Here is a 144,179-nt window from a genome sequence, read left to right on the forward strand (position 1 = left end):
CTCTGGCCCCATAATCCTTTGACCTTCAGAGATATGGAATCCCAGATACTTGACAGTTGGCAAACACAACTGAGCCTTCTTCCTGGACACCTTGTATCCTGCCTTCCAGAGAATATGTAGTAGATCGTGCGTTGCTTGCTGACATTTTTCTTTTGTAACTGCTGCTATCAACAAGTCATCTACATATTGTAACAATACACATTCTCCTGGGATAGACTCGAAATCCAGTAGATCTTGACTTAGAGCTGAACCAAATAGGGTAGGTGAATTTTTAAACCCTTGGGGCAGTCTTGTCCAAGTCATTTGGCGTTTTGAGCCCGTTACAGCGTTCTCCCATTGGAAAGCGAAAATACATTGGCTTTCTGCGGCAATTCGGAGGCAAAAGAAGGCATCTTTGAGATCTAAGACTGTGAAGTAAGTAGCCCCGCCCGGAATTAAAGCAAGCAGGTTATATGGATTGGGTACAACTGGATGTATGCTAACAACCGCATCATTGACTGCTCTTAAGTCCTGTACAGGTCGATACTCATCTGTACCGGGCTTTTGAACAGGCAGCAATGGGGTGTTCCAGGGGGAAGTACAGAATTTTAGGATACCATACCGTATGAACTTATCCAGATAGGATTGGATGTTCTTCTTAGCCTTCTGCGGAATGTGATATTGTCTTAGGCTCACTGGATAAACCCCATGTTTCAGTTCAATTTTTATTGGTGGAATATTGCGGGCCAGTCCTGGTGGGTTGTTCTCTGCCCAAACTCCTGGTATGTTAAACAATGTCTCATCACTCCTAGGGTTTTGGCTAGTCAACACTGTATAAAGTCGCCACTCTTCTTCCTTTGGTACGGATAAAGTCATAATACCTGAAGGTCCATTAAACTTTAAGGATGTTGTTCCATTTGGTAGGAACGTAATCTGCGCTTGTAATTTTGATAGCATATCACGTCCCAGCAATTGGACTGGACATTCAGGCATATAAAGGAATTGGTGTTTTACTACGTGGCCTCCCAATGTACAGAGTCGACTTTTAAGAACCGGTTTTTCAGCACTTCTTCCAGTTGCTCCTATCACAGTAATAGTCCTTCCAGATGGAGGAGCAACTAGATTAGTCACCACTGAATGTTCAGCACCAGTGTCGATCATGAACGCACTCCTTTTCCCCCCTATTGATACATCGACCATAGGCTCCGCTCGACCAAGGGGGATGGAGCCCGGTCGGTATCAATAGTCCTCCATGACAGTGTCAGCCAATCCTACAAAGTCCCTACCTTCTCTATCGCGGGACCTTTGCGCTGCTGGAATATACCTGTCTTCCCTAACACTTCCTCTGTTCCCATTACTCCCTCTATAACCATTACTCCCTCCGGGGCCTCCTCTACCTCTCGCTCTACCTCTAAAGTTTCCGTAGCCTGCCCTGGGTTGGTCTCTCTCGTACTGCTCTCTTTGCGGACATTCGTTCCTCCAATGCCCTTCTTCCTTGCAATACGCGCATTGATCCCTACTCAAAGGCTCCCTACTCCATCTATTATTGCCTCTATCTGGGCCCCGTTTATCTACGCCTGCGATCGCTACCGCTAGCATATCAGCCTTTTTACGCATCTTGCGCTCTTCCTCTTTCTTACTTTCTGTATCCCTGTTCATATAGACCTTATTTGCTACCTCCATTAGTTGGGTGATGGACATACCTGCAAACCCTTCTAACTTTTGTAGCTTGCGCTTAATATCTCCGTATGCTTGGCTGACAAAGGCGGAGTTAACCATTCGGGAATTGTCTGCGTCTTCCGGATTAAAGGGGGTATACAAGCGGTATGCCTCCAATAATCGGTCATAAAAGACACTGGGCGCTTCATCGCTTTTCTGGATCACCTCAACTGTCTTCGACATGTTAATGGCTTTCTTTCCTCCGGCTTTCATGCCAGCAATTATAGCGTCTCTATAGGCTCTGAGTTGAACCATATCAGCACCATTTACGTTCCAATCGGGATCGGTGTTGGGATAGTGTGTCGCGGCCCATGCTGCTGGATTGGCTTGGTTCAAAGCACGGGCTCTATCCTCTAATGCTTTAATGGCTGCTTGATTTATTCTTGTCCTTTCCTCATTGTTAAATAAAGTCATTAGTAACTGCTGGCAATCAGCCCATGTCGGATTATGCGTCTGTACTATTGAGGTGAACAGATCAGTCATAGCTTGTGGTTTCTCAGTATACGAGGAATTATGGGTCTTCCAGTTTAAAAGATCGGTTGTGGTAAATGGGACATATACGAAGACTGGGTCAGCGTGTGCCATTTGACCTGCGGCATCGATATAAGCTGACCCGGGATTCAGACGAAGAGGCATCTGATAGTGCTTTAATTGTTGGGCACCAGTCAACTGTCGGGTTTGGATGGGGCTACATAGAGAGGCGTCAGTCATGGGTTCCGGTCGGGGAGAGATAGGGTATGGGGATGTGGGAGGTCGGTTTTGGGAAAAGGTCGTAAATAAAACACTTCGAGCCGAGCTAGATGAAGCTTGACCGGAAGTCTGAAGTGGCGCCAAATCAGGATATTCGTTTCTAATGGGGGTGGATTCTGGTTCCGGAAGGGGAGATTTAGTACGAGGGGGGGTGGATCCTGTACTGGAGGAGGAAGCGGAAGTGGATGAGGGTAATGAGGGGAGGGGTGCAGGACTTCCTGCGTTTGCGTCACTTCTTCTTAACGGAAAGTAAGGGGGCGGCAAAGGGATCTCGGACTCAGGGGGCGTGTCCAAAATGGGCCTAACACCAGTCCTAGTGGACGAGCAAGTCCTAGCTACCATGAGGCGACACTGCTCCTCGTGGCATGTCTGGAGCCATTTTGGCGAGTCATTTACGGCCTGTCTCCAACAGTCAATATAAGGAAACTGGCCGTAAAGTTCAGGCCTACCCGATACAGCCACGTGTAAGCGCTGTACCAGAGTTGGATCCAAACTGCCACGTGGCGGCCATGCCGCAACCAAAGTAGGCCACTCCCTAGTACACAAAGTGACCAAACGTACAGGAGACATCTTTACCCCAAAATCACAAACTTTGAATCCCTTTTTTAAAATTCTTAACCATACATCCTAAGGGATCCGGAATCGTTGACTGCGACGCACCCATACTTAACAATGGAACGTCGTCGACAACGAATACTATACACGCGTACTATTCAACAGTCACACCCGTTTCCTCTGGCAACAGCACCACGTGGTACGGTTACCAAGTGAAACGTACACAATAACAATAAACACTCAGGGAATTCCCGTACACACACAGCTGTTACACCAGTCACTATATAATCAATATTATGCCCTTTGGCGTAACTATACAGTCACCCACGCTATAATTCTCTATATACGAATTACCCGTCTATAACACACCCCAGTAACATCGTCTTTTACAAATAGCGGTTACAGTACGGTTAGCATAGGTCAAAGCACAAGTTAAGGTCACAATACAATTATTAGTGGTTATGGTGTTAAACATGCAATGGACGACAATGATTAGTACTTATTATATAATGTCAGTAAATATACAGGGTTATGGTACCGTGCACTATAATACAGCAACACACTATTAACACTCTCGCTAGACGGCTGAGCTCGCGCTATCTAACAAGATATACACTTTACTAAAACAATCGTTAACACATTTACAATTCCCAACTAAACTATTGGCCAGTACCTTGAATGGACTACCTAAAACTATATACACCCGTTTTGGTTAGCCACACTGCCCAATCACCACATATATAGCGAGCTAGAGAACCGAATTTACACAGGCGCCTCTTAGTCGCACTATCAAAAGTCTAGTGGGTTCCAAATTTACACGCCTTCCCACTTAGCCCAGATAGGATGAGAACTAGCGAACCGAATTTACACAGGCGCCGCTTAGTCTCCCGGTCCCTCCGACCTAGCGAACGTAATATACACCCTAGAACGCTAGTCTAGACAAGACACCGGTGTCCGGCTAGGGCTATTTACACCAGGACCCCGCCTGACTAACCAAATCAAACGGTCTGACTAAAGAGCGTTCGATCGAGCGGTGCGCCTTCGCTCCTTCCCTCCGACAGAGGGGGCAGATACACAGATTCAAAACCCCTTTGGGCCTACCGCACAATCGGTATACCCCTAGTGGGTCCTGCCGTCTAAAACAGCAGTTGTCTTACCTCCTCGTTCCTGAACCTGAGTTCACACTCATCGACGGGGACACCCCAGCACTTCTCACGTAGAGGCCGATGATCTCCTGGACAACAGACCAGTGGCGCCGAGACGAAGGGAGGTCCACGCAGAAGTTCAGGGGTGCAGCCGTAGAGAACGTGGGCAAAGATAGACCGTCTCACGCCTCTGCCTCTCAGCTACCGTTGAACGATGAGCTTCCCGGCCAATGCACCAAATGATACCGGAGAAACTGACGGAAGCCAAGCACAGAGAGATGGACACAGGTTTCTTCAGGAAGGAAGAGATTCTTTATTGGATCACCGATCGGGACTCAGAGGGACTAGCGTCACCAAAATACAGCAAAGTCTGAGTACTGAATACATAGAGTACATTCCTTATATAGCACTGTAGCTCCTCCCACAATTAACTACACCCACACATACCCTTAACCTATTTAATAAATAGAGTCTAAACTCATCCATCCGGTCTAACCACGTGGCTCATCTGATACAAAGGAGAGGGACGCGTAATTCCAGTTCTTACATTCCTGCACCTGGTCAGTACAGTGATAACAGTATCTTAGCTACGTGTAATTAACTAACTGATACTACAAACACATATACATACATATGCCTTGTGGCAATCTTAGCCTGCTAAACTTGTATTTTACTGGAATTACATCACAGTAATACGTATTGACGTCATCAGTGGGTGGCACTGGGAACCCCGCGATTTTCAATCAGCCTTACATTTGCGGTAGTCGAGTGTATACTCTCAATAACACACACACTGTCACTTGCACTCTCTCACTAACACACACACTGTCACTTGCACACTCACTAACACACACACACTGTCATTTGCACACTCTCACTAACACAGAGTCATTTGCACACTCTCACTAACACACAGTGTCACTTGCACACTCTCACTAACACACACACTGTCATTCAAACACAAACTCACACCACTTTACATTGTCACACTTTATTTACACACAGAAATACAGCAATTTAGCACACACACACACCAATTTACAACCACGCACACAATAAACAATCCCCCTGAGCCTACCTGGGTGCTTTGAAGACCAAACTAGGTCCAGGCTGCAGGAAGTTGTTCTTTCTGCTGGGGGAGCAGGAGAGCCGTGTACTGTGAGCACAGGCTGCTTCCTGTTCCCCTCAGAGTGGTTCTGATGTTTACAGGCAGGGGGCAACTGGGATACCAGGTAATTTCCCGGCTTCCTCTGCCTGCAGGAAGCAGAGTGCTGTGCTCGGATGCTGGGGTTACAGCATACCCGTTCCCTGAGCAGGCAAACGGCGGAGGGAGCCCAGCAGGTGAGTGGCTGCGATAGGCGGGGTGGCTAAGGAGCCGCTCGCTCAGCACACCAGCCGGGCAGCCCACTGGGAAACCTCCCAGAGGGTGCCCCCTGCAGGTCGGCGCTGTGAAGATTTTTCGCACAGGGTGCCTAAAGGCCTAAGGCCGGCCCTGCACACAGCACCCTCTCACACACAGCACACAAACAGCACCCTCACAAACACACACACACAGCACCCTCACTCACACAGCACACTAACAAGACCCTAACAAACACACACACAGCACACAAACAGCACCGTCACACACACATCACACTAACAGCACCCTCACACACAGCACCCTTACACACACAACACCCTCAAACCACCCTCACACAGCACACACACACACACACACACACACACACACAGCAGTGTATGTATGTGTGTGTATATATATATATATATATATATACGTGGCGTGTGTTTGTGCTTTAGGGTGCACACCCTAATGCAAAAGGCTGCGCACGCCTATGGTGTAGAGGATACAGTGTGTGTAAAGTGGGTGTGGTGCTTGTGTAAAGTGGATGCAATATGTGTGTATGTAGTAAATGCAGTGCACGTGTGTAGTGAATGCACTGTGTGTGTCTGTAAAGTGGATGCAGTGTGTATATAGGTGGGGTAGGATAGGGGCTGCATTCTGTGCGCAAAAATATATATTTTTTTATTATTTATTATTAATTTATTAATTTGGCTTCCTAAGCCTCTTAGCTGTGGTCAAGGAAGGGGGACATTACACTCCCTGGTGGTCAGTTGGAATTGTGCAGGTGCCTGTATAGTGATGAGGAGGCTCCTCTCTCCAACTCTCACGAGCCCAGTCTGCATATCGAACTGAGCGTTGCCAGCAATTCTCTGATGGCCGGGGGTTCGCAAGAGTCTAGAGAGTGGAGCTGCTGGAAGTTGAAGATTGCATGTTAATGGCCCTCTCTTCACTACACAGGCACCCGGTGCCCCGCAGTGGCATGTAATCGCTATATATATGCGCATATCGAAAATGAGGAGCCCCCCCCCAGGACAGCCACTTCCATGACAACCGTCATGACTGCCAAGCTCTGAATGGAATTATTTTTCTGTTATGAAATTCAACCACATAAAGGACATAATAGATCACGGAAAACATGTTAACTAAGTAAAGCATTCAGCAAAACTGATAATGTTGTCAAGAAACATTAGCAAACTTATAGAAAACAATTCAATGACAAGTAAGCACTGTTACAACAAAATAACTTAACAAGCGGGCAGTCCTGGCTTCGGGATCCTGTGACACAGTCCTGATTATTTTATTTTCCGGCTGTTCCACATCTGGGGACACCAAGGAACTGTCCCGTGGCAGCACATCACTGGACATGATCTGGGTGCCTTGAAAAACTTTGACCTGCAATATAGTTAGTGAGTGCTGTGAGATCGTATCTCACTACCCCCTGCTTGTTGGATCATGTGCGGTGACTAAGAGAGAGTTTGGGGGAAGAATGTGCTGCTTGGTGCATAGCTTTCCTGCTCTTAGTAACAGTAAACACCAAGGAATGCATGGAAACACGACCACCCCGCCTTACATGATTCAGGAGAATAAAATTACACCTTACATATAAGTTTGTCTGTGATTGTGTTTATGAATGTGTGTGTTATTGACGTGTGTTTTATTGTATATTTGTGTGTGTGTTTTTTAAGTTGTTTCTGTGTGCACAGGTGTGTCCATGGAGGTCTGGTAGTGTGTGTTGTATCTGTGCTAGTGAGTGTTTATAAATGTCTGCTAATGTGGGTGTATGCTATTGTGCTAGTGTTTGCTGCTGTATGCTTGTGTCTGTTATGTATGCAAACATATGTTTGTATATTGCTGTTATTAGGGTGGTATGAGTGTGTGCCTACTTATGTTTATGTGTATATACATGTGGATAGTTAAATGTGTGTAATTGGATAATTATGCATATATATGTGGCAATTTAAATCTTTATAAACGGCTACATAAATATGAGTCTCTAATCATGTACGTGTTAGTGTGGATGAGGGGAGTCACACAAAATTGTCTCGTCCCAGCCCTGCATATAGTAAGGAATGCAATGTATAAGTACAACACATACATCATCTACTTAAACAAGGGAAATTTCCTTTCTACATATCTTTCTATCCCAATCCACTGTCCAGTTAGCCTTGGTGGGGTATTGTTGGTCAGACAATGGAGTAGCCAGCTGCTGCTAAACAAATTTAAAATTAATTCCCCCCATTGTCAAGCTGTTGGATTGTAAAAAATTAATACTATAATAAGGAGGGAACTGCCAGTGTCCCCTCCCTTATCTCTCCATCTATACTTGGTGATTTACAAATAACTTCTGAGGAGGAGGCACCTGACAGTGGTCCTGACGTACATCCCCATCATAAAATGCTCACAGACATCTGCCCTTAGCGGTGTAATGGGTGTCACGATATTAAAGGGAGGAGGGTCCTGCCAGTGTCCTGTCACCCTCACTGAACCCCCTATACAAAACCCACCAGCAATGCCTCTGCCACCTGCCTCCATAATAATAATGTTTGTAGTGTTATCTAGAATAGGCATGTTATCACTATTTTCATCACTTTACGTTCATACTCTTCGCATTTATCTGCCTTCTGTACTATATTATGTTCCCCCCTCATTGTCTTCTCTTTCTCATTCTGTTTCCTTTTCTATCAGTCACCTGCCATGCATTCTCTAACATATCAATCTTGTCCTAAGATTTTATGGCAACTAGATTTAAATACTCTGCTCCCTAATTGCACATTTTACGCTATGTCATCTATTCTCACTGCGGACGTGTATAATAAAAATATATTAAAGGGACACTATAGTCACCCAGACCACATCAGCTCAATGAAACTGTTATGTTTAAATTTGGGGTTAATCCAGCCTCTAGTGGCTGTCTTCCGGACAGCCACTAGAGGCGCATCTGCGACGCTGGAGGCACATTTCACCTCCATCGCACAGGGTGTCCATAGGAAAGCATTGAGAAATGCATGCGCATTCGGCTCCGCTGACATCAGTGGGGGAGGAGAGGTCACCAGCACTGAGGGAGCCCGGCGCTTGAATAAGGTTTTAACCCCTTCAGCACCACGGGAGGGGGACCCTGAGGGTGGGGGCCCTATGGTGTCAGGAAAACCGCTTTGTTTTCCTGACACTTTAGTGATCCTTTAAGTAGAGTGAACATTAAACGGTGACCTCACAGTGCTTATAATAAAAAGCATATTAATTTAAATTGGCATTAAAAGTGTGAAATATTAATAATGCAGTTTATTGTGGACTATAATTAACTAAAAATGCACAATGCACTGCAAAAAAAACACCCAGAAAGAATGTAGTTTGGTCTGACTGACACGACTTCCTCCGACCGGCTACCAAAGGGTTGATGTGGCTGTCAAAGGGTTAAAAACGCCTCTGACATCATCGCGAGGGGGAACCTAATGCACATGAGATGCACATCCGTTTTTCATCAACACGATGAGGAGAATTTCAATCCAAAAGCCTATTTTGTTATAGTAAAACCTAGTAAAATAGGACTTCAGTATCCACAGGGGGACTTTGTATGCCTAAACGAATAGTAGCAACACTATGTACACATGTATACAAGTAGTGTTAGTAGTGAACACTATGTATAGATGTATGCAAGTATTTCAGGCATTTGTTTCGGCCTTGTTAGGCCTCTTCAGTGAGATATAAAAAGCCTGTAGAGCTTGCAGAGGATTTGGAGGCCAGCCTATTTCCGAGAGACTATAGGCCCTCTGTTGTGACTGGTCTCCCATCAGTAGAGGTTTAAAATGGTTGGAATATTTGTGTAGCAGGACATTAGTTGGGATGGTTTCTGTGTAATAATGTTTATACATTTCCCTTCCTGTCTCTATGCTTTGACATCTTGTTCTAGGAGAGGGCTCCAAGGGCATGCCAAACTGGCTGCCCTGTCACTCCAATCAAATATTTCATATAGTCCACAGTCCTTTGTCCTTGCCTACAAACCCAACCCCACTCTTTTGTAAACATTGTACTCTACTTATACTGTGTTTTTACTCAATTAACCAACTGTGGTGTCCTTTCAAAAAAACGTGTCTCTTGTTTGGATATGAGGTTGAGAGAATGATCTATCACTCCATCCAGTGCTTAGCTGACGGTTGTGCTGCACTATTAAAGTAACTTATGCAACTAGTAAACGCGGGTGAAACCTGATAGTGTAATATTGTATAGCCAAGGGTGTATTATAAATAATTATAAATATACTTGTGTGGAGCTTTCAACTAGCTCTCATGAATCAACGTATGACAATACAATCCTTGCCGAGGATATATGAAGGGTGAGCAATCAGGCCTACTGTATAGGTGTTGGTGTCGCATGTGTTTATTGTGGTTCTATATCTTCATGCTTTGAATTTGGTGAAAAAAAACAGGCTGTTATCACCTACCCTATCAAGCATTCTGTACCATAAAGATTTTTTTGGACTATATATATCTATATCAATTACCTATACAGTTGATTTTCAATTTGGCATTTCCACTGTCAATCACTAGGCACAACTTTGATGGTAGTCCTCATCACTGGGGTCGGAAGACAGAACCTTTATGTAGGTCCCTGATTGCTCTTATGTTTCAGTCACTCTGTGCCCGTTATAGGTGCAGGGTGTGTATTTGTTTGTTGTTAATTTTTTTTTTTTTTTTTTCTTGTATTATTGTTTTTCCAGCAAGTTGTTGTCCCATTGTTCCAGGGACACTTCCAGACCAGTTCAAACTGGCTTCCCTGATACTCGTTTCATTACCCTATGTGGTTCTTAGCCCTGGCTGTTGTTTGTCTCCATTCTTCCTGGTAATTACAGGACTCCATTCACACTATTTCTAAGCTTTGTAGTGTAATTGGTTAGTATCCCAAGTCCATACTGTTATTGGTTGGCTTAGGATATGTAGTGTAATTGGTTAGTATCCCAAGTCCATACTGTTATTGGTTGGCTTAGGCTATGTAGTGTGATTGGTTAGTATCCCAAGTCCATACTGTTATGGCTTAGGCTATGTAGTGTAATTGGTTACTATCCCAAGTCCATACTGTTATTGGTTGGCTTAGGGTATGTAGTGTAATTGGTTACTATCCCAAGTCCATACTGCCATTGGGTACCACTGTAACCCGATTGTATGCAAATGACTCACTGTGGGTATAAATACCTCTGCACATCTGAAATTAAGTGCGTTCTTGTCCCCAGCACTATGTGTCATCTAGTGACTGTGAGAACCTTCAGCAACCTGTTCTTGTTTTTCTGTGTACTGTATACTATTTATCTTGGGTTTTAGGGTAACCAAGTCTCAGGGTTTGCTGCCTCCTGAGTAAGCTTTTTGTTTCCATTAAATCACATATTGGCTGGTACATACTGCACAATGATTTGTATTTGCTTTTTGCGTTTAAGCTAGTTATACACAGATTTACATTGGGCAAATTTCTGATAGGTGTATATTTGTTGTGTTATATACATGTACATGGATAATATATAGCACCCTACTTCACTTTCACTTGTTTTTACTATTTACGTTTGTGAGCTTGAGCACCACTTGGTGGTGTAGATTAGTAGTTTTTTTTCACATTTTATTTGTTTTTAAGTATTTTCTTAAGTAGTTATCTTTAAACACATTGTGTGTTTCAGGTTTTATTATTTTGAATAGCATCAGGAAACAATAATTGTGTGTTTCAATCATTTTTATGGTTTCAATATATATATGCTATCTTTTTGTTGTTTTTTTTAAACATGTTGACCTTGGGGTTTAGCTTTTTTTGTTTTGCAACCCAGATTGCTGTTATTTTCTTTGACCCAGATTTCTCTTTTATACAATCTGTCCAATGTCACTTGCTTGGAACTTGGACTAACCTTCTGTTGACCTGGACTCGATGGAAACCATGTGACACGTCCTGCTCTGTTCTGTGAAGATGTCTGGCAATGGCTTCTGGTATCCAGTACTCTTGTTACAATTCTTGTTTAGTTTTTCTTGGTTTTTGGTTTTCTATTCTATGTCTGGTTTTCTTTATGCTGGGATTTCTGGGTTCATTCCTGTAATCCATCCCTGGGATTCCCAGTCTCCAGGTTTCATTTAAATGTTTGTTCTATTTGTCACACCCGTTTGTTTCCATCTTTCATTATGTTTCAGTGTTCCTGCAGGCAGCTGCTCACTGCTTCTGTCCTATCTTGCAGGTAAGTGCTATATATGTGTTCTGAATCTGTGGTTGTTTTAGCATACATTAGGCAGTGTAGGACCTGCCAGATATGGGGTACATTGGCGTTGTTGGCAGGCTTATGCAATGTATGATCATATAATGTGACTAAATCCCCATGATTTCCATATATAGTACTTAGTTATGTCTCCTCTTGTTTTGCCTATTATATCTTGTCTTGTTTTAGTTTGTGTGCCCAGTCCATGTTCAGTCCTGTCCAGTCATGCCCATGTTATGTTCATGTTTTCCTCATGTCTTGTGTATATGTTCTGGGTTTAGCTTACTATCCTTCTCTGGTTCTGGGTTCTATTAGTTTTGTCTTGATCCATGTTTGGTGCCTATCTCTAGTCTTGCCTGGTTTCTAGTACTGGATACAATCTTGCTGCAGAGCCTCCCTATTCAGCTCCTGGGAGGTCTGCTAATTTTCTTGCTCCTAGTTCCTGGTATCCGCTTAAGCTGAATCAGGGTCTTGGTATGTGGCTGAACAAACGCTGGTGCTCAACACCAGGGGGCGTGCGGTTGTCCTGCACCAGACCCTGCTAATCCACCTCCACACTGTGACTCCTACTCTGAACATCAGGCATACTGGGTCCCTGTCCTGCTCCGCCGCCTGGACACTGTGTCTGGGCAATCCCACATTAATGAACTCAACACATTGTATAACTCGTGCTGCCGATTTGTGCTACAATGTAATTACAGGACCCACCATTGTGACATGCTAAAATAACTAAACTGGCTGTCACTGGAATCCAGACGCACCCATCATCTTTCCAGCCTTGTGTTTAAGAGCTTTTCTGGGAAACTCCCATCCTACCTGAGCACAATGCTTTCCCCGGCTATTCCCACTTCCTATAACCTCTGATCTAGTACCAACACTTTACTTAGTCTACCTCAATACAAAAAGAAAGCAGCCCAATCCTCTTTCTCCTACAGAGCACCGCAATTGTGGAACGACCTCCCGCACACTTTCAAATCTTCCCTAAGCCTAAAGTCCTTTAAGAGATCCCTCTCTACATACCTCAAAACAGAATGTACCTGTCATGGTTGATTATATATTTCCTACCTGTTCTATGTTAAATCTTGTATTTATTGTGTATTAATATTGTTTTTGTATTTTATTGTACCCTAATTGTAACAATGGAATGATTTGTGGACCCAGGACATACTTGAAAACAAGAGAAATCTCAATGTATCTTTCCTGGTAAAATATTTTATAAATAAATAAATACACACACACACTGCATTCACTATACATACACCACACACACTGCATTCACTATACATACACCTCACACACTACATTCACTATACACACACCACACACTGCATTCACTATACACACACTACACAAACACACACACTCTGCATTTATTATATATACACTACACAAACACTCACCGCATTCACTATACACACTACACAAACACACTCTGCATTCATTATATACACACTACACAAACACACACTGCATCCACTACACACATACATTACACACACACACTGCATCCACTACACAAACACACACTACATTCACTAATCAAATACTCTTACTGCATCCACTACACACACATATATTCTTGAAAACATAAATTCTGACTGGCATGTATATTTTGTGCATACCTAAAAAACAGATTTGCAAAAAAATAAATAATAAACATGTTCAGTTAACAGTAGATTTGAGTAGAAATAGTTTATTTTTTCGAAATGGTAAGTGTACAGAATATCGGTAAGTTATCGGCTATCGGCCTGAAAGTTCACAGGTTATCGGTATCGACTCTAAAAAATCAATATCGGTCGATCCCTAGTAGTAGGGCATAGGTGCAGTGGTGTGTGTGAGTGGTTGGTGCAGTGTGTGTCTCTGTGTGTGACAGTTTATGTCGGGTGCAGTGTGTGTGTGGGGGGGGGCAGTTTGTGAGTGGTGCAGTGTGTGTGTGAAGGTTGCAGTGTATCTGAGGGCAGCAGTGTGTGAGGGGGCAGTGTATGTGTGGGACAGTGAGTGTGTGTGTAAGGGAGCAGTGTATGTGTGTATGGGGGCAGTGTGTGTGTATGTGGGGGCAATGTGTGCGTGTGGCAGCAGTGTGTGTGGGACAGTGTGTATGTATGTGTAGGGTGTGGGGGGGCAATGTATGTAGGGGTCAGTGTGCAAATGTGTGGTGAGGAAGATAGGGAAGCTTGTTTATAATAATTTTCTTTTTTTAATTTAATAAAAATAAATTTAACAATAAATAAATCTTACCTTTACTGAGGGAGGAGGGGGGACATTTCTCGATCCCTGGTGGTCCGTGGGGAATCCCTGGTGGTTGCAGTGGTGAGAGTGAACTCTAGCCCGCAGTTCCAGGGCTAGAGTTCACTCTCGCGAGATCCGTAACGTTGCCATGGTAACCGCGGCAACGCTCCTTGCTTGCGAGAGAAGGACCCAGTGGAGCTGCAAGCTGAGCTCCCGGGTCCTCCCTCCCTCCCCTGCCAGCTTCCAGCACGGTGCCTGCAGACTGGGGAGGGAGATCTCTGATCTCCCCTCCAGTCCGTGAAAACACATTGCAGGACTGGCGCACGGATAGCGCTAGCCCTGCATTGGCCGGCAGGGGAGAGCCCCAGATCCACCAGTGGTGTGACAGGATTAAGGGGGGTTTATGTGACACAGTGAGTGTGGCAGAGTGTGACGGGATTAGAGGCATTAATGTGACAGAATAAGTGTGTCAGGGTTGGGGGGAGAGTGTGACAGAGTGAGAGAAGGTGAGTGTGACAGAATTAGGGGGGTTAATTTGACATGGTGAGTGTGGCAGAGCGAGGGCCTGTGCGAGTGTGACAGGATTAGGAGTGGTTAATGTGAGTGTGGATACGTGAAGGGGCTAAAAGTGTGGGGGTGGTGACAATGTGTGGGGAGGCTGACAGTGTGTGCAAGTAATAATAATAATTCACGATTTTTATAGCACTTTTATCCCTGTGAGACTCAAAGTACTTTACAAATATACAAACATAAAATTATTGGTGTGAGAGAGGGGGGATGAAACTGTGAGGGAGGGGTGTAATACTGTGGTGGTGGTGGTGGTGGTATACTTGGAGGTGGGGATACAATGAGGGAGGGGGTAATAGAGGGAGGAGATAATGACAGGGAGGGGGTAAAATTGTGAGGGGTGATACTAGGAGGGGAGTAAAAATGTGAGGGGCGATACTAGGAGCAGGGGCGTATTAGCCGCGAGGCAAACAAGGCATTTGCTTTGGGCGGCATTTTCCAGGGGGCGGCAAGAAACGCCGCCCCCAAATGCCCAGGGCAAATGCCTTGTTAGCCTTGCGGCTAACTGACATGCCGTCTGGGCGGGCGGTCTGCTGGGCGGCGCTGGCGGGCGGCTGGCGAGGGAGCACTTCCTCTGAGCTGTCTGCTCAGCTCCCTCGCGCGCCGCAGTGAGGCTGGGAGCCGGAATATGACGTCATATTCCGGCTCCGCCTCCCAGCCTCACTCTGCGGCGCGCGAGGGAGCTGAGCAGACAGCTCAGAGGAAGTGCTCCCTTGCCAGCCGCCCGCCAGCGCCGCCCAGCAGCCACTGGACCACCAGGGAGAAATAGGAACCTCCCCCCCCCCCCCCCCCCCAGCATTCCCAAAGGTAAGGAGGCTGGGGGGGTTAAATTTAAAAAAAAAAGTGTTAAATATGTGAGTGAGTGAGTATGTGTGTATGTCTGTTAGTGTGCGTGTGTGTGTGAATGTCTGTGTGTGTCTGTTAGTGTGTGTGTGTGAATGTCTGTGTGTGTGTCTGTTAGTGTGCGTGTCTGTTTGTGTGTCTGTTAGTGTGTGTGTGTGTGTATGTCTGTTAGTGCATGTGTGTATGTCTGCTAGTGTGTGTGTGTGTATGTCTGCTAGTGTGTGTGTGTGTATGTCTGTTAGTGTGTGTGTGTTTGTGTGTGAATGTCTGTTAGTGTGTGTGTGAATGTCTGTTAGTGTGTCTGTGTATGTCAGTGTGTGTGTATGTCTGTTAGTGTGTGTGTGTGTGTGTGAATGTCTGTTAGTGTGTCTGTTTATGTCTGTTAGTGTGTGTGTGTGTGTGTGTATATGTCTGTTAGTGTGTGTGTGTGTATGTATGTCTGTTAGTGTGTGTGTGTGTGTGTGTGTGTGTGTATGTATGTCTGTTAGTGTGTATGTCTGTTAGTGTGTGTGTATGTATGTCTGTTAGTGTGTGTCTGTTAGTGCGTGTGTGTGTCTGTTAGTGTGAGTGTGTGTGTCTGTTAGTGTGTGTGTTAGTGAGTGTGAGTGTGTCTGTAAGTGTGTGTGTGTGTGTGTGTTTCTGTTAGCGAGTGTGTGTTTCTGTTAGCTAGTGTATGCGTATCTGTCAGTGAATGTGTGTGTGTGTGTGTATTTAGAAGGCGGGGCGGGGAAAAGGTGGGGGTGGTGCAGGCGGGGGGAAGGGTTGGATGGGGATGGCGCGGGTGTGAGTGTGTGTGTCTGTTAGTGTGTGTCTGTTAGTGAGTGTGAGTGTGTGTGTCTGTTAGTGTGAGTGTGAGTGTGTGTGTGTGTATGTTAGTGTGTGTGTGTGTGTGTGTGTCTGTTAGTTAGTGAGTGTGTGTGTGTCTGTTAGTGTGTGTGTGTCTGTTAGTGTGTTTGCCTGTGTGTTTGTGTGTGTGAATGTCTGTGTGTGTCTGTTAGTGTGTGTGTGTGTGTGTGTGAATGTCTGTGTGTGTGTCTGTTAGTGTGTGTGTCTGTTAGTGTGTGTGTCTGTCTGTTAGTGTGTGTGTATGTCTGCTAGTGTGTGTGTGTATGTCTGTTAGTGTGTGTGTGTGTGTGTTTGTGTGTGAATGTCTGTTAGTGTGTGTGTGAATGTCTGTTAGTGTGTCTGTGTATGCCAGTGTGTGTGTGTGTGTGTATGTATGTTAGTGTGTGTGTGTGAATGTCTGTTAGTGTGTCTGTTTATGTCTGTTAGTGTGTGTGTGTGTGTATGTCTGTTAGTGTGTGTGTGTGTGTCTGTTAGTGCGTGTCTGTTAGTGTGTGTGTGTGTGTGTATGTATGTCTGTTAGTGTGTGTGTGTGTATGTATGTATGTCTGTTAGTGTGTGTGTATGTATGTCTGTTAGTGTGTGTCTGTTAGTGCGTGTGTGTCTGTTAGTGTGAGTGTGTGTGTCTGTTAGTGTGTGTGTTAGTGAGTGTGAGTGTGTCTGTAAGTGTGTGTGTGTGTGTGTTTCTGTTAGCGAGTGTGTGTTTCTGTTAGCTAGTGTATGCGTATCTGTCAGTGAATGTGTGTGTGTGTGTATTTAGAAGGCGGGGCAGGGAAAAGGTGGGGGTGGTGCAGGCGGGGGAAGGGTTGGATGGGGATGGCGCGGGTGTGAGTGTGTGTGTCTGTTAGTGAGTGTGTGTCTGTTAGTGAGTGTGAGTGTGTGTGTCTGTTAGTGTGAGTGTAGGGGCATACTGGCAGGCAGGGGGGTAATACTGAAAGAGAGGAGGGTAATAATATTATGGAGCTGGCATACTGGGAGGTAGTTGGTAATAGTGTGAGGGGGGATACTGGGAGGGAGGGGGTGATATTGTGAGGGAGAAGAACATTGGGAGGGAGGGGAGGATACTGGGAGGGAGGGGGATGAAGGTGTGAGGGTGCTGGGACACTGGGAGGGAGGGGTTGATAGTGTGAGGGGGATACTGGGAGGTGATAGTGTGATGGAGGAGAACACTGGGAGGGAAGGGGTGATAGTGTGAAAGGGGGGATACTGGGAGGTAGGTGATACTGTGAAAGAGGGGGTACTGGGAGGGGGTGAAGGTGTGAGGGAGGGAGGGGGTTGAGAAATATCTTGTTTCTCTCCCTGGTGGTCCGGTGTTCAGGATATCTGGTCTGCAGCTCCGCAGTGTGCAGAGCTGCAGACCATATATCTTGCAAGACCTGGTCAGAGCGTTGCCGTGACAACTTTCAGCTGTCAAATTTGATGAGTCCTTTTATTAGGAAATAGGTGCCCATAACGCCATAGTGAGTCAGAACCCAGTGGCCTTTACCAGTTTTCTTGTTTACTTGTCTAATAGTGCTTCCCATGGTAAAAAGTATGTAACTCTTTATGCCAAGACATGTTTATTCAGCTTGTTTTTTAAAATTATAAAATGAGGAAGTTTACTACTACTGTCATTTGTTTCCCTGATGAAGCTCTGTTTTTTTTATATCTTATATTGTACTGTACTTTGCCTCAATAAAAATGTGATTGTCAAAAAAAAATAAAAATATGTGCTCAATAAATGAAAATAAATCACCTCATCCAATATATGTAATGTAAAGGTTTACATATTCCAATAATTATCAGATTCCAATAAGCCTTTAACACCGGTAATTTAATTGCTCGGGATTGTTAAATGGCTTATTTGAGCAGATAAACTTTAGCATAAAGTGACTGGCTTTAATAAAATTTTAGCCTAAATTAGGTAAAACTAGTGTAACTAACCAAAAAGTCAAAAGTGGTCTTAGTTTAAAAAACAAAAACAAAACAGGAACATCATAAAAATTGTCAATTTATCAATGTGCAGTAGGACAAATAAAAAGGCAAACATTTCTGCCACCTATCATAGCCTTATCAGGTTGGACTATATATATATATATCATAAGAAATACGTGAATAGGCCCCTTGCCACATAATCTCTGAAAAATCCTGCTCAGATAATTTAACCAGCACTATATATAGCTATATATTTTCTGTCTTATCAAACGGATAATCTTCTACTATCATTAGTCTTAAATTACAAACTGTATTTCATGATATTTATGGCTCCATATTCTGTTTATTGCAGATTCTGTAATGCTAAAAATAAACGTTACCTTTATATACCCTTCCAACGGGTTTCTAATTTTAGCTCTGAGTTCAATAAATTGCTTTCTTACATGAATTGTGTTGTTTTAATCCCTTAACGACGAGGCAACTGTCCAAGTTCTGAGCCAGAACAAAACCCAGAATTTGTGCTGTGTTTGCTCCACTGTAATTTAAGGGTTTCTCTTTAAGTGTCTCTTGAACGGGATTTCTTTTAATATCCTGTATGTATACCTAACACAACATTAAGGACCTGATTTAATATTTTTGGATTAGCTCTTGATTTTTTTTTTTAGCAATTTTGGATACTTTTTAAATTATTTAATATTTGTAAAAAATATTTTATAAATGATATTTTAATAATTTGAAAAAATAGTGTAAAAAGTTTAGCCAAATATATTGAATTATTTGAAAAGTGTGGAAAAAATTAAAAAAACTAAGTAAAATGGGGGGTGAGACGCATTTTTTCCCCCCACATTTTTGCTTATAACAATTTTTACATGTCGAGTGTAACTAAAGAAAAATAACTCAAAATAGTTTAATGTTTTAGTCCTAATTTTTGGTAGTATATGCTAACCCTATACCAACAAACAGAGCACGAGAGAATACTGAAAACAGACAACAACTCAAATAACTTGCCCTTCTGTGGGTCACCGCTATGTTCACTCTATATCATCCCTACACCTAACCATTTACTTACACTAACTCTTTGTGAATCATAATTTATTTACATGAAAGGAATAGACAATGATGTACATGTAACACGAAAACAGAAATGAAAAGGGTGCGCCTAACTTACATAAAAATAATATTATGCATAAATAAAATAATAATAAAATAATAGTCCAAAGTCCTACAATAAGTCCGAAGTGGTAAGTTCCACAAAGTATGGAGGATGCTTGAGGATGATGTCAGTCTTTACGCCTATGCACTTGTAGTTCGGTGATGATATGTGAAGATAAAAGCAGGAAAACAAAAATCCCAATGGTACAGTATGTCAGCAAGGTGAAAGGGGATAAAATAGTGATAATGAAAATTACTCACAATTTTCAGAGCTAAAATCCAGCTCTGATATTATATGCGTGAAGTGGAATGATCCCCACTCAAGGATATATAGGGTGACGCTGGTCAGCAAGTAGTGCAGGTGAAAAGTCCAGCGATGATCCGGCTCGGCCGATAATAAGAGAAAATAAAATATAGTGCTCTCTGTATGGCAGATAAAAATGCTAGAAGAAAATAAAAATATACTCACAGTATATAGAGCAGGCTGAACTGCTCGGTGTAAGCGTATGGGTGGTATAATCCCCACCTATGGATTCTTTGCGCTATTGCGTGGGTTTATAAATTATAAGTAAGGTCAGGTTAAAAAAGGTAAAAAAAAAAAAAAAAAGGATATTTAAAGGAATATGGCAAACAAGATATTTTGGTGCCAAAAATTCCTTTATTACAAATATAAAATATAAAATATAAAATGTATAATATCTAGACGCGTTTCGCCTAAAGAGGCTTCTTCAAGTAGATAATAGCATGTGTCCACATGCGAAATAGTTTATAACACTTTGATTAGGTGAAGCAAAATCAAAGATACACAGTGCCAGGATATGTTGCAACAATCATCATCTCTATAAGTAACAGTAAAAACATTGTACAAAAAATTCTCCCTATCTAAGTCTGTAACCAATTGCCCAATGCAAGGGGTGTAAGGGGCACAAGCACTCCCCTTTATCACGGAGCACTATCAGGTTTATAAAGGACATTTCAGGATTGTTGGTCTCAAAACTCAGTGGAGTCAGTAGTGAGAATCAAGTGGGTCCAGATTACCAAATATGTAGAAGTACATCACATTGCGCTAAAAAAAACAGCCCTTCAGTGAAGCGCAACTCCTCCATTTTGTGGAACCATAAAGACGGAGGTGGTGGGGTAAGCTGCTTCCAAAAAAGATGGTAACTCCTTTATCTATGTTCAGGATTAGTTAGTGATTTTTTTTGTAGGCAGAGAGGTGTGGTGCAACAACATTGGGGCAAGTTGTAGTCAAGGTAAATAGGCAGTAAACCTTTTGATGAGTGTATGGATCTAACCCCAGAAAGGGCATATAAGGGTTACTCCCACCATATGTGTGTGAAAGGTAGCATACATCTGCACCGCAGCTACAACATCTATCATCAGGTGAGAGGTTCATGGATAATAAAGCTTGGGAGGTTCTATACCACAATGTGAGCAACTTCTATGCTGACTCTTGAACCTTACTAAATGTAGCACAGTGCTGTACTAGGTCACAGATCTTCTGCCACCGTAATACGATTACACTAATTCTAATCATATACCTACCCCAATCTTCATGGTTCACTATTCCTAAGCCTAAAACAGCACTAACCCTAAACCAGCATTAACCTTCCCCTTCCCCTAACAAATTCCTTCTACTTATATCAGTACTGATATCAGCATGTAGATTTCCTAGATAAAACATTAGAGAGCAGTCTGTGACAGCCATCTACTAGCTGTGTGCAGCATAAGAGGGAGATCTCTCTGTAATGCTGAACATGCATTCCCTGCTAACCACATTGTGGTCAGGATAGGGGCCTCTAAATATAGCCCCATCTGAAAGAGGTGAACCACAGGTATTAACTGATATATGGGTCTCCCTGGTGTGAGCCAGGATTTAACCCAAGCTTATACCAATTTGTGGCAAATTTGAGTGCTGCATTCAGCTCATCTGTCAGTCTGGGGTCACTAAATATGGCCCCAGCTATAGTATTAATTGATACCTGGACTCCCTGGTGTTAACAAAACCAAAATGTTAGGATGTTTCATTGTGCTCTAACATCGTTAAAAACTGTGCTTTGTAGGCCGTAATGACACAAATTGCCTCTACATAATTGATTCTAGTCATCTTCTTAGAATATTGTCTCAAAACCTGACATGGCTAATTGGTTGATTCCCAAGCGGTTGTGATTCTGAAACTCACACAATGCATTGCTAGCCTTACAACAGCTGTTGGGGGGAGGGTTACTTTTTGACCATCACCACATGTAGAATCATAATGCTCTTTATAGTCAGGAAAACATAACAGGGTGCCGTATTCAAAGTACCAATATTATTTTCCTTTTAGAGTGCTTCCATAAAGCATGTGATGTTATGTGCAAAAATAATGTTCATTATTGGGCTTTACAGTAGTATAAAGATAATTGTATATGTCACATAAAAAGCAGAATATACAGAAGTGAAATTACTCTGATGGTGGAAAGGCATAAGAGATATCATATATTTTAATAGTATCTGGCATTATATTTAACCTATTTGACTTATCCAAACCAACACATGGTGGAATTATCATACTATCAGAAAGATAAATATACATAATATGCTTGGAAATATGTGTTAAATATATGTGTTAGCATTGTTACCTTTTTTTAATGAAACCTTTGATAACTGTGACTTTGGGGTTAATCGTACATTCTAACTTAATTAAGTTTTTAGTATATATATATATATATATATATATATATATATATATATATATATATATATATATATATATATAGTTAATACATTGTTAAACACAAATACACACACCAGGCAAGCTATAAGACTTGCTTTTACCACAGAAGTATCACTTTAACAGTGCTCTCACTACTACAAGGGATTCTGGGTAGGCATATGCAAATGAGCTCAACAAAGAACCACATTTTTGCCTCATAATTCCACTTTATATATGGATGCCTTGCCTACACAGAATCCCTTACAGTAGTGAGAGCACTGTTAAAGGGACACTATAGTCACCCAGACCACTTCAGCTCAATGAAGTGATCTGGGTGCCATGTCCCTCAGGTTTTAACCCTTCAGAGAAACTATTAGCAGGGTTAATCCAACCTCTAGTGGCTGTCTTCCTGACAGCCACTAGAGGCGCTTCTGCGACACTGGATGCGAAATTCGTATCCAGCGTGCAGAACGTCTATAGAAAAGCATTGAGAAATGCTTTCCTATGGACTGTTAGAATGCACTCGCGGCTCTTCCCGCGCAAGTGCATTCCGCTCCACTCGGGAGCTGACGTTGGTGGGGGAGGAGAGGTCACCAGCGCTGAGGGAGTCTGGCGCTGGATTAAGGTAAGCTGCTGAAGGGGGTTTAACCCCTTCAGCGCCATGGGAGGGGGTCCCTGAGGGTAAGGGTCAACCAAGGAGGACATAGTGTCAGGAAAACGGGTTTGTTTTCCTGACACTATAGTGATCCTTTAAAGTGAGATTTATGTGGTAAAAGCAAGTCTTACGGCTTTCCTGGTGTGTGTAATTTGTGTTTAACATTGCATGAACTATCCACTTATTTCAGGTGGAAGCGGTTTTCATCCACACTTTTTCCCCACCACAACTTTTTTGGTATATATATATATATATATATTTCTGTAACAAAAATGTTGGCATAGCCTGGCATGGGATGCAGAAGTCTCCTGCTTCTCTGATCATTGAGAACACAAAAGCATGTGCTTGGAATCATGCAAAACAATGTCTGTCATTCATGAATGCACAGGTTTTAATGCATATCATCTAAAAGTGCAGCATAGCAAGAATGTATTTTTACCTGCCTCTGATGCACACTTCTCCCTAGCAGTTGCTAGGTAAAGCAGAAATGTCACTTGTAAATAGCAAACAAAAATAAAGTACTATTTATTTTTTGAAAAAATAAATAACGCTGGTTTTTACTTTTTAATGTACATGCTTTCCTGGGCAAATTGAAGGAACGCCCAATTGCGCATGCATTTGAACGGCATTTATTTCTTTGTAGGGTCATCATAGGCAGAGCCGTCTTTAATATTGATTGGACCCTGGGCAAACATTTGCTTGGACCCTGGCCCCCCCACCTCTCGGGCATGCAATCACAACCTCAACTCCAACTAAGCGGCAGAACTAATGTATAGAGTGCCCTGCTGCAAGAATATTTTACAGGCCTTCCCTGTATCGCAAGAGGGAAGAAAAGAGAAATCCCCATCTTTCATATAAGTCAAGCGATGCTATGACAGCTGGGGATCTACAATCCTTACAGGGTTGTATTTTTGAGCTGTGTTTGTGCATTTGAAGGTAAGCATGTTTTTGTATAGAGTGTATGTGTGCATGTAGGGGTGTATTTGTATGTGCTGTTACCATTGGAATGCAGGGGGGGGGTGTTTGTCTATAGTCTTGGCTTTTAAATGCAGGCATGCTTTTGTCTGTAGAGTTGATGTTTTAATATAATTTTAGCTTTTTAATACAAGGGGTGTGTTTGCATGTATTGTTTGCATTTGAATGCATTGGTGTGTTTGGATGTAGTGTTGTCTGTTAAATGCATATGTACATTTGTGTGTAGTATTGATGTTTCAGCAAAGGGGTTTGTTTATATGTAATGTTTGTGTTTGCATGGGTGTGTTTCCATGTTCTGTTTGATTTCTGGCATGTATGTACATACATATTAACACATATAAACATACACATTAATACGCAGATACACACATAAACACCTTGACACATACTGGCATATACACACACATACACAGATACACACCCTTTGGCACACAGATACATGCACTTTGATACACACATCAACATACACACACTGGCACAGCCTCGACACATATGTACACACACTCAGATACACACATACACAGAGGTACACATGTAGGAGTGTATTTGTGTGTATTTGTGTGCAGTGTTGCCCTCTAGCAGCTTCTGGATAGCAACTCCCAACACCCTTGGCCAATATAATGTCTCAACTCTGTTCTTACATAGTTAAAATAAATATTTGTCAATGTTTTATTTATTTATATTTTATAGGGAACTGTCAGGTTCTTCTAGGATTTGTCACCAAGATACAAAAAAGGCTTCAGGCCCAATGAGTGTTACCACCCCTTGGGTCTTCTACCTTTAGGAGTGCAGCGCTATGTTTTGTGTAAGAACACAGTAAAAAGGATTTGTAACATGTAGTTATCCCCAGTGTGTTTCATTACAAACACCCACACATGGGTGTTTGGAATGTCTGCTGAATAAAAACAAAACATATTTAGCCCCCCTCCTGTCTCCTTACCTTTTGGGTACAATGGGGTGGCTTCCCTGGTGTCCAGTGGAAGCTTGCTGGCCCAGGCTGATAGGAGTCTGCCATCAGCTGCCCCAGTCCCTCTCCCCCACAATGCTTGCGTCCTCCATGTGGTGTGTGCCTCCTCCCTAGTGGCACTGAGAAGGAAGTGATCTGTTCTTACTGGGAGGAAGCGATCTGACCTCACTTCCTCCCAGCATGCTCGGGGAACAAAGAGACTCACAGGGCAGTGTGTGCGGGGGCTAGCTGTGAGTATCTTGTCAGCCACCCCCCACAGGGGCCATGTCCAGAGCAGAATTAAAGGGCCGGGGCCCCTGATTACCTCAGGTGCTGCAGGGGGTCCATGGGGCAGCTGCTTTAGGCCCCCCAGGAGTAACTGGACCCGGGGCAGCTGCCCCTTTTGCCCCTCCTTAAAGACGGCCCTGATCATAGGAGAGCAAAATCTCCCCCAAAAAAGGAGTGGTGTGAAGTTTTAGTTTACTTACATTCATTGCATTATACAAGTGTAATATAATAGTGGTCCTGAATTTTAAATGCAAAATTCAGTGAATCTGTAAAAGACAGCATACAATTTTTTTTTAAGTGTATTCCAGAAATGTTTTTTGTGTATCCTGAAATCTTCCTGAATACGATCATTTCAAAGTGTTTCTCAGCAAAACTTCTCTTGACAGCATCACAATGTACTAAAAAATATATAAAACCCAAGATGAAAATCAATCAGAATTGTTTCACGCTATGAAACCCCACACTGCTAAGAAAGTCAGAGAAAAAGTTAGGTAGAGCCTAACTTGTGCATTTTGAACTTTGGATAAGGCATTCTTTCTGAGCATTTTTTGTTAAAAAAAAATTTAGTTGGTACAAGTTATATCTGTAGTCTCAAATTCAAGATATTTAAACTAAATATAAAAATTGTTAGACTTGATGAAACTTGATAAGGGGACAATGAAGAGTTACTATTTTTGACAATTTCCCAGTAGTGCCTACACAGGAAATGAGTAATCAAAATTATTAGGAGATCTATACTTTACTGACTTCAGGCACAGCTGCAAAGCCACCCCAAGATGCTCTTTTCACAGTCAATTCTCAAGAGTAATTATCATCTTCATTCTTTGTCCAATTAAATCAAGCATTCCCCTTTTTCCAGAATACTCATTATTTGTGTAGAACAAATCTAATTGTATCAGCATACGAGAGGAGAATCTGAAATGACAGGACTATGTATGTTGAAGGGTACAAAATGTTAAAAAGGTTAAGTTTTTTTATTATCTTTCGTTCAAATCAAGCAAGGTTGTATTATCAACTAGACAGAATGTCGTGTTATTGAAAGAAATGAATCTAGTCATAAAAGCATTTGATATCCAGTTCTTCACCAGACACTTCTCATAAAAAAACAAAATGACAAGCTTCAGACTTTTTCTTCCAATCCCTTCTCCACAATATTGTATTGTCCCCTAGCCCCCCAAATGCCTCTTGGCCCCCCATTTTACCTTTTTTTTATTTTTTTAAATTCTTTATATATTCCAGTGCAAGACATCACAAGCAATACATGTACAGTAATACAGAAAATGTAAATAGCCAGCGAGTATACCGAGACCATTACATGTAATAACAGCAAGAGGAGTGAACTCGCATGAACTTCCAGGTCTCCCTGTCAAGTACCACTATAAGCATGCCTATCTCCCGCACACCACGTATGTCAGAAACTCCATAGGAGCTTGGATGTTCCGCCTGGTATTTTTCAGTAGTATATAAAAACAGTAATCAGATAACCGATGAATAAGCACGGCCGCACCTCCATCGCAAAATTGAGGAAAAGAGCAGCTCGACAGAGTTTAGCACATCAGCGTACTGCCTTTCCTATAACATTAGTGTCCCACAAAAAACAGTTCCATTGGGGGGCGGAGCCTAGCAGCCAAGCCGAACGGTCGCACATCAGACGAGCTCCTCTCAGAAAATACTCAAAATAAGCTACAAACCTGCACTGAGCCCTAAAATTGCCTGCCTTTCAGCATCAGAGACAAGGGCTCACCACGAAAGCAAAATTCAACCTAGACCACGGCGGAATCCAGCGACGATAACCCGGGGATCGACCTGAGGCCTACAAGCGGCCTACTTAGCCGGCACGGGGGAGGCGGCCGATCCCTCTGCGGACTGCAGCCAACCTAGTTGGAGGTCTCCCGAACACTCTCTCCCCCCCCCCCCTGCCGGAGAGGGATATCCCGGCACATAGCTCACAATTCAGGTGCACGGCACCAATCCAGGCGTACCTGCATCGCCGGTCCGGCACTAAACAACATGGCGGACGCCACGTGCCAGACAGGACACGGTCCCCCACTGCTGCCACTCTCCGAACGGCTGGACCGCCTGCTAACCGACTTCTGGGCCAAGCTCTCAGCCACCAGGAGTGCTCCAGCGGAGAAACCAGCGGCAACAACCCCTCAGGTTACCATGCTGCAACACACGGTCCCAGGAAGGAGCCAACCTATGACTTGGAAGGCTGGGAGGAGAAGGCGGGAGACCCGACACAAGCCTAAGTGAGTCAGCAACAGACCACTGGCGGTGAGTCAAACTAAACAGCGACAAACCCTGGGAATGCCCACCCAAACCCCCCCTTCCCACAAGGAGACCACTATCTTTCCTGGGAGAAAACAACATGACCGAGGCTCCCTGACTTCCAGACACAACCCAGCCCGAAACCTCTACTCGTGCAGGGACACGAGGGGGAACCTCTCTATAGCCAACGCAAGCATCACAGACCCTACCACAGACAACAAACACACGACATGCCCACTACAAGGCAGGAGATCTGTACTGCTGTGCTCTCGGACTGCATCCCGGAGGAAAGATGGAGGGGCTCTGAGAGGGGGGATCCCTGCCAGCGACAGAACCAGGCACCGGCGCTGCGGAGGATAGGGATAGGTTAAACCGCACAGCCTGGACGGAACGTCACTTAAACTGGACTTGACCTGAGCCCAACTCAATGTATACACCCAACTTATGCCTGCACCTGAGCTAGCCATCCTACTAGCAAGCAACGCATTTTAAGCCTGTTTAGCAACACATTTAATATTGAATGTCTGCATAACATGTTCACTTTTCACTCTCACCTAAGCGTACAAGACACAACTACATACACCTGCATATTTTAAAAAATTGTGCACGTTACTCATATGCCTCAAATGTAAAACGAGATAAATGCCTGAGGACTGCCTTTGGGGTACCTCAAGCCTGCCTGTATTTTCTCTTTCGCACAACAAAAATAAAGAATTAATAAAAAAACAGTTCCATTGTGTGCGGCTTAGCCGTAAAAAATAAAAACTAAGAGATAGGAGATGAGAGAAAGAGGAGAGGTAGTGCCCCGAGAAGTCGAGGCCTTAGAGAAAAGGATAAAAAGAGGGGGGGGGGTACCCGAGGAGTGAAGCCCCGCAAAGAAGCCTCATGGGGGGCTCAATGCCCGCGCACCACTATCTCATACAGGGGTGAGTAGTTCTTCACCCCTTAGGTCGCATCGAGGCCGCCCTGAGCCCCACCTAACAGAGGTCCCCTAGTGACGTCTGGTTGCCTCAAACAGTCCCGTCCGTCTTAATCGCTTACAGTGCTATCTATCCAGGGGAGCCAAATTTTTTCAAATTTCTCAGTGGAATCCCTTACCTGAGCTGTCAATTTATCCATCAGAAAGGTGTCCTTTATCTTTTGTACCACCTTCGCTATTGTAGGGGCCTCCCCCTGTAGCCATACCTGCGCCAGCGCTCTCCTGGCTGACAAATTTATCTTTTGGATAAGGGCCTGTTCCATTTTCGTCCAACCATCCATGGATCTGGATAGTAGAAACACCCATGGGTCTAGCCTCACCTCCCTACCTAAAATTTCCCTCTGCAAGGAAGCTACTCTTTTCCAATAACCCTGTGCCTCCGGGCACTCCCACCACATGTGGATATACGTGCCTTTTTGGCCGCACCCTCTCCAGCAGAGGTCCGTTGGGTTTTTACCCATCCGGTGTAGCGTCACCGGGGTGGTATACCACCTGAATAATGTCTTATAGGATTGTTCCTGCAGCGAGACGCACACCGAAGACTTTGCCGCGGCCTCCCATATCTCTTGCCATTCTATTCCTTCCAATACCTCGTTGAGATCTGCCTCCCACCTATTTGTGTATGTGATGTCGCCCCATTCTAGTGTGCGTGTGCTCAAGTGGGAATACAAGCACGAGATCAGGCCATTAGGGAATTGTTCTCTCTTTGACATTTCTTCGAAGAACGTTAATTGCGTTGTTGCGGCCGCCTTGATCCTGGGACACCGGGCAAAATCTCTGAGCTGTAAGTACCGGAAGTAATCAAAGGGACGCAAAGGAGCCCTGCTCTGCAGCGTATCAAATGTGAGGAAAGTGCCGTTTTCAAAAAGGTTGCACAGTCGGTGCAATCCCGAGTTTTCCATACCCTTGAAATCTCGGGGGCACATGCCCGGCAGGAACGCTTTATTTCGTAAAAATGGGGTCATGGGTGACGGTACAGAAGTCAGGCTATATTTAAGTGCTGCAGCATCCCAAACCTTGAGGGAGGTATTAATTGCTGTGCATTCCACTCGAACTATTGGTCTATGTTCCTTAGGAATCCACATAAGGAATTGTGGAATATCTGGGCCCATCATAGTGGATTCCAGATCCACCCACCTCCTCTCCCCTGAGGGGGAGTGCCACAGTGCGATCTGAGTCAATTGCGCCGCCACATAATAAAAATACAGGTTGGGGAGACCAAGGCCTCCTCTATCCTTTGCCCTATACAGGACGTTACGGGAAATCCTCTGCCTTTTATTCTGCCAGATAAACCTTCCTATAGCCTGTTGAAGCGGACCTAAAGCGGATTTACTCAAGTGGACCGGGAGAGCCTGGAACAAAAAAAGTATCCTAGGCAGCACATTCATTTTCACTGAATGCAATCTTCCGATCCACGAGATCGGCTTGTCTACCCATTTCTCCATGTCAGTCATCAACTGTCTAATCAATGGGACATAGTTTTGCCGATGGAGCTGAGAGGGGTCCGCTGTCAACCAAATGCCCAGGTACTTAATCTGATCCTTCTCTATCCGCAGGCGATAGGTCCTCCCTGTATACGCCGCGTCTTCATCCGTCATACCTAAGGGGATCGCGCTTGATTTATGCAGGTTAACTTTATATCCCGCCACCTCTCCGTATGCCGTCAGAATCCTAGTCAGTGCCTCCATGGAGGCCTCCGGGTCCGTTAACGTCAACAAGACATCATCTGCAAAACCCGAGACAACATATTTCTCATCTCCTACCGAGATGCCCTTAACATCAGGTGCTTCTCGTATGGCTTGCATGAGGGGTTCCAGCGATAGTACGAATAGCAACGGTGAAAGAGGGCAGCCTTGCCTCGTACCATTACTCAGGTGGAACGGCTCGACTCGCGCTCCCGAAATTTGAATCTGTGCCCTAACGTTGGAATACATAGCTTGAACAGTTGTAATAAACGGGGCCGGCACGCCAAAGTGTCGTAACACCTCAAATAAATAATCCCCTTAGTGTGACACATAATCCCATTATGCATACAGTTTAAAATATACTTTTACACAACTTTCCTAACTCTAAAACCATACATCACATTCACATAAAAATACATATCCAGAATCAATCCATTCAGGGGAACAACATATTAAAAAATGGCATGGATCAGACCAGGGGTTCAAAAGTTAGTAAAGTATCTTTTAAAACCCCTAGCTTTCCAGCTCAGACTGTTTTTTACAGTTCCTTCTCTGTGCTGGAGAAGTAATCTAATTATCTCCAGCACAGAGACAGACTCCATTAACCACATGGTTACAGAAAGACATAAAACACTTTAAAATACAGAAAGTTACTTTTTAACCATAACACACAGACATTTCACATATCCCCAGATAGCTGGGATCTGAGCGCACAAAACTACCGAATAGCGCGCAGATCCTATTCACACAGTACAATTGCCATGGAGCTAAAGTCTTTCCCATAGTCTTTCATTATATGAATAGGCTCCATGGTATAGCTATCTGGGGTATCACATTCCCATAAAGTCTGGTCCATAGTCCAAAGGCAAGAGGCAGGCAAGCAGCCCCCTCCAAGGACACGTGGCGAGGTCGGTTTCGCCACACTTCTCCCCTTTTCCAAATAGACTAACAGGGTATCTGACCTCCTGCCGGTCAGTGCCCTGGTTAGTCCAGCAGCCCACCCACAAAACAGAAACAGCAGTACAGCCCACCCACAATAAACGGTTACTACACCTGGGTAAGGGAGAATCTGGTCCATGTCCAGGTGCCTTACCACGGCTGTGTGGGGGACTGGTAGGCTGCCTTGGTGGGTTGCTGAGGGGGCAGAGACCAGCGGTACTCTGTCCTGGTGCCCGCACTACCACGGGAGTAGTCTGGTTGGAGCCTGGTTGCTGGAGACTGACTGTCTCCCCTTTAGGTGCATAGCTCGGCTGCCGGAGGGAGAGACCGAATGTCTCCCCTTTGGATACACCGCTCTGTGGCTGGGGGACAGGACCGGCCGTCCCTACCCCTTGTGCTGTAAGTGCAGAGACTACGGTCCCATCTGCACAGTTGTGGGGCTTAACATCTCCCCTTGGTGGGTTAGGCTGCCGTTGGAGAGAGGGTGTAACAAGCTCCTCTCTCTGGACGGTGAACTGCCGCTGGGGAGAGGGGTTAGCAGGCTCCTCTCCCTGCCACTCTCTCTGCTGGTGGAAAGGGAGAACAGCTGTCTCCCCTTTCATTCTCTTGTCCTGCTGCTGGGGTGCGAGACTGACTGTCTCTGCTCCCTGCAGGACACACTGCCGCTGGGGAGGATGGATGACATCATCAGCTCCCTGGGGTACACACTGCCGCTGGGGAGGAAGGACGGCACCATCAGCTCCCTGGGGTACACACTGCCGCTTGGGAGGAAGGACGGCACCTTCTGCTCCCTGGGTTACACACTGCCGCTGGGGAGGAAGAACGACACCTTCGGCTCCCTGGGTTACACACTGCCGCTGGGGAGGACGGACGACACCATCAGCTCCCTGGGTTACACACTGCCGCTGGGGAGGAAGGACTGCACCTTCTGCTCCCTGGGACACACACTGCCGCTGGGGAGGACGGACGACACCATCAGCTCCCTGGGGTACACACTGACACTGGGGAGGAAGGACTACACCTTCTGCTCCCTGGGGTACACACTGCCGCTGGGGAGGAAGGACTACACCTTCTGCTCCCTGGGGTACACACTGCCGCTGGGGAGGAAGGACTACACCTTCTGCTCCCTGGGGTACACACTGCCGCTGGGGAGGAAGGACTACACCTTCTGCTCCCTGGGGTACACACTGCCGCTGGGGAGGAAGGACTACACCTTCTGCTCCCTGGGGGACACACTGCCGCTGGGGAGGAAGGACTGCACCTTCTGCTCCCTGGGACACACACTGCCGCTGGGGAGGAAGGACTGCACCTTCTGCTCCCTGGGACACACACTGCTGCTGGGGAGGACGGACGACACCATCAGCTCCCTGGGGTACACACTGCCGCTGGGGAGGAAGGACTGTACCTTCTGCTCCCTGGGACACACACTGCCGCTGGGGAGGAAGGACGGTACCTTCTGCTCCCTGGGGTACACACTGCCGCTGGGGAGGACGGACGACACCATCAGCTCCCTGGGGTACACACTGCCGCTGGGGAGGAAGGACGATACCTTCTGCTCCCTGGGACACACATTGCCGCTGGGGAGGACGGACGACACCATCAGCTCCCTGGGGTACACACTGCCGCTGGGGAGGAAGGGCTGCGCCTTCAGCTCCCTGGGACTTACTCTGCCGCTGGGGAGGAAGGACGACACCTTCAGCTCCCTGGGATTCCTTTTTGGCCAAATCTACTAGGGATTGCAGGTACTCTCCTACTAGTTTCCTGGCGAGCTGCACGGCTCTCTCCGGGGGGTTGGGTCCATAGCCAGACAGCACCTCATTGACCTCTCTGTCCAACTCCTCCTGAGTGTAGTCATATGCCATGCTTGCTCTGCTGAAGTTGATTCTTTTGTAGATAGGGTCGCTGTACGGGTACTAGCGTTGCCCTCAATTTGTAATCCACGGAAATGTTGTTTCCTGTAGCTGTCCTTCTGGCTGTAGGAACAATCCCGCCGCTTGCCACCAATTGTAAAGGACCGTTTCAGCATAAAAGGGGAAAAATCTGTTTAGGCGATAATCCCCTTTTTGAGAGACAGGCACAGCTACTGCAGAACACCAAACTCCCGAACTGGATACAAGATAACACTCCGAACTGGAACAGAAGAGGATAAAACCCAGTTTAGGCGATATCCCCCTTTCCAGATGCACAGGCAGCTACTGCAAACACCACTCTCCCGACTGGAGACACACGAACACTGGATCCGAGAAACCTTTTAAATTCTCCCAAGCATATGAATGCTGTAGACCATTGAATAGGAACCATACGAATAGGCTTGTACTCCTAGCAGTCAACTGGAACAGCATGCAATAAATCCTTCCACCCAATAATGAGACGACACATCACTTTGAGGGTAAAACAGGAACTCAGGACTGGCTCATCCAGCCTGGCTTTTATTTCCAACTCACACATACAGGCCACACCCAGGGGGAGGCATAAAAGAACCAATGACATAGATGTTACCTCCCACACATCCCCTCCCCTTAGTGTGACACATAATCCCATTATGCATACAGTTTAAAATATACTTTTACACAACTTTCCTAACTCTAAAACCATACATCACATTCACATAAAAATACATATCCAGAATCAATCCATTCAGGGGAACAACATATTAAAAAATGGCATGGATCAGACCAGGGGTTCAAAAGTTAGTAAAGTATCTTTTAAAACCCCTAGCTTTCCAGCTCAGACTGTTTTTTACAGTTCCTTCTCTGTGCTGGAGAAGTAATCTAATTATCTCCAGCACAGAGACAGACTCCATTAACCACATGGTTACAGAAAGACATAAAACACTTTAAAATACAGAAAGTTACTTTTTAACCATAACACACAGACATTTCACATATCCCCAGATAGCTGGGATCTGAGCGCACAAAACTACCGAATAGCGCGCAGATCCTATTCACACAGTACAATTGCCATGGAGCTAAAGTCTTTCCCATAGTCTTTCATTATATGAATAGGCTCCATGGTATAGCTATCTGGGGTATCACATTCCCATAAAGTCTGGTCCATAGTCCAAAGGCAAGAGGCAGGCAAGCAGCCCCCTCCAAGGACACGTGGCGAGGTCGGTTTCGCCACACTTCTCCCCTTTTCCAAATAGACTAACAGGGTATCTGACCTCCTGCCGGTCAGTGCCCTGGTTAGTCCAGCAGCCCACCCACAAAACAGAAACAGCAGTACAGCCCACCCACAATAAACGGTTACTACACCTGGGTAAGGGAGAATCTGGTCCATGTCCAGGTGCCTTACCACGGCTGTGTGGGGGACTGGTAGGCTGCCTTGGTGGGTTGCTGAGGGGGCAGAGACCAGCGGTACTCTGTCCTGGTGCCCGCACTGCCACGGGAGTAGTCTGGTTGGAGCCTGGTTGCTGGAGACTGACTGTCTCCCCTTTAGGTGCATAGCTCGGCTGCCGGAGGGAGAGACCGAATGTCTCCCCTTTGGATACACCGCTCTGTGGCTGGGGGACAGGACCGGCCGTCCCTACCCCTTGTGCTGTAAGTGCAGAGACTACGGTCCCATCTGCACAGTTGTGGGGCTTAACATCTCCCCTTGGTGGGTTAGGCTGCCGTTGGAGAGAGGGTGTAACAAGCTCCTCTCTCTGGACGGTGAACTGCCGCTGGGGAGAGGGGTTAGCAGGCTCCTCTCCCTGCCACTCTCTCTGCTGGTGGAAAGGGAGAACAGCTGTCTCCCCTTTCATTCTCTTGTCCTGCTGCTGGGGTGCGAGACTGACTGTCTCTGCTCCCTGCAGGACACACTGCCGCTGGGGAGGATGGATGACATCATCAGCTCCCTGGGGTACACACTGCCGCTGGGGAGGAAGGACGGCACCATCAGCTCCCTGGGGTACACACTGCCGCTTGGGAGGAAGGACGGCACCTTCTGCTCCCTGGGTTACACACTGCCGCTGGGGAGGAAGAACGACACCTTCGGCTCCCTGGGTTACACACTGCCGCTGGGGAGGACGGACGACACCATCAGCTCCCTGGGTTACACACTGCCGCTGGGGAGGAAGGACTGCACCTTCTGCTCCCTGGGACACACACTGCCGCTGGGGAGGACGGACGACACCATCAGCTCCCTGGGGTACACACTGACACTGGGGAGGAAGGACTACACCTTCTGCTCCCTGGGGTACACACTGCCGCTGGGGAGGAAGGACTACACCTTCTGCTCCCTGGGGTACACACTGCCGCTGGGGAGGAAGGACTACACCTTCTGCTCCCTGGGGTACACACTGCCGCTGGGGAGGAAGGACTACACCTTCTGCTCCCTGGGGTACACACTGCCGCTGGGGAGGAAGGACTACACCTTCTGCTCCCTGGGGGACACACTGCCGCTGGGGAGGAAGGACTGCACCTTCTGCTCCCTGGGACACACACTGCCGCTGGGGAGGAAGGACTGCACCTTCTGCTCCCTGGGACACACACTGCTGCTGGGGAGGACGGACGACACCATCAGCTCCCTGGGGTACACACTGCCGCTGGGGAGGAAGGACTGTACCTTCTGCTCCCTGGGACACACACTGCCGCTGGGGAGGAAGGACGGTACCTTCTGCTCCCTGGGGTACACACTGCCGCTGGGGAGGACGGACGACACCATCAGCTCCCTGGGGTACACACTGCCGCTGGGGAGGAAGGACGATACCTTCTGCTCCCTGGGACACACATTGCCGCTGGGGAGGACGGACGACACCATCAGCTCCCTGGGGTACACACTGCCGCTGGGGAGGAAGGGCTGCGCCTTCAGCTCCCTGGGACTTACTCTGCCGCTGGGGAGGAAGGACGACACCTTCAGCTCCCTGGGATTCCTTTTTGGCCAAATCTACTAGGGATTGCAGGTACTCTCCTACTAGTTTCCTGGCGAGCTGCACGGCTCTCTCCGGGGGGTTGGGTCCATAGCCAGACAGCACCTCATTGACCTCTCTGTCCAACTCCTCCTGAGTGTAGTCATATGCCATGCTTGCTCTGCTGAAGTTGATTCTTTTGTAGATAGGGTCGCTGTACGGGTACTAGCGTTGCCCTCAATTTGTAATCCACGGAAATGTTTTTTCCTGTAGCTGTCCTTCTGGCTGTAGGAACAATCCCGCCGCTTGCCACCAATTGTAAAGGACCGTTTCAGCATAAAAGGGGAAAAATCTGTTTAGGCGATAATCCCCTTTTTGAGAGACAGGCACAGCTACTGCAGAACACCAAACTCCCGAACTGGATACAAGATAACACTCCGAACTGGAACAGAAGAGGATAAAACCCAGTTTAGGCGATATCCCCCTTTCCAGATGCACAGGCAGCTACTGCAAACACCACTCTCCCGACTGGAGACACACGAACACTGGATCCGAGAAACCTTTTAAATTCTCCCAAGCATATGAATGCTGTAGACCATTGAATAGGAACCATACGAATAGGCTTGTACTCCTAGCAGTCAACTGGAACAGCATGCAATAAATCCTTCCACCCAATAATGAGACGACACATCACTTTGAGGGTAAAACAGGAACTCAGGACTGGCTCATCCAGCCTGGCTTTTATTTCCAACTCACACATACAGGCCACACCCAGGGGGAGGCATAAAAGAACCAATGACATAGATGTTACCTCCCACACATCCCCTCCCCTTAGTGTGACACATAATCCCATTATGCATACAGTTTAAAATATACTTTTACACAACTTTCCTAACTCTAAAACCATACATCACATTCACATAAAAATACATATCCAGAATCAATCCATTCAGGGGAACAACATATTAAAAAATGGCATGGATCAGACCAGGGGTTCAAAAGTTAGTAAAGTATCTTTTAAAACCCCTAGCTTTCCAGCTCAGACTGTTTTTTACAGTTCCTTCTCTGTGCTGGAGAAGTAATCTAATTATCTCCAGCACAGAGACAGACTCCATTAACCACATGGTTACAGAAAGACATAAAACACTTTAAAATACAGAAAGTTACTTTTTAACCATAACACACAGACATTTCACATATCCCCAGATAGCTGGGATCTGAGCGCACAAAACTACAGAATAGCGCGCAGATCCTATTCACACAGTACAATTGCCATGGAGCTAAAGTCTTTCCCATAGTCTTTCATTATATGAATAGGCTCCATGGTATAGCTATCTGGGGTATCACATTCCCATAAAGTCTGGTCCATAGTCCAAAGGCAAGAGGCAGGCAAGCAGCCCCCTCCAAGGACACGTGGCTGGTCGGTTTCGCCACACTTCTCCCCTTTTCCAAATAGACTAACAGGGTATCTGACCTCCTGCCGGTCAGTGCCCTGGTTAGTCCAGCAGCCCACCCACAAAACAGAAACAGCAGTACAGCCCACCCACAATAAACGGTTACTACACCTGGGTAAGGGAGAATCTGGTCCATGTCCAGGTGCCTTACCACGGCTGTGTGGGGGACTGGTAGGCTGCCTTGGTGGGTTGCTGAGGGGGCAGAGACCAGCGGTACTCTGTCCTGGTGCCCGCACTGCCACGGGAGTAGTCTGGTTGGAGCCTGGTTGCTGGAGACTGACTGTCTCCCCTTTAGGTGCATAGCTCGGCTGCCGGAGGGAGAGACCGAATGTCTCCCCTTTGGATACACCGCTCTGTGGCTGGGGGACAGGACCGGCCGTCCCTACCCCTTGTGCTGTAAGTGCAGAGACTACGGTCCCATCTGCACAGTTGTGGGGCTTAACATCTCCCCTTGGTGGGTTAGGCTGCCGTTGGAGAGAGGGTGTAACAAGCTCCTCTCTCTGGACGGTGAACTGCCGCTGGGGAGAGGGGTTAGCAGGCTCCTCTCCCTGCCACTCTCTCTGCTGGTGGAAAGGGAGAACAGCTGTCTCCCCTTTCATTCTCTTGTCCTGCTGCTGGGGTGCGAGACTGACTGTCTCTGCTCCCTGCAGGACACACTGCCGCTGGGGAGGATGGATGACATCATCAGCTCCCTGGGGTACACACTGCCGCTGGGGAGGAAGGACGGCACCATCAGCTCCCTGGGGTACACACTGCCGCTTGGGAGGAAGGACGGCACCTTCTGCTCCCTGGGTTACACACTGCCGCTGGGGAGGAAGAACGACACCTTCGGCTCCCTGGGTTACACACTGCCGCTGGGGAGGACGGACGACACCATCAGCTCCCTGGGTTACACACTGCCGCTGGGGAGGAAGGACTGCACCTTCTGCTCCCTGGGACACACACTGCCGCTGGGGAGGACGGACGACACCATCAGCTCCCTGGGGTACACACTGACACTGGGGAGGAAGGACTACACCTTCTGCTCCCTGGGGTACACACTGCCGCTGGGGAGGAAGGACTACACCTTCTGCTCCCTGGGGTACACACTGCCGCTGGGGAGGAAGGACTACACCTTCTGCTCCCTGGGGTACACACTGCCGCTGGGGAGGAAGGACTACACCTTCTGCTCCCTGGGGTACACACTGCCGCTGGGGAGGAAGGACTACACCTTCTGCTCCCTGGGGGACACACTGCCGCTGGGGAGGAAGGACTGCACCTTCTGCTCCCTGGGACACACACTGCCGCTGGGGAGGAAGGACTGCACCTTCTGCTCCCTGGGACACACACTGCTGCTGGGGAGGACGGACGACACCATCAGCTCCCTGGGGTACACACTGCCGCTGGGGAGGAAGGACTGTACCTTCTGCTCCCTGGGACACACACTGCCGCTGGGGAGGAAGGACGGTACCTTCTGCTCCCTGGGGTACACACTGCCGCTGGGGAGGACGGACGACACCATCAGCTCCCTGGGGTACACACTGCCGCTGGGGAGGAAGGACGATACCTTCTGCTCCCTGGGACACACATTGCCGCTGGGGAGGACGGACGACACCATCAGCTCCCTGGGGTACACACTGCCGCTGGGGAGGAAGGGCTGCGCCTTCAGCTCCCTGGGACTTACTCTGCCGCTGGGGAGGAAGGACGACACCTTCAGCTCCCTGGGATTCCTTTTTGGCCAAATCTACTAGGGATTGCAGGTACTCTCCTACTAGTTTCCTGGCGAGCTGCACGGCTCTCTCCGGGGGGTTGGGTCCATAGCCAGACAGCACCTCATTGACCTCTCTGTCCAACTCCTCCTGAGTGTAGTCATATGCCATGCTTGCTCTGCTGAAGTTGATTCTTTTGTAGATAGGGTCGCTGTACGGGTACTAGCGTTGCCCTCAATTTGTAATCCACGGAAATGTTGTTTCCTGTAGCTGTCCTTCTGGCTGTAGGAACAATCCCGCCGCTTGCCACCAATTGTAAAGGACCGTTTCAGCATAAAAGGGGAAAAATCTGTTTAGGCGATAATCCCCTTTTTGAGAGACAGGCACAGCTACTGCAGAACACCAAACTCCCGAACTGGATACAAGATAACACTCCGAACTGGAACAGAAGAGGATAAAACCCAGTTTAGGCGATATCCCCCTTTCCAGATGCACAGGCAGCTACTGCAAACACCACTCTCCCGACTGGAGACACACGAACACTGGATCCGAGAAACCTTTTAAATTCTCCCAAGCATATGAATGCTGTAGACCATTGAATAGGAACCATACGAATAGGCTTGTACTCCTAGCAGTCAACTGGAACAGCATGCAATAAATCCTTCCACCCAATAATGAGACGACACATCACTTTGAGGGTAAAACAGGAACTCAGGACTGGCTCATCCAGCCTGGCTTTTATTTCCAACTCACACATACAGGCCACACCCAGGGGGAGGCATAAAAGAACCAATGACATAGATGTTACCTCCCACACATCCCCTCCCCTTAGTGTGACACATAATCCCATTATGCATACAGTTTAAAATATACTTTTACACAACTTTCCTAACTCTAAAACCATACATCACATTCACATAAAAATACATATCCAGAATCAATCCATTCAGGGGAACAACATATTAAAAAATGGCATGGATCAGACCAGGGGTTCAAAAGTTAGTAAAGTATCTTTTAAAACCCCTAGCTTTCCAGCTCAGACTGTTTTTTACAGTTCCTTCTCTGTGCTGGAGAAGTAATCTAATTATCTCCAGCACAGAGACAGACTCCATTAACCACATGGTTACAGAAAGACATAAAACACTTTAAAATACAGAAAGTTACTTTTTAACCATAACACACAGACATTTCACATATCCCCAGATAGCTGGGATCTGAGCGCACAAAACTACCGAATAGCGCGCAGATCCTATTCACACAGTACAATTGCCATGGAGCTAAAGTCTTTCCCATAGTCTTTCATTATATGAATAGGCTCCATGGTATAGCTATCTGGGGTATCACATTCCCATAAAGTCTGGTCCATAGTCCAAAGGCAAGAGGCAGGCAAGCAGCCCCCTCCAAGGACACGTGGCGAGGTCGGTTTCGCCACACTTCTCCCCTTTTCCAAATAGACTAACAGGGTATCTGACCTCCTGCCGGTCAGTGCCCTGGTTAGTCCAGCAGCCCACCCACAAAACAGAAACAGCAGTACAGCCCACCCACAATAAACGGTTACTACACCTGGGTAAGGGAGAATCTGGTCCATGTCCAGGTGCCTTACCACGGCTGTGTGGGGGACTGGTAGGCTGCCTTGGTGGGTTGCTGAGGGGGCAGAGACCAGCGGTACTCTGTCCTGGTGCCCGCACTGCCACGGGAGTAGTCTGGTTGGAGCCTGGTTGCTGGAGACTGACTGTCTCCCCTTTAGGTGCATAGCTCGGCTGCCGGAGGGAGAGACCGAATGTCTCCCCTTTGGATACACCGCTCTGTGGCTGGGGGACAGGACCGGCCGTCCCTACCCCTTGTGCTGTAAGTGCAGAGACTACGGTCCCATCTGCACAGTTGTGGGGCTTAACATCTCCCCTTGGTGGGTTAGGCTGCCGTTGGAGAGAGGGTGTAACAAGCTCCTCTCTCTGGACGGTGAACTGCCGCTGGGGAGAGGGGTTAGCAGGCTCCTCTCCCTGCCACTCTCTCTGCTGGTGGAAAGGGAGAACAGCTGTCTCCCCTTTCATTCTCTTGTCCTGCTGCTGGGGTGCGAGACTGACTGTCTCTGCTCCCTGCAGGACACACTGCCGCTGGGGAGGATGGATGACATCATCAGCTCCCTGGGGTACACACTGCCGCTGGGGAGGAAGGACGGCACCATCAGCTCCCTGGGGTACACACTGCCGCTTGGGAGGAAGGACGGCACCTTCTGCTCCCTGGGTTACACACTGCCGCTGGGGAGGAAGAACGACACCTTCGGCTCCCTGGGTTACACACTGCCGCTGGGGAGGACGGACGACACCATCAGCTCCCTGGGTTACACACTGCCGCTGGGGAGGAAGGACTGCACCTTCTGCTCCCTGGGACACACACTGCCGCTGGGGAGGACGGACGACACCATCAGCTCCCTGGGGTACACACTGACACTGGGGAGGAAGGACTACACCTTCTGCTCCCTGGGGTACACACTGCCGCTGGGGAGGAAGGACTACACCTTCTGCTCCCTGGGGTACACACTGCCGCTGGGGAGGAAGGACTACACCTTCTGCTCCCTGGGGTACACACTGCCGCTGGGGAGGAAGGACTACACCTTCTGCTCCCTGGGGTACACACTGCCGCTGGGGAGGAAGGACTACACCTTCTGCTCCCTGGGGGACACACTGCCGCTGGGGAGGAAGGACTGCACCTTCTGCTCCCTGGGACACACACTGCCGCTGGGGAGGAAGGACTGCACCTTCTGCTCCCTGGGACACACACTGCTGCTGGGGAGGACGGACGACACCATCAGCTCCCTGGGGTACACACTGCTGCTGGGGAGGAAGGACTGTACCTTCTGCTCCCTGGGACACACACTGCCGCTGGGGAGGAAGGACGGTACCTTCTGCTCCCTGGGGTACACACTGCCGCTGGGGAGGACGGACGACACCATCAGCTCCCTGGGGTACACACTGCCGCTGGGGAGGAAGGACGATACCTTCTGCTCCCTGGGACACACATTGCCGCTGGGGAGGACGGACGACACCATCAGCTCCCTGGGGTACACACTGCCGCTGGGGAGGAAGGGCTGCGCCTTCAGCTCCCTGGGACTTACTCTGCCGCTGGGGAGGAAGGACGACACCTTCAGCTCCCTGGGATTCCTTTTTGGCCAAATCTACTAGGGATTGCAGGTACTCTCCTACTAGTTTCCTGGCGAGCTGCACGGCTCTCTCCGGGGGGTTGGGTCCATAGCCAGACAGCACCTCATTGACCTCTCTGTCCAACTCCTCCTGAGTGTAGTCATATGCCATGCTTGCTCTGCTGAAGTTGATTCTTTTGTAGATAGGGTCGCTGTACGGGTACTAGCGTTGCCCTCAATTTGTAATCCACGGAAATGTTTTTTCCTGTAGCTGTCCTTCTGGCTGTAGGAACAATCCCGCCGCTTGCCACCAATTGTAAAGGACCGTTTCAGCATAAAAGGGGAAAAATCTGTTTAGGCGATAATCCCCTTTTTGAGAGACAGGCACAGCTACTGCAGAACACCAAACTCCCGAACTGGATACAAGATAACACTCCGAACTGGAACAGAAGAGGATAAAACCCAGTTTAGGCGATATCCCCCTTTCCAGATGCACAGGCAGCTACTGCAAACACCACTCTCCCGACTGGAGACACACGAACACTGGATCCGAGAAACCTTTTAAATTCTCCCAAGCATATGAATGCTGTAGACCATTGAATAGGAACCATACGAATAGGCTTGTACTCCTAGCAGTCAACTGGAACAGCATGCAATAAATCCTTCCACCCAATAATGAGACGACACATCACTTTGAGGGTAAAACAGGAACTCAGGACTGGCTCATCCAGCCTGGCTTTTATTTCCAACTCACACATACAGGCCACACCCAGGGGGAGGCATAAAAGAACCAATGACATAGATGTTACCTCCCACACATCCCCTCCCCTTAGTGTGACACATAATCCCATTATGCATACAGTTTAAAATATACTTTTACACAACTTTCCTAACTCTAAAACCATACATCACATTCACATAAAAATACATATCCAGAATCAATCCATTCAGGGGAACAACATATTAAAAAATGGCATGGATCAGACCAGGGGTTCAAAAGTTAGTAAAGTATCTTTTAAAACCCCTAGCTTTCCAGCTCAGACTGTTTTTTACAGTTCCTTCTCTGTGCTGGAGAAGTAATCTAATTATCTCCAGCACAGAGACAGACTCCATTAACCACATGGTTACAGAAAGACATAAAACACTTTAAAATACAGAAAGTTACTTTTTAACCATAACACACAGACATTTCACATATCCCCAGATAGCTGGGATCTGAGCGCACAAAACTACAGAATAGCGCGCAGATCCTATTCACACAGTACAATTGCCATGGAGCTAAAGTCTTTCCCATAGTCTTTCATTATATGAATAGGCTCCATGGTATAGCTATCTGGGGTATCACATTCCCATAAAGTCTGGTCCATAGTCCAAAGGCAAGAGGCAGGCAAGCAGCCCCCTCCAAGGACACGTGGCTGGTCGGTTTCGCCACACTTCTCCCCTTTTCCAAATAGACTAACAGGGTATCTGACCTCCTGCCGGTCAGTGCCCTGGTTAGTCCAGCAGCCCACCCACAAAACAGAAACAGCAGTACAGCCCACCCACAATAAACGGTTACTACACCTGGGTAAGGGAGAATCTGGTCCATGTCCAGGTGCCTTACCACGGCTGTGTGGGGGACTGGTAGGCTGCCTTGGTGGGTTGCTGAGGGGGCAGAGACCAGCGGTACTCTGTCCTGGTGCCCGCACTGCCACGGGAGTAGTCTGGTTGGAGCCTGGTTGCTGGAGACTGACTGTCTCCCCTTTAGGTGCATAGCTCGGCTGCCGGAGGGAGAGACCGAATGTCTCCCCTTTGGATACACCGCTCTGTGGCTGGGGGACAGGACCGGCCGTCCCTACCCCTTGTGCTGTAAGTGCAGAGACTACGGTCCCATCTGCACAGTTGTGGGGCTTAACATCTCCCCTTGGTGGGTTAGGCTGCCGTTGGAGAGAGGGTGTAACAAGCTCCTCTCTCTGGACGGTGAACTGCCGCTGGGGAGAGGGGTTAGCAGGCTCCTCTCCCTGCCACTCTCTCTGCTGGTGGAAAGGGAGAACAGCTGTCTCCCCTTTCATTCTCTTGTCCTGCTGCTGGGGTGCGAGACTGACTGTCTCTGCTCCCTGCAGGACACACTGCCGCTGGGGAGGATGGATGACATCATCAGCTCCCTGGGGTACACACTGCCGCTGGGGAGGAAGGACGGCACCATCAGCTCCCTGGGGTACACACTGCCGCTTGGGAGGAAGGACGGCACCTTCTGCTCCCTGGGTTACACACTGCCGCTGGGGAGGAAGAACGACACCTTCGGCTCCCTGGGTTACACACTGCCGCTGGGGAGGACGGACGACACCATCAGCTCCCTGGGTTACACACTGCCGCTGGGGAGGAAGGACTGCACCTTCTGCTCCCTGGGACACACACTGCCGCTGGGGAGGACGGACGACACCATCAGCTCCCTGGGGTACACACTGACACTGGGGAGGAAGGACTACACCTTCTGCTCCCTGGGGTACACACTGCCGCTGGGGAGGAAGGACTACACCTTCTGCTCCCTGGGGTACACACTGCCGCTGGGGAGGAAGGACTACACCTTCTGCTCCCTGGGGTACACACTGCCGCTGGGGAGGAAGGACTACACCTTCTGCTCCCTGGGGTACACACTGCCGCTGGGGAGGAAGGACTACACCTTCTGCTCCCTGGGGGACACACTGCCGCTGGGGAGGAAGGACTGCACCTTCTGCTCCCTGGGACACACACTGCCGCTGGGGAGGAAGGACTGCACCTTCTGCTCCCTGGGACACACACTGCTGCTGGGGAGGACGGACGACACCATCAGCTCCCTGGGGTACACACTGCCGCTGGGGAGGAAGGACTGTACCTTCTGCTCCCTGGGACACACACTGCCGCTGGGGAGGAAGGACGGTACCTTCTGCTCCCTGGGGTACACACTGCCGCTGGGGAGGACGGACGACACCATCAGCTCCCTGGGGTACACACTGCCGCTGGGGAGGAAGGACGATACCTTCTGCTCCCTGGGACACACATTGCCGCTGGGGAGGACGGACGACACCATCAGCTCCCTGGGGTACACACTGCCGCTGGGGAGGAAGGGCTGCGCCTTCAGCTCCCTGGGACTTACTCTGCCGCTGGGGAGGAAGGACGACACCTTCAGCTCCCTGGGATTCCTTTTTGGCCAAATCTACTAGGGATTGCAGGTACTCTCCTACTAGTTTCCTGGCGAGCTGCACGGCTCTCTCCGGGGGGTTGGGTCCATAGCCAGACAGCACCTCATTGACCTCTCTGTCCAACTCCTCCTGAGTGTAGTCATATGCCATGCTTGCTCTGCTGAAGTTGATTCTTTTGTAGATAGGGTCGCTGTACGGGTACTAGCGTTGCCCTCAATTTGTAATCCACGGAAATGTTGTTTCCTGTAGCTGTCCTTCTGGCTGTAGGAACAATCCCGCCGCTTGCCACCAATTGTAAAGGACCGTTTCAGCATAAAAGGGGAAAAATCTGTTTAGGCGATAATCCCCTTTTTGAGAGACAGGCACAGCTACTGCAGAACACCAAACTCCCGAACTGGATACAAGATAACACTCCGAACTGGAACAGAAGAGGATAAAACCCAGTTTAGGCGATATCCCCCTTTCCAGATGCACAGGCAGCTACTGCAAACACCACTCTGCCGACTGGAGTCCCACACACACTGGATCCGAGAAACCTTTTAAATTCTCCCAAGCATATGAATGCTGTAGACCATTGAATAGGAACCATACGAATAGGCTTGTACTCCTAGCAGTCAACTGGAACAGCATGCAATAAATCCTTCCACCCAATAATGAGACGACACATCACTTTGAGGGTAAAACAGGAACTCAGGACTGGCTCATCCAGCCTGGCTTTTATTTCCAACTCACACATACAGGCCACACCCAGGGGGAGGCATAAAAGAACCAATGACATAGATGTTACCTCCCACACATCCCCTCCCCTTAGTGTGACACATAATCCCATTATGCATACAGTTTAAAATATACTTTTACACAACTTTCCTAACTCTAAAACCATACATCACATTCACATAAAAATACATATCCAGAATCAATCCATTCAGGGGAACAACATATTAAAAAATGGCATGGATCAGACCAGGGGTTCAAAAGTTAGTAAAGTATCTTTTAAAACCCCTAGCTTTCCAGCTCAGACTGTTTTTTACAGTTCCTTCTCTGTGCTGGAGAAGTAATCTAATTATCTCCAGCACAGAGACAGACTCCATTAACCACATGGTTACAGAAAGACATAAAACACTTTAAAATACAGAAAGTTACTTTTTAACCATAACACACAGACATTTCACATATCCCCAGATAGCTGGGATCTGAGCGCACAAAACTACCGAATAGCGCGCAGATCCTATTCACACAGTACAATTGCCATGGAGCTAAAGTCTTTCCCATAGTCTTTCATTATATGAATAGGCTCCATGGTATAGCTATCTGGGGTATCACATTCCCATAAAGTCTGGTCCATAGTCCAAAGGCAAGAGGCAGGCAAGCAGCCCCCTCCAAGGACACGTGGCTGGTCGGTTTCGCCACAACTTCTACCACACATATACCAATTTTGATCAAAATGATATATTGGAGAAAGAACAGTCATCCTCTTATTATTTAAAATAATAGATTACACGTATCATTCTCTGTGTAAATATATAATGAACTTGTATTTATAAATAACTCTCTTCAATGCATATCACGGTCGGTCTGCTATTGCACCACAGAGGTGTTCATATATACTCTGGTCAGAAGCACTGCTTTATCAGACTAGAAACCATACAGGTACACTCATACATCCTGGCATCATGTGCCTTTGTCGGACATCTCAATAATTCATATTTGGTTATCTTCAGCAGTTCAAAGAATAAATGGGATTGGAATAGAAGTGGTGCTTCTCACCAGAAATTACAGATTAATGGCTAACCTGGAGCATGTCAGCTATTTGAAATAATATTCTTTGTCTAAATAAAATGCTTAGTGAATATACCAACAAGAGCTATAGAACATTGTCTAACAAGTGTTAGTGTATATCCTGTATGTTTGTGCCGTTGGCCTTATTTCCTGTGTTTTTCCCTTTGATCATAACTGCTTAGTAATGTGTAATGTAGAACTGCGTAGTTAATGTCATTAATTCTAAGTGCGTATTAATTATGAGTGCGTAGTAACTTTTTATTTCAGCTGCGTAGTTAAACTGAAACTGTAATGAGTACTCCCCCATTACACCTACAAGCTAGCTATAGGATAAGATATGGATACAAAAGAGAGAAGTTGGTGCACACGATGGATAGAATTTCGAGAGCCATATAAGTCGGCTCTCTACTGTAGTAGCATGTAGGGAGTTCCAATACGATAAATAGCAGCAATGATGATAGTGCCCCAGGAAAAGAAAAGCTTTAACTCTGCCTGGAAAAAAATTCAGGAACCAAGGATAGCTAGAAATAGCTCTTTATTAAAATGAAAATAAACATAAAAGTAATAGCACAACACGTTTCGACCAATTCACTGGTCTTCCTCAGGTGCAATAAAATCGAATACAAATAACAGGTTTAAATACCTTACAAACAAAGTGCAAATAAGAAACATATGTAAACAATTACAATAGACCCTTCCCAAAATGTCCATACATGGTAGTTCCGTTTTTATCCTTCCTCCTCCACTATGGTGGATATGTGACGCAACCTTGCTGATATCCATAGGAAACCGACCTCTTCATAATGGCCGTACAGACAGGACGCCAATGACGTTCACGTGACTTCCGTCATTACAGCGGAACGTCACTTCTGGTTTGCGTCATAATGTCACTTCCGGTTAGCTTATTAGACTGGTTCTGGCCCTTTAAATGCTCTGACAAAGGATCTGCAGTTTTGCTATGCACTTCGGATGCAGATTGTGAAGAAAACCCCTGTTTTATGGACTTAGTTTGACTGTTTTGTTCCCCCCTCCCCTCTTAGAACACCAGTTTAACCCCTTAAAACCGTAGGGCATACTATTACGCCCTATTCTAAGCGGCTCTAATAGTATGCCCTCCGTTTTTTTTTTACTTACCCGGTCGCCGGCGATCCCACGCCGGCGATCGCGGTTGGGGGGACTCCCAGGGAGCCCCCCAAAGCACATCCATCCTCCTGCAGCCCCCTTGGCCATGTGAGAGTGAGGGAGCCCCCCGCGGCACATCTGTCCTCCTGCAGCCCCCCCGGCCATGTGAGAGTGAGGTCCTTGGCTGCATTGCCAACAGGGGGACTGCCTGTAATGACAGTTAGTCCCCCTGCTGGCTGGAAATAAAATAAAGTAAAGTTAAATAAGTGTAAAAAAAAATATATATATATATATATATATACTTAGATCATATATATATATATATATACATATACACACACACACATACACTGTCTAGGTGTATTTTACTATTAATATATATATAATATAAGTGTTTGTGACCAAATGGCTACTAAAAAAGACTGGACATACCCCATTTGCAATACTTTGGGTTGTCTACTATTGCAAATGGTATGCTATTATGGGTGTAAATGTAATTCCTGGGCTACCATACAGTCTCAAAGGCAACGTAACCAATCTGTCAAATTTCAATTTCAAATGTAACGTGCTATATTTGACCCTGTAACTTCCCAAAACACCATAAAACCTGTACATAGGGGGTATCGAAGAGGTAATCGTCCGAATCATGCAAGAGTTGGATTAAGAGAACCAAGCAGCACGGGAATGTGAGTTCAGATAGTGGAGACTGGGGCTTGGGACAACCGGTCTCCCTCCCCAGTGGCAGTACACCGTGTAGAGGGAAGAGACAACCGGTCTCCTTCCCCAGCAGCAACCAGAGGTACCCGAGGTAGCGGACCTCATAGACTGGTCCCCCAAACAGGCAGGTGGAGATGGGGCCGAGGTCTTTCTACCGGCCCTACAGGGATGCTGGGCAGCCGGCCCAGATCCCCAGTTGAAGCCAGAGCTACAGAGAGAGGAGGCAGGTGGTCCTTATTCCCATGTCCTGGGGGACCTCATAGACTGGTCCTGGGAGGAACCCCAACTGGCAGGTGGAGATGGGACCGAGGTCTCTCCACCGGCCCTTCAGGGATGCTGGGCATCCAGCCCAGATCCCCAGTTGCAGCCAGAGCTACAGAGAGGGGAGGCAGTGGTCCTTATTCCCAAGTCCTGGGGGATCTCATAGACTGGTCCGGGAGGAACCCCAACTGACAAGTGGAGATGGGACCAAGGTCTCTCCACCGGCCCTTCAGGGATGCTGGGCAGTCGGCCCAGATTCCCAGCTGCAGGTGGAAGTACCGGGAGTAAGGACAGGCGGTCCTACTCCCCAGCGGCAGTACATCTCACAGGGAGAGAAGACAACCGGTCCCCCTCCCCAGTGGCAGTGCATCCTACGGGGAGTGGAGACAATCGGTTTCCCTCCCCAGCAACAGTGTGCCTCCCAGGGAGCAGAAGGTGTCGTCCTATCTCCCCAACGGTAGTATGTCTTATTGGGAGAGGAGACAGTCGGCCTCCCTTCCCAGCGGCTGAATGTGTTAGTGGGAGAAAAGACAACCGGACTCCCTCCCGAACAGCAACCAGAGGTATCCGAGGTAGCGGACCTCATAGACTGGCACTGAGAGGAACCTCAAATGGCAGGTGGAGATGGGACCAAGGTCTCTCCACCGGCCCTACAGGGATGTGGGCAGCCGGCCCATATCCCCAGCGGCAGTGCATTTCACAGGGAGAGGAGACAATCGGTCTCCCTCCCCAGCAGCGGCCTGAGTTCCTGGAGGAGGAGATGCTCGATGCCTCTACCTCACAGCAACCAGCGTCCTGGGGATTGGAGGCAACCGGCCTCACCCTCCAGCAGCAGCCGGAGATACTGGGAGAGGGGACACCTGGTGCCTCAACTCAACCACAGGGGGAAAGCAACCCTAACCCCACTGGCGCAGATGGGACCGCGTTCTCTGTGCCAGTCCTACAGGGATGCTGGACGGCCGGTCCAGATCCCCAACCATCCCCACAGGAATACTGGGAGGAGGTAAGCGAGCCCTCCTCTCCCCAGCTAATTCTCAACCCAGTCCTGGGGGCTGTGGATGGGTCTGCGAAGAGCTGGCATCCGGGCAGAGCGCCGCTGGCCTCTGTCCACTAGTTCCCCTCAGCAACCTGGGACATACAGGCAAGAGCCGGACACCAGGAATCACTGTGGTGACATTCTGTCATCAAACTAATATGGTGACCAGGGGTCATGTGATAGGTGCAGTAATGGCGTATTGTGGGTGGGCTACTCTGTTAACTGTTTGTTGTGGGTGGACTACTCGACTAACTCAGGTACTGACCGACAGAAGGTCAGGTACCTGGTTAGTCTCCCCCTCAATGGGAAGATGTGTGACGAAGTGCCCTTAACCACTTGTGCCTGGAGAGTACTAATTACCAGCCTCTTGCCGTATGACTATGGCCCCTGGAAGATTTTGCCCTTTAAATACGTTATTTGGGCATAGTGGATTTTATAAGACTGGTTCTGGCCCTTTAAATGCTCTGACAAAGGATCTGAAGTTTTGCTATGCACTTCGGATGCAGAGTGTGAAGAAAACCCCTGTTTTATGGACTTAGTTTGACTGTTTTGTTCCCTCCTCCCCTCTTAGAACACCGGTTTAAACCCTTAATAACTGTTGTATTTTCAAACTCTGTGTGACCCTTATAACTGTCATTTTGTTTTCCTCTGAGGAGGAGTTGTTTTGCTGCATGAGTGCTGTTGCTTTTGTGTGCTTTTGTGTGCTCAGACCTGCTTGACCCTTTCTTGAAGCCTTGGCTCATGCTTGGGGGATGGGATAAGTCTGCAGTGCTGATGGTGTCGGTTGGAGTGCTTGGAGTCCTCGGTAAGCACTAGAAGCATCGATTGGCGGAGTGCCAGCGGGTCCGTCACAAGTTCTTTTGGAAATAACGTTTGTAAATCAAAGATCCAGGAACTCTCTTTTTTTTACTAAGGTTTAATGCCTTATTTCCACCCCTCCAATGGGTGGAAATTCTCTCTATTGCCATAAATTCTAGATCATTAGGATTACAATTGTGGTGGAATTTCAGTGAAATTTAAATTTAGTAGGCCGAGATTTCCACGTGGCATATGTGTATGTTGTGTCAGTTAGTTAGCTACACGTAGCTAGGATACTGTCATCAATATACTGAGCATGTGCAGGAATGCAGGAACTGAAATTACACTTCTTTCTCCTTTGTCTTGGATGAGCCATGTGGTCTGACCAGATGAGCAAGTCTATACTCTGCTCATTGATTGGTTAAAGGTATATGTGGGCGTAGATATTAATGGGAGGAGTTATAGTACTATAAAAGGAATGTACTCCATGTATTTGGCTCTCAGATCTGTTTTGGAACGATAGTTCATCTGAGGCCCGATCGGTATGTTAATAAAGACTTCTTACTTCCTGAAGACCTGCATCCATCTCTCTGTGTTTGGCTTCTGTAAGTTTACGCGGCTACAGAATGATGTATTTCTAAACATTTTTAGAGATGCTATGATTTAAAAAAACTTTTTTTATGTTCCTGATATGCTCACCAATGCGAATTTTAAGGGGTCTGGAGGTTTTCCCCACATATTGTAGCCCACATTTACAATTTAAAAGGTAAACAACATTATTCGAATCACAAGAAATAAAACCAGGCACAGTAAAGGACTTATTTGTAACAGCGGACATAAAATTCTCTTTTTTTCTCTTATTAATGGTAGTATTTTTGCAAGCATTGCAATTCCCACAATGAAAAAAATCCCTTTTGTTTTTTAGACCAATCGTCTAAAAATGTCTGTTCCTTTTCACCATCTACATAACTTGATGGTAACAATTGCTTCAAGTTTCTAGCACCTCTAAAGTTATGTAGATGGTGAAAAGGAACATACATTTTTAGACGCTTGTTTGGGTTGCAAGAGGGACTCCACCAGCCTTCTCATGAGGTGCGGGAGCTCCGCGGTAGGTATTTCTTCTGAGAGCCCACGTACTTTAATGTTTGTACGGCGCCTGGCATCTTCTGTTTGTGCAAAGCGTTGCTCCAATGTAGTTTGCTTTTTGATGCTTTTTAACTGAAATATTTTATGCTTTTTAGTTCCTGTATCTTTGTAGTTCCTTATTATATTTCTTAATATTGATTTTATTCATTATGTTTTAATTTATTTTATATGATCATGTTTTATATGTGCTTCCCTATGTTGAATTTTTCATATTAGTTTGTATATATGTTTTTTTTATATATTAGTTTTTATATATGCTGTATATTTTTTATATGACAATAATGCATATTTGTTATTTAATTTGTTTCTTATTTTTAGTTTTTGGTATTCAAAATATCTCATTAATCCTATCCATCCTGCATTTCCTTGCCCTCCCTAGCCCTTTCTTTTCCTATTACCAATATGGCGGATTATGAGTTTTTTGGACTAACTGGGATGCACTAACCACGCTCACTTGATTGGAAATAACTATGGTGAGGTTGCATCGCCCCTTTTTTTCCGAACGGACGCTAACCGGAAGTGACATAATGACTCAAACCGGAAGTGACGTTCCGCTGTAATGACGGAAGTCACGGGATCGTCACTGGCGTCCTGTCTGGCGTACATACCGCGGCCCTGCGGACCCCTGCGACCGGGTACCAGCTGCCACATTTTGCGGCCCAGGCCTGCGCGGCAATCCGCCGGGGCCGCATGTTAAGGGGTCCATCGGGTGGCCCATGCTGTCAGGTATGGATTATCAGGGGGCCCGGTCAGCGCTGGGCGCTTTAACAGCCGACCGGGCCCCCGTGATGAGATCACTGCTGGGAGGAAGTGACTCCCCAGTCACTCCTCCCAGCTATCAGAGCTCGCGCAGAAGGAGGAGGGAGCCAGAGTGGCTCCCTTCATGCTTGGCCCCCACTGGACCCCAGGAAAAGTCATAAAAGGTAGGAAACAGGAAACCTTTTGTGTGTCTGTGTATGTGTGTGTGAGTCTCTGTATGTGTGTGTCTGTGTCTCTGTATGTGTGTGTGTCTGTATATGTGTGTGTGTGTCTGTGTCTCTGTATGAGTGTGTATCTGTGTCTCTGTATGTATGTGTGTGTGTCTCTGTATGTATGTGTGTGTGTCTCTGTATGTTTGTGTCAGTGTCTCTGTATGTATGTGTGTGTCTATGTATGTATGTGTGTGTCTCTGTATTTGTGTGTGTGTCTGTGTCTCTGTATGTGTGTGTGTCTGTGTCTCTGTATGTATGTGTGTATGTCTGTATGTATGTGTGTGTGTCTCTGTATTTGTGTCTGTGACTCTGCATGTATGTGTGTGTCTGTGTCACTGTGTGTGTGTGTGTCACTGTGTGTGTGTGTGTGTCTGTGTCTCTGTATGTATGTGTGTGTGTGTGTGTCTGTATGTGTGTGCCTGTGTCTGTATGTGTGTGTCTCTGTATGTTTGTGTCTGTGTCTCTGTATGTATGTGTGTGTCTGTGTCTCTGTATGTGTGCGTCTGTGTCTCTATGTATGTGTGTGTTTCTGTGTCTCTGTGTGTGTCTGTCTCTGTATGTGTGTGTGTCTCTGTATGTGTGTGTGTGTGTGTCTCTGGATGTGTGTGTGTCTTTGTATGTGTCTCTGGATGTGTGTGTCTGTGTCTCTGTATGTTTGTGTGTGTGTCTCTGTATGTGTGTGTATGTATGGGTGTTTGTCTGTGTCTATGTATGTGTCTCTGTATGTATGTGTCTGCATATGTGTGTATGTGTCTGTCTGTGTGTATGTATATATGTATGTATGTATCTGTCGTGGGATGTATGTGTTTCTGTCTGTGTGTTTGTATGTATGTGTCGGGGGGGTGGCCCACGGATCGGGGGAGAGAGTGGAGGGAATAGGGGTGTCAAGGGGGGGCACGGATCAGTTTCGCACCGGGGCCCCATGGAATGTGTGTACGCCACTGCCTACCACTACTGCAACTTTGCAGCCCCCTGGCACCATTACACTGCTGCACAGACCAGGAGTCTTATACAAAATGGCGGGAGCCATGACTCAAGCAGCCTGCTCTAGGGATGACACAGATTTTCCCTCCCAGCAAGATAAAATCTCCCTGGAGTTGTGGCAGAAACTGGCTAACCGTCTGCGGCAGCCTACTCAGCAGGAACAAAAAGAAAACCCATCCCGGTATCTGCCGGACAAGATTTGACACAGGGCCTCTGCCCCAACCCTGGGGCGAGCCCACAAGTGATGACGAAGATGGAGGTACTCTAGATTGGTGGAAGGTATCGGCTAAATAGAGTTCCAACTGAGTTTCTCCCTATCATATATGGATCTTTCCTATATTCTGCCTTTATGTTGTTTACACGAGTTCGTTTTAAATATATGATCTAGGAGGCCAAAGGTGTTTATAACGTACATTCGATTTTTCCCTGGGGCATTGCTAGTCAACCAACTGATATGGGGGTCTTGTGGGTGTTCAGATAATCCACTGATATCTCAACAAACCAGCTCAATGCAATTAATAGGTTCTAGCCCACTTTTTGAGCTGGCATGTTTCATTCATTTTTATCTTGTTCTTATTTTAATCACATTCAGCATTCAATAGACATGTGCAATTTATTTCGTTCCGAATGTCAATGCGGGCGAATTTCAGGCAGTTCGGACATTCGGATACTTCAAAATTGCCGAAGTTCCGAAAGTGCCAAAGTTCGGAAGTTTCGGTCTTTCAGAGAAATTTACTAATACTAAGTAAAAATTACTTAGTATTAGTAAATTATGCCCCTACTTGCCATACCGCAAGTAGGGGCATGTCTAGTAAACAGGCTCTGACTGCTCACTGTAAAAAACAAACAAAAAAAACACGTCCCCCCCCTCCCGAGCCCCCCACCCGTGCCGCGTGAGTGGGGCTCGGGAGGGGGGGACGTGTTTTTTTTGTTTGTTTTTTACAGTGAGCAGCCAGAGCATGTTTACTAAACTGTAGGGGGGACCTATTGCCTAAAGTAAAATAATGGGGAATGACCTATTGTCCTTCCCCCTGGCCCCCACCCCTGAGCGGTGGGTGGGGGCCCTAAATTAGAATAAGGGAGGACCTATTGTCCTCTCACCTGGCCCCCACCCCTGATCGGTGGGTGGGGGCCCTAAATTAAATAAGGGGTGGAACCTATTGTTCTTCCCCCCCTGCCCCCACCCCTAAGCGGTGGGTGAGGTCCTAAATACCAATAAGGGGGGGAACCTAAATTAAAAAAAATTGTAACACCCCCCTCCCCCAGTGACTAGGGGTCCCCAAACCCCTAGACACCCCCTCCCAACAAAAATAATTAACCCCTACCTACCCCCCTTAACCTAAAAATAGTGAGGGAGGACCAATAACTAAGAACCTGTGAAACAAATTAATAAAACTTACCATTTGATGTTTTCTTTTTTCTAAAATCTTCTTTTAATTTGACTCATAACAACACTCTGATTGGTTGATTGAAAGTAGCCAATCAGAGAGTTATGAGTCAAATTACACAGCGTGGGAAAATTCCAAAGAACCTTCCCACACTATGTAAAATGACACAGAGCACTCTGATTGGCTGGATTTCAAGCTAACCAACCAGAGTGCTGTAATAGGTAAATGTAGAAACTTACCTGTCAGTCTCTTCATTTACCTGTCAGAGCACTCTGATTGGATGGCTTAAACTAACCAACCAGAATACTCTGAGCTTAATTGCAGGGCAGGGCAAGGCTTTATACGCCTTCCCCCACCCTGCAGAGCTCAGTCTGCGCGGTGCCCTCCTTGGGTGAAGATGGGTTACTTTTTTTGCGCTCTGTTTTTTTTTTTTTTTTTTTTAAAGTGCAACGGTTATTATTGATTTTTATTTGGCCTGTTTGGGGGCTGAAAAAAGAAGATTTTAGAAAAAAGAAGACATCAAATGGTAAGTTTATTGATTTTTTTTACAGGTACCTTGCTGAAATGCTTTATGTGTCTGAAGTTTGTCATTTAAAATAAAAAATAAAAGGTTTATAAAAGTGCAGAATTCAATAGAAATCGGCACATTTACAAGTGGACACCAAATTAAGAGGGGATGGCTTGCAAAGGCTACCGACAGCAAGGATGCAAATGTACAGAAAAAAAAATATATATTTTTTGTGTGTGGAGGTATAACAAAAAAAACCCTGACAGAATGGAAGCCTAAGTAAAAAAAAAAAATAAGCAGAGATGAGGACTGGATGTGAAGGAAAAATGGAGGAAAAGTTGATAAGAGAGTGAGTGAATGTATCAACACTAGTTTGCTAAGAAGGAAGAATACACACATGCCGAAGCTTGCTGAAGTGCTTTATTTATCTGGAGTCTGTCATTTTATGGACAGTTTATAACATTGCCAAATTCAATAGAAATCTGCCCTTTTATAATTGGGGCAAAAACACCACCAGACAGCCAGGGTGATTTTCTTCCACTTCCATTAGCTAAACACAGCTAATGGAAGAAGCAGACACGCTGTGCTAGCATGGACCTGCTATATCACTATACTCCCCAGGAATTATAATAACTAGCTCTTTTTAGGAGCTGTTCCTGCTATGCTCTTGGTGAGTAGGAAAGGTCTGCCCACTGGAAGCTGGATCCTGGTCTTGGGTCCAGGGTGGGTGAAAGGCGGCGAGACTCCGGCGCAGCTGCATCGCTGGAAGTGGGGTATGCAGTGCTTATGGTGTCTGGTGGATTGCTGGAATTCCTCGGTGAGTACTAGGAGCATCGATTGGCGGAGGCACTCGGTTGGAATATCTGGAATATTATCTAATTGAGATTCTACAGGGATTTACGCAACAAAAAAATCCGGATGTTGTTTGCTGATTGCAATCAACATCATACCCAAATATCAGTACTTAACCACTTTATATCAAACATTGTGTGTGTGGCCTGACTAGCATGACGACTGGATATGTATCCTGTGAGCTCCTTGTAAAAAACTTAACAAAAGTCTATTTGTTACACTCGAATTTGTACTGAGTACAATATATTCTTCAATCTAATTACAAACTGACCCACTTGGAATTGTATCCCGCGGTCTTCTAAATCTCCCCAGATGCTGATATTCTGTGAGGCCTAATAGGCACTAAGGCAGGTTGAGGCAAACGCTCTACCAGACAGACGCAGACAGGGCTCTGAGCATGGTCCTGACACCTTGGACCAGCGGGGTGATCCCCATCCTAATGGTTCCTAAACTCCTACGAAGAACTGTGGCGATGCCGCACATGGCCATCGGAGACACACTCAAGTATCCGAGTACAAGGAAGAGTGGCGAGCACTATTCCAAAATATTTAGATACTCTCTTTGATGCATTCTGGAGGAAGCTGTAGAGTAAACTGAACTTACCTTAGGCGGAGGAGGTTTCTTCCACATGGTGCCCAAACCACATCCCGACCTGTAAGGCCTGACGCATTCAGGCAGCCGAGGTTGCACTGAAAATGCATCCCTCCATGCCCATCATGACAGAGATATGGAGAAGGGGAGAGGGAAGAATCCACCTTTAGCACGGAGCCTGCAAATTCAAGCTATGTGGGACTGTAAACTACGGTATCTGTTATGGGGATAGGCCATGTTGAGACTCTAATTGCACACTGCAATCCACTCTGCTGACCGTTATTAGAGCGAAGTTTCTCTCATTTTGCAGCCTGCTTTATTTTACCTCTTTTGTCTCTTCATTTTTCTTTCTTTGTGCATACATATATTAGTGAGCTACAGTCGCCATTATAATTTACCAAGCTATTACATAAGTACGATCTACCTAGTTTTTGGAGCTGTCAGGGATGGTCTATTCTGCTGTCTAACTACTCTCACCATGTCTAGATATCTCTCGTTGGCGATCTGTTCTTACTCATGCCTAGATGTGTTTCTTTTTAATATACAAATGTGCAGATTTCCCAAATGCCATGTACTTGTTGATTATCTCATGCTGATACACTTGCTGAAGCTTTTGTGGCACTGCAAGCTTGCCTCTGTCTAAACAAATGCACAGCAAAAATGAACAATTTAAAAACAAAAAAAAATATTTATTAGGGATCCACACAGTATGAAACTAAATAGTTGCAGATTTCTTATTTCTCAATTTCCATGGATCTCACCCATACACAATCACTCTAGATAAATTGTATGGGCAATCTAAAATACCCATGCATGAATGGTTTTTGGGCTCCCCAAACTTCTCTTTTGAGTATTATGAACGTCCCCTTTGCTACACAAATAATTGTACTGATACAGGAATTAAGTGGTCTTTGATGCCCTGATGCTCAGAGCCCCATCACAATTATGCCTCACCCAGTGCACAAACCTATCAAACACAACTTTTATTTGGCGGTTTCTGCCTTGGAAAATATCCAAAGATTAAACGTTGTTCTGCAATATGACAACCAATAATGGTTATCTTTTTATGGTTTACATTATCAGCATATTGACATTGATAATGCTATCAACCACGCACGTCATTCGGCAAATATGTGGCTTGAAAGAGCCAATGAAATGACTTTAGAATGTCACTTAATGCCATCTAATGTTCTACCGTTTACATACTTTAAACACTTACTTTAAGCTGTACAACAGAGGACTTTAAGCATAGTTTTACAGGGGTTAAAATATATTTGAAGTCCTGATTCTCAGAGCCTCATCACAATTATGCCTCACCCCTATGGTCACACCAGTGCACGCAGACCTGTCAAACAAAACTTTTATTTGGCAGTTTCCGCCTTGGGAAACATCCAAAGTTTAAACTTTGTTCTGCGATATGAGAGTAACAATATTGGACAACATCCAATAATGGTTATTTTTTTATGGTTTACCTTATCAGTTTATTGACATTGCCAATGCTATCAACCACGCACGTCATTCTGCAAATATGTGGCTTGAAAGAGCCAATTAAATGACTTTAGAATGTCACTTAAAGCCATATAATGTTCTACCGTTTACATACTTCTAAATACTTGCTGTAAGCTGTACAACAGAGGACGTTAAGCGCAAGAAACATTAATGTGATTATTAAAAATATGTACATTTTCATATATTCTTTATATTTCCCCCAAATTAAATAGTATGCATGTGAGTAAAAAAATAATAATAATAATAATAATAAAAAAATACTTGCTATGAAATACCTAGATAATGATAATGTTGTAGATTATGCAAACATAACAGGTTTAGTTTGTTGGGAGTTAGTTATGTTGTTAGCCACTTATTAATTGGTTAAAGGCAGGATTTACTTACGGTAAATGCAGAAAATGACATTGTTCTTTTGATGGTGACATAGAGGCCTGATGTCATTACTCCCTCTAAGAATGTTTAGTGAGAATTCTAGCTATGAAAATGTCAAAGTATTTTAAAGCAGCTCTTTAACTATCTATTGACTTTAGATAATTTGCTGGGGGTCTGGTGGCTGGCGGGAGGGTAGGCAAATGTGCGTTCTACTTACCTACTTTTTCTCACTAAATCTCTTGACTGGATTGGAATTTCAGTTGGGGGTGACAGTGCCCCTTTGAAGAACCACCATCTGCTATTTGCAAAACTAAAGTATGGTTGTTCTAAAGCTCCCTCTATCGCTTTCAGTGATGATTTGCTCACAAAACTTCTTAGAGGGAACACTATTTTATAAGTACAATCTAAAACATTTCATTGCATGATACATTTCACCAATTATTTTTAGATTTAATAAAAAGGTAATATCTGTTAAAAGTGCTTGTGCATTAATTTGCAGCTTTTCATATTAACTAAACCTCTTATTCTACATCTGTGATGGGAGTTCTTGTGTACGAATGACAGAGCAACCTTTTTCTTCATTCTGTTTTAGCCTGCTTGTTCCCTGTCAACAGTTAAGTTACACTGTCAAATTTATGTGAACTCGCCCTCTATAAAATGCCTACAATTTGCCTTTTTAGGTCTCTCCAACAGTGTGTCAGGGTAAATGAGGAAGTAATTCCTATCTGCAGAGTAGAACATTATAGATTAAGCATTACCAGGCCTTACTTAAAGAAACATACCACAAAGAGTAACAGAAGAGGAGACCAGAAAATGAGCCACAGACAGGAAACCAGAAAGTAACTTAGACTAGCCAAGGTCCGAGGCAGGCAGCAAACAGGGAGAACTACCAACGAACCAGGTCAAAAACAGAATAATCAGAAAAGAAGCACGAAGGAATCACAAGCACCGAATCAGGCATGGGCCACTACTGGCAGTGCACAGAACGCAGGGTTTAAATAGGTTGGGCCCGAAACTGAAGTCAATGACCCAAACGGCAAATCGAGAACAAATAAGATAAAGGGAACTCCTAGCGGTCCGCAAGAGAAACGCTAAGAACACACAGACGACATGTGAGTATCTGACACATTGCAATTGTTTTACACATTTGTTTTGGTCTGTGTATATTAAGTATTTTTCCCAGTTGCACATCACTGTGGATTATGTTAAAGAGTTGTAAAAGTCAGTAATAATAATACAGACTACAGAAATGTGCAAACAATCACAAACAAGACAAAACGCAGCTTCTCTAAACAGGCAGAGGAAGCAGTCACATGCTTTAGAGAGCAATGTTATTAGGTTTGCTTCACTTATCCATTTTCATTCAGCTCACCTCCCTCACTTTTCGAACAGTTTTTATATTGTGTTTTAATGTAATTAAGGTTTTGTCAGATTTTATATTGTTTATATAGGTATGGCCTACCTTGTATTTTACCTGCGTGGTCATTTTATCAAGTATTCCCACTCCCCGTTCTGTTTATATTACTCTCAATTACTATTATAATATTTAAAAAGGACTTCCATGCTTTCATATAAACATTCTTGTATAGGTTAAAGATGAGGTGTTACCATACCTCACAACTGTCCCTATTTAGTTGGGGCAGTCCCTATTTTGTGCCAAAATCCCTCCTTCCCTCTTTTCTATCCAAATGTGCCTCTTTTCTAGTAGCTCAATGCTAATGGTGTGTCTTTAGTTTATAACAGAGCTCCACAGCAATAATACTCACAGTAATGTGCCTTTAAATTACAATAATTGTGTTTAGAAATAGTCTGTGAAATAAGATACATTGTTCTTGTTCTAAATTACATTTTAGTTGCAGGAATTGCTTTTAAGAACTCACCTAAACTTTCTCAGAACTGCTACACCCCCTGTTACACCCCTAAAGTGGCTGTGTCCCTCTTTGTCCATTCAAAAGGTATGCATTACTAAGAATTTCCCTTGAAGAATACACTCCAGAAAGTACAACTGAGTACGTCTGATCAAAGGAGATAACAATGATCTGAGATTCCTCGGGAAACAAATACATACCGGACAAGTCTATGTTTCTAAATCGTGACATTACACCACTCTTTCCCCCACCCTGAATCTGCCCCCACCCCCCAAAAAAAAAAAAATGACTAGGTTGAACATCAAAAGTTTTATTTAAAATTATCACCATGTCATATTAATTAAGAGAGAGATAGAGAAAAAAAAGACCACTCCCTGCAAGATTTAGGTTAGCTTAAAAAAAAAACCCCCCCAAAAAATAACGATACATTCTTTGGAATGGTATAACAATATAATATTCAAAAACAATTTAAGTGAAAATGAAAATTCTCATTGGATGGATACAGAATTCTGTATTTTAATTTTCTTTTCTTTTTTTCGAAGTCCAGCTTTTTTGTGATGACGTTGTTGTCAGTATTGCAGAATAAATAAAGTAAAAAAAAAAAAAAAAAAATCACAAAAACCTGAACCTCTTGAACAGGATTATTGACTAAAATGAGAATTTAAAGTGAATTTCAAATTCAACGTAAAAATAGCCGAGCTGCAAACATTCTCTACGTCAGAGTTGCTTCCAATTGCTTCAAATTAACCTAGAATTCTCACTTTTGTGAATACCCCTGTAAGTGTTTTGATTTAACTGATTTGACCTTTATCCTGTCTTTGGTTCAAAGATACCCTTCCGGCAGCCATTGTCTACAAATTTAATCACCCTCAGTCGGTCCTTGGGAAATTGTACATACAACATACGGGATGATGATAGAGGAGTGTTAGACCAACAAAACCTAGAGCACATGAAGTGGCCCAAACCTGGAAATTATTTTATAATAATAGTATGGCATATGCATCTGTTGTGGTGTGATAAAGCACATCTTGGCATCAAGGACATTCTTCTGGCAAACATAGCCTGCCACTTTAATTTATAAACAATTATAGCCGGTTTCTAGTTCAGTGCAGCCATTAAGTCTGTAAAATCAGATGTTAAGGTGGCCATTTTTTCTCAATTCCTTTTGACTTTCTTGGCATAGGTGTAGGTGCTTCCGTACTCCCTTTTAAAACATTTTGGTTTATCTCACCGTTCAGCACAGAGGTGGTTTGGTCTGTAGGATGGTGTGTGTCATGGGGATTTTGAGTTTCATCTGAGCTGCTCTGAGTCTTTAGAAAACCCAACTTTTGCAGAGCCTCCAGTCGGGCAGATTTTGGATTACATTCAATCAGCATTGGCAGTTTAGGAGCCCCAGGTAATTCTAGGCCCTTGGAATTATCTTCAGCAGATGATTTGGTTTGCTGGTGAATGAAGAGTGCCCTCAATTCCTGCACATTTACACCTGACTTCATTATTGTATCAAATTTCCGCATGTGACTTGGGTGGGAGCCTGTTGACCTTTTCCCTGTCTCCGGAGAAACAGTGATTGAGAAACCTGGAACATCTTCAGATAAAGACTTCATGATCTTCATTTTTGAAGAAGATGCTCCAGGTTCGGTTTTATCGGACACATTGATACTTGCACCCAGACGCCTTAGGTTTTGATCTAACATTTCTGTGCCTGGATCTGTTGCGTTGCCAAAGTGTTCACCGTTCTCTGTTAAGAAAGACATAGGAACAATTTAATGGTAGGAAACTCTATTATGGAATGCGTAGCTTAGGTTAATATATGTTACACATACTACATCAGAAGCAGAAGGCTTTACACCCAAGCATTTAATGGGTGACTGTGCTTCTGACTATATATCCGGCTAAAGGGAGGGAGATTAGGCTCTGATGGGTGTGTTCAGTCTTTAAATTATACAAGAGGATGATGGAACCTGGTAGAGGATATAATGAGAAAGGACGGGGGAATAAAAATCCAACAAAGTAATATGGAAAACACAATTATTAAACTGGTTGAGGGACATGATACAGGAAAGACACATTTATCCTATATTATGTTAACATTTTTTTGTTAGACAACATACATAGAATAAGTATATAGATTGTAGAAGTCAGCATTCATTTAAACAACAACAAAAAAATATAATCTGAAATGTTGTCATTTTATAACCTCTCATTAATATAAGCAGGAGGTTATTCTGCATCCAACACCTGCTACTTAAAAGAAAAAAAAAAAGAAACACTAATTAGTTCCAGCCTTAAAAATGTTCCACCTGAGTATTCAAATTGCCAAATAATACCTGTACCATCTGCTGCCTAGTGAGGGCTGTCTTTTGTTACCAACCTAAGCAATTGCCTGTAAAAAAAAAAGGCTTGCTTAAAGTCGAATACCTTTTATTGTTTGTCTTTGGGTGAATAATGTGGCAACATCCTCCAGAAGAGACAAGTTAGACTTTCATTATTCAGAACATTAAGTTGAAACCTTTAGCAGTGCTTCAGTAAAAGCCATTTTCTATTCTGTGTATCTGCCAGTTTTACAGATTCTCCTTCAGGCTTTAGTTTGACAGCAAGTCCTTTAATAAAAGGCTTAGTAAGGTCAGTGATCCTGTTAGCATGGGAGGGGGAATGAGATAGCAATGGAAGGTTTCAGTTTGTTAAAGGGGAATTCTAATCTTTTTGTTTCCTTTTTTATATTACAGGGTTATTTTAACTACCAATCTGTGATTTGAAGTGGTCATGGTGGCAGGAGTCAGTATGTGCAGTGTTTCTGCTTAGAACAGTAACGGTGCATATACAGAGTTAATTTTAATAGTGTGCTGGGAGCTGGTTGCACCCCCAACACACATGACTTGGGCAGCCAAGAAGTTCCAGGCTGCCTAATGTCAATTCTGTGCATATTTTGCATCTGTCGCTAGTGGCCAAAGTGATCATTGTCTCCCTTGCAGACAGAGTGCCTGCAAGGTAAAGATAGTTTGCACCTCCTTCCCACCATGTGGGTGCTCCCTCCTGCATTCATCTGCCACTTGTATTGTCTTTATTTTTTATTAATCACTCCTCCCATCCTACCTCTCCCCTTTCCCGACGGTTCATTTCTGCACGCATGCGTTCTAAGCCGGTGAAATGTTTTAATCTTCTTTATGAGAAACCTGTGATTATACCATGTGAGGCCCATGAGATCTTAGGACGTGGCATGGAAGTAAAATGAAATGAAACTTCTCATTCACAAATGTGTAGATGAAAATTCCAACATCAGGTACATTGTAACACTTCATTTATAAGAATGGAATGTTCCTTCAGCTGGGCGCTTACAAGATGGCTGCCAATGATAATGCACATGTGTTTGCCCTAAATGCTTTGGGTGGCATCTTCCAATCCTTAGCCTGAGGAACATGCAGAGTATCATAGCATGCTTCCCTTTCCTTTTGGTAGCTAGCCTATTTGCGCATGCCACTTTAGTTACGGTATTCAAGGTTTCTGAACGCAAAAGAGAATGTAATCTATATCACTATTTATTTGCATGTTACACCACTGAATAAAACATTAAATATCATCTATAACTTGTGTTACATTTTTTCATGTGATACTCAATTTTCTTTTAAATCAATATTAAGTGCTCATGCCATTGTACAGAACACTGGTGAGACCTCACTTGGAGTACTGTACACAGTACTGGAGACCCTATCTTCAGAAGGATATTGATACCTTAGAGAGAGTTCAAAGAAGGGCTACTAAACTGGTTCATGGATTGCAGGATAAAACTTACCAGGAAAGGTTGAAGGATCTTAACATGTATAGCTTGGAGGAAAGACGAGACAGGGGGGATATGATAGAAACATTTAAATACATAAAGGGAATCAACACAGTAAAGGAGGAGACTATATTTAAAAGAAGAAAAACTACCACAACAAGAGGACATAGTCTTAAATTAGAGGGACAAAGGTTTAAAAATAATACCAGGAAGTATTACTTTACTGAGAGGGTAGTGGATGCATGGAATAGCCTTCCAGCTGAAGTGGTAGAGGTTAACACAGTAAAGGAGTTTAAGCATGCGTGGGATAGGCATAAGGCTATCCTAACTATAAGATAAGGCCAGGGACTAATGAAAGTATTTAGAAAACTGGGCAGACTAGATGGGCCGAATGGTTCTTATCTGCCGTCACATTCTATGTTTCTATGTTTCTATGTTTCTATTAAATATTTACTAGTTGACATAAAAATTTCAGCACTAAGCTAAGGTACACATTGGGTTGGCAACTTGGCTATGGGGAAACAGAAACATCTCTTCTGTTACTTCTCCTCTGCTTCCTATGTTTAATGAAAGAAAAGTTAGAGCTTAAAACGAGGGTTTATGGGGAGCTACGATGGAGGCACTCCGTTCTGGGGTATAAATGTTGTACAGCTGTATGTGAGGGCTGAGTCTAGAAATCCAAACACATATTTACTAAACATAGTAGACGAGTAGACAATGTAATAACTGCATCAGAAAACAAAAAATATGTTGGCGGGACTATTTGTTTTATCGGTTTGTGTAACACCACTGTAAGACAAATTAATGAAATAGCAAAAGTCTGAAATAATTTTTTTTATCTTTACGTAGCACCAGTTAAGTTGAGAATGGTAAAAGGAAAAAAAAACTGCAATTTTATCTGCTTTAATGCCTGACTGTATTTGATAATTAAAAACCAAATGGCACTGGTGGAATAAACATTTGTCAGCTGCAGGGTGTGTTTATGTCCGTGCTATCCCACAAAGAGGAATATACAAACCCACCGTACTAAGCTTCCAGCAGTATGCAAGGCATTCTGGGATTGCATTGATTCAAACCAATTAAGCTTATTTTTCCAGTAGCACAATGCAGAGATTAAATGTTAATGCACACCTTAAGCAGACCTTGTTATCCACATATCTAAAAGAGAATATTATATATAGAGAGAGAAAGAGATATAAAATATTAAATACACCGTGACCCTGGCATATACCTTGAACAACATTAGCATTTTCATCATCGTCTTCAGCTTCTAGTGAGTTAATGGTTTCCAGAAGGTACTGAAGACATTCTTTCTCTTCATCGGTGAGGCGACAGAAGAAGTCCTCGCTCTAAAACAGAGAAGGTATGTAGCATTAGGACATGATAGCCAACATGCAAATCTATGGGATGACTAACCGTCATTGTCACTCTAGTTCAAAGCTGTGAGCTGCTTCGGGGTCCAAAAGCAAGACACAATGACGGATAATTATCAAAGTGTTCTGTAACGTGACGGTTTTGTCCATAATAAATTCTGCCAGTTTATGTGGAAATTTCCATTTCAGAAGAATGGCAAAAAGGGACAAGCTTCAACAGGTTGCAGTATTTTACAAATATAAAATTATCAAAATAGCCTCATGCACATCTCAAATAATATTTTAATTCATTTGTTGCATTAGCTTATACTATTTCCACTCCGTAGCTGTATGTACCAAACCACTGAGTAGTGAGATCTGTCTAGATAGAACGTCAGAAATTGTGCTTTGAAAACCTCTTACTGAAAAGACAAACTCCAGGTAATCTAGATTTGGATTTGAGTGGGAGGGATACCGAATATATTTTAGTATTTGTAGACTGCCTAAGAAGAAATTCTAGGATTTTGAAGGTATGGAGTGAAATGATCTACCAGCTAAAACCAAATACTTTTTTACTGAATCTGAGTGATTTGGTATTATTAAGCAAGCACGTCCCAGTAGCATAACCACTCCAGCTTGTTAAAATGGTTATGGTACTAGGAGTGCCCGATGTCCTTCTATTGGAAGTTGCCAATCGTTTTGGAATACTTTAGGTTCTTACCTGGAGCAGCTCTCTGCTTCTAATACACAGTTTCCAGTGGAGCAGGGCTTAATGTATTGACTGAGCGCGTTCAACTGATGCGGTCTACCAGTTGAGCCAAATCTGCATTGCAGGACTTCGCTAAGAAGAGCTAACAGAAACCCCAAACAGGAGTTACCAGCTCACACTTACGCCTGAAATGAGGTAGACTACAGAAATCAAGTTGTTTTTAAAAAGGGTTGAATACTTATAATGGGGAGACGCAAAGCCACTACTGGCATGATAACAACTTCTGTGTGCTGTGATGATGATGGTGTTTGGAGTGTACCTTTAAACATTATAATAAATAACTAATGTGGTATTGCTGGACAATTTAAACCACGATTACTGTAAAAAGTTGTTATAACATATATTTCATGGAGCTCTAGCAGTATATTTAAATCCTTGCAAAATGATAGTTACATTTCACTGATAGAATATGGAATACAGAACATGAGAGATGTATAGTCATATTTGACATGTATAGTGGTCAGTATGCACATTGCTAGAATTTCAGGAAAAGTTCTGGATTTTCAAAATTCCATTACAATATTCTGGTAAAGACCCTGAGATATATATATATAGATCTGTGAAATAAGATCTTGTGATACATGTAACATATCACGTGATGTGGGATTTGTTGGTGCTATTTAAATAGCTCATAAAAAACACGAACAAAACACATCACCTTTTTCAATACGTGATTAAAAAAAAAACACCTTTTGTAAATGAATCACTAAAAAAAACACCAACAACAACATCTTTGTCTTTGTAACTTTGTAACATATATGTCCTACAATCCTAACCCTAGTGACACCAATATATACGTATGTTGCCAAAATTACATTATACTTAAAAACAAAATTGTAGAATTGTAGAAATTTGGGGATCAAATCTAATAAACTTGATAACTTTGATTGGTTCATGCTGGTAAGCTTTCAAGAAAACTCACATTCTCTTATTCGGCATGGTAAACAAATGCATAATAAGCACTTTCTCTAAATACAATCGGAATATTACATTATTGCCATGTACAGCGTGCAAACAAATAACCTCCGTCACAAACTGTTGACCTTGTTTATTTAATGTATTCACTAAGCTACCCAATAAAAAGTATGACGCTTACTCTTGTCCTCTCCTTCACAGGACACTACTTTGATCACCTGGGTGCAACCTTCCATGATTGTCAAACAACACTTTCTAAAATGGCTAAGGATGTCGAGCAGGGTGGATTGCATTTAAATCAAGGCAATTTAAATCACCAGTCAGTAATAGTCCATTTAAGTTGTTATTTTTAAATGTAAAGACTCATTCATGCTGGTAGTTATAATCTTTAATATTTGTAACCAGATGAAGATTTCATATTTAGAATAATAACCTGTCAGATTAGTAAAACATCTATATCCGAACTGATTTTAGTTTAATGGGTTAATCACTCATATTTGGAACACTACTTAAATTGTTTTATTTAACTCATGTATGCTTATTATATATTTCTTATTGTATTCACTCAGTACAGCCTGAAAATTATTATTTGCTTATTTCAACCCGTTGTTTCTTTTTAGCAACTGTATAACAATGCCGTGTCATGCAGTAACAATAACTAACATATATTATTGCTCAATCATGACAATACCTCATGGCAGTCTTTAAAAAAAAATCTGGTGCAATGAAAACATTTTACCATCCTGAAGGCCTTGCCTATTCACACGTATGCCTTTCATCACAGCCCTTCATATGATGTTGTATCAATTGGGCCCCCAGGGCTTTCATTTCTTTGTTTCCTTGCTTGCATTTTGCACCTATTCCTACTTTACCCATAGGAAGAGGAACTTCATTAAAATAACTGTGTTTCTTTTATCACCTGCTGCCATTTTGCTCCTCAAGGGAGGGAATAAAGAACTTCAAGCTATGACCACAAGCATCACAAGGTTTGTAAGCTGCTCAGAAGGGATCCCCTTAAATTTTTACTGGTTGTCCCTCGCTTCTCATACTTAGAGCCTGGTACTTTATTCCAAACAAACTTGAAACCCAGCACGTGTGGTAATGCATTATTCATTATATGGATGTAGATTTGCAGAACAAAAATAGGATTAAAGTCTTTTCCTGAACTATGTTTATTTTATACCATTCTTACTGTGGAAAAAGTGCATGCTATCTCGGTTTAGCTCATTTGGATTAATTGAATTAGATCACAAAAAAATTAAATATTGTATGAATATACATCACTTAGTGCTATTTCATGCTGATTAACTTTTGAACTATAATGTATCTTAATAAAAAAAAAACTATCTTTAGATACATTTTTCATCAAAAAGCATTTCAGTAAAATAAGTTTAATTTCAATCAAAAATATCTGTTTTCAGTAAAAAAAAAATAAAAAATTCTGATAAAAAATAAATAAAAATCAAGCAGCGATTTTAATCTACATTGAGTCAGGCATGAAACTTTTCCTCCCCATGAAAATTTTTCCACAAAGTACTAATTATATATCTACATGAATTTATATATATATAAACTCTACCTCTAGAGTGCTTTCTATATTTGAAGCCTCCTTCTTCTGCACAGTTCCATCCATCACTCTGGACTCCAGGGTTACAGAGAAGACCTTACTTGTAAGAAGCCCAGTGATTTATGACTTGTTCATACACCTGCAAAGCAAACATGTGACAAAGTTAATCTGCAACCTGTTTAAATGCTTTGTTTAATTGTTTACAGTACGGTATATTTTTTTCTGAAATGAGTATTATTTAACAAGAAAGAATTGGCGTTCCAGTTAACTTTTTATCGTCATTTGTCCTAACACCTTTGGCAGGGTTCTATAATAAACAGAATCATTGCTTTTGCTACGTGCTGAATTGTACATAGAACAGGTTGGGCTGTGACACAAATTTCGATACAAGGTCAATTGAGTATGTCTGTAGCATAAAGACAAAAAATGTTTTCCCATATTGTGGAGCCTGAGGTCACAAGATCTAAAAGGTTTATTTATTTTCGAAACAGGTTAGTTGGATAAAACTCAGAAACTGAAGCCAACTCAGATCAAGCAGAACCGGGCAGCTTTAACTTACAAAGGTATTTTGAGGTTTCACGAGAACTCTGCAGGAACCACAAACTTAATAGAGGTTAAGCTTTCACTAAAGTCATCTGCATGCTTAAAAATAAAAAAAATAAAATAAAATTCAAATACAAAAAACAGGCCAATGTGTGGTCATAGGGGAATGGGGTACTTCATTATTCTTTATTCTTCAACTTTCCTTTTTACATAGTTCAATGGTTACTCCAACCCTTTTTCATTATACGTTTTGTTTTGTTTTTTTAAATTAGAATGCCATAATAAGCACTCATCATTTGGTCCATCACCTTTATTTTTCCTGAAAAATCTTTAAATAATAAATATAAATTAAATAAGCTTTAACTTACCTGGAACTGAGCACTGCATGAAGCTCTCCTTGATGCGTTCCATGCCCCGTCGGTCATTACTGCATTTCTCTCTTAGGTCCAATCAAATGCTTCTCATAGAGAAACACTTAATTAGACTGATCTCATAGTAGGGAGAGGATATCTCCTTGCAGTTGTGCCCTAATCACTACCAGTGGCGGATCCAGAAGCTAATCTCGGGAGGGGCACTGGCAGATTATTTTAAGAAACAATCCAGGCACAATAACCACTACAGCTCTCTGTAGTGGTTTTGGTGCCAGGAGTTGCTGTGGCGCCCTCCCAGAGTAAGTAGTCAAACTGTTTAAAAAAATGTTTGATAACTTACCCATGTCTGCCGGGATAGGGGTTGTAGTGTGTATGTGTGTGAGGGGTGCAGTGTGTGTGAGGGTCGCAGTATGTGTATGGAGGGGTAGTGCGTGTGTGAGAGGGGTGCAGTGTATGTATGGGGTAGCAATATGTATATTGGGAGCAGTGTGTTTGTGTGTAAATGGTGCAGTGTGTGTATTGGGAGTAGTGTGTTTGTGCGTGAGTGGCGCAGCGTGTTTTTGTGTGAGGGGTGCTTTGTGTGTGTATGGGGGGCAGTGAGTGTATTGGGGGCTATGTGTAAAGGGGGCTGTGTGTGTGTAAGAGGGGCTATGTATGTAAGGGGGAGCTGTGTGTGTAAGGGGGGCTGTGTGTAAGAGGGGGGCTGTGTATGAAAGGGAGGCTGTGTATGTTAGAGGGGGGCTGTGTGTGTAAGAGGGGGCTGTGTGTGTAAGGGGGGCTGAGTATGTAAGGGGGGCTGAGTATGTAAGGGGGGGGCTGTGTGTGTAAAGGGGGTCTGTGTATGTAAGGGGGGCTGTGTGTGTAAGGGGGGGCTGTGTGTGTAAAGGGGGTCTGTGTATGTAAGGGGGGGTCTGTGTATGTAAGGGGGGGCTGTGTGTGTGTAAGAGGGTCTGTGTGTGTAAGGGGGGTCTGTGTGTGTAAGGGGGGGCTGTGTGTGTAAGTGGGGTCTGTGTATGTAAGGGGGGCTGTGTATGTAAGGGGGGGCTGTGTGTTTAAGGGGGGGCTGTGTATGTAAGAGGGGGGGCTGTGTATGTAAGAGGGGGGCTGTGTAGGTAAGGGGGGGCTGTGTAGGTAAGGGGGGACTGTGTATGTAAGGGGGGACTGTGTATGTAAGGGGGGGCTGTGTAGGTAAGGGGGGGGCTGTGTAGGTAAGGGGGGGCTGTGTAGGTAAGGGGGCTGTGTGTTTAAGGGGGGGCTGTGTATGTAAGGGGGGGCTGTGTATGTAAGAGGGGGGATGTGTATGTAAGAGGGGGGCTGTGTATGTTAGGGGGGGCTGTGTAGGTAAGAGGGGGGCTGTGTAGGTAAGGGGGGACTGTGTGGTGCAGTGTGTGAGAGGATAGGGGGGCAGATAAAATATATATTTTTTTGTTTTAATTCTTAAATAAATAAAGCTAATGTCCCCCCTCCCTTCTTACCTTTGCTGAGGGAGGGGGAGACATTGCTCTCTTCCAGTCCCTGGTGGTTCTAGTGGGAGAGTGAACTCTAACCTGCAGCTCAGGCTAGAGTTCACTCTCGCGAGAACGGAGCGTTGCCATGGTAACGCTCCGTGCTCGCGAGAGGAGAACCCGGCGGAGCTGCAGGTAAGAGCTCCCCCGGGTTCTCTCTCCCACTCCCTCCCCTGCCGGCCGCCCAGCAATGTGCCTGTGGGCCGGGGAGGGAGATCACTGATCTCCGGTCCGTGCAGGCAATCAGCAGGGCTGGTGCTTGGATAGCACCAGCCCTGCATGGGCCACAGGGGAGAGCCTCGGGCAGCAATATTTTCTCGGGGGGGGCAATTGCCCCGTTGCCCCCCCCCTGGATCCGCCAATGATCACTACCTGCAAGGGTAAAAGCTTATAACGTCTGTTCTGCGCTGCCTAATTCTGTGCAACATTTACATTGACAGAGTTCCATGCTTCCTAATTTACATGTACCGGGTATATAACTAGCCCCAAGCACAAAAGTGCAGACTACGCTATATAAGTGCTGTTTATGCTTCCTTGCATAAACCCTTTAATTTGTAAATATAGCTCACGGATCTCAATTTTGGTATTCTGGATACCATTTCTGGATAAGAGTTGCCAGCAATTTTCCATAAATTGAGCAACTCAAGAATTCTTGCAATGCTTTTTTAAATATATATATTTTTTTTAGATATTCTTTTTTTTTTTTTGTAGTGCAAATAAGATTTACAAACAATCCTGCAGTACCACAACAGCAGAAGCAGTTGGGTCACAATATACAGTTTCACGACATTTAGCTGCACAATTTTGTACAATAAGTAACAGGGTAATGCAAGTCCTGTCCAAAGATGGGCAGGTATAAGTAGTAGCCAATGGTCATGTAGATTAGTCATTTTGGCATTTAAAGTAAGATGATAGTATAAGCTTCTGATTTACTGATGTGTTTGTATGGGGCCTTTGGAAGACATCAAAAAGTTCAGGCAAATTGCTTGTTATCGCCTTTCATATGGAGAGCGTGATAGGCAAGTATGAGTGTCAATGGGCGTCATTGTTTTTTTTAAATTCTTTATTTTTGTAGTGCAAAGAATATGTTTACAAGCATAGAGAGACACAGTTTCAAGAGTAGAGAATTATAGCGTGAATAAAGTTGTTCCGACTATGTCAAACAGAAACACTGCACTTTTTTCTTCATAAAACATGTGAGATATGTGCAAGAAGACACAAGCAAGTATTAACAGCCACAACAGCTATTTCAAGAGCATAGCAAAATGTAGTATAACATCCGTGTGGTATTCATATGTACTGCACATTTTAGTAGTATATAAACATGAGTATAGAGCTTGAGGCATGATATAGGCTAATGATAAGTAGCATAACTATAATAGTATGGTATCTCATGCTGGAGTAATCTGTCAAAGAGTAGGACCACTGGAATCAGGGCTATATCAGCCCGCCGCACTACATGCATAAACAGAACATTAAATATATTCAACAGATATACGGGCATGTTAATCGTTGGACTGGGAATCACTGCCCTGATGGGGTACATAGTAGACTGTGTATAATTACATCTTAGAGCAATTATAATGCAAAATAAACGTGAGCGTAAAGAGAAAAAAAAGAGAAAAGCAAACTGTTTAAGTCTACTGGGTCCTCGCATGTGAGTCGCTCCGCTCCCCTTGTCCTGCTCCGTCGGGCTGCTGGATACAGTGGGCTGAAAGGTGTGCTTGATCTGCTGGGTTTGTGGCTTTCCTGCCTCCTCCCATGTTAGAGTGTGTCCGCTGGGCTCATGTTTCCATGCAGGGTAGGCGGTTGATCTATGCCCCGTGCTGGTCGTGTCATACTCTCCTTTCTCGCCTCGTGGCCGGCGACCCCATTTGCTTCTCCCGTTCTATCTGCAGCGCAGTAAGTGGGTAGCTGGGGACTGGGTAGCACTGCCATGCGAGGTGCCTTATCGCTTTGCTTGAGGGTTGGGCAGGTGTACCCCAGTGCTGGATGCCTGTTTGCTGGAGCTCCAGTCCCCTTGTGAAGGTGAGGTGCTTCTCAGATAACCGCATGGCGGCGAGGCAGTGTTGCGGCCATCTTATGTCCGGGGTATCGGAGTGCGCCCCGCAGGTTTCAGTGGGGATCGCTTCAGTGCCCTCCAGTGGGGACCGGGATTTCCCCCCTGGCTCAGGGGGGGGGGAGGGGCCTGTGAGGTGTGTCCCAGAGCTGCTGCATGGCGGCCCGACAAGCTAGTAGGCAGGGTGGCGGCCGTCCATCCCGCCCATTTCGCATGGAGGCCGCAGGCTCCAAAGCCCTGTATGGCCCGTAGGGCCCTAAAACTCCCGGTCTCAGAGCCTGCTGTTGCGCCAGCTTCAGCTCCGGCACCGTGCTGCTTCTCTCCGGCTCGGATATAGGCTGTAAGCCTAGATTAACTGTCAAGGAGGCCAGATTTCTGCAGGAGCCTCTTCCCCATGCGACCGGTCAGCATGGCGGGCAGGCCCCGCCCTCAATGGGTGTCATTGTTATGCCACGCTATGTGAAGTTGCTGGTCAAGTTTACCCCTGGTATGGGGGACTAGGGCAAGGAGCTAAAACAACATACTATTACATCATGTAGTAGGATCTTAGGTACATAAAAGATAGGAGACACAGGTGAGGTAAGCCTTCGTGTAAAATAGTGGGGGTAGCCTGTGGCATCGCGGCTGCAAGATTGCGGCATTTAGAGCCCCAAAGCTACCCGTTATTCCGCTGGGGGCCAACCATAAGAAAAGCCGCTGTACTGGTGACAGCAGAACATCTGCACATTGAGTATAATTTAGTTAGCCATCGTGAGGCAACGCGCCCCCCTGGCAAAAATTGGTGGGTAGGCCAGCTAGGTTATTACTGTGAGTATGTATATCGCTAATGGTGAGCTATGGCCTTTAGCGCTTGATATTTTTTGTACTTACAGTGGAGCGGCTGGAGCCTATAGTGTCACACACCACAACAACTTGTGACGCCCATCGTCCCACGGTAGCAAACACACATTAAGGATGTGTCGGAAAGGCACTCGCCGCATGTGTGACTCTTGGGTGCCCACCAGTATCAGTCTCAGTGTTAGCCTGAATAATAAAATAACTATAATAAACTAATAAATGATAATAATACAATAAAACCATAGTGCGATAACAAAGTCCAAGGTTTTATCTGGCTCATATGGGATTAAAGTAAGGCAATCTAGGCACTTGGTGTAGGTTGGTTTCATAGGGGTGGTAAGTCCATATGTTGGCCCTGGTTGACCTGTTGTGGGTGCCTGCCTGGTCCCCTTGCCATTCCACCGCAACTGGGGAACCTCCGGTCTGGAGAGTCCTATGAGGGATCCTGCCGCCCCAGGGGCCGCGTATCACCAGCAGACCGAGGCCTGCGTTTCTGTCTCGAGCCAGGGTTCGCTGCCATCTGGGCCACTGCAACTTGCTGCTCTGAAGGAGGTGGTGTTAATAGGTTAAGGCCCTGCAGAAACTCTGTGTGGTCCTCGGAGGCCGACAGAGTGTGCACTGTATCCCCATGCGGCACCACCAGGGTTCCCGACATCCCCCATCAGTACCTGATTCCTTGGTCTTGCTAGATCTGGGTACTGAGCATGAACTTGCGCCGGTTGAGGAAGACTGCAAAGGGTAAGTCATCGTATACGGAGATCTTGCTGTTGGCAATTAGCAGGCTTGGTTGTTGCCTGGATCGAGCCATGATGGAGGATTTCACGGTAATGTCTCTAGTGACAGCTATAATGTCCCGTGGTGCATCCGCAAGTGCTGTAGGAGCCTTCCGGACCCTAAAAGCCCACACAAAGGGTGGCATTTCGCCGTCTTCCTTAACCCTGAGTGCTTGCAGAACTTAGCAAGGCTTCTTGGCCTACTGTTTCTGAGGCCCAGCGGATCCTATTATTCCTCCGTCGGTGCCGTGCCTCCAGGGAAGTCCCTGTGCGGGAGAGGCACTGTACTTGTTGGGTAAGTGTGTCCATGCGGAAGCTGGCATCATCCAGTATTTTTCCCCTCTCTTCTTCCCTGGACTCGACAGCTCCCATGCGGCGATTCAGGCCGCCAATCTCCTCCTGCACTCCAGCGAGGTCCACTTTCCAGACCCTCCTCAGGTCCCGGAGGAGGTTTTTAATGTCTCCTTTAGTGGAGGGGGATTTGTCCGAATCAGAGTCAGACCTCTGATATACCCTGCCGTGGGCCTGGGGTGCTTGGGCTCTCTCTTCATCTTGCGACGGCTCGGTGTCACTGGAGCCACGTGGGTCCCCAGGCGCCATATTTGGTCGGGCCTGTGGCGGTGGTCTGTTAAAGGACAGACAGATATCTGAAAGGTTGGTACCCTCTGTATGGGCAAATTTTCTATTTTTTCGCCCCATCTCTCTTAGATTTCAGAATTCGGCAAAGTTTGTGCACTTTCGTGGCGAAAAGTCCGTTTTTTTCCTCTATGGAGCAGGAGCACTGCAAAAGCACGACCGCTCAGTAGCTCAGCTATTGTTTCTATTGGTGTCACCAATACAGTACAGAGAAATATACACATGCTCAAAGAATTAAGCATACTAAGAAACAGCATTATTAATAAGTACAGCCTGTTTATACCATCATGGTGACCAACAAGACAATTTAAATAAATACAAATAAACTAAAATAATAAAAGTGCCATCAGCAAGTGACACATTAATGGGGTTTTCTATTTCTTAGGAGGCATGGTAGTGGAATGTAACATGATTAAATAATGATAGTTCTGCTTGGAACAATCAGTTATGAAGGAAATGCACCCCATTACACATTTACCAATCATGCTGGTTTCTTTTACAACTCAGCGGAGATATAGACAGAGACGTGGTGTAGGTCCAGTGTACTTTTCATGTACCATTGCATACAAATCTTGAAATGTAATTCTTGAACCAGAAATTTTTTTTTTTTTTGACAATCTCATTTTTATTGAAAGGTTTTAGTACAGTGGTTACAAGTAATAAAGTGTACATATAGGGTAACCAGATTTTAATTTTCATATTTAAGTAGTCGCAGAACTTTAATATATGAGTGTATAATGTGAAATTATTATTTTCCCAGTGTGTCCTGGAAATGGCAGATTCACTTACGTAGCGAGTAGAAATCAAGTATCTTATAGTGTCTAGAATTTAGGTATTTTTGAGATATATGAATGTTTTTAGGAAATGCTTCAAGCTTTCAATTATTTTTTTCAATGAACTTATAAGCGGGATATCTTTAATCTATTTATTTTCCCTGAGATGGGCGATTGAACTTTGGGGAAATGGCAAGATTAAAATTTGTACAAATTGCGAACCTCTCCAAATCATTGTCTTGGACAATGGTGCCGATAAGATGTAGATGAATTTATATTTCTACTCTGCAATTGCTCAAAACAGATTATTTCACAACTACTGTAACAAAATAGCAAAGTAAGTGACTACATATATATATATATATATATATATATATATATATATATATAGATATGAGGTAGAGACAGGGTACCTGCCTGCACTGATTATTGAAGTAAATAACAAAGATTAGATTGAGTAGTCGTAGAGAGTAATTCCTCCTGATTCATGTCTTTGGCCTTTCGTTTAGCTTTTCGTAACAGATGGGGCTTTACTCCTTGTCCAGGAATTTCTGTGAAAGCTCTGTGAGGCATGTGCCGACTATGCTGTCATCACTGACAATACGACGATACATGCTTTGAAAGACCAGGCATCTCAACACAAAACCACAATCCGAAGTACAAACTCAGATGCACCGGTCGCATGGCACTTTAGAGATAAAAAATATAATGTTTCTCAGTTACGGTACCAAGTGCTAGAAAGGGTGCCCCCTTTGACTAGAGGGAAGCTATTGCTACAGAAGGAAGCCCGCCGGATGCACCACCTGGACACAGTGTCCCCTCATGGTCTCAACGAGAAGCTTGAGTGGCACTGGTTCCTGTAGGTGCATCTTTCTGGTGCCCACCAGGGGATGCATCCTGGATCTGGGTATGTACTATATTACTTTTATTATCTGCTTTTGTTTTGCCCGCAGTCTCTCTTCACATATCTTTCCATCTTATGTGGCATGCTGTATACCCTCATAATTGGTGAAGTTGTTTTTATGTTTATTTTCTATATTTATTGAAATAATTATGCTTCGTCTTGAGTTTTGATCCTCCTAATTCTGCTCCTTTAGAATTATATGTTTGATAGAGGGATAACACTGCTATAAAGTGAGTTTGAGCTTTAAAACACACCATCCAGTTTTAGTTATGGCTTGTAATACTGACAATATCCATTTGAACGGGTTTTGTCTACCCATTCCTTAGCAACGGCACGTAATGACGTCACGCGATATGGACGCAATGTCTGACATCATCACGCACGTTTTGACGAACCAGGAAGTAGATGGAGCCCACAGGATGGCGGATGGATGCTGGAACAAGCTGCACAGCTGATTTTGATCATACTGGAATTGTGGGTGGTGGCCTTGAATTAATGTGAGCACTTGTGTATATATATATATATGGTTGAATTCTTGCTATAACTAAAGGTCTTTTTGCCCGAAACGTCTGCATTCTGTACATTGTACTTCAAATAAATGTGGTAGCACCTGGGTGTGCACTTTAAATACCAGTTGCGCATGACTCCATTTCTTCTTTCTTGACTATATATATATATATATATATATATAGATATATATATATATATATATCTATATATATATATATATATATATATCTATATATATATAGATATATATATATATAATTATTATTATTATTATTATTGCCATTTATATAGCGCCAACAGATTCCGTAGCGCTTTACAATATTATGAGAAGGGGGATTTAACTATAAATAGGAAAATTACAAATAAACTTACAGGAACAATAGGTTAAAGAGGACCCTGCTTAAAGGAACACTATAGTCACCTAAATTACTTTAGCTAAATAAAGCAGTTTTAGTGTATAGATCATTCCCCTGCAATTTCACTGCTCAATTCACTGTCATTTAGGAGTTAAATCACTTTGTTTCTGTTTATGCAGACCTAGCCACACCTTCCCTGGCTATGATTGACAGAGCCTGCATGGAAAAAAAACTGGTTTCACTTTCAAACAGATGTAATTTACCTTAAATAATTGTATCTCAATCTCTAAATTGAACTTTAATCACATACAGGAGGCTCTTGCAGGGTCTAGCAAGCTATTAACATAGCAGGGGATAAAAAAATCTTAATTAAACAGAACTTGCAATAAAGAAAGCCTAAATAGGGCTCTCTTTACAGGAAGTGTTTATGGAAGGCTGTGCAAGTCACATGCAGGGAGGTGTGACTAGGGTTCATAAACAAAGGGATTTAACTCCTAAATGGCAGAGGATTGAGCAGTGAGGCTGCAGGGGCATGTTCTATACACCAAAACTGCTTCATTAAGCTAAAGTTGTTCAGGTGACTATAATTGAGCTTACATTCTATAAAAACACATTAGGACAGGAATTTGCAGTCAAATAAGGTGGGCTGCCCTTTAGGAGAGGGCAAGAGACAGGTATGTGAGGTAGGGGTTAGTCTTGGAGGCCATAAGCTTTCCTAAAGAGATGTTTTTTTTTGTTTTGTTTTTTAATTCTTTATTTTTGCTGTGCATGAAATAACTTTTGCATATTAACAATGCCACAACAGCATTCACAATCAATTTACAAACACTTATTTGTTAACTGTTGTACAGCATCTAGAGGAATTGCTAATTTTTTTTAGGGTAATAATACAAGCTAAGTACAAGCTGGGTAACTACGTCTGTCTTTTTGAATTACATTGTCGATTAGGAACAGTAGTTTAAGGGTTAATATTTATGTCGCGTGTCATCGCTTCAATATCTAGACATTGACATGGTTATGCTTGACTATGCTTAAGTGAGGGACATACATTTAGTACAATAACAGCTGGTCTAAGTAGTCATGACATGCAATAGATGAGACAGTAAGTTTGCATATCAGGTTATGGTAGATTATGCAGTGCTGTCTAACAAGCTATTAAGGTTTCCAGCTTAGCTAAGATTTTCAGTAAAGCAGGGTGCCACCAGGCAAAGCATCAACATTCCGCTATTTCCCTCTATACATATAAAGCTCCAATAAAGATTAACTATATACAAGGTCATATGCAGAGGATGTGCACCTTATACAATGACTGCAACTACAGTGATATCTGGTATGGCTATTCATGGTATGCTATACATTGTGCTTCTTATTGTGAACGGCTGGGGTCACTGCCAGCTCCATCCCCGTGCGAAGCTTGAGGCAGGGCGGTCGCGTTCCATGCCCAGGCGTGGGGAGAGTCCCTTGAGATTACCCCTTGAGCTCCACTGGGTCCTAATGTCCCACTGTGTCTTCCCGGTTGCTGGGTAAGTTTGCCTTGCCTTGGTAGCCTTGATGTGCTGTCGAGGGCTGTAGCACCATGCGGTCAGTGGGTTAAGCTGATTGTCCTGCTTGTTCTTCCAGCCCTGGTCATTAGTGGAGCTTGCTTGCAGAGTGCACTTCTGGGGTTGCCGCTTTGACATGGGCATGTAGAGGATGTGCTGGCTGTGATGGTTCTCGCCTGTCAGCTTGCCTGTTCCAGAGTCGTTACGTGGGGGCTTGAGAGCCCTCAGGGACACCCGTGATAGCAGCTCAGGCTGTGAGCACAGAGGGAGCACCGTCTCAGTCGGTGCAGTTGCTGTGCAGCCGTCGGCCATTTTGATGAGACCGCTTTGGGCCATCCAGGTGAGATGCTTAGGCGGTAGCTCGCCTGGTGGAGACCGGGATGACCCCCCCGGCCCACGGGGGGGGTGGGGGGGGAAACGGGACCAGGAAGGCACCAAGTAGATGGTGGTTCGCTGTAGTCGGGGTGGAGAGCGAGGCAGCGGCTGTCCGCCCCTCTCCCCTCCAGGGTAGGCCTCAATCTCCGAGCCCCAGAGTCTCTCACCAGGACCTAGAGCCACCCTGCAGTGGGTGCCCCAGCTACACCGGGACACTCCAGAGCTTCGTGCCACGGACCCCCGGGTCTGTATAAGCCAGATAAGGTGGGTATATTCCCTATTTTCCTGTTTGCTCGGGAGCCCGTGTGATATGCAGCCTGCTGGCATGGCCGCCCGGCCCCGCCCCCAAGAGATGGGTTTTAAGGCACCTCTTAAAAAATGCAAGACTAGGGGAGAGTCTGATGGCAGTAGGCAGGCTATTCCATAGGAAGGGAGCCGCCCGCGAGAAGTCCTGCAAGCGTGAGTTGGCCATACGGGTGCGGACAACGGACAGGAGGTGGTCACGGGCAGAGCGGAGAGACCGAGAAGGGACATACCTATGGATCTGTGAGGAGGTATAAAAGGGGCTAGAGTTGTTCAGTGCTTTATAGGTGTGAGTTAGTACTTTGAATTGACCCCTATAGCATACAGGAAGCCAATGTAAGGACTGGCAGAGGGGTGAGGTGTGAGAGAAACGACTAGAGAGGAAAATCAGTCTAGCAGCAGCGTTCATTATGGACCGTAGGGGTGCAGTACGGCTTTTGGGAAGACCAATCAGGGGAGGGTTACAATAATCCATGCGGGAAATTACTAGAGCATGGACAAGCTCCTTGTATCTGGTGCAAGAAAAGGGCGGATGCGGGCTATGTTTTTAAGATGGAATCTACAGGATTTGGCAACATGCTGGATGTGAGGCTCAAAGGTGAGACCAGAGTCAAGTATGACGCCAAGACAGCGCGCTTGCAAGGATGGACTGATGTGGATAGCACAAACTTGAAGGGAGAGCGAAAGAGGAGGATCAGTATTAGGAGGAGGAAAGACAAGGAGCTCAGATTTAGAGAGAATGAGTTTCAGAAAGTGGGAGGACATCCAGTCAGAGATGGAAGAAAGGCAAGCAGTGACATGTTGCAGGACGGCAGGGGAAAGGTCCGGGGAGGAGAGATATAACTGGGTGTCATCAGCATACAGGTGGTAGCGGAATCCAAAAGAGGTAATACGTTTGCCAAGAGAGGCAGTATAAAGAGAAAAAAGAAGGGGACCAAGGACAGAGCCTTGGGGAACTCCACCCGAGACAGGACAAGGGGAGGAGGTATCATTAGAAAAAGAGACACTGAATGAGCGTTGGGAGAGATAAGAGGAAAACCACGAGAGGACAGAGTCACAGAGACCAAGCGATTGAAGAGTTTGAAGAAGGAGAGAATGATCAACGGTGTAAAAGGCCGCTGAGAGGTCAAGAAGAATTAGTATAGAGTAGTGGCCTTTGGATTTAGCTGCGATTAGGTCGTTAGTAACTTTGATAAGTGCAGTCTCTGTAGAGTGGAGAGGGCTGAAGCCAGATTGAAGGGGGTCAATGAGAGAGTTGGAATTGAGGAAATGAGACACACGGGTCAAGGGACAAGTCTTTCCAGAAGCTTTGAGGAAAAAGGAGCAAGGATATGGTACGGTAGTTAGAGGGGGTGGACGGGTTGAGGTTTTTTTTAGTATAGGTACTACAGTGGCATGTTTAAGGTCAGCAGGGATGATGCCAGAAGAGAGAGAGCAGTTGAAGATGTGTGTTAAAGAAGGCATGAGACAAGTGGAGAGAGATCTGAGAAGGTGAGATGGGACAGGATCGAGTGGGCAAGTGGTGGGGCGAGAGGAGCAAAGAAGAGCAGCCACCTCTTGGTCAGTAACTGGGGAGAATGTCTGAAGGGTAGGAAAGGCATGATCTATGTGTGGTTGAGAAACAGAATGGCAAGGAGGGGAGAATTCTTTCCTTAGCTGTTCAATCTTGTCAGTGAAGTAACATGCAAAGTTATCAGCAGTAAGGTTAGTTTGGGGGGTGGCCACAGCAGGGCGAAGAAGAGAATTAAAGGTGTCAAAGAGAAGCCTGGGATTGCGGGAGCATGAACTAATGAGAGAGGAAAAGTATTACTGTTTGGCAAGGGCAAGGGCTGCACTGTATGAACACAATATGAATCTATTATGGAGAAAGTCTGACTGGGTGCGAGACTTCCTCCAGGAGCGTTCAGCACAACGGGAGCATCTTTGCAGGTAGCGTGTTGATTTAGTATGCCATGGTTGGGGGCGGGTCCTCCTCGAGGTGCTTGTTTGGAGTGGCGCTGCAGCGTTCAAGGCAAATGTAAGAGTAGAGTTATATGTGGAGATGGCCAGTGAAGGACAGGAGAGGAAAGGGATGGACAGCATAAAGTAATGATAGCACTCCAAGGACTTCAAAAATATTTTGAAAAAACTTAGTTTTTATTCAGGCATCTGCCACAGAAGATCAACGTTTCAATTCTCTAAGGAACTTTCGTCAGGATCCTTAGAGAACTAAAATGTTGATCTTCTGTGGCAGATGCCTGAATAAAAGCTAAGTTTTTTAACAATATTTTTGAAGTCCTTGGAGTGCTATCATTACTTTATTTCTATTATTTGGCTGTTAAGCACCGGGCTTTTTACTATTAATCCAGGAGTGCAAGCAATTGGAACTTTATATATATATATATATATATATATATATATATATCTTTGGATCAATTTTTAAATGTTCTAGTATGTAAATTATTCTAGCAAAGGGCTACACAATGTATTCTCTCATTGAACAATAATACAGAAAATACACTTTTATTTGCAAGGGGGTGGATCTTGACAGCCGAGTGGCCCAGACGTCTATTGTCCGAGACCAAAAAACTGAAATTTCTCTCGGGCTGCTTGCTATTCCTAACCGCTGTCAGCGATTATCCTGATAAGGGGACGTCAGTGTATCCGGGGATACCTCACTTGAGCTTCCTCATCGTCGGGACGCCCTTTCCGAGGCTTGTGGCCTATACAAGCGTGGGCTGTGGAGGGATGGCCGCTCTCCTAGCACTTCGCCCGGTAGAGTGAAACATGTACTGAGCTACCCCCCCTCATCTGGACTGACGGGGGTCATCCCAGTTTCCCCCAGGCTTACTCCACATAACTCCAAATACCAAATACAAGCTGCTGATACTGCACCGGTCCTGATTGTAGCAGGCTCTCTCAAGATGGCAGACGCCCTTACACTACATATACCTAGTTTGACACAATACATGATGACCCAACAAGACGCATCCGAGCACCAACTTCCAGCTTAAATAAGCTCTTTGAAAGATGGTGATACAGTAGCACCATCTCAGAATCAGGAGGGAGATCAGAATGGAGATCGGAGTGAAGTGAGCCGGCCCGCTCTGGGTGCAACTCCTCCACAAGCACCAGTATCTCCCAACTTAGGCCTGCCTGGGCTGAAGGTCAACTGGGATGAACTCCCATTGCATCAACCATAGAGGCTGAAGAATCACCGCCACTGGTGACGACAAACCACCAGGAACTTCTGCCGTTCCCCGAACTGGGATGAACTTTGTTTTATGCCAGAGCACCTGAGTACGTGGCATTGCGATGCTGACCTTCATTACAGCCTGGGGCCGGAAGGATGCCATGACTAGCACCTGTATTAAAGTGTTTCTCGATGGCCCCCACACACTCCTAAGCCTGGGCATTGACTGACTCTGGACTTCCTTACCTGGACTAACCACCAGTCATAGTCTGATGACACCATCATACCTGCTAACATATTTTTGTGCTTTTATGTTCCAATATTTCAGTCTCTATAGTGATTTTGCTTTGAATTTTTGCTATTAATTTCCTTATAATCAGTGCTATGCAGTGAGTTTAGTTTCAGGGGCTGCATTTTTATAATACTCTACCTTAAATGCAATCTACCACCCAGTGGCTTTACTCATCGTATATCTCATCCTCTATAAGGTTGTTATAATACTTGCTTTAGCTCTGCCCTGCACTGTTCATTGCAGGTTTAGGCAGTCTGTTAATTAACATTAATTCCAGTTTGCAAGTCATGCTTGTGCATATTCTGCAATTTACTTGATCTTGTCTTAAAGCTAATCCTATACCTGCCCGAAGAATCTTGTCTTTTATAATAATTTAAAAAGTGCAGCTTATCTTGACATTTCATGTTCTACCGAATTGCCTTACATCATTGTTCATATCTATGTCATATGTCGCCAGTGCTTTGTGTACGTACCACTGCACTACAAAAACAAAGAATGTCAAATAAAAAAGAAAAAAAAGGATTTATTTGCCGAACAGTGAATGAAACAAGTAAAAAGCAGACATGAAAAAATGAAAGGTTACAAGAAGCTCACAATCTACATCCTAGCCAAATATAGTTCTATTGATTACCAAAGCAGTAATGTGCGTCAAGTGAATCCAGAATACAAACAAACGTAAGTGATATTGACCAGATTCATGAATGTAAATTGAAACATTGGCACAACACACAATGCTCTTGTGTTCTAACATTCTCAAACAGTAGCACTATGTCTACAGGCCCTTAACCTTTCCTATTGTAGTTCACAGACTAAGCTGGCATTCACACAAAGCTCAGGAGCTCAAAATAAACAGTACAGTACAATAATAAAAAAAAAACTATTCACCAGAACAGAGTTGCTTTAAGTTTCTGGAACACCAAAAAAACAAATAAAAAAGGTATTAGATAGTACATGTCCATTAAACCTTTGGCTTGATTTCACCAGCCGTAATGCTGCTACTTTCTCAAGGAACTTGAAATACCCAGAGGATTGTATAAAGTCATAAAGAAGATTAAGTAAAAAAAATAAAAAGCCTTTAAAACCTCGTAGATTGTTTATTTAGCCACAGACAAAAATGAAAGAACGTCAGATAGGTAATATTAGAACTGACACAACTGTCTCCTGCTTCCAGCCTTCTACGTATCTCTGCAGCCTACTGAAGTTTTACTTTTCTTTACTTGCTGTATATCATAAAATACTGTTTGCAAAATACTTTCAATGGACTAGCAAAATCAAACAAAAACGGAAGCAGATTAAAAAAAATAACATTCGGCGTTACCAACTGTAACCGAATTTACACTACGCACCTAGCACATGTGGATAACTGGAGTAACTCTTTAAAATGGGTATTCTTACTTCTCTGGAAAGTATACCATTGAATAATCACTGAAAATCGCCCATAATTTGTGCTAAAACATACATTAAGGATTTAGCAAATTACATCACAGTCCAGTTAAATCCAGTCAATTACCCGTTAGGCAGCCACATAGTGCCTGGAGCTCCAATTCTAGTTTTCAAGGGGCCCTTATTGAGCCAACAGGGTGATCAAATGTTCTCTCTGCTTGGGCCTGAGACCCTTATTTCGTTGAGGGAGTGTGGTGGTCTGCACCTCTATCAGGTACAGATCACTTTAAGAGCTACCTCGCAATGCCCTGGCACTTCTCAATGACTTCACACGTTGAAGGCAGTATGTTTGCCTCTCTCAGACAATTTCACATACAATCACACTTAGCCAGACCCACAGTCGCACACAACAACCACACCCAGATGTAGGTGGTTAGGGAGGCCTGACAAAGGGGAATTCGTGCTCATCAGTTCCTAGCTATACCCTCTTGGAGTGATGATGTTCAAAGTGAAAACTCTAAATTTGAAGGTTTAGATGACGAAAAAACTTTTGCATTTGTCTCTGGCAGCTACTAATTGCGTATTCTCTGAAAAATTTAAACATTTAAAAAAAAATTACATTATATTTCCATAGATTGCATGTTCTGGTAAGAAATGCTAATGAATGGGGAGAATGCCTGTTGTGTGTGTACTCTTATAAAAAAGAAACTGAGACCCCATGGGAATGAAGCAGACACCTGTCACATGAGATATGTACATGTGTAGGGCAGAGATGTCATATGCATATTGTAGTACAGAGCAGGGGCGTATTAGCCGCGAGGCAAACAAGGCATTTGCCTTGGGCGGCATTTTCCAGGGGGCAGCAAAAAAAGCCGCCCCCCAAATGCCCAAGGCAAATGTCTTGTTAGCCTTGCGGCTAACAGACATGCTGGGCTGCTGCTTGGCGGGCGGCGAGGGAGCACTTCCTTTGAGCTGTCTGCTCAGCTCCCTCGCGCGCCGCACAGTGAGGCTGGGAGCCGGAATATGACGTCATATTCCGGCTCCGCCTCCCAGCCTCACTGTGCGGCGCGCGAGGGAGCTGAGCAGACAGCTCAAAGGAAGTGCTCCCTCGCCGCCCGCCCAGCAGCCACTGGACCACCAGGGAAAAAAAAAGCCCCCCCCCCCAGCATTCCCAAAGGTAAGGAGGCTGGGGGGGTTAAAGTAAAAAAAAAAGCCACTGGACCACCAGGGAAAAAAGAAGGCCCCCCCCCCCCCAGCATTCCCAAAGGTAAGGAGGCTGGGGCGGGGGGGTTAAAGTAAAAAAAAAAAAAAAGCCACTGGACCACCAGGGAAAAAAGAAGCCCCCCCCAGCATTCCCAAAGGTAAGGAGGCTGGGGGGGTTAAAGTAAAAAAAAAAAAAGCCACTGGACCACCAGGGAAAAAAGAAGGCCCCCCCCCCCCAGCATTCCCAAAGGTAAGGAGGCTGGGGGGGTTAAAGTAAAAAAAAAAAGTGTTAATGTGAGTTTCTGTTAGTGAGTGTGAGTGTGTGTGTGTCTGTTAGTGAGTGTGAGTGTGTGTGTGTGTCTGTTAGTGAGTGAGTGTGTGTGTGTGTGTCTGTTAGTGTGTTTGCCTGTGAGTGAGTGTGTGTGTGTCTGTTAGTGTGTGTGTTTGCCTGTGAGTGTGTGTGTATGTTAGTGAGTGTGTGTGTCTGCTAGTTTGTGTCTGCTAGTGAGTGAGTGTGTGTCTGTTAGTGTGTGTCTGTTAGTGTGTGTCTGTTAGTGTGTGTGTTTGTCTGTTACTGAGTGTGAGTTTGTCTGTTACTGAGTGTGAGTTTGTCTATTAGTGTGTGTGTTTCTGTTAGCGAGTGTGTGTTTCTGTTAGCTAGTGTATGCGTATCTGTCAGTGAATGTGTGTGTGTGTATTTAGAATGCGGGGCGGGGTAAAGGTTGGGTGGGGGTGGCGCGCGGGGTGGGGGGCGCCTGAGTTTTGTTCTGCCTAGGGCAGCACAAAACCAGGATACACCACTGGTACAGAGGCACTGCAAGGCACATCAAGACAAAGCAATTACATCACAGCAGTTCTACGTTAACAAAATGTTGTTTCCACCTTTTGGCCACCCTTGACCTAGTATGTGCCTGTTGAAGTACAATTATTATTATTTATTATTATTTTATTATTTATATAGCACCAGCAAATTCCGTAGCGCTCAATGAGCTTACATGCTAGATGATCATACACCCACGTTTAGCTGGAAAAGCTTAAAGGAACCACATGGTAGTTGTTATGGTGCCTGGAGTGCCCTGGTGTCCCCTCAATGTAAATAGACAAATCATTTGCAACGGTTTGACTTCTTACCTGGAATCCACTGGTCACTGCTCCCTGTCTCTTCCTGCTAGGAGCTTCCATTATCTTTAAGCCCTGCAGTAGGTAATTGGCTGCCTGCATCAGTTGATCACTCTCAGCTAATGAACTAAGACAAGTACCACAAGACTTAGGTCGGATGGGAGAGCTTCTCGCTGAGAGGAGGCAGGAAGTGGTGTTCGGCAGACCACAGGTAAGAAGTCAAACCATTACTATATGATTTGACTTCTTACATAGGAGGGGGCACTATACGCTCTACAGCAATCCATACTGGTTATGGTTTTTGGTGTGTTCCTTTATAAAAAAAAACTGTCATTACAGGATATACACATTTCCTCTTTTTGTTCCCAGTGCGGCTACTGACACAACCTGGACCGCTGGTGTGCCTGGAGGACTGGGTTGGGCCCAAACAAATGTCACTGTGGACTACAGAAAATGTATGACTGAGGGACTCTATCTGTAGTACGTTTTTTATGAAAATCTGTACCATTGCTAGCATTATGTATAGGTCACATATTATAAACTTTCATTTAAATTAAATGTGTACCATGGCATGTTTGCTTTAAAGGTAATACATATAGGTAAGGTGTATTAAAGTTGTCACTGCAATGCAGACCCACTCACCCAGAAAACCTAGTCCTAAAATGAGCGGACAGTAACCCAACCAACACATACCATGTCCCTTTCCACAAGTGAAATTCTCTAATATTTCAGCTGCCTACTGTTCTGTGACATGCACTGGTGCATACGTTAACAGTATAATTAAAACTTAATAAAAGCAAACACGCAGTAGGTTACCATAGAGCAAAACAATAGCAGAGTTCCACCACATGACCGCCTTCAATCATTCCTACCATAAGCTAATGGGAGTTGTAGTCAGTGCTGCCAACCCAGCCATGTTTTCTTGAACAGTTTCAAACCCCCCCGTAGGTGCATGATTAGTTTACCTGATAGTAGACGGAGTTTACATTCTACCTGGGGGCACTTACTTAATCAATAGTTTCTTTTCTAATATATGTATTAATGTTTTGTGTAATATAGAATAAGTTAACATAATAATGACATATACATATACACTACTAACTTATGAATAGTTGTTCTATAGGACATTTTGGAACAATTGAATGTATTTTGTTGTCAATGTCATATGAAAATTGCACATATTAGGACAGCAATTTTCCCAGCAGCAAGATATTATAGCAGTCTAGGAAAAAAAAAAGGACAAAAAAATAATAATCTAGATGTCCTTTTATAGCGGGAACATTGCTGATACCCTATCTATACATACACCAATTCACTAGTTATGTAGACATTAAAAGACCATACAGCACTGCAGTATGACGGCATACCAGAAACAAAGGCACTTGTCTGTCAATTCCTTAGGGATTAGTGATATTTCCTGCAGTCATCATAACCTAGTCCCTATAGATCCTATGCCAACGTGGAATATCCGGATTATTTGGACAGATTTATAGAGCTCTGCTAGCATTAAAGGGATGGGTGAGCTCTCTAATGGTTTTATTTACAGCAATAAATGAGTGAGACATTGCATTTTGATCTTCAAAGACTGGTTTGTTATAACAGAATTATTATGTCATTGGTCCTTAAAGGGGTTAAAGCCGCCTTTGCATTCCATTCTAAGGATGCAACAGCTTGTCATTGTGTTCAGGACAGAACGGGACACAGAGGGTTTTCAGAGACAAGTACAGGAACAAAAATAACAATTTGCTTAGAATGCAGATTTACATAAAGAGAGATATACAAACTAGTGGGTTTAACTCCTTCAGGACAATGAGACTTCCATCATAAAACCTATTGGATTTAACCCCTTTAGTAGGAATATCATGTCATGGTTGCCATGATAATACGCAATGTACCTAACCTTGGCCCTGAAGGTGTTAAACACTTTCCTGCAGTAGATGGGCTTTTCAAGGCTAGCAAAATAACCAGGGTGTTTGGCTTCTAAAAGGTTTGAGGTTTAATCCCAATAATGAGTTCTAGAAGAGGTAATCGGAGCATTAGTATTTAGATTGGATTAATGGCAGCTGGCTGCTCTATTTGCTATAGTACTACACTATTCAGGAATTCACTGCCCTGTCTTCAATGCCAGGTTGAGCTACATAATTACACCCTCCCCATGCTGGTATTAGGGATGTTTAATTATATGGTTACAGACTGCTCAGATTGTTCGATTGATAAGGGATCTAGAGGGATTTTAAAAAAAAAAAACACACACACACACACACAGAAGGAACAGGTCATTTCATGTACATATTTAACTATTTGAGATCCCTTTTCCAGAAACATGTAAGTGACTCATATTTCCCAAATAATAACATAAATTCAGATTAATAATTTTTAGCTGTAAGCTTGTTTGAGCAGGGCCTTCATCTCCTCTTCTATATCAAACTTATAAACTGGCCACTGTACATCGCCAAGGAATATGATGGCGCTCTGTAATAATAGCTAAACCAGCGTATATGGTCCACAATTGTTCAGCTCTGATTGGGGAAAAGCTTTGTGGACAATATATATTAAAGGGCTGCATTTGAAACAATTGCTGCCCTTCAATGGTCAATTTCTATAAATGTTTGTAATTAAAGGGCTAGTGCAATCAGTCTGTAGAAAACCCAAATGTTTCAGCTTTGGGATATACAGTCGGGTTTATTTGCCAAATATAGAATTGTAGCAAACTGAAATCCGAATATATAAGTTTAGGAAAATTTCTCCAACTCAGCTACAGTCAAAGCTTGAATATTTAAAGCAACTTCAATATTGTAATTTGATTTTAATTTGCAATACAAAAAGCCCTGAGTAAAAAAATAAAAAATAAAAAAAAGGCGCTGATAATAAATATAACATTTTGACTTTTATAAAAAGCTGCTACCACTTTAAATCGGATCTTCCCTAAACCCAACACTTTATACTTCAGTGAAGAACAAAGACATGTAGCGAAAAGACGTATAGCGAAGACAAAATACAAATATCACTTCTTATTTTAATTTGCTGCAATACGGAATGTCATTCACGAAAGAGTTGCTTGTCAGGCGTTCAAAGTAAATTTCAAATTTTTTTTTGACCAACAATTTTAACATTTTAAATTCACTTTAAATTCCCCACAATTCCTTTCTTTAGTGGATAACCCTGCCAGCGTTACCCTGTATATATGCAGAACCTTTAAGGCATGCTGGAACAAAGGCTACAAGACCATACAACAAGGACTACACAAAACCATTCTTTAAATTGCTGTACCTTGCAAGATCGCTGTTGTCTTAGATGCCTAGCTTCTTACATCCTCCCATCTGGGAGCACTGCTCCTCTCTGTTCCCTTTAAGTCCAGTTAAACTACAGCACGTCTGTTGATGCAAGTCCCTTGGGATAGAGACTCAGTCAAATGGTCCTTTTTGTGTATTATCCTACTTCTAGCACAATACCTGTGCTTAGGGCGGGCAGGCACATTACCCTCCAGGAGGAAATAGATTTTCTCTGGTTAGTCTAAATGGAAAGGTCTGATGGTATCAGATATAATCATGTAACTTATAAGCAAATAGAAAACAAAACTCTGCAAACAGAGGCGTTCCCTTTCACAAAGCCCGCTGGTCTCTAAGACGTGCACAGGTGAACACAGCTCTCTGCTAGTAAAACAGCCTGTTCAGGTTGTAAAACACAGAGAGAATGTTTAACGTCATAGCAATAAAATAAAAATAGTTACTGGTAGTACAATTTAAAAAAAAATCCCTCAATAAAAGTTGTGAATTTGAAACCAGGAAGGTATATTTAAATTAGGGAATAGGAAGTCAAAAGGAGGACTTTCCACTTCAAGTCAGGCAGGTTAACTCTTTTAGTATTAGCTTTTTAAAATAAACAACAAAATTACAAATTGGTTCATTTACTAACAAGATGCTGTGTGATAATTTTTTAAACATTTTTTTTGTGGGTGGAGGGGGGGTGATCTCTAAGTATATAATGATCGTCTGGGGCTGCTGTATCTCTCGTGCAGAGAGAGAGAGCCGGCCTGCATTTTGGATCTGTTCCGCCCTTTGGGTGGGTGGGTTCGTTCTGATATGCAAATGGCCTGGTTCTTTTTGTAATGGCACAAGGTGAGCTAAAACCAGTTTGAGATATGAGCGGGGACCCACCAAAGGGAAGGCTATTTGAGCTGTTGTCCGTACTCAGTACTCTCTTGCACCTTGATTTTTTGCTCCCCCTAAGTTTAAAGTGTAATCCAGATGTGGACCCCTTGCTCACGGTGCCTAGAGGGATATCAGCTATACCACACTGACGATGCCTAACAAGGTTGAAACGATAGTCTGAGGTTGTTGTATCTCTGGTGCAGACAAACCCACCGAAGCGCAGGCTATTTGAGTTGTTATCCATTCTTAGTGCTCTCTTGCACCTTGTTCTATGCACCTAGTAATATAGTAACATCCACTGAAAACCAGAGGATATCTGAGTGTACCTTTCCTGGTTAAATACTTTGTTATTATTATTATATGCATGGCAGTTGTAGTCATACCTCTGAACATTACGAGGTATGTACATGGGGTGGAGTAAGACAGTAGGGGGTGTGCCAGAGATGCAGCATGGTGGGCCACCTGAAAAGTGGCATGTCAATCCCTCAGACTGACCGGTAGGTGCACTGTCAAGCCCAACCCAAGGCTACTCAGGCGCAGAACGCTGTTGAACCACTATTGTATAGGCTGAAAGTATCTGCTTTAATCTGCACAACGTGAGCATGTCTGTGTCACGGTTTTTCTGCTGTTTAAAACAGCAACCCTTCCTTTCTTGATGTCTGAGCTATTCAGCTGCTTTTAACGAACAGCTCCTTCATTACTGTTTCCACGGTTACTCACCTGGTTGTTAGTTGCCAGCCCTTTTGCTAATCAGTGCAGCCTCTTTAAGCAGCAAGTTCCAGTACCTCCTTGCCCTTGCGTGGTTTCCTGTTTCCCAGAAGAGTTCTTGTTTCCTGTTTGCTCCTGGTTCCTGACTTCTGGCCTGGTTCCTGACTCCGCTGCTCTCCATTCTCCTGATTCTGGCTCGTCTGACTACCCGCTTTGGTGCCTGACCCCTGCTTGCTTCCTAGACTTTGCTTTTGGTTTATTTAATGTTTTGCAATTTAAAAAAAAAAAAAAGGTGTTTTGCATCTACATTATGTCTGGTTCCTGATCCATAACAGACTGACGATGTTCTCATGCAATGATTATTATTATTGAAGACTACCTTTGGTACCCTAAGATATAAAAAATGCTAAAATGCAGGAGTGTCCCACTGGTTTGGGGTCTGTTGGAAAGTATGAATAACTGACCCACATATTTCCAATTTCTGATTTCAGACCATATTCTTTTGCATGATGCCAAATCCATGTTTTATCGCCTTATCTAGTAAGAAGGGTCGTCTAATCAGTATAACTTGTTTTGTTATTGTTTGGAAGATCAGATTGTGCTTTGTGCAATAAAAAGCTCAACAGCAATAGAACCAATTAAACCCGCACTAATGTAAAACATGTAAGAGTATACCACAAGCTCAACTGCAATACCACTGTCAATAGATTTATGCACTTTTGAAAATTCAACATGGCTTTTACATTTTAAGCCATAGTAGCCAAATTAGAAAAATAATCTCAGTAAGCCATTTTTCAATTCAGCTATTCAATAGTCACGGCACTAACCCTAGCGACATGCTGCTCCGGACTTACTAAGTACATTGCGCACATCGTTTGGAAAGTACCGCCTCCTGGTTTCATTCAGCCATCCCGATCGGCGCTTGCAGTCAGACTTCCCGAATGCGCCGATAAGGAAACCAATGCTCGCTCTTCTGACTTCCATAATCCTGACTTGGCTAGTTATATTGTATTTCGATATTTTTTGTACCTTGATCTTGGCTTGTTTTTACGTTTACGCATGCTCTGATTTTTACATTCATCCAGGTCATTTTAAGGTCCAGTAATATGTCCTTTCTGTTTATTTATTCCTGACCTATACTTGTAAGTTGGGTAGGAAAGCCGTGATAAATATACTAGATAGCCAAAGTTTGTGATGCCTGCTTGTCAAAAACCTCTTAACAAAATTATAGGTGTTACCATGGATGTGGGTTTCCCATTTAGACAGAAAAGCTGCTACTCTTCGTAGAATATTTTACATTAGTTGTAGAAGATTGCAGGTATTTCTGTTCATTCAGTCATAAAAGAATTAATGAGGCCAGCCATCAATGTTCGGTCACTAAGCCTTATTCATAGTTGATGTTCAAATTCATCCCAAAAGTGTTTGATGGAGTTGAAGTCAAGGCTCTGTGCAAGTCAACCAAGTTCTTCCAAACCAATGTTGCAAACTATTTCTTTATGGACCTTGTTTATGCTCAAAAGTTTAATGATTTACCCATTATTGTTGCTACATAGTTGGATTCAGTAGCTATAAGGTGCTCCACTACAGGAACTGAGTGGCTTTGCTTGAATCACAAGAACCATCCAGAGATAATGTACCTCTTCCACCAAGATTTCCAGTTGGCGCTATGCAGTCAGGCAGGTAGCATTCTCTGAGTATCCACCAATCCCAGGTTTGTTTTTTGGATGGTAAAGTGTGAGAAGGCATTGTTCAGGATGTATTTAGGACAGGCGGGAGGATCCAGCTGTATCCAGGACAGGTGGGAGGATTGCAGTGAGTTGTGTTGAAGTGAAAAAACAATCAAACACATTTTATTTCATTGACATACCATCCGGACTACATCCCAACTACAAAAATAATCTAGGGGGGATCCATCCTCAACAATTTTCACTATTGCCTAATGGAAATAATTCAGGCAATCTCAAGGAAAACGTTGCTGCTGCTCGTCCAAAAAGTGCCAAATCTTTATTAGTAACTCAAAACATTGATCTGACACACATCAATTCTGGGCTCCTAGAACATGATGGAGATCTATGCGTTTTGTGTGTAAGGCACAAATATGCTACCCTCCCCACTATATAGCCATATTTTAGGTGCAGATATCTTAATTCATTCACTAGCCAGCCATGCAGAAAGGCTTGCAGCAAGACCTGGAACCTGAACCTACACCCTAAAGACTTTGGAATTTAGAACATCGCTATCCAAACAAAGGGAGAGCATCACCTAAACTGGCAAATACAGAATACTATTCACAAAAACTCAAATCTTAAATGAATTAGTAAATTAAGAAATAAAAACAAAAACCAACCTTACCACTACTAACATACATAGCAAATCAATTCTAAATACCTACTGTCTATTAAAGAAACACTCAAAGGTGTATTCCTAATGCTATAGTGTCCCTCAGCCTTAAGGCTATTGTCCCCCCCGGGGGTGGAAAGGTTTGAAAACAAACTTATAGAATTACCTCCTTCCAGTGCGGAGGTCAGGTCTAGCCCCCTCTTTGCCTCCTCTGACTTTGTCAATGGGGAGAAGAAAATGCACATGTGCAGAAAGTGTCTTAGGCCTTCCCTATAGGAACACATTAAATCAATGCTTTCCAATTGGGATTTTGAAGACACTGGATGACCTCAAGTGTGAGAGACAACCACTAGAGGCAGTCTTAACTCCTCAATGTAAACATAGCAGTTTCATTGAGATGAAATGGTATGGGTGCCTATAATGTCCCTTTAAGTTTACAACATAACACTCTGTATGAGCTATTGATAAATTCATTCTTTCTACATGCCACTTTATTCTGAAATAAATAACCCATCGTACAGCACTATGGAATTTGCTGGCGCTATATAAATAATATAATGATCTATGAAATTGCAACATATTGTCATGGCAAAGTTTAGATTCAGTTTCAGCTGCACAATGTTTATTAATTCCCCCTCATATTCAGATCTCTTAAAGGGAATCCAAACAGTTTAACATATCAACTAAACATATAGGTTTTAGATATTAAAAATAGCAACCATCATAAAGAACAACAACAACAAAAAAAAAATAAACAAAATAAACCATAGCAAAAAAAACCAACAACAACAACAACAAGCATAATATTGGTATAGGAAAGAAATGTCCCAGTCCATATTCAATCCAAGGGGAGCCCTAGTAGCCAAAGTAATTATCCCAAACATTTCTGTCTTGGAGATACAGTGCATTGCTCACAAAACAGGTAGATCTCTTGCTCACAAAACAGGTAGATCTCTGGTGTGCAGATGCTAAAAGCTCCAAACTACTGTATGTTAAATTAGTGTTAATAGAAATGTATTGGCGTTACCAATGACGATTTTGCTCTATTTGAATAAGTAGTAGTTATATTTTTCTAAGGATTGCCAGGACTTATTCACTCATACCCTTATTTGGCAGATGGACTGTCAGCTTGTTAACCACAAGGTGGGGGGCCTTGAAGTTACAAGTAGTCTTGGAGAGACCGATTTTCCCTGTGAGCACGTAAATTTTACAGCTGTTGGAGTTAAAGGGACACTGTAAATCAAACTCTAAAATTTCTTTGAATTGGTTATAGTGCTTGCTGTCCCCTTGCACATTCCCTCCACATAGTGTTAAACCATTTTAGAGCAGTTAAACACTAAACAAGGGTTACTGGCCACCCACAGTCCTGCCCACTCCGGGGGATGCAGCTAAGGCAGAAATTACACACTTCTTTGTAGTCATACCCATATATACCGTCAGATGGAGCTTTGATAGGCCTAGAGCAGTCAGCTGATACTCTCAACCAATCACAGCTGCCCATTGCTGCCGGGGCTAATACTTCCTCATTAGCCAAAACAACACAGAAGGGATGGGCTGCTAGGGTCTCTCATTTAGCATTAAAAGATAAAAACATTAAAAACAGTTTAATATGGATAAATGACGGTACTAGGGGACTCCAGACACTGTAACCAGTTTAATGAGATGAATCAGACACGGTGCCTACAGTGTCCCTTTAAAGGTAACGTCTAGTTCACCCCCTGTTTATTGGATTAGTAAAAGTGAAAATAATTAGCAAATATCAATAAAGCTTGTTGACAAGGAAAAAAAAAAGGGAAAAGCATGTGACATCATTTCCTTTGAACACAGGGATGCAGACAGACAGGAAATGAGAAGCTTGCACATGCAACTTAAAGCATTGACACAGACTGCACCATTACTAGGCAGGCATCGAGGGGGAAGGGGCAGGAGGTGACAGCTGCAAGGTGTCATTATTTTACTCTGCCTGTTATGTACGTAGCCGTAGGGATAGACATAATCTCAGGAATCCTGCAATGTATTCACTGTCACAGGGCAGAGAACAGTTAGTATATATTCAAACACCCTAGTCTTTTTGAATACGGGACATTTTTTTTTTTTTTCTGAGTTCCTGTAAAAAAATACATCTACTTTAAAATCCATACAGGAAAAAACACAATATTATTTATCTTTAGTATAAGAGCGTAGTGGGTACCACAATTAAACTCTGAGAAGATTATACCTTTAGAAAAAAATAATAATAATTTCAGACAATATTCCTAGATCTGGGAACTACTAAGCTATTTCCTTGAGTCACAGGGGTTAATTTTTAAATAATAAGGTATGCAGGCAGATGCTCGGCATCATCATATATATAGTTTGGGAGTACACTGAATTCAGTTTTTATTTGATATCACCAGAGTCTCCCAGGTGGCACTAATTAACGTCTCCCCTAAATTAGATTTAGAAATAAAATAGTTAAAACATGTGGATCTCTTTGATTTGGAATCTATGTCCTGAGTTCATACTGTGAAGGACAACTGATTTTAAAACGTCCCCAGGTACGTATATGGCCAGCACAATTAACCCTTTAATTGCCGGAGTGTGGTACAATATTGTTCGCTCCACCAGACACAGAAAAAGGTTAATAATGTATGTAATGTTTTGTGTTGGGCGTCTAAGAAATCAAGAAGTAAGTCTGCACTTTGATACAGGAAATAGGCAGACTACATGGACCAATTGGGGTTTATATGCCAAAATAATTGATATTTATTGATTCAACAGTGAACCTTTTGATTGCCTGGGATGTGCCCAACATGATGCAAACCAATGCAATGGGCACCCTTTACAATCAAATAGTTACAATGTAGTCAATGGTAGCAATGTAAGGTATTGCTATTGTTTTTTTGGCTTATTGCTCTCATACGTATGTCTAGTTTAGAGCTTACATGTGGCGACTATGTCCTTGCTATTTGCAGATTTGTTTGTCATAGCTGGCAGAGACATTGATTTTTAACAATTCAAACATATTTCAAACCTGGACCTTGTTGACTGTGTATATGTTTTTTTTTTCCTTTATGTTATTAAACAGAGAACAATACAGTAATACAAGTCACCTCTATTTACCTTGACAAACCGGACTGTTTGCTTAATGGGTGCATTTTTGAAAACCGCCTGGTAAGTAAACAAATACATTGTTGCCAACAAGTTCCTATTGCCAGATAGGCACAGGTAGAACACATTTATGTAACTAAAACAAATGTAACTCTGCATAACGTGACTACTTAGTGAACTGATGGCTGTGTTTTAATTTTGCCTTTCCATAATGCTCAACCACCATGGCAGAACATCTTAGAAAATAAAATTGACATTCTTTTTCATAGTGATACTTGCAACACTGGCTGAGGATTACAGACGTTGTTGCATAGCTGGGGAGATACTTGATGGCTAGTTTTAGAATATATTCTATGTTTTGCGGTTTAGAAGGGTGGCTTACAGTCAATTTCACGGAAAGCTAATTTTCTTTTAATATGTATATAACATAATTATTCAAGGGCTGACCTTAAAATGAAGCATTTCTTTTCTCTTCCAGATGCAAACAAACAGATGACATTTAATTCTTTGTTTTCTCCATTGGTACTCGGGGCTGAATTCTGACAATTTATTTTCTTGTCTTTGGAACAGGTTAATTTGCAGCCCAGTGATTCTGTAGGTATGAAACTTCTCTAATTTAACGCGTCGAAGGCTTAGAAAGATAATCATCGGTGCCGTATGAAACATGCAGTTCGCAACGCAAACATAGTGTATCCATAGCACCAGTGGCTGTCAGCCAACTCAATCGCAATATTAATGACTTCAGTTGGATTACCCTTAGGATGCAAGATTTGAGTTTAGAAAGGATTTCAAATTCCTAAACTTTCTGTTATATCTTAAAGCTGCTACTTAAAAAAACACCCCAGATATTTAGTTAGGAATTCATTTATTTTTTTCATTATCATATCTGTAGCTAAATTAAAAAAGGATTTAATATTTTTCTAGAGTGTTTTTATAAATTAAAAATAGAAAGGGCCATTGTGTTATGTACGGCATTTGTTATTTGTTAACTATTTTTGTCGTTTTATAGAGAGTTTGTAGAATTTTTTCAAAGTTAAAAACGAAAAGAAAAAGCAAGGACAAAGGTTTTATACAGGTGACAGGTTTACGCGTAAAAGATTGTTGCTTTGCAATATCTATTGTTTGCGACGTTGTGAAGCAAAACATTTAATCTTTTTGTTCCAGTTCTATAGACAATACGTTTCCTATAAACAGAAAGTTTACTGAAGTCAGAGACTTCTACTTACGTGCATACTTCCCTAATTAGTGGTTTTAGTTTCTTCTGTGTTTTTTGGGGGGTTTTTTATGAGCAAAGGATACTCCAAAATATCCATAAAGCCATTTTACCACTGTTGGGAAGTAAAATCAAGCCCAGTATCGAATTTTCACAAACTGATTGAGGCCTTACCAGTAAAAATATTCAGGAGAAAAAGGGCACATTTGAAACATGAGTACGATTAATTGTTACATGTCACAAAACTGTGAAAAAGAGGATAGTGGCAATAATTCACAGCCAATCTACCAGGTTCTCCAGCCAAAACAACGGAAATTAGTTCTACATTTGGATTTGAATAATACAATCCTGGTGTCTGATGCAGTTACAGGACAAGGACCCACTGCAGCTTTGAACTCCTATCTGTGTACAGTTACCTGGGGAAAGCTAAGTGACACAGGTAAGGCAAAACAAAATCAAGTGTTTCTGATGGGGTATTGATGAATTGAGGTTTGGGGTTTTCCACATTGTATTTCTTATTTTTGTCTCCGAGATAACAGAATATAGACTAAATATTCACTTGGCTTGGCTAAGTTGCTTATGTACAGTGTGGGTCAACGAATGTGCCATGCAAGCAAATTTGGTTAGTCTGTAACATTCTACATGGCGGCTCAAAGGGACACTATAGTCACCAAAACAACTACAGCTTAATGTTTTTCAGAGAAAAGGCAGTGTTTCCATTGCCCCCTAGGGGAATTTTGCTTATAGAGATGCATTTCTGTGAGGAGGTGCTGATTGGCTAAAATGGTGTTTGGCGCTGCTCCCATCCCACCTCCTTGCCGATTTCAGCCAATCCTAAGCTTTCCTCATGGGAATGTAGTGTGTGTAGGAGATATAGTGTGTAAAGGACCCAGAGTGTGTATAGGAGATTGTGTGTGTGTGTAGAGGATTAAGAGTGTATATAGGGTAAGGGATCTAGTGTGTATCTGGAGCGTAATGTGTGTAGTGGTGCAGTGTAAAGGGTGCTGTAGTGTGTGTGTGTGTGTGTGTGTGTTTATATATATATATATATATATATATATTTGGACTATTGTATGTGTGAGGGGCGCAGTGTGTGTGTGTGTGTGTGTGTGTGTAAGACTGGTGCTGTGTGTGAGGGTGTTTTTATCTGCCGTCACATTCTAGGTTTCTAATTTCCTTTGTTAACTCACTGAGGGTTATTTTATAGATCATATATATATATATATATATATATGTATATATGTATATATATATGATCTATAAAATATGATGTGTGAGTGAGGGTGCTGTGTGCATCTGTGGGTGCTGTGTGTGTGTGTGTGATGTTGCTGTGTGTGTCTGGGTGCTGTGTGTGTCTGAGGGTGCTGTGTGTGTGCCTGGGGGTGCTGTGTGTGCCTGGGGGTGCTGTGTGTGTCTGGGGGTGTTGTGTGTGTGAATGTATTTTTTATCTAAATGTATACATGTTGTAACTGCGGCAACGCTCAGACCTCGCAAGAGGACCAGGCGGAGCTGCTGGCTAGAGCTCCCCGGGTCCTCTATCCTCTCCCTCCCCAGCTGGCGGACGCATCTCAGTGACTGTGGGCCGGCAAGCCCACTGGCCCACGAAGGGATACAGTGGGGCCAGCGCTCGGGTAGCACTGGCCCTGCAGGGGCTGTCAGGGGAGATCCTGTGATCTCCCCTGCCGGCCTTGGCCCACGGCCATCGTGGCCCACTGGGCATTTGCCCGGTATGCCCGATGGCCAGTCCGGGCCTGGCTAAAGGCATTCAGTAGTCTAACATTCCTGGGATGAAAACATCTAACCATTGGCAACCTGGATCACAGGAACAGTAGAAGTAAGAATCCCATACATAGTGTAAAATCAGGACATACATTCCCCCCTCTGTCCCCCCAAACTTGAACTCAACATCATCAATTTTTTTTCTCTTCTTCTCCACCCCCTTTTTAAAATAGTATGCCCCCTTTATCCTTTCCCTCCCTATCCCCACTCATAAATAGTAGGAGTATATTCGAAGCAGGATAGTCCTCTCCAACCTCATCACCCATCCCCTTCCCCCTAACCCCAACCGAGGGGATCCCACCGTATCAGCAGAAACATCCCTTCATTCCCATTTACACCTGCATGATATCGCCCCCTCTGAGCTACCCCAGTCCTTGATGGCTTCAGGTCAAGGCTAGTCCCAACCTCCTGGAGGACAGTATGCAAGTGTCCGACTCAGAATTGCGTGCAAATCAATGGTCCCCTCAAGAACAGAGAATCCCCGCCAAGATGGCATAATCCACTCCTCTTCCCCCCCCCCCCTCATTTGTGAGCCATGGTCCTGGAGGTAGGCTGGTTCTGTAACCTGCTTAAGTAGTGGGGATACTGCTTAACAGCATGCTCCCAGGGGACTGCAGGTTAGTGCTCATTCCCTCTATCCCTCCCAATAAGCAAGGAAAGCAGTCCATATGCCCACCCAAGTCGGTAGTCGTACCGCTATCCGTAGGGAGTCGAGGCCCATGTGGTACTCACGATTTGCCGCTGGTAACAGTCCCACATGACCTCTTGCTTCTGGATAGCTTGTCAGGTAAAGGTGCAGGTGGTCTAACAGATGTCGATAGCCATCTGTTCTTCTGGGTTAGTTGGGTGGGGGGTTAGGGTGCTATTTCTTCAGGCCAGTGTGCCTCAATCTATTCGTTACGGTGCCTTACTTAAATGCTGAATAAGAAGCCCCATTTATAGGGGATATTCTGTTCTCGTAAGGCAGTCATGATAGTCCTAAGAGCTCTTCTCGCCTCAAGTGTAACTGGTCAGAGGTCATTAAACAGTGAGACCTCAGAGCCTTGGTACCGCCATGTGGCTTGCACTCTGGTCTGCCTTATGATGCATTCCTTGAGTGGAGATTGAAAATAATATCTCGGGGATCCCCCTCCCTCAGTCTACGTCTTAAGGACCTGTGAGCACGCTCAAAGCGACTTTCCATTGGAGCATCATCCCCCAGGACCAGGTGAAAAATCACGGTCCTCAGCGCCTCTATGTTCTCCTCCCTGTCCGGTTCAGGTAACCCTCTTACCCGGATGTTGGAGCGACGGCTTCTGTTGTCGAGGTCCTCAACCAGGTGGCGCAGTGCTAATAGCCTGCAGCCTTGCTGCGCTATGGCTGTGTCTGCGGCAGATGCCTGTTACTGTGCGGTCTGGGCCCGGGATTCAAGTGCCCGTATGCGGCCACCTTGTGCGTCCACATCTGACTGCAACGCTGTCACCGCCGAGGTGAGGGATGCCATGAGGGTGCTTGCCAGGGACTGCAGGTCTGATTTTGTGACCATAGCAGCCGCCAGCCTGATCTCTGCTCCTATATCTACCAGCCTGGGTTGCTCCTGTTCCGAGCTGGTCAAAGCAGAAGACACGGGCACCGTCTTGGATTCATGTGCCTCGCGTTTAGGCACCAACGGGATTTGTAGAAAGTCATCCGTCGGCCCCGACAGTAGCGCCGGGGGTGCAGCCCTGTGGGTCTGCGGGTGCTCCTGTTGCTTGGTGCGTCCTATTAGGTAAGTGTAATCCGCGGCAAGTAGCGTTTATTAGCTTGGTGGGGAGGGGCTCGGGTCTCAGACATCCAAGCCTCTCGGATTTCAGACCACGCCCCCATTTTTAGATCATTTAACTCAGCCCGAGATATTTGACAAATAAACTCCTATACAATAATATATAATGCAAAAGTAAATATGAACAAATAGCAAACTTAGAAATATTTCCCTAACTCTGCCATAGTTACATCTTGACTATCTTAGACTAAATTATGGAAAATCAGTGCTTGTAATACTTAGTGAATAAATCTATTGTATTTCATCATTTAAAAAAAAGTTTGTCTCTGAAACTGTGTGAATGTTTGTTGGTGTTCTCATTTAGATGAATTTTGTTTCAATGCATCTGGGTGTTGCAAATTTAAAAGTACACCCATGACAATTTAAAATAGTCTTTATCCTCTTTACAATGCCACAATAGGAAGGGTTTACTCATTTTTTATGGCTCCACATAGGAGTAAGGTAAAATCGCGGTATAGTAAAATTTGAAAAACTGTACACCTATAATATTCCAGGATTTGTCATCATTAAACTCATACCAATATAGTTCACCATGACTGATGGCAGAATTAAAGGGGATATTGTGAATCTTTTAGTGGGTACTGTCACTGGTGGTGAAAGCAGAATTCAACTAAAGGGGACACTCCAGGCACCAAAACAACTGTATCACAATGAAGTTGTTATGGTGCCATAAGACCCCCGGGGGCACTCTTAATTTTTCAAGGGGTTAAACCATTCTCAAATGACATCCGGCTTCTGATATTTCAATTTCAGTAAACACAGAATGCCGCTGGCATGGGACCCGCTGATTGGCTGAGAGTGGTCAGCTGAGGCTCCCAGCCAGTCCGTTACTTTCCATTTACAAAACTGGCTTAGAAAGAAATGTACCTTTTCAAAGCCAAATTTGTGAATGGGGAGTTCTAGAACGGTTTAACCCCTTGAGGTAAGAGTGCCCTCAGGGGCCTGCTGGCACCATAACAACTTAATTTAGATGAACTTGCTTTGGTGATTGGAGTGTCCCTTTAATGATTTTCATGAACAGTTAATTTTTTTTTCTAAATTGGCTGTTTTACCTTAAATTTGCAACTAACTTGCCTGATCATATTGACTTGCTATTTATTGAGCCGGTTTTACAATGTTCTGCTTCCAGATGCTATAATACGTGTTAAACATATATACATGATTGTAATTGTAATAAAAATGTTTGTCAAGCTGCATTCTGCATAAATTTTTGCTTCCTATCGTGTTTTCCCAAAAATATGACATCCCCCGAAAATAAGCCGTAGCTTATATTCGGGGGATGGTCCTAATATAAGCACTACCCCGAAAATAAGCCGTAGTTGTTCGCTGATCTATGTTTGGGAATTTTCCCCGAACATAGACTTGCGGGATTCCATTCGCAAGTAAGCTTATCAGGGAATCTCCCTGAACATAGACCTGCTTTCTAGCACACAGTTTCCCCTCCGAAATAAACCTCCCCCGAAAATAAGCACTAGTGCGTTTTTTCGTGGGGAAAATTAACATAAGACCCGGTCTTATTTTCGGGAAAAGACTATTTTGTTTTGCATTGGTATAATGGCATCACAGAAAATGCAGGATTATGACACTTAGAAATTAGAATATTAAACCTAAATTGTCATTTAATTTCAGGTGAATGGCAGTGGTTGAATGATTGCCTTTCAGCGACTCCTCCATCTAAGGATGCCATTAACTATTATACCAAGTTTGGCCGTAGTACGGATTTTGTTGACACTGAACTCGGCCGGAGGTTTAAAGAAGTCCACACCCATCACATGAAATTATTAGAGTGGAAAGGAGAACATGACAAGGTCTTCACCCAGGTGGGCGAAGATAGAAAGGCATATAACTGGATCCTTCCATCCTTTTTCTATCTGATAGAAAAGCTTCACCAACAAGGACGCCAGTTCACTATCATATTACGGACGTTTGGGACAGACCTCCCACTTGTACTACAGGCCGTTCATTCTGCTTTTACAGGGAAACACCCACACTTCCCTCAACTGCAGAACATACCGGTAAGTACTTGTTTGCTTTTTCAGGAAAAAAGTGGTCAGACATCAGTATTGGGCTGTCAATGGCTAATCATAACCATCAACATTTGTGAGATTTAATCCTCAAAATGTGGTCTTTAAATAACAACATTTTTTAAAATTATTCAGATATTTTTTACAATGTGTAATTAATTGACATTTACATATTTTTTCTGAATTTGTAAATTAATTTGGCAGACATATTTATAAACATTTTTACAATGTGAAACTCTTCACACAATAAAAAATAAAAAAAAACATATAAAAAGATGTAAAAACTACTAGAACCACAAAAAACACTACTCAATTAAGGTACCAATGAGTAAAAATGTTTACAATGTAAATGCCCAGGACAAAGCAAAGTATACCATGAGCTACTAGATTTGCAGATCGATTGACACTTTTTATAGATCACTCAAGATCTTGTGTCATAATTAATCAGCCTCCTATGCAAATGCTCTTCTACAAGAGAAAACATAATTTGTATATGTCTTTGTACAGTTCTTACAAAACTCTTATTCATTTCCTTATCATTGCCTGTCTTGGGTACTGCAACCTTTTTCTTATTTTCCATGTCCATACTTCCTGCTAAATGTTTAACTCAACTCCAGTCTATATAAAATGCTACCCCCATCATGTGGCTGACACAACATTTGTCTTCTGCTAAAAAGTTAGCATTTTCCAGTTCAGCTATTTTGGCCATTAACACACTTTGAATTCCCAATAACTCTTACATAGGTGAAAAATCTGGTAACTCCGTATAACCATGAAAAACCATGTACCTAGCATTCCACTAGTTTCTCATCCAGGTCAAGAATGCAATATTACTCTAAGCACTCCCCTACTCATTATCTCAATTTAAAAGAACAATCCAGGCACAAACCAATTAATCTAAATTAAAATGTTTTGGGGCCATGATTTGCCCGGGCAGGTTTTTACATTCAGGGGTAACCCCAAAGTTGCCTCATGCACCGATTTTAGCTCATCCCCCCAGCAGCATTCGGCTTCTGAAATTGCAGATTTAGGAAGCAAGGAGCAGGGGCACAGGTGATTGTCTGAAAGCAGTTAGGTGATGCTCTCAGCCAATCAGTGACTCTTCTTTTACAAAACTGGCTTGGAAAAGGTATGCCGGTTTTGTGAATGGGAAGTCACTGATTGACTGAGAACATCAGCTGACCTCTCTGTCATCAGCTGTGGCCCTGCCTGGCAGCACTCCGCGATTCCTGAATATGAAATTTCAGAAGCCAGAAGCCGCAAGGGAGGGAACTGAGATTTGCACTGAATGTAAGTGTGCGCCTGGGGGGTCTTCAGCACCATAAAAACTGAATTTAGACAAATTAGTTATGGTGCCTTATGATACCTAAACTATGCCTTAAAGAATAATCACCTCTTTTATCAATCTTAATTGTTTGTCTCCCACAACATGTATAATCCCTCCCTCAACACTCATATTTTAAAATAAGCTTTCAAATCATTTCACAAATCCAACACAGGCAGTTCCATAATATCCATAACACTCTACATTTACCTTGTGTCTTACTTTTCCTCTTCTCTTTTATGTATTTGCATTAAAAATCTTATATAGTGCACTTAAAGGACCACTAAAAACACCCAGAACACTTCATCTCAATGAAGTGGTCTCGGTGCTGTGGCTCTGTTGTTTTAGTCATTTGATCTAAAACATTGCAGTTTAGTAGACACAGAAATTTTTGATTGAAGGGTTAAACACACCTCTAGTGGCTTCCAACAAACACTAACAGAGGGTGTGCCCATACATAAGAATAAATAACTCAAGTTCCATGGTTTAAGGAATGTTAATAAAATAATAAATCTTTATTAGAAAAATGTTAAAAAAATAATCAATAAACTATAACCCAAATAAGTGCAAAAAAAGTGCTACACACACTGGGTCTAAATCTTAGATGAGGTCTATTTTTGTGAAACTCAAGTATAGTGAATACTTGGGACAAATGGACCATGCATCTGCCTGGGAGCGTAAATATTGGCATAAAGAGAATCAAAGTCAAAGGTACTTGTAGAGGAAAGATACCTGCATATATTATAATTGTAAAGAAAGATATATATATATATATATATATATATATATATATATATATAGCAAAATCCCCTCCTTATAAACTAGGACTGGAAACAATCACAAGCTACCCAGATATAAAATGAGGCAAAAAATGGTGTAAATTCCCTTCCTATTTAGGATTATTCTGTGGGTGACTGTCAATGGGGTAGATAAAGATATAAGAAATATAGGTATCTTGAGTAAATAGCTGTAAAAAACCCCACTGTAGGTCTAGGCTGCCAAGTATCTCCACTTATGCAAAGTATTAATCAGCAACTCCTGTATATAGATAAAGAGGAAAGTAGAAAAGTAACTCACTGCCCCCCTAAATAAATAACAGTATCCGAGTGCTAAATAGATCGAAATAAAGATACTTGGTTGCAAAGAGAAAATGAAATATGAAGCAGTCACTAGTTACTGTGAAGATTAATTCCAAACGGAGTACAAAACAGAGGGGTGTCTCCTGCCTAATTCTAATCGGTATAGTACCCAGGCAAAACGGTCCCTACATTTCTTACTAGCTATTAGTCATCTCGGAGAAATTGTATCACAAGACTCCCATGAAAGAAAGACCCATATTGATTTTAAAAAGCCTAAGACTAGCGTCTTACTCGACGCGCGTTTCGGCGCTATGTGGCGCCTTTATCAAGAGCAGTGAAATATACTCCGAGCCCGCCGTAACTTTTAAGGTTAAAGGCCCGCCCATCATAGTACGTCATGCGGCCAATCGTATACCGCCGCGTCACGAAAGGAGAGGGGCCAAATGTTGCTCGATGAGGAGCATTGATTGGACGATCATTGTGGAAGAGACTCCCCCCAGCATGATGTCGCTGGAGGAGGACCGGGCAGTAGCACCAAGTGAGTTTTGTTGCTAGAAAAAGTTAAATACTATACTATTAGTATTTTTTACAGGTCAAAGGGGGGCTGCATCTAAATATAGACTTGGACACTATAGTGTTAGGAATACATGTCTGTCCTTTAACCAGAGTGCGTTCCATAGGTTAGATATTTTGTATGCTTGCACGCAGTGCTCTTAAAAACCTCAATGTTGACTTGCTTATTTCTGTCAAACTATATGTTCTTATACTCTTTACTTACATTGTATATATTATTTAGCATGAGTTTCTTTAACCCAATCAGGACTGGTCCTTAAGCTTTCTGTTTCAAAAAGAAACACCTAACTCGCTTGGCGACCATAGCGCTGTTTAGAGCTGGTAATGCTAAATAAGCAGGAGATCCTGGCCTAAGGTTCAAGTTTGAGCAAAGTCATGATGATGGCAAAGAATGTCATGTATATCCTAAATTATATCATTTACAGGGTAGGAGGCGTATTAAGAGTCCCTGGAGTGGCCAGGCTTAAAGCAGTCGACTAACAAGAGAATAGTCAAGGAACAGGTCGAGTTCAAGGACAGGAGAAGTACGCAATAACAAAAGGCTATGCAGGGTCAAAAGAAATCAGAGAACACGGTCATAATGCAAAGAAATCCCTGATAACAAAGAATGTGCCATTAAGTACTCATAAGATCACAACAGGATACTGACTGCTGGTCCCAATGGACTTTTATATAGATTGAGGTAATGGCTCCATTTGCGTCACTTCTCTTCTCTCAGAACGTAGATGAGCATTGATATTGATGCAATACCACATTTCGGCACACACATGCTGCCTCATAAATTGATGCAGAGACACAGCGTCAGAATTGACCCCAAATGGCGTGGGATTAGGTGGAAGATGCCAAAATGACGTGGAGATCCATGAACAAGGGAGGACTGAGCACAAATATCGTAACACTTTCTGCCCTTCCCTCCCAATCTGCAGTGTTTGCTTATTTTGCTCCAATAATCAGACTGTACAGGGTGGGATCACTGTCATTTCTGGTATTTGTAGTTCATATGCTACACTTCTGCATTAGAAATATATATCTATAGTCAATCAGTATCTAATGTGTTCAATAGTCAGAATATTTAAGAATTATTAGAATTACAGTCAGAATATACTCGTCAGAATTAGAGGCTTTTGAGATTGAGTTAAAATAGAAATCTTAACTAAATCTCAAACAAACTGCTGAATTTAGTATATCTAACTATGCAGACACAGAAATGTAAAAATATTCTTTGCTATCTAGTTTTTAGTGTTACTATTCTATTTATCATACAGTTTACTTACCTGCAATTGAATAGGCTGGAAAATGAAATACTGGTACGGGTTATTACGAGGCTCTTCTCCGCAATATGTTATCTGTACCCAATATAGAGACATACAAAGTGCCTTTTTAAATGTCAAAACGAAAAAGAATTGTTTAGGCCCTTTATCGTCCCTGCCTCCCATGTCTCATTGTCTATAGGCTGTCTGCAGACAATCACAGCAGGTCTTTGCAAATTGCTTTAGACACAGCCGTCAAATCCGCTCTCTGTTATCTCGCTAGGATACGGTGCATTGGTGTTAAAGCCCATTAAAAATATTCTTCACAAAGAGGATTGTTTTTCTTAGTAGAGAAGCTTCAAAACAGGGCTTGCTGCTAATAAAGTCCATGACAAAAGCATGACCCCTCCATAACCTTTTTTGCAACAACTGCAAGTTGCCCTTAAACTACTGGCTGCATTTCAATACGGTAGCAGTCTTACAAAGCTGCGGTTTGGCTTGAGATTGTTACTCCTAAAGCAAGACTTTATCATGGGCAGACGGGATAGACCTGGGTAGCATAAACATTTTTAAAGGACTTCTTCAACCTGCGCAGTGGGTGTCCCCAAGCAATCCTGTAATTTGGAAGTCCAGCCACAATTTCTTTGTTTTTATTTTTTTAGTTGACTTGCAAAACAAACCTGCTCAAACAGACCCTCTCTATTTCCTCATCCAGCACAAGCACAGATCATAATTTATGGTCTCATGAAAGGGACTCTACATTCACAGGTTAATGATTTGGAGTATATGGCCTGTGTCTGCAAGGCATTGTTTACACTGCTGTCTAAGTCTACCGAGTGACAGCCACTAGAGGGACCCTCTTGGTTTGGTCCTGCACAGATTTCACATGGAGATGCTGAAATGCTCCCCACAGAAGATGTAGTGCTGTTTGGCTCAGCACAGTGATTTGCCATGCAAGAGCACAAGTCCCCCAGTGTTTCCTAATGGGGAAGCATTGGATTGGCTGACACCATCAAGATTGATGATCTTAGCCAGGAAAAATGGTGAATAAAACTGCATTTTTATTTCACATGGAGTGGGGACAGTCACCTAAGTAGTTAGAAGAACAATATAGCATTAGAAATACATGTTTGTATTCCTAAAGCTATCATTTTCTTTTAATCTACCTCAGACGTGGTTGAAAAGTATCTACTGATTGTTATTTACCAGATATGTTGGTTCTCAATATAAAATAATACTGTGGTAAAAAATAAAAATAATTTATCATAGGAGTCTGCATTGCATAACAGGACATAAAGGAAATAAAAAAAAACATTTCTAAAATCCGCTCATCTCTGGCAGAAATGTAAGTGTGGGTGAATGCGTTACCATATGGCCTCATGGTTAACTTGATTAAGACATTTAATAGCACCTTAGAATTCGTATTTTTTGGTAAATTGTAGTTATATACATTTCCCCCACATTGTTACAGATGACCGTGGATCTGACGCCAGGAAAGATCCGTTGCAGTAAACGAGTATCTGTTCTCACTCGTGGATCTGATCGCATTTCGACAAAAGCTAATGAGGGGGTCATTTATGACTACTTCAGGACTATGACTGGCATCGGAGGCTTCCAGGATCACTTTGAGTGGTAAGAAAAACGTGAACTTTTTGCACAAGATGATGCAATGACAGAATTCCAGTGTATATTAGGATTTCATTTTTTAATTCTTCCAGGGACAGAATATTGTCCATCTAAGTAGTAGTCTCATTAATCCAATTTAAATTCATTGTTGAGTTCTTATGTTACCCTCTTACTTGTGATCAACTAGAAAATTGACCACATTAACAGCTTTAAGGATGCTTGACTAGTATAGATGTTAAATAGTATAGTTAACAGTAAGTCATTATCTTGATAGGAGGACTCCAGACTTGATGTATGCTGCAGGTGACCATGACAATTCCCTACAGGTCCCAGTTTAGGGAATAACCCTGCCCGTTTTTCTGAATTATGCCTCTCAACAACTGAGTGATTCTGCCGCTTTTATAGTAGGGTGCCATTGGCCCAAATTTGTAACATAGGGACTACCCTACGTTACAAATTTGGGCCAATGGCACCTTCCTCTGTGTAAGAATAGCTGTGAGATAGTATATATTTACTACATTTCTACAATGCCAGTTACAAATGTAAGCATGCTTGCTGAAAACTAGGTTAATTGCTTAATATTTTATGTAATAAAACTTTATAATACTTGAAAAAGCATATTAAAGTAGAAAAAACAAAAACAAAGTGCATGTACAAGTTTGACAAAGAAGGAAAGTGGGGGACAACTTAACCCCTTAAGGACACATGACATGTGTGACATGTCATGATTCCCTTTTATTCCAGAAGTTTGGTCCTTAAGAAGTTAAAGGACCACTATAGGCACCCAGACCACTTCAGCTTAATGAAGTGATCTGGGTGCCAGGTTCATCTAGGATTAACCCTGCCTACTGTAAACATTGCAGTTTCAGAGAAACTATATGGGTTAATCCAGCCTCTAGTAGCTGCCTCATTGACAGCTGCTAGAGGTGCTTCCGCGCTTCTCACTGTGTCATTTTCACAGTGAGAAGACGCCAGTGTCCATAGGAAAGCATTGAGAATGCTTTCCTATGGACTGGCTGAATGTGCACGCGGCACTTGCCACTTTCGCGCATTTAGCCGATGACGACAGAAGGAGGAGGAGAGTCCCAGCTCCGAGGGAGCCCGGCGCTGGAGAAAGGTGAGTATTTAACCCCCTTCCTCCCCCTTCAGCCCGGTGGGAGGGGGGCCACGAGGGTGGGGGCACCCTCAGGACACTATAGTGCCAGGAAAACGAGTTTGTTTTCCTGGCACTATAGTGGTCTTTTAATCTAAAAAACTATCCTGCCCAACTAGCAGGCTTTGATCCTATAGAACGTACATAGAATTAATCTTTTTTTGGGGGGGGATTTTGCGAACTTTGATGTTTGGTTTGGGATATTATCTTAATGATGAAGTTGAACTGCTAACCCAATGCTAACCACAGACATTATAATTCCAAGCATGTGCTTTTTTTAACCTAATCTCACTTTACCTATTTGCTATTCTCGTTAAAAAAAAAATATTCCATTCTGTCTTAGGTGGGCTAGAAATAGCTTTGGAAGTGTAGGAGGGAAACCTTTTTGGATCGACCCAAGTGACTGCGATGCTCAACATATCATCATAGACGACAATATTCGGCCAAATGAAGAGGATACAATTGTCAATTGTCGGGTAGGTTTCAGTAGACCCCTAAAACCTTTTACAGCCGCACTTTTACAAGATAAATTAAGTTACCGGTATTTTGGAAGCAGGAGTATCTTTACTATTAAACCTTTTCATTAATGTTTATGCTTCCTGATGGACAGGAGCTAAGCTGACTAAGGAGTAATGTCTTCTTCTGTTCACCCTCTTAGCACATCACTGCTGAATATGTTGTAATTTAATAAATTATGGCATTTGTTTAACCCCTTTGCGACGCTAGAAATTTTCTGTCATGCTTGGCCTACCGTTAAGGACGCATGATGGAAAATTTCCGTCATTTACGAAAGTTAACCCCAGATTGCAGTGATCACGGGGTTAATGCTCCTCCGGTCTGCCTCGGTATCCGCGCTGTCCCTGCAGCTGTGATCACTCTGATCGGCTGTCAGAGCGAGCACATGTGCTGCACGGACTCCCGGTCCGCCTCCCTGTGCTTCCGCGGTCATTGTGAAGTGCAGGGAGACAGATCAGTGATGATCCTCTTAACCCTGTGTAATAAAGTTTAATCCCACCCCCTCTTTTTCCCCCTGCTTTAATAACATTAACCCCTTCACTGACTACAGTGATCAATTGGCAGGGACTACATTTTACTGTGATCTGTTTTTGGTTTAACCCCTGAGGGTTTTTTCTTTTTTTTTTTTTATCCCTCAGGAGTTACATTTATTTTATTAATTAATTTAAATATTTCAAAATTATATTTTTAGCTAGCTGGGGTGGTTGTAAGTAAGTGGAGAATTGAGGAATTTGGTGTTAGGCTAGCTAGGGGTTAACGTTAGAATTTTTTTTTTAAAAAAAGCTTTAACCTCCCTAGCGGTATTCCCGAGCGTGACTCGGGGTTAATTTTCGCTGCCAGAAGCGGTAACCCCGAGTCACGCTCGGGGTAGAAAACTCAGAGTCTCCTTACCTTCTCCCTGCGATCCAGCGATGTCCCCGCTGTGATTGCCGGTGAGAGCCCCGGCGGATGCCTCCATCTGCCCTCCCGGATCCGTCTCTGTGAGCCGCAGAGGCTCATGGGTGCGGAACTGGGCGGGTAATTCAAATGTCTAAAAGTTCTAAAAGTGACACACACAAAGTTAGGTGATACAGTGTAATCCTGTCAGATTACATTGTATCACCTCAGATTTGACACAGTATCACCTCAGATCATCCTACACTGCCCTGCCTGCCCCTTTTGCTGTAATTTCTGCCCATAAAATAATTTTTTTTACCATGGCATCAAAGCGTCACTTTAGCATCTCCAAAGCGGCTTTGGATCAGATGAGTGACAGCGGCAGCGACACAGAGCCCCTCGCAGAATTGAGCGACGGCGATAGCGATTCGTGGCAAGATTCGTCATCCGACTCTGACAGTGACCAGAGTAGTGGCGACAGCGACGATTCTGCACCCGAGCTCAGTTATGTGCGCACTTGGTGCCTTATTGATTGCGGTATGGATGAGGTACCGCCGCCAAGATTTCCGTTTACTGGATCACCTGGGATGAAGGTAGACGTTGAGCACAATGATCCTTTGGCATACCTAAAATTATTTCTCTCAGATGACGTCATTGAAAAGATTGTCACGGAGACAAATCGCTACAACGAGCAGCAATCAGCTACTCTGCATAGCAAGTTTTCCAGGAACAGAAAATGGAAACCGGTGACTAACGAGGACATCTGGAAGTTTCTGGGGCTAATACTTCTTCAGGGGGTGGTGGGGAAACCCCAGCAGAAATGGTACTGGACTACCAATAAATTGCTGGCAACCCCATTTTTTGGCACCATCATGTCCGAGTACCGATTTTCCCTCATAATGAAGAATTTGCACTTCACCAACAACGAGGAATTTGACGAAGCCACACATCCAGCGCCAAAACTCAAGAAGATCTGGGAAGTATACCAAATGATCCTAAAAAATTTCCAGCAGGCCTATGTGCCAGATAGAGACATCAGCATTGATGAAAGTCTGATGGCTTACAAGGGACGCCTCAGCTGGATTCAATACATCGCATCCAAGAGAGCACGGTTTGGAATAAAATCCTATATGCTCTGCGAGTGTGCCACTGGCTATATATGGAATTCCGTCATATACACCGGTAAAGGAACACAATTCAACCCCAGGTACAGCGGCTATGGGATGGCAACGTCATCAGTCCTTATACTGCTTGAGCCATTGCTGAATCAGGGGTATTGTGTGACAACGGACAACTTTTACACATCGCCTGAGCTGTACGAGTTTCTGATAAAACACAAGACTGATGGATATGGAACCGTTAGGGCCAACCGACGTGAACTGCCATCTATGTTTGCCAAGCAAAAACTGAAAACAGGAGAAATGGTTGCCTGGCAGAAAGGAAAGATGATGGCAATGCGTTGGCGTGACAAAAAAGACGTATGCCTAATGAGTACAGTGCATAACACCTCCACTGCCATGGTCCACACAAGAGGTGGGAAAGATGTCATGAAGCCACGACTTGTGATTGACTACAACAACACCATGGGAGGAGTCGATAGAGCTGATCAGGCGATGACATTTTATCCGGCTATGCGGAAACAACAAAAAAAATATTACAAAAAAATCTTCAGGCATCTACTGGAACAATGCCTCTGGAATGCCTATATACTGCACAAAGGAAAGAGTGACATGCCTCTTGTTCATTCTGACTTTATCTGGAAGGTGGCGGAGCGGATTTTTGTGAACTACCAAACGGCATCAGTGGCCGTGAACAGATCTGGACGTCGTGCTGTTGACATTGTCAACCCAGAACGCCTGACTGGTCGTCACTTTATGGATTACATCCCGCCAACCGCAAAAAAGGAAGCACCTACAAGGATGTGCGTAGTTTGCTGCTCAAAGCGAGATAGCAATGGAAAAAAAATCCGAAAGGAAACCAGATTCCATTGCCCTGATTGTGATGTCGGTCTCTGTGCAGTCCCATGTTTCAAAATTTACCACACCCAGGATGTTTACTGAATTTTCTTTGTTTGACAAATTTCATTATTTATTACATTATTGAATAAAATTATATTATTTATTAGATTATAATTCATGATTTTATGTTTCAAACTTTATCACATCTGAGAGTACTTTTGGTCAGGTTTAAGAAAGTAATTACTGGCCTACAATACATAACACCAAATTTCCATGCAAAAAAATTGTACCGCTTTTGGTACAAAATTCCTGACATAATCATACCGCCAGGGAGGTTAAAAAGTTTTTTTAAAAAGTTGGAATTGATAATTGATATATGGGTGGGTGGGAGTTATGGGGGATTTACTGTTAGTGCTGCTTACTGCTAGGGGTTAACAGTAAAAAAAGTTAATAGAAATTTTTAAAGTGTAAAAAATGTTTTAAAAAAAGAATGAGTAAAAACAAAAAAAGTTTAAAACTAAGTTTTAAAAAGTAAAAAAAAAAGGTTAACCCCTTAGTGACCAGACCATTTAAAAAAAATTCTTACCGTTAAGAACCAGGACTCTTTTTTTACATTTCTGCAATGTTTGTGTTTAGCTGTAATTTTCCTCTAACTCATTTACTGTACCCACACATATTATATAGTGTTTTTCTCGCCATTAAATGGTCTTTCTAAAAATACCATTATTTTCATTATATCATATAATTTACTATAAAGAAATATGTGCTCAGCAACATCTCCCGAGTACAGGGATACCTCCCATGTATAGGTGTGTCAGGTTCTATGGGGGCTAAAATACCTTATTTGGAGGGTGCGCATTCCAGTTTTCCAACTTGGAATTTTAACAGCTGGTCATGTCCTATTTGGGACATTTTTGAAGTCGGACAATGTAATTTACCCCCATCAAACCATATATTTTTGAAAAGTAGACACCCTAGGGTATTTCAAATGGTGGTATTTTAACACTTTCCATGCACTAATTCTACCACCAGTCTTTGTTAAACTGTTGGGTAGTCATTTTTTTGTGTTATTTTTCTCTCACATTGTACTTTAGGCATGGATTCTCAGTTCCTGTTATGCGTCACTGACAAAGAACACCCAAATATGTGTTGAGCAACATCTCCCGAGTACAACAGTGCCCCCAATGTACAGGTTTTGTGGATCTTTGCAAACTTACAGGGGTCAAATGTAGGGCTGTCCCCTTTTCCATGTTTGCACATTGAAATTTGCCAGATTGGTTTGCTGGGCCCATGTTGCCTTTAAGAACGTATAGCAGCCTAGGAATTAAAATTAACCCCATCATGGCATACCATTTGTAAAAGTAGACAACCCATGGTATACAAAATGGGTTATGTCTAGTCTTTTGTAGTAGCCACTTAGCCACAAACGCTTGCCAAAATTAGCATTCAGATTTGTTTTTTTGCATTTTCTTTACACAAAAACTGCACTTTTACTGGTGATTTCATCGTCGGGATAAGTTTTACTGTTTTAAACACTCATATCTGTGTTCAGCGAAGTCTCCCGAGTATAACAATACCCCCATATACAGGTTTTATGGTGTTTTGAAAAGGTACAGGGTCAATAAAGGGCTTGCCCAAGTTTGCCGGATTGGTTTGCTGGGTCCGTGTTGCCTTTTGAGACCATATGGTAGCCCAGAAATGTGAAATAACCCCATCATGGCATACCATTCTCAAATGTAGATAACCAAGAGTATTCCAAATGGGGTATTTCCAGTCTTTTGTAGTAGCCATTTAGTCACAAACGCTGGCCAAAGTTAGCGTTTTTATTTGTTTTTTGCATTTTTTTACACAAAAACTGCACTTTTATTGGTGATTCATCGTCGTGATAATATATATATATATATATTTTTTTTACTTTTTAGCAACCTGGAGGACTGTCTCACAGCTCAGACAGTCCCCCTGCTGGCAGCTCCTAGACTCCTATTGCAGTGATGTGATCATGGTGATCACATGGCCCTGAAGGACCGGGGTGGCCGGAGCTGCTGCAGAGTGACTTCTGGGGTCTCCAGCAGTCACCCCCGACCGTGATCGGCGCAGATCGTCGGGCCAGGTAAGTCCAGGGCTCCTATTTGCCGCGGTCGTACTAGGTACGTCCGCGGTCCTTAACAACCATTTTTTTGTCGGACGTACATAGTATGTCCACGGACGTTAACTGGATATACATAGATATATAAATAATTTCATTCTAAGTGTATTTTGATATAAATGTATATATTAATATAAAAATACAGTTAGAATAAAATTAATATATATATATATATATATATATATATAATTACAAATTTTTTTTTACAGGTTTGTATTTTTTATAATAATATATATTCTATTATATATAGTTATTATATATGTGTGTAATTTTTCTCTGTTATTTTTATATTAATATATGTGGGGTTTTTGGGGCATTATTTTTTATAAATAATGAGAACTTATAAATGTATATGTGACATCAAATTAAAGCCCCTTTTATCCCTCTAAACAACGGTATATATGTGTTGGTGCAATAAATGACAGCAGGGGCGGGCTGGGACCGGGGGCCAGCATCCAGCAAAAAAAAAAGGAAAAAATCCAAATCCCCTGCCTCTGGCTGGGGACTCGGATTTTTCAACTTACCTCACTCTCCCTGCAGCCTGTGGAGTCTGCCGGCCTCTCCTGATGTCAGGAGGAGGGGGCGTGACTTCCACTGCTCTTCTCACAGGACTGCTGGGGGAGTCTGTGAGAAGAGCAGATTAAGTCACGCCTCCTCCTCCTGACATCATCAGGAGTGCTGACTTCCCTGGCTGCTGGATCCTGCCTCCTGCCCACCCCTCTCTGGCCTAATGTAAGACTCAGGGAGGGGGGGAATACACTTTGTTTTTGTTTTTGTTTTTTTTTTATCCCCCTCCTCAGCCCTGACCCCCTTACTCATCCCATGTCCCCCTTCCTCAGCCCATGCCCCCTTCCCTTGTTCCCCTTCCTCAGCTCCTGCCCCCCTCTCAGCTCCTGTCCCCCTCTCAGCACCTGTCCCCCCTCAGCTCCTGTCGTCCCCCTTCTCAGCTCCTGTCCCCCTTACTCAGCCCCATAACATCCCCACCACATCCCCACTACAGCTGGTCTCCCCTGATTTCAACCCATATCACCAACACCACAGCCCCTTTCCTGTATTGTAGCCATCAACCTACTTCAGCCCCTATCCCCCCCACTACATTTCCTAACCCCCCAATTACAGCTCATACCCCCCACTACAGCCTCTAGCCCCCTACTACAGCCCTGTCCCCTTACTCAGTCCCTGTCTACTGGCTTTAAAAGTGTAAAGTTTGTGTGTGTGTATATCAATATATCTGTGTGTGTGTGTGTCAGTATTTCTGTGTGTGTGTGTGTCAGTGTTTCAGTATGTCTGTCTATGTGTGTGCAAGTGTGTGTGTCAGTCAGTCAGTATGCCTGTATGTGTGTGTCAGTATGCCTGTAACAGTGTGTCTGTCTATGTATGTGCATGTGCCTGTCAGTGAGTGTGTCTGTTTAGGTGACTGCACCCCCTTTCAATCACATTGGAAAGGTGTTTTTACTCTCCTCTTGGTGCAATGGGCCACTTGACTGGATTTGCCCCCAGGCCTAAGGCTGCCAGCCCTCCCCTGAATGACAGAGATGCAAATTGCATTTGAACACAAACAGCAAAAAATACAAAAATGGCTTGTGTCTTTAAGGGTAAGACACACTTTTGAAGCTGTGTCCTTAAGGGGTTAATAACCTCCCTGCTATTGCTTTCTATTCTGCTGAATCAAACCACAATTACAATTTTTTTTTCTGCTTTAGATGCTTCTCAGTAAGGAAAACGGGCAAGAATATCGGGCAGTGCCTACGTCGGAAGTGTATGACGTCTGCTTAGTGCAGACAGATCTTCTCAGAGCTATTGCAGAAGAGGGTTATTTTCTCGACTGCGTAAGAAAATGTGAAGAAAATTATGAGCATTATCTCTCTACACTCCAAGATGAATAGACTCGATTAAATGCTACATGGATCGTTTACTGAATACTTGTAGGACTGTTACTAGAAATGCAAACATAGAATATAGCACTGTATGTGGTGAGTTGACAGTTGAATTGCAAAATTTAGGTTCGACTCATGGAGTCTAATTTTGCATTTTTTTTAGCCTATTCACCACTACTTATAAGTTAAAATGTTACTCCAAGCCCCATAACCACATCAGTGCTTTAAAGTTGTCATGGTGCAAGTAGCCTGTATATCCAGCATTTCAGTATGAAATACCATCGATGTTTTTTTCCATTACCCTGAACAGCACCAGAGCACTCCTAACATCATAGCAGACAGCAGTGGTTATGGTTCTTAAAGTAACCCTTTAATAACACTTTGGAGTTCTACAGAAGCAAGCACTGAATAGTTTTGCATTGCAAGTTTCTCTATATTGTTTACAGTTCTCCAATAATTAGAACGCTGCCTCACTGTGAAGGTTTGCACTTCATTAAATGTTACAAAGCGGGTTAATGAAACTCCATATCCCTGGAGGACAGTGATAATGCATTTTGCCTACTAACCTCTGTACAGAGGCTGGTACTCCCGTCACTCTGTGTAAGGCTTGTCTGGCTGACAATGTTGGGAGTTGTATTCTGCAACATATTAAGTGTACTCTACTGAGCCATTGCAAGCGTGTCAGTTTGACAGATGGGCTTCTGCAGCATAAATGCCCCTGTCTCTACATCAGGTGGGCACGTGTTTCATTCATAGAATCAATTTACATTTTCAAGAATTCCAGATATAAATGTGATCAATCTATGAACAAAACATAGGCCAATTTGTAGAGCTTGCATTTTAATGCCACTATAGAGTATTTATGAATGATGGTGTAAAATATCCAGTGTTGTATCCAGTATAATTACAATAATGATCATAATTCAGAATGTAGAACATTAGCAGGCTTTTTAGTCTGTTATCAGCACTGAAATCCTTTGACTGTAGTAAATGAAATTGTGTTCTTAAATTAAATTGGTTCAAAAAGAGAATGTGTACATTTATGTTTTTAGTGAGGAATCAGCTCTACCCACCTGTGTGTTTTGTATAACATAGTTCATGTGTATAATGACTTCATAACAATGACACTCCAACACGGGCCATTACATATTTTACACTGTGCTAAAAATTTATATAGAACTAGAACAAGATTATCTATTTCAGTTTAATAACCTTTTAAATTTGACACACACATTCCTAGTTTAATTTGCTCTGGAGCTCTGTACCACCTGCACATTGATCAATATTTAGTGAGCTCATAGCTAGCAGGAGAGTTGTTCCCTTTGTGGAACAGATCTTTTTTTTCTGCTTCCTCTCCGGCAAGTATATAATAAAAAGAAAAATTTGAGAGAACGCATTAGAGAAAAAGCTATGGTTCAGGGGGCACAGATCTTCGGTAAGGTCATCGGAGAATCCACTCCTTAATTCTGTCACACTAGCAATGTATATAACAGGTGTTGCATTGTATGGTACCAGCAATAAGGTTGAAGGATACCTCTAATTATTCTTATTTATGTAACATCTCCATGTGTTTTCACTTGATTTATCCAATAGGCTTGTGCCCACTGGTTATTTCTGTTTGTCTCAACACCTGCAGACAAGCCTGTGTTAAATACCCTTCTGTACAACGCAACAAGTATTTTTTTCAGTGTAAAATCTGCTACCGTTTCTCTTACTTAAAAAGAATGGACCGTCAACCACATATAAAACTAAAAACATGCAGCTTTATATACCCCTTGGGGATCTTTAAAATAGAATCGGAATGCTCCAGCCTCTGACACAATGCCAGGTACAAGCAGAGACGATCTCCAGACTCTCACAGTCTACGTGTTTTGTAATAAACTTTACTAAGAGTGAGTTTCTCTTTTTAACAAAACCTATAAGTTGCACCTGATGCTATCAAATAAATACCAACTTCCATACTTCTCTGGATCAAATACAATAGCATGATTGGATTTTACGTCTCCGATCCTTCCAGGCTGTTACCTTTGCCTGTTACAAGCTGTGACTCCTCTGTTAATTCAGATGAATAATTTGACTGTCATAAAGATTAGATTTTTTTTCCTCCTTCATCTAGAGCTGCTTGCTATGTAAGTCAGTTTTGTTTATTTGAGCATCATGGAGCAGATGGTTTACAGGCATTCACACTGAGCTTTTAAAACCTTTTTTGACAGAAAGGTCAGAAAAATCGATAATGTGGTGAGATAAACAGAGTTCCGAAGATATAGTTTACAGAGGCAGCATTGGAGCCTGGAAGCCATCTCTGATAAATACATATAACGATTCTCTGATGAGCCTTAATAAACAATGGAGGTTATTTATAAAGAGCATTTTTGGACTAAGTTCTAAGTGGAGCAATCACCTTAGAAACCAATGAAATGCTGTTTGTTGCTCTGCTTTGTTCTATAATTTATTGTTATAAATAGCCCTACATATGTTGCAGCTAATTGATGTATCTCCTCCATTTCTGACAGTGATAAATTAATATTTTTGTGCAGAATGACAGGGATGTGTTAATACGAAGCCACAATTTTTGTATGAAGTGGACAACTCTATAATTGTACACTTTGAAATCAACTGGAATTTGTTTCCTGAAATAGCTGTCCTCCCACACTGAGGATGCAAGTGAGGTGATGCCTATGCATGTAAAAGCACAATTCTCATCGCAAAACTACTTTGCATTTCTGGTAATGTAAGTGGGTGCAACTAATACATAGTAAGATTATAAAATATCTAATCACTGCATTATTCCTACTATGTTCATATTACCAGACTACGGGAGCTGTAAATGTGGTCTGGGCAAGTACAGGCAACTCTCAATTCTCTTACAACCCAACATACAAGGACCTCCAATTTAGATACAGGTTATGGAAGTGATACCTTCTATAGATTATGACAAACTAGAAACTTCAGTAGGGATGTTCCATTTGTAGAGTACAATATTGAGCCATTCTTGGTCTGGTGGACCGAGGCCAGTCTATTCAAGGAAGTACCAGAACCTGAAAATAGCTACAGTTTCCCAGAACAATCCTCATCAGCTCATTTAGGGAATCAACAATACAAGACTGTAGGGTGCGCCAGGGGGTGAGGGGTGACGTAATACTAAATAAAACAACTGAAGTAAAACATAATACGTGGTCAATAAAATGGTATAAAATCAGTAATATATAAAAGCAAACAAGCCAACAAAGTCAAAAATGAAGTATATACGTAGGTAAGGGTAAGTCTATATGAGTTTCCCTTTATCTCCAGGTGAGTATGTCTTCCAGATATTTGAGGTCCAGGGACATAAAAGAATTCCAATAGTGCAATATGTTTCAAAAGTATAAAGGCTAGATAACCCGCTCAGTGTAATCAGCGTAGGTGGTATAATCCCCACCAGCGATGCTTTGTGAGGTCCTCACTGGGAAGATAAAAACTTGATGCTAGGTAAAAAAAAAGGAAAAAGAAAAGGTATATGGTACTAATATTGGTAGTAAAAGATACCAAAAACCTTTATTAAGACAATAAAAATGTAAAATTAAATCCACATACTATCACTTAGGGAATCCCCTACTCTGGAGTGTGGTAACCATAAGATCATTCTTAAATAGGTCACTTAATCCAGGTTTATATAAAGACTTATCTTTCATATAATTTAAAGGTTTATTTTAAGTAGACCAACTGGTTCACTGGTGGAAGTTTAACCCCTTAAGGACACATGACATGTGTGACACGTCATGATTCCCTTTTATTCCAGAAGTTTGGTCCTTAAGGGGTTAAAGGCCATATGCAGGGAATACGCATCCTGAAAGCTGACAAGAACAGAATTTTGGCAACACATACTACTCAAGACCAGTTAGTGTCTGCACTTGTAGCAGCAGATTCAAAGTATTGTATTACAGCAATAAGCCAGAAAGGCCCTGGCTACGTATATAAGAAATCTGATGAAGACTTGTAACACATCACTTCACACTCAAGACTCACAATCAAGACAGAATATTCAGATTTTGAAAGGACAGAGCCCCTTCATCAAATGCCCTAAGTGACATGATACTGCAAATGTGCTCCCTCTCTAACACAACGGACACACCGACCAACGTCTTCCCATCACTCACCTTCTTTGAGCTATTTTTTTAAATGTTACAGTGAAGATTGTTATACAGTACCAGATGGCATCCGGTCAGTGGCTCATTACCTCTTAGAGACACCAGTCGTGCCATTTACCCTCACCAGTTAAACTCTAAACTTGGCCTTAGACTTCAACAGATCTAACAGGCATCATCTTTGGTCACCCCTACAATGAAATCATTAAAACTGGCAGTGCTTCTTGAGTCGTCTGACCAAGTTCTGTAAGGCGTTATGCAACAGTGTGTGTCACCATCTACGTACATGACTAATGTACTCTATTTCTGCTTAGTAGTAATGCGTTGTTTTCCATTTCTTTTTATTTGGCTGTTAAGAGCTTGAAACACGAGAACCATAACTTAAATTTAATTATTTTACCTTATGTATAGCTCTTGGATAAATGGCAGCACAGATGTAAATTAGTGAGGACCTTACTACGCTACACTACAATTATCAAACGGAGAAGACTAGTTGAAGGGTTACTTATGGCCCTTTTGTTTTTATAGCCCTAATGCAAAGAAGGATCCTTTAACAAACATTAGACAAAGTAACCCTCCCTCCTAACTAAACAATAGCCATGTAGCCTGAATCTGCTGCATTCATTAATAGGACCATTGGGCAAGGCACCAAGGGAATGCTTAGTCGCAAATGTGTCTTGTAGTACAGAATGGCTACGTGACATATTTAACAATTTCTGGAATTCTTGCTGTTATACTGTTTCTTCAAGATAACGGAGGATAAAACCATTGATACAGTAGCCAGATGTATTGCTGAGCATCTATGAAAAGGTCACTTACACATTGATGAAAGACAAAGGTTATCTACTGGTCAACTCAACACCCAAACTCAGGACATGGATTGAAACATCGGATATTAGATTGTGTCTGGTTGTTAAATATGGATTTTACTGTAATGATATATGGGGAGATTGTTAATCACCTACTAGGAATTAATCAAATCCTTGAATTTGAAATCCTTTTCAGTTTATTGCTCATTACTTTAAAGTGTTAACCATCAGTCCATAATTTAATTTCCAGCAGTACGTCGCTTGGCTGGATTTTGCAGGTACATGACAGTTGTGTTCCTTATTTTGCTGCCCTGAAGATGCACTTGGCTATCCTCCTGGGAGATTTATTTGTGCGTCTCGTCTAGCTGATATTCTCTCTCTTAAATGTAAATTTCAGTTATTCCCCTGACAGTTTTTAATTGCATATATCCTTTCGTGGAATTTACAGAGAATGTGAGGAGCTGGCCTTTATCTTTATTTATATTTGTGATTAGCCTTGAACATTACCCCCCACCCCCATGCATTTGACAAATAATGCATTAAAATGCCAAAATAAAAATAAATAAAAAACTAATTAAAAAAGACTTACCCTTAAAGACCTTAAAGTTTGTGAATTTGCTGCTCTTGCAAACGCAAGATATACAGCAGACAGACCACCAGTAAATATCCTCATTCTGGTTTACGGTAGATTCAGCTTGAGTTTATAGGATAAGTATTAGTTGAGGCCCCCATTCGCTGTTTCCCTAGTCCGCTGGTTTTCAAACCAGCCCTTAAGACACACCTACCAGTCCTGGATTTAGGGATTACCCAGTTGTGTCTAAGGTGTGTTAGGAAGAAATAAAGAAAAACACCTTGACATCAGGCCCGGACTAGCCATCAGGCCCACCAGGCAGCCACATTAGCCACTGGACCACCAGGGCTTGCAGTGTTATGTCCTCCCTCCCTGGCCATAGAGATTTTTTAGAAAAAAAAATAGTTTTAAAAATACATTTCCTCTTTAGCAGGGCTCTGAGCATGGGGGCCGTGGGACGAGCATTGAACCAACATGCTCATTTTGAGGGGTGTGTGCTTGTCATTGATGGTGATAGAACACTGACTTTCTGGCCCTGTCCCCTTGCCACTGGGCCACTGTGATTAAAAAATGCCCGGGACAAATTTTTTCCCCAGTCCCGTCCTGCTTGACACAACTGGGTAATCCCTAAATATTGGACAGGTAGGCATGCCGTGAGGAGGGGTTTGGAAACCACTGCCCTAGTCATGTAATGTATAGAGCTGTTCAACAAACGGATAGCACGTATACTTCTGCTGCTATCAGTTACACAAGGGTTTTATTATTATTTTATTATTTATATAGCGCCATCACATTCTGTAGCGCTGTACAATAGATGGACTAACAGACATGTAATTTTAACCAGACAATTGGACGTACAGGAACAGAGAGGTGGAGGGCCCTGCTCAATGAGCTTACATTCTAGAGGGAATGGGCTGTATGTAGCGATCTCCGAGCTGCTAAACACAGCTTAGGCTCACTCCAGATCAGGAGAAAGGAAGGGAAAGATGTACTCAGTGTGTGAAAGTTGGGCCTCTCTTAGGCTGCAAAGACAAAAAAAAACATGGACCTCTAATATATTTCCTGAATGCACTCTCTATGTACTCTCTCTTACAGACTCCTGTAGCCACCATAACTAGCAGCAAGTGTGTCAGTCATTGTAAAGCAACTCTGTCTACCATATTTTGCAAAGAATTCCGTTGACATCGCCGCTTGGTATGCGGTGACCAAGATTGCAGTGCGGGGGAGATATACTAACCAGAAGCTATCCCTTGCAGCCACTGCCATCTGCTTATGGGGGGCTCTCTTCAGCTGCTGGTGCTTCATATGCCAAGAGCCCATATTATTATTATTTATAAAGTCCCAACAAATTCCATAGCGCTGTACAATGGGATCTGTGCTCTACTCTCTCACATGCGCGAGATGGATATGGTGGATCCCGTGAGACCGTTGGAGCATCTATATATACATGGTCTCGTGAACAGCAAGACAATTTCTTTTTTCGCTAATGATGGCTGGGGAATTGACAAAACCTGACTGCAGTATAAGACAAAATAGTCCTTACCGGTACTTTGTCTTAGGATATCTTTTGACTACATTAGAGTTGCAATGAAATTCCAACACAGTCAATGTTATTATTTAACCCCTTAAGGACCAAACTTCTGGAATAAAAGGGAATCATGACATGTCACACATGTCATGTGTCCTTAAGGGGTTAATCAAGATTTTATCTTGATGAAATACTTAATTTATTTTGGGTGGGGAGAGGATCGCTTTAAGGGCAACTCGTGAACATACATATAGGTGGGGAGGGAGTGGTCTGCCCCCTTCAGACTGGCAAGAGAAATACGGTGGTCCCCTACCAGAGCAATGCTATAATATTTATAGGTGTATTTGTGGATATCATACACATAAAAGGGACTAAGAAAAACTCAAGAAATATGGCTGGGTAAGAGACACACAAGGAGGATTAAGAGATAGACAAGAGGTAAGGGGGTAAGAGATACGCACGTGGTAAGATACACACAACGGGTAAGAGATAAACAAAGGGGGCTAAGAGATGCACAAGCGATAAGAGGGGTTTTACAGATGCACAAGAGATACAGGGAGTGGTTAAGAGACACACAAATAGGTGAGGGGTGCAGAGAGACATATAGGTGGGTCGATTACACACAAAAAAATTAAAATTCCTTGGTGTGCCAACACACAATTCTGTCGTAGGTGCCAAACAGGGCCGTCCCGTCCATAGCCTGTGGTGAAGCCACGGCTCCAGGCGACACTCTGAAAGGGGTGGCATTTTTTTAATTAGGCAAGTTAGGCGGCTCCCTTAGGCCTCGCGGCTGCTTAAATCGCCATAGGGCAGGCAAACTGTGTCAGATCCTCAGCCTTTCATCGAGGACCCAACACCACCTCCTTCACTCTGCCACACCTTCTCTTACTGTGTCACCCCATCCCTCCCTCAGTCACTCTACCACCTGTCACCCCCTCCCTCACTCTGCCACCTCTTTCCTAACTGCGTCACCCCCACACACACTGCATCCACACTATACACACACGCTCTGCATCCGCTATCCACACACTGCATCCATTACAAAATACACACACTCTGCATCCACTATACATACACACAATGCATTCACTACACACACTGCATTCAATCCACAGACACTGCACACTCTGCATCCACTATACAGACACTGCATTCACTACACACACTGCATAACATAATGGATGTGGGCATTTTTTGCTTGGTGTGGTTTTGTTGGGGATGGGGGATGGGGGGCAGCATTTCATCCTTTCATCCAGGCAGCACATTGCCTTGGGCCGGCCCTGATGCCAAACAACTAAGTTACGTCTGTATAATGTCATGAAATTTGGAGCTTCACAACTAAATGGTAAAAATAGTATGATTATAAACTTATAATATACTGGCAATGGAAAGCTTAGGAATGACTGAGCAATATTGTAAGTGTGAGCAGGTAAATGCACACATTTTATATCCTCTGTTGCCTTCCAGTTACCCCAATGACATTAAGAACATTAGTCACACTTTAACCACTTTGCATTCAGCTATTGATTTAGGATTGCAAGTTCTTGGAAGGCTTGAAAATCTCCTGAGGATGTTGTTGTGTTGAACAAGGAGCAATGTAATCCCTTCCTACCCATAAAACCAATTAACGTTTTGTTAAAATAAGGCAACTCTCAAGTTTCAAAACAGTATTTGTGTTTCCTTTGTTTCTTAAAGGAACACTTTAAGCTCCTTAACCACTACAGCTTGCTATAGTTGCTTAACCCCCCCCCAGTAAATGGTCAAGCAGTTTGACACCCACTCCCCACCTTATCTACTAATGTTGGAAGTTCCTATGTCAGCCGATCACTCCGCAAGCTGTAGTGGTTATGGTGCTTGGAGTGTTAAGATGTCATTACTGCCAGAAACTTGGTATTTCTTTGTTCGAATCGACTTTCTGGCATTCTTGGCTAGAGATGATCCCCCCTTTTTTTTTGTTATGAAGAAAATTAATTAAAACAACATACAGAAATCTAAATTAAAACAAAGATACCTTTGCATTTCTGCTTTATTCCGATCACCCATAGACAGGACTTTAAAGGGACACTGCGCTATCCCCCATCAAACTGTTTTGAAACAGTTTAAAGGGGTTCTCTAAACCTTTTTCATGTTTGATAGAATAATGCCAATCACAGAAAATGCCTTTGATTGGAGGATTTAAACATGCGTCCTCGGAGACTGCAAATGGAAGTGGGAAGAGAGGGAAAGGCGACAATTAAAAAAAAACAAAAAAAACATACAAACACACATACATACAAACACAGACAGACATACACACACATACAGACAGACATACATACACACATACAAACACACACAGACTTAGACAGAAAGACACACATACATACAAACATACATACACACAGACAGACATGCACACACACACAGACACACATACACACAAATACATATAAACAAACACACACATATACAAAATGGTTTAGTCACCCTCCTGTTTCCTACCTTTTAGGTGCAGGAGGGTGACTTCCCTGGGGTCCAGTGGTGGCTCAGCCGGATAGAAGTCAGAGTTCCCACTCGGACTCCCTTCTCCTGCCTCCCGCGCCCAATGGACCCCTTCAATGCGGCCCCGGCGGCTCTACCGCGCGGGCCTGGGGCCGCAACACATGGCATGGCCATGTGTGGCCTGGAGTGGCGGGCCCGGTCGCAGCTGCGGGAATTCCACTACTAATAAGGAGGGTCAAAATTCTCTGCCTGCGAGGTAGAAGAAGTTAAATCTTTTGCTGGCATACAGTGTGTGCTGATGACAGATATATTTTATGCACAGAACTGACATTTGGCAACCCGATGTTACGTGTTCTGGAGGTGCAACTTGCCCCCGGCACGCAAGTGCAAATTACTCTACATGTGCAGTGTTTCAAGTAGAAAAACAGCACATCCAGATTCCAACCACCTTGACCACTTCAAAAACCAGAAGTAGTCATGGTGGTTGAAGTAACCCTTTAATACAAATTGCATCTCCCTGTACCTATAGCACTCTCCCTCTGCAGCTGCATTAAAATACACAAACAACTCTTGTTCAATTATGAACCCATTCAACCTAGAACACCAATAATAATATAGAGATCCTGCAGATTTGCCGAGCACTAGTGGGCATTTTTATTTTTTTTAATATTGCTACAATGAACTGGTTGAAGGCCAACAGGAGCGGCATAACACATGCAAGGATGAATAATCATAGGTGGGTGCTAGATGTCAGTTGTCCTAAAAATGTAATGCGCAAGGATGAAGGCACCTCCTTAGTCTCTCCTGTGAAAAAGCAGGGAGGTACTCTGACCTGGATTTTTTACTCCATAGTGGAATAACCAGAATTCCTGCACTGGCAATCATCTTTAAAAGGGATACTCTAAGCCCTAGTTTCTCAACTGGAGTACACAAACCAAAAGCTGGGGGTACACCAGGGGCAGATGGATCTCCAGCTCAAAATAGTCCCAGACTGGCCCTGCCATCACTCACGCTGGGCGCAGAGGCAGGTGTCTAATTAGGCATTCTCCAACGGCCACCAAACTCACCAAATTGGATAACCTCCTAATTTCTGGGTGCATTTCTTTATTCCAAGCTCTCCTGGTGTTCTCTCATGCAATTACATAATTTTTTGAGGCCGCCCACGATTTGAGCCCTGGGACGTTGAAAAGGATGAGTTTGTGGCCGCGGCCAGTCTCACCGACTTTGGCTCTTTTTAGATGTGACGGGAAAGGCTCAGTTTTCTGCCTGCCAGCCATTATATTTACATATACAGGGACGAATTGAGCTCATACACTCCTCCTTACATATACAATATTAATTTTTTATTTTAAGAATATTCTTTACTACCTTTAATCAGGCTTGTTCTGCAATATGAGATTAATGTAAATATCAGTTTCTAGACGTGTCATTTGGAATTGAAAACTTGGGAATTTTATTGAGACCTGGGGTACTACCCGGTAAAAGCAACATGATCAATACTACAACTAATCATGGCATGCAAGGCAGCTTGGAAATCCCATGTTCATGTGTAATTTTTCTTGTTTACAAACTTAGGCTATTGCAGTAAATCAGGGCTTGCAGAGCAAGAAGAGCTTGAAGATTACATGATCATAGTGGCCCCTAAGGTAGAGAGTCTGAGTCTGAGTCTTCAAATAAAACAAAATCATAATATTTTGGGAGTGTGTCATAGAATGTGTGTGTCTGTCAGTGAGTGTGTTTGTCTGTCAGTGAGTATGTGTGAGCATTGGTACTTTAATTCTAAAAATACAAAGCATGTTCATGGCCAAAAACAAACAACGGTTAGAAACCAACAAATTAACTGACAGGCCCCCCATCCGAGTGTTGATAGCACTCTCACAAGCTCACACATTGACTGTCCACATCTGGAATTCTGTATACTCCTGACTGCTTCGGAGTTCAGCTTACATTGTATTGTATTCCTGTTGTGATCAGATGCCTATGTAACTTTCAATAATAAAAGTATATATGGAAACATTTGGATGAGAACATCAAGATTTATGAACTCAGCCAAGGAGGATGGACAGCTGTACAGAAAGCAGCTCCACAAAGGAGAAAATGTAAGTAAATGTACCACTTGGGGGATGGGGCAGACAACTACACAGGTACAGATCACTATAGCATTAGGAATACATGATTGTTTTCCTAACACCACAGTGTTCCTTTAATCAATAGATAATGAAATATACGTTTAAATATCTTTACACTGGCGGCAGGGCTTGACCTCTATGAAAGCTGGTTGTGTTTTATGAGAGCTCCATATATATTCTCCAGTAAAGGGGAATAAATTAATGCAAGCAGCGCAGCGCTGCCTGGGAAACATACCGGATTGGAGAGGTGGCCGATCTCCTGGCCTGGTGCATTCTGAGCACAAACAAATCCACTCTGCACCCTCTTCCCCCCATTGGATTGATGGGGGTGATCCCGGTCCGCTCCAGGGAGCCTACCCGACTGTGACAAGCCCAAGAGGTGTTGCCGAGTTAACAGGCGACTGGTGTGGAGAGAGGCATCACGACGGACGCCATGTGCTTCCCTGAACTCAACAATCAGCAGCCAGACATTGGACAGCATATTTGCCGACTTCTGGAGCTCAGAATGCGACAGGCTACTGTTGTACTTAAATTGAGTGACGCCTTACCAATGATGACACATCCACGCTGCCTGTGGCTCACAAAGCAAGACGGCCCTGACAATGGCAACGAAGCGAGCGGCGTTTCCTGCCCGCGTCCAGGTCTACACCACCGACGTTGGGCACAGCTGGACTCCACCGCAAGCGCTTGATTATGCATCCAGTATCCTGCTGTCTGCTTTGGCCGATACCGACGTCCCCATGGCTGGCCATGACAGCCGCAAGAAATCCCATGTCGACATGGCTCCTGCACCTCATGCACGTGTCTGGACTGTGGGGCCTGAGGTATCTCTCCAATGATGGACTGCGTCCTGCCACTTGAGTGCATCGGTTGAGATGAAATGAGAGATGCTGTGGGACAAATTGGGGTTCATTGTTAAATATTAATTTTCCCACATACCTTAGTCTAAAAGGACTGTGAATCTGATTGACACCTAATCTCTCGACAGCCTTTGCCATTAGAATAGTTCATTTTCTCTTACCTGCTGTCCTCATGCTGTCTGTCCATCCTCAAGTAAGAATGTCTATAAATACCTTGTTGGGGGGCCAGCTAGAATGATCCTATTGCCAGTGCAGCGACAATATATACAATGCTTATTAATATTTTTTAAATTGTGCAGTGATTCAGACATGTATCATACTCTCCCTCTTACCACTTTCTAATGCTATCATATACAATGTCTGTGTTCTCCTGTATTACTATGCACTACAAAAATAAAGAATTGAAAAAATATATATATCTTTAAACTTCCTTTAACTGCACTCGCTTTGTCTCCTAACCTTTACCAGCATGCTTCCGACCTAATCTTTCTGATTGGCTATCGAATAATAGTACAGAAACCAGAAGCCACAAATGTTACTATTTATATTTAAACCTACAACATTAATTGAGGTGTCCAGCTGAAGCATCACGCTACCACATCATTTTGCTATTAATTACTTTATTGCTTTGGGGACCACAAAGGCGTTTTATGCTTTCCAACTACTTGCTAATTAACGTTACCCCTGGTGTCCGTGGCTTGACTCCCTAACACAAAACATTTAAGATTCTATCCATCACAAGGCTCATTGGGAAAGTACGTGTTCACTGGTTAGATCTCAAAATTTAGTTATCTTGTCATTGCTATGAGTATAATTTCCCCTGGGCAATCTCTAAGAAGGCCACAGAGATCCATGAAAACCACTGCATCCAGAGAGGTCACTTAGGAATGAGTTGGCTGACTTTATGCATAAAAAGTCCTTCAGGTGTATTACATTAACGCACAGTGAAAGCAAACTAATGCGATTATAATTCCCGTCATGGCGGGCTGGAATAAGAGGGGGTGCCCAGATAGATCATATTCAATGAGTGTGTTCTAACCCCAGCTTACATGAGCATGGCTGCGTGTTCTATTGTTCCCACTAATGCTTTAAACAAGAGATTGTTTGTACTGGTTTTGAGGTGTAGATAATTACACTTTATTAATGGTAAACATTTTCGGTAGTATTGCACCATAAAGCAACATGTGGTAAAGAAGTGGACGACCCTTACAGACACTATGTACTGAATTTACATCTCAGGTGCCTGTAGGCACAAAATTCTAAGGGGTCCCTAATCTCCAACCCAAAACAAATGCAGATGAAGCAAGTATAATGAATTTATGAATTAATCAATTTTGGGTCTAAAAACATTTAAATAACATATTCATATTTGAGAGCTGCATGTATAAATGTATGTATGTGCATGTTATTGCTCTGCCTGTAATGTATTGTGCTTACATCTGTGAGTATAGTGAGTGTGTGAAGCTGTGTAATTGAATGCAGGATTTAACATGTATTCCTGGCTGTTTAGATTACTGCCCCACCTCTGATCGCAGTAAAACGTGATTTATTTTTCACCTTTTCTCCCACATCACCCCAGTCTCCCTGTGGCCTGCCCTGCCATTGATTGATTATTTTCAGGTTTAGGCTGAGAGTGCTGAAGTTAGAACGTTTATTTACAAAGTAGTCACCTTCCTATGTTTTCTGTAAACCAGTCAGATTAGTGAAATTATAGCTGCAGGAGTTGCTGTCCATTGTGTATCACCTAGTGCTTCCCCTGCTCCTCCTGCATTGCATTTCCTGTGTGAGAGGCTGTCAGTGGGCAGATGGGAAATGATCCTTTCCACTTCCTGTCCAGCCTCACATTCAGACACTGGAGGAGCTGGGACAGCACTGAGTTTTACACTCTCTATAACTGTTCCGGTAACTCTGCTATTAAGTTTGACTGGACTCCAGAGGGCACTGACCAAGACTCCAGGAACTTATCTCTCCACACCAGCCTAGTTAAGCTGGAAACAGACTTCCCATACTGGACTGGGCCTGGAGCCTAATGGGAAATCCAGCCTTGCAGACACCTATGGATTCCTCTCGAATTTGTCTACAGCATAAAGGTGGCCAACAGGTAGATCCTCCAGCTATTCTAGAATAGATTATAGCTCACGTATTGCAGTACGGAAAGGGTGGCCAAGTGATAGATCCCAACTTATTATGTTAAAAATGAGGGTTCCCTCAATATAGCTTAGATAAAGGGGTCCCCAATCTATACTACTGGCTCCAAGCAAGCACAAATGTGAAAAAATACCAGGTTAGATCTTTTCTCCTTCCTTGATTTTGCCTATGGAACCTTGGGTAAGCCTCTGACCACTTACCTTATCGGTCCGCCGATCTGCCGACATCGGGATCGGTCGGACCACCGCTCCCACGCTGGGAAAGGATGCATTAAGCATCAGGGACGCCGGCCGCTATGCGCCCGCCCCTTTTTAACAGCAACATTTTTAATGTAAATCAAATTGATACATTCAGGATTTGCTCAATACAGCAGTAATTTACAAAGATTAAAAAAAGTTAATAAATAGTATTTCCAAAACTATCATATGCTGTTAGCAGTGTATAACATAGTCCATTACTATAGGTAAATTAAATCAGACATAGTTCTGAAAGAAAGCAGATAACATCTTAGAACAAGATGCAATGTATTATTTTTATGAAAGCCTCTCGCGTATAAATAAATTTACAACCTACGCCAACAAGTTGTTGTTCTAGTGAGCTGAAAAATACTTTCTTTGGATGAGATTTTAAATGATATGGTTTCACGACCCCTATGGACTAGCATTGCAGCTCTGACAGTTGTGGATCAGCGTGTGCTTTGCATCCGCAGGAGCGACCCTTCATTATGACAGATTGATTGCTAGTATGATCAGAGGAAATAAATGGAACAGGAACAGGTGATCTGCACATATTTAAACTGATATTGACGACATGGAATTTTCAGGTAATAAATATAAAGTTTATGTTAAAAAGTTTCCACGGATCATGCTTTGTCATCTTCAAGATCCAGAAAACCTATTTACCCCCAAACAAGAAGTGTGATATATATATACACAGGTATAGGGAATGAGAGAGAGAACATAACGATGAGGAGTACATTATGGGGAAATAATCCAATAGAGTGTTTTTTTTAAGACATTATTATAAGGATGAGAGCTTTGAGTTACCCCAGAATGCCAAGATGGTATTACTTTCTCATAATATATGCTTCACCATTACATATCTTTATTTTTTTCAACTTAGAGCTAGCGCTAGGTTTCCTTAAATTATAGGACAGCACTTTGACATATACCGGTATATCCATGCCTGCTCAAGTTACGTAGCAGTTACAGTAATGGACAGCAGCTGCTGTCTAATTCAGTCCCTCTCCCATGCCTCTTAGCATTTTTAAATGGACAAAGAGGGACACTGTAATTTTAAGGGTGTGATTGGGGGTGTAGCCAGGGGCAGGAATGTTCTGAGAAATTTCAACTGCAATTTCACTGCTCAATTCCCTGTCATTTAGGAGTTAACCCTTTCAGGACCGCTGACGGTTCAGGACCGTCAGCGGTAAAACATGCGTTTGGACCGCTGACGGTCCTGAACCGTCATAACGGTCTGGGGCTACTTACCTGATCGCCGTCGGTCCCACGGCGGCGATCAGTGCTCCACCCGGTCCAGGGGGGTTGCCTGTCTGCCCGGGCAGTCCCCCCTCGGCAGATCAGGACCCTGCGGCCATGTGATCACTCGATCACATGACCGCAATAGGTGTCTGTGTATCTGCCTGCAGGGGGACTGTCTGTGCTGACAGGCAGTCTCCCTGCAAGTGAAAAATCCAAAAAATAAAGTTAAAAAAAAAAAGTGTAAAATCAGTGTAAAAAAAATAATAATAATATGTGTATATATATATATGATATATATACATGTATTATATCTATATATAATATATGTATATGTATCATATATATAATGTCATATTAAGTGTATTTTTATATTTATATATACGTATATTAATATAAAAATACACTTATATTTAAATTACACACGAATATATACAATATATATAATTGCTATATATATGGTATATATATATTATTATAAAATACAAATAATATGTTAATAAAAATAAATAACAAAAAATAAATATAATTTTTAATAATTAAAAAAAAATTATATATACATATGCAATTTTATTCTAACAGTATTTTGATATTGATATATATATATTTATATCAAAATACACTTAGAATGTAATGATATATATATCTATGTATAAATAAATAAATAAAAATAATACGAAATATACATATGTCCACATACATAATTACATAAATAATTTCATAAATATACACGTAGACGTCAAATATATAAATATGTATATATATTAAAATTCTACGTGCATATTTATGTAATATTTTTACCTAATTAAGTAATTTTAATGATTGCAATTTGAGGGACCTGCCTGCCAACCCAGGCCAAAAGTCCAGATAATTTAATTTGCTAGCACTGTGTTTAACCCTGTAACTTTCTATGACACCCTAAATCCTGTACATGGGGGTACTGTTTTACTCGGGAGACTTCGCTGAACACAAATATTAGTGTTTCAAAACAGTAAAACATATCACAGCGATGATATTGTCAGTGAAAGTGAAGTTTTTTACATTTTTCACACACAAACAGCTCTTTCACTGAGGATATTATTGCTGTGATATATTTTACTGTTCTGATACACTAATATTTGTGTTCAGCGAAGTCTCCTGAGTATAACAGTACCCCACATGTAGAGGTTTTATAGTGTTTGTGAAAGTTACAGGGTCAAATATAAGGCTTGATTTTACTTTTTTTTTTTTTATTGAAATTTATCAGATTGGTTAGGTTGCCTTTGAGAGCGTATGGTAGCCAAGGAATGAGAATTAGCCCCATGATGGCATACCATTTGCAAAAGAAGACAACCCAAGGTATTGCAAATGAGGTATGTTCAGCCTTTTTTAGTAGCCACTTAGTCACAAACACCGGCCAAAGTTAGCGTTTTTTGCATTTTTAACACACAAACAAATATAAATGCTAACTTTGGCCAGTGTTTGTGACTAGGTGGCTACTAAAAAAGACTGGACATACCCCATTTTGAATACACTGGGTTGTCTACTTTAAAAAATATGTACATGTTAGGTGTGTTTCGGGGATTTATGACAGATAACGGTGTAACAATGTCACTATTGATACATTTAAAATATATATATATATTGAAACCGCAATTTCCTACTTGTATTTACAGGCCTATAACTTGCAAAAAAAAGCAATAAAGCATGTAAACACTGGGTGTTTTTAAACTCGGGACAAAATTTTGAATCTATTTAGCAGTTTTTTTCATTAGCTTTTGTAGATAAGTAAAAGATTTTTCAAGTAAAAGTCCAAAAACATGTTTTTTTTTTAATTTTTCACCATATTTTATTATTTTTTTTAAATACAATATTGGACATAATACAAATAATGGTATGTAAAGAAAGCCCCTTTTGTCCTGAAAAAAACAATATATAACTTGTATGGGAACCGTAAATGAGAGAGCGGAAAATTACAGCTAAACACAAACACCACAAAAGTGTTAAAACTGCTCTGGTCCTTAACGTACAAACATCGCAAAAACAGGCCGGTCCTGAAGGGGTTAAATCACTTTGTTTCTGTTTATGCAGCCTTAGCCACACCTCCTCTGGCTATGATTGACAGAGCCTGCATGAAAAAAAAACTGGTTTCACTTTGAAACAGATGTAATTTACCTTAAATAATTGTATCTCAATCTCTAAATCGAACTTTAATCACATACAGGAGGCCCTTGCAGGGTCTAGCAAGCTATTAACATAGCAAGGGATAAGAAAATCTTAATTAAACAGACTTGCAATAAAGAAAGCCTAAATAGGGCTCTCTTTACAGGAAGTGTTTATGGAAGGCTGTGCAAGTCACATGCAGGGAGGTGTGACTAGGGTTCATAAACAAAGGGATTTAACTCCTAAATGGCAGAGGATTGAGCAGTGAGGCAGCAGGGACATGTTCTATACACCAAAACGGCTTCATTAAGCTAAAGTTGTTCAGGTGACTACAGTGTCCCTTTAATAACAATGTATGCAACAAGAATGTAATTTAGAACAAGAACAATGTATCTTATTCACACATACTGATTTCTAAACACATTTATAATAGTTTAAAGACACATTACTGGCAGTATTGTTATTATTATTATTATTTTATTATTTATATAGCGCCAGCAAATTCCGTAGTGGTATATAAATAATAAAATAATACTAACAATAATTATATTGTTGCTGTGGAGCTATGTTATACACTCAGACAAAACAATATTGAGCTCCTAGAAAAGAGGGTCATTAGGATAGAAAAGCGGGACAGAGGGACTTGGGCCAAAAATAGGGACTGCTCCATTGATTAGGGACACATGGGAGGTATGCTCTCCAATATTTAGATTGTAAGCTCTTTCGAACAGGGTCCTCATCAACTGTTCCTGGAACAGTTTGTAATCGTCTCTTCTATTGTTAAATTTCCCTCTTTATAATGTAAAGTGCTGCGGCATATGTTGGTGCTATGTGAATGATAATAACAATTACTAATATACAAGTGGAACTGCTGACCTCACATCCCATCATTTCACTGATTTCACTGATTCAGGGTCAGCACAATAATCACAGCGTGGGTCACATGTGCAGTAAGCCTCACAGTGACATGCCAGGAGATTGAATTTCATGGGGCTCCACGTCAATGAATTGTAGCTCTTGTATGCAAATTTTCATAATTACATTGAAAATGATAGATTTTTACTAATTTCCCCCTTTTTATATTTTATTTAAACTAAATGTTGTGTTAGGTATGGAGTCAGTAGGCATCACTGTTCAGTCATTTAACCCCTTAAGGACCAAACTTCTGGAATAAAAGGGAATCATGACATGTCACACATGGCATGTGTCCTTAAGGGGTTAAACACAAAATATAAAATGTCAGGCTGTATTGAATCAAAAGAAATAAAACCGATCACAATGGAACGCTGACAAAAATACTGCCTGAAGCTGAAGATCTAGCCACAGGACAGCTTGAAATCAGTAGTATTATATGCAAAGTAGGCCCTTTAAGAGAAATGCCCAGGGGGAAATTGCTGCTCTTCCAACAGGCACAAATAGTACATAGCACAACTATCATAACCACATCAAGAGCTTTACTGAGCCCCATAATTTGTAGATAAATGGCTTCATTTTAATCATGCATTGCCCAAGATGCCAGGAAGGACATGCTCCCAGACCTGCTGGAATAAGTATAGGTAGTGATGGTGCTTTAACTGTGCCTGCCTTTTTAATGTATCTACACTGCTGCCCACTACAAATGTACATGTTATGCACATTAGTTGTGGTATCTCTGTTAGAGAATCGATTTTCAATTTGCATATTAAAACCTCTGCCATCAGTACCTTTTCACTGGGGGATGGGGGAGGGGAGAGGCTTGGATAGCAATATTTAGTGTGTCCAAAGCATTTTTTTTTTTGTTAGTGCTACAGCTTTTTTTTTTTTGTTTGTTTGCTTTTTTACATAGTGTTTTTGTTACTTATAAAATTGCATTCTAATAGATAAGGGAAATTATGCAGATTTAAACTAGTGTATATAGCTTTAAGCTAGTGGGCTGTTATTGTAGTGGCCCAGTGGCCTAATGGATAAGGCATCAGCCTCCGGAGCTGGGGATTGTGGGTTCAAGTCCCACCTGGGTCGTGCTATTTATTTTTCACTAAAATGCTGGGGAGGACTAAGTGCCCAATATATATATGACACTATGTCTTGTTAGGCATATATTACTCAGTATAATGGGGATTACGTACACATTACTTAGACCTTTATTGCAAAATCTATTACATCTGTGTTGCCAAATACATTCCATCTATGCCAGATCATGGCTGGATGAAAGTTATGAGAGTTACAGTCCATACCAATCTATGCTTATGCATCCTTCTGTGTCTTCTCAGTGAGCTAAACTGGCTTGGCTGAGGGTGTTTTAGTAGGGATGAAACACAAGATTTTAATACATTTTAGAGGGTTATTTATTCAACCGTGAAATTTGATTAATTAAAATCCAAATTGTAGATCAAAATAGCCAAGTTGGAAATATTTTGTCAATGTATTTGTTTATCCACTGTCTTTATTTAGGCCTAAAAAAAAAAAATCACAATTATTCACCAAAAATCATTATTTGGTAAATAAAATGTGTATCAGAGCGTAGAGGTGTAAAACAAGCCACTAGAGGGAGCTAGAGGGCTAACTGTACAGAAGGAGTATATGATAACACTGGTACCTCTCCTAAGAGTGCAGTATGGGGGAGGGTCAGCTCTGCCACTGTCCAGTCTCCGAGTTCCATTTAATAAGTCAGAATTTGAAATCATAAAACACACACACACTATATATATATACATACATATATATGAAATAAAGCTAGGACATATTATATATCTGATCCTAATGGAAGACATTTTGTTGAGAAACACATCTTTTGCACGTCTTTATCTGATATTGTACCTTAAAAACCAGTATTGGCTGGATAAGCCCCAAGAATTCTAGGGATAGATGAACAGATAGTGACAATACTGTTCATTGCTTAAGTCAGGAATCGCTAACACTCCACTTGCTGCATACTACAACTCCAAAAATTCTTAGCCAACTTTTTTTTTTCCTACTATATACAGTACAAGACAGATTTAATTGCAGAGTTTGCTCATTGCTGATCTATGAAGATAAAGGGTCAGACTGTTTTAGATAAGCGTTTCTTTTGAAAGTGAATATCAGTTCTGCTACTGAACTTGACAGGAAAACAGCGATTTAATTACAAGAGATAAAGTTCTCTCATCTAATAGAATCTGGGAGCACTGATATCTCTTGATTATTTTTTTTAGAGGCTGAGATTTTACCTCAAACTCTTTGAGTGTCCTCATCCTTCATGAGAATGGCACCATCGCACACATATACTAACTACAGTGTTTATTAGCAAAATGGGATTTGCATATTTTATGACAAAGCAACTAAGCGGGAAAATAGCTTAGCTGGAGACATTTCACAACTTGGCTGTGTAGGCCTTGTATTTATCATTCCCATGTCAATTCTCCACAAACTCCTGGTTTTAGCAAATAAGCACTCATGTGAACTTGGCACTCACTTAGGTATAAAAGTATGAAGTAGAAGTAACTGCTTCATAACAATATGTGCGATAGGTAACCAAAGGCAATGTTTCCCGTTTTATTATTTTAAGAAAAAGCACATAAGAATATGGTGGTCACTTTGTACATTAATAGAACTACAGAGCGTGAACAAAATATATGATTATTAATAAAAAAAATTACTTTCAAGGATAATTAATGTTCTAAACTTGGAAATATTCCCCCCTCCTCGACCCCCCCACCCCCAAAAAAAACAAACAACTAGCATTCTCTCTCTCCTTTGAGTAAAGAAATGTCAATAGGAAGTGGTGTCCAACGAAAAGAAAAAAGAGGATCTCTCCCTCCCCCCCAAAAATGGAAGTCTGTAACACCTTGTTTCTCCCTGTGATGCCTAAAGCTGCTCCTGTTTTAAAGGAACTCTATTAATTTAGTAATAGAACACATGTATTCATAACATTCGAGTGTTCTATGCTCTATTTAGATACAGGGCCTTCCCAAACTCAAAAAAAGTAAAAAAAATAATACAAAATATTATATATATAGCCGCCAATGACTTCTTCCTCTGGAGACAGTCTCCCCTTCGACTTGTCGTCCAATTCAATGCTTTTCAAAAATCATTGGGGACAAGAGGTGCATGTGATTGCATATGAATGCCACACTGTGCCAATCCGATGATTCTAGTAGGGAAGCATGGAATCCAGTGCTTCCCTATGATCACTATTTAATAACACAGTCAAACTTGATTATTGCAGTCGAAGCACCCTCTAGCTGCTGTCAGCCATTAGAGACGTGTTTAACCTTGCAAATTAAACATATTACCATATCTACAAAACTGGAATGATTTACATTGCATGACTGAAAGGACGGGGCCACTCCTCTAGACTACGTCTTGGAGATTTGGTATTCTAATTGCCTATAGTGGTCATTTAAAAGTAAAAATAAAATAATTGTATTTTTATTTAAACTTTATTTTTACTAATTCAAAATATACTACTACTGTAGTAGTGTAATTTGTTTCCAGTTGAATGCGGTGTCCTCTTCTTAAAATGTTAGATTGCACCAGGTCTTTTTAATCTTCTTGAAATCCGTTAACTCGAAGTGAAGGCTATAGAGGTGCATTCAATACTTCACAATGGGACAGCTCGCTACCCTTGCTGCATTGCAGTGTCTAAAGCTGAGGCTGTTTTATTGTGAAGAGACCGGAGACTCTACTTTCCTTACAGAGGATATGATTGTGGGAGTAATTGGACATTTTATAGCAGACTAATTATTCATATAGTTTCGTTAAAAAAGTACAAACATTTATTAATTACATTTTTATCAATTGTAGGTCTGTCCTGGCACTGCCTGTCATTTGATGCAAAATAATTAAATCCCACAATTCTGTTCTCTCATCGCATCATGACAAACTTGTTCCTAGCAAGCATGGGCAGTGCAACTTAAAGAGATGTCAACTGACCTCCTACAAGTACAGTGAAGGTACGTGGTTTTCTACTTACCTGCATTACACACCAGTAAGCATGAATAGCCTTTAGTAATATGAAATTATCACCATCACAGATGCGGCAATGCTCTGCAATAGGAATATGCGCTAAAAGAAAAGGGACAACCCAGACACCAGTCTTGCATGAACGCATCTTAATTATATAAATGTTTATTTAGGATTTTGCTTGATGTCAGAAGTATATTTTTCCAAACAAGTTTCTACACACTAGACTATCATTTGCCAGAAATGATAATGTAAGATATTCAGTAATATCATATTTATTGGGGCCCATTCAACTGCCTACAATAAATAGCTCAATGGTGCTGCATTGCCTTCTGTTGCGATATAGACTTCTGAGACTGGGAAGAGGTTTATTAAATGTGATGTATTTTAATGTTATGTAGATTATAGTTTATAAGGAACAGTTTTGGGTTGGTAATAATAAACATGTATTCCTAACACCATAGTGTTATTACAACTATTTAGATTATTGGTCCCCCATTAAAGCATTTTACTTACCTGATTTTCCCCGACACTCTGGTCACACTGCAATCCACCCACCTCTGCTGACCAAGATGATCACAGCAAATCCAACACATCCATTAAAAGGAGCACTCCCAAGTATCTTCTACCTTCCTATACAAGAATTATAATTTGAATTAAACTGGTTAATCTGGCTTAACTTCCTACCTAAAATTGGAGAGCAAGATAGGGGATGACTATGTACAATGCTGGATACAGGAGAAAACCTGCCATCCAGGTGGGGGATGGACTTGCTCTGCTGAGAAGTGGTGGAGTCAGGTCTGATAGGTGGGGGACGGTCAGATGCTGCTCCACAAAATGCCAATGTGGATTATTAAATAAGGTCTATTTACGAACAGGCTGCGCTGTTCCACCATCTGAAGACCAGGCTATAGTAGGCACCCTACAGTGTAAGAGAGATATCAATGTAATCTGAAAATTGTTTACCTAGTTTTGTTCACATATTCCCTTTTGTATCTTATTGTATTTTATATTATACTCATCTCACTGTATATTGTGCTTAATGTAAGTTTCTGAAAACTCAATTACGAACAAAAAAAAAACACGTTGTTTTGGTGGCCTTAGTGGCAGCTTTATCTTCATGGTTTGACGTTAGGGCTCTTGCACTTGGCACCTCTGCCTCTTACTTTTTCTCTCAATTGTGATAGGCTAAGAGAATCCGATGACGTTCTCAGCCATCACTGGCCAAACCTTCCTTTTACTGAAGTGCCAGAACCCCAAACTTTGAGATTAAACCATTCCAAAAAACTGTTTCCAGAAGATAAGGTGGTGCCTGGATACTCCTGCCCCATACCAATGTATTTTGTTCCTTTAAAGCAGGCACACATTTCTTTTTTGGGTCTTCATTTCCCCACAGATAAGCAAAATATTAATAAAAGCCATGTTGCGCTATTTACTGTGCCACGAAGAACCCTCCATATATGTATTTTTCCTAGTATAAAACAAATGGAACTTTTTAAGTTTTTCTTGGTGCCTGTACTATTGGAGGTAAATGTGCCATTGACAAGTTCATTTGCTAAATATTTAGACCCAGTAATTGAATAGCTGAAGTATATCCTCTTAGAGAACA

The 144,179-nt window shown here is 43.1% G+C and overlaps 2 protein-coding genes and 1 non-coding gene across 4 annotated transcripts; 2 read left to right on the forward strand and 1 right to left on the reverse strand.

The window, feature by feature from the left end:
* Positions 1-61,319: 61,319 nt before the first annotated feature.
* On the reverse strand, positions 61,320-98,726 carry LOC134568271 (specifically androgen-regulated gene protein-like). Of its 2 annotated transcripts, none has more exons than XM_063426718.1 (4): positions 98,633-98,726; positions 69,254-69,380; positions 65,870-65,987; positions 61,320-62,601 (listed from the first exon to the last, which is right to left on the reverse strand). In XM_063426718.1, exons 2-4 carry the CDS (start codon positions 69,305-69,307, stop codon positions 62,000-62,002), a joined length of 774 nt encoding a protein of 257 aa, XP_063282788.1. In that variant the 5' UTR covers positions 69,308-69,380; positions 98,633-98,726; the 3' UTR covers positions 61,320-61,999. The 2 variants fall into 2 exon arrangements, with proteins under 2 accessions (XP_063282788.1, XP_063282787.1); XM_063426717.1 differs by lacking the exon at positions 98,633-98,726 and adding an exon at positions 91,167-91,409.
* Positions 96,926-120,411, forward strand: LOC134568269 (uncharacterized). Its single transcript, XM_063426716.1, has 7 exons — positions 96,926-97,632; positions 98,165-98,248; positions 98,756-99,837; positions 104,608-104,993; positions 110,700-110,860; positions 112,351-112,483; positions 119,207-120,411. The coding sequence occupies exons 3-7, from the start codon at positions 99,612-99,614 to the stop codon at positions 119,387-119,389; spliced, it is 1,089 nt and encodes a 362-aa protein (XP_063282786.1). The 5' UTR covers positions 96,926-97,632; positions 98,165-98,248; positions 98,756-99,611; the 3' UTR covers positions 119,390-120,411.
* A 19,164-nt stretch (positions 120,412-139,575) lies between these two features.
* Positions 139,576-139,648, forward strand: TRNAR-CCG (transfer RNA arginine (anticodon CCG)). Its single transcript has one exon. It is a non-coding gene; the product is annotated as a tRNA-Arg (tRNA).
* Positions 139,649-144,179: the final 4,531 nt, after the last annotated feature.

The sequence above is a fragment of the Pelobates fuscus genome, chromosome 7 (genome assembly GCF_036172605.1).
Source record: "Pelobates fuscus isolate aPelFus1 chromosome 7, aPelFus1.pri, whole genome shotgun sequence".
Classification (NCBI taxonomy): Eukaryota; Metazoa; Chordata; class Amphibia; order Anura; family Pelobatidae; genus Pelobates; species Pelobates fuscus.

Coding starts and splice junctions, on each gene's coding strand:
- LOC134568271 (XM_063426718.1), bottom strand. CDS start 69,307: ATGGATGGAACTGTGCAGAAGAAGGAGGCTTCAAATATAGAAAGCACT. Junction 65,988..69,253: donor ATATAGAAAGCACTCTAGAG/GTAGAGTTTATA, acceptor TCTCTGTTTTAG/AGCGAGGACTTCTTCTGTCG. Junction 62,602..65,869: donor AAATGCTAATGTTGTTCAAG/GTATATGCCAGG, acceptor CTTTCTTAACAG/AGAACGGTGAACACTTTGGC.
- LOC134568269 (XM_063426716.1), top strand. CDS start 99,612: ATGAGTACGATTAATTGTTACATGTCACAAAACTGTGAAAAAGAGGAT. Junction 104,994..110,699: donor CTCAACTGCAGAACATACCG/GTAAGTACTTGT, acceptor ACATTGTTACAG/ATGACCGTGGATCTGACGCC. Junction 110,861..112,350: donor TTCCAGGATCACTTTGAGTG/GTAAGAAAAACG, acceptor ATTCTGTCTTAG/GTGGGCTAGAAATAGCTTTG.